This window comes from Lolium perenne, chromosome 7 (assembly GCF_019359855.2).
Source record: "Lolium perenne isolate Kyuss_39 chromosome 7, Kyuss_2.0, whole genome shotgun sequence".
Lineage (NCBI taxonomy): Eukaryota > Viridiplantae > Streptophyta > Magnoliopsida > Poales > Poaceae > Lolium > Lolium perenne.
This window is the reverse complement of record NC_067250.2, coordinates 51,595,179-51,714,262: the sequence shown is the minus strand read 5'-3', so window position 1 is coordinate 51,714,262 and position 119,084 is coordinate 51,595,179. Positions and strand designations below refer to the sequence as shown.

At 44.1% G+C, this 119,084-nt stretch overlaps 6 protein-coding genes and 1 long non-coding RNA gene across 9 annotated transcripts; 5 read left to right on the top strand and 2 right to left on the bottom strand.

Moving 5' to 3' along the window:
• Positions 1 to 818: 818 nt before the first annotated feature.
• On the top strand, positions 819 to 7,001 carry LOC139833105 (uncharacterized). Its single transcript, XR_011748186.1, has 3 exons — positions 819 to 834; positions 6,219 to 6,439; positions 6,875 to 7,001. It is a non-coding gene; the product is annotated as an uncharacterized lncRNA (long non-coding RNA).
• Positions 7,002 to 17,580: 10,579 nt separating this feature from the next.
• Positions 17,581 to 74,262, top strand: LOC127316045 (serine carboxypeptidase-like 19). Its single transcript, XM_051346467.2, has 9 exons — positions 17,581 to 17,738; positions 17,833 to 17,978; positions 18,204 to 18,406; positions 21,160 to 21,262; positions 21,363 to 21,400; positions 21,505 to 21,606; positions 21,729 to 21,812; positions 21,999 to 22,151; positions 74,083 to 74,262. The coding sequence occupies exons 1-9, from the start codon at positions 17,581 to 17,583 to the stop codon at positions 74,260 to 74,262; spliced, it is 1,167 nt and encodes a 388-aa protein (XP_051202427.2).
• Positions 74,263 to 77,355: 3,093 nt separating this feature from the next.
• Positions 77,356 to 80,597, top strand: LOC127317541 (NEP1-interacting protein-like 2). Of its 2 annotated transcripts, none has more exons than XM_051348095.1 (5): positions 77,356 to 77,669; positions 77,879 to 78,057; positions 78,371 to 78,454; positions 78,717 to 78,881; positions 80,279 to 80,597. In XM_051348095.1, exons 1-5 carry the CDS (start codon positions 77,525 to 77,527, stop codon positions 80,399 to 80,401), a joined length of 696 nt encoding a protein of 231 aa, XP_051204055.1. In that variant the 5' UTR covers positions 77,356 to 77,524; the 3' UTR covers positions 80,402 to 80,597. The 2 variants fall into 2 exon arrangements, with proteins under 2 accessions (XP_051204055.1, XP_051204054.1); XM_051348094.2 differs by having other exon boundaries at positions 77,358 to 77,669; positions 77,879 to 78,066.
• An 813-nt stretch (positions 80,598 to 81,410) lies between these two features.
• LOC127317539 (wall-associated receptor kinase 2) lies at positions 81,411 to 83,988 on the bottom strand. Its single transcript, XM_051348093.1, has 3 exons — positions 83,073 to 83,988; positions 82,673 to 82,855; positions 81,411 to 82,576 (listed from the first exon to the last, which is right to left on the bottom strand). The coding sequence occupies exons 1-3, from the start codon at positions 83,986 to 83,988 to the stop codon at positions 81,411 to 81,413; spliced, it is 2,265 nt and encodes a 754-aa protein (XP_051204053.1).
• A 3,028-nt stretch (positions 83,989 to 87,016) lies between these two features.
• Positions 87,017 to 88,194, top strand: LOC139833412 (uncharacterized). The gene is made up of 2 exons (XM_071823687.1): positions 87,017 to 87,884; positions 87,992 to 88,194. Exons 1-2 carry the CDS (start codon positions 87,038 to 87,040, stop codon positions 88,036 to 88,038), a joined length of 894 nt encoding a protein of 297 aa, XP_071679788.1. The 5' UTR covers positions 87,017 to 87,037; the 3' UTR covers positions 88,039 to 88,194.
• Positions 88,195 to 93,664: 5,470 nt separating this feature from the next.
• LOC127317542 (reticulon-like protein B18) lies at positions 93,665 to 96,971 on the bottom strand. Of its 2 annotated transcripts, none has more exons than XM_051348096.2 (8): positions 96,362 to 96,971; positions 96,117 to 96,276; positions 95,956 to 96,030; positions 95,734 to 95,878; positions 95,576 to 95,645; positions 95,433 to 95,498; positions 95,218 to 95,340; positions 93,665 to 94,078 (listed from the first exon to the last, which is right to left on the bottom strand). In XM_051348096.2, exons 1-8 carry the CDS (start codon positions 96,897 to 96,899, stop codon positions 93,963 to 93,965), a joined length of 1,293 nt encoding a protein of 430 aa, XP_051204056.1. In that variant the 5' UTR covers positions 96,900 to 96,971; the 3' UTR covers positions 93,665 to 93,962. The 2 variants fall into 2 exon arrangements, with proteins under 2 accessions (XP_051204056.1, XP_051204057.1); XM_051348097.2 differs by having other exon boundaries at positions 95,734 to 95,875.
• A 9,528-nt stretch (positions 96,972 to 106,499) lies between these two features.
• On the top strand, positions 106,500 to 107,262 carry LOC127316047 (3'-5' exonuclease-like). Its single transcript, XM_051346470.1, has 2 exons — positions 106,500 to 106,604; positions 106,711 to 107,262. Exons 1-2 carry the CDS (start codon positions 106,500 to 106,502, stop codon positions 107,260 to 107,262), a joined length of 657 nt encoding a protein of 218 aa, XP_051202430.1.
• Positions 107,263 to 119,084: the final 11,822 nt, after the last annotated feature.

Genomic DNA, 119,084 nt, shown 5'->3' with positions numbered 1-119,084 from the left:
GTTGACACCATTCACTTTTTTATGAATGTTTTGGCTGAAATCCGTACGAGGTGGATTTACGTTGAAGTAAAAAAATGTTCAAGGTGTAAACCGTCCATTTTTATAAATATTTTCAGGCTCAAATCCATTTAAGGTGGAATTAGGTTCAAGTAGCAAAATAGTTCAAGGTGTAAACTGTTCATTTTTCATACATGGTCAACGCGGAGATCCGTTCAAGGTGGAATTTCTGTTCAAGTACTTGTTAAATGGCAAGTTCGAAACAACTCATGAGGAAAACCATTCATAAATGTTTAAGGTGGAATTCCGTTCAAAATTCAGGAATGTGCAAGGATGAAAACCGCTCATTTATCAAAAGTGTTCAAGCTGGAAATCCGTTCAACGTTGAATTCTATTCAAGTAACATAAATGTTTCCCAAACTTCGTTTCGTACCTATTTATTATACTGTTTTTAGGCTGTAGCCTATTTCTACTGTTTATTGTATTTAATATTCTACAGTACGTGCACGTGAGAATACTGAAATCAAATACTGAAATACTGACGGTGATAAGTCACACGGTTATACTGTGCGCCTATTTCTACTGTTTTTTATACTGTATTCAAAAGGTGGAAGTCACGCGGTGGGCATGTACAATTGAACTGAAAACTGAAACGATGTTCTTCCTCGGCGGTTCAGCAGGCACGCTCACGCAAATCCTAAAACAGTGATGAACGTGCAATCAAAACGTTTAAACGGGCCGGGCCCATATGCCGATCGTTCGAAAGAGGGATATGCGGAGTCAATTATATGCTCCGCTTAAAGCGGACAATAGGCGGTCCCGAGGATAGCTATGGTGGTTCTGTTATGGTCGGTTTGACCTATACGCGTAGGAAGCCCACTAGTGGCTAGTTGTGGGTTAAGTCCAAGTAAATTAGGGGTTTAGCCCAAGTAAATTAGGATTTCGAGGAGGCCGTCCTCCTATATAAACACTTGTATCCCTTTAAGATTAATCAGACAATAATTCAGTATCATTACTGTCTCGTCTCCTGAAGGGAGACGGGAGATCCCTACGCCCGCCGCACCAACCCTAGCCGTCACCTCCTTCCTCCGCGACGGCGCCCAGCCGCCGGCGCCGAGCTCTCCAACCTCTCCGCCCTCACTTCCACCCTTACAACCTCCGCCCTAGACCCGGTAGAACCCTAGCCTCTACCACTTTGGTATAAGATTGCCTAGGTCTCATGGGCTCCAACAGCCCCCCCGTCGACACCATCGCCGCCACGTCCACCGCCGCCACCAACACCACCCCCGCCGCCATGACCGGCGCCCACGCGCCCGCGAGGGGAGCGCCGCCCGCCGCAGCCGGAGACCCAGGCCGCCGCCGTCCCCACGGGCCTCGACCTCCTGCCCGCTACCTTGGCGGACCTCGCCGAGCGACCTCCGCGCCATCCGCTTCGAGCTCGCGGAGATCAAGGCCGGCCAGCACCCGCCGCCCCACCGGCCGCCGTTCGCCGCCGCCCCAGCGGCCCGTTCCGCCGCCCCCCCCGGCCGCCTCGCCGCCCGGCAATGGCCGGCCCGCGTGGTGGCCGCCGTCGCCCTCGCCAATTCCCACATGGACCGACGCGTCGCCCGTCTACACTCATCTTAACGGCGCGGGACGACGGTTCGACGGCCCGCTGCACCGCCACGGCGGTCCCTAGCGGGTTTACGGGCCCCTTCGCCGCGAGCACGTCCTTCAACCCGAGCCGCCGGGAGGGCGCCCCGAGGTTCCGCCTTTGGCACAGCCGCCCGCTTCACTAAGCCGGAGTTCGCCACCTACGACGGCGCCACCGACCCCTGAGCTGGGCGAACCGGTGTGAGCGATTTCGGGGCGGCGGACGCTCGGCACCGACCGCACATGGATCGCCTCCTATCACCTACGGGCGCCGCGCAGACTTGGTACTACGCCCTCGAGCGGGACGAGGGCGGGATGCCGCCACAGGAGCGTTTCGGCGACACTGGCCGACCCTCGTGGCGGCCGCCTCGGCGAGCCGGGACGCCTCGCCTTCACCACCACGGTCCAGGACTTCGCCGACCACTTTCGGGCGCTCGCGTGCCATGCCCCGGGCGTCTCGGCACGGCAGCCGCGCCGATCTCTTCGTCGGCGGCCTCCCAGGCTACATCCGCGTCGGACGTCGAGATGCGCGAGCCGCGAGACTGCGGACGGCCATGTACTACGCATGAGCCTACGAAGCAGCGCGCCCTCGCCATGCAGCGGGTCTATGCGCAACGTGGCGGCGCTCGTCCGCGCCCCGACCCGCCCCGACCCGCCCCGACACCCACCGCCCGCCGCGCCCCGCACCGGCCGCTGCGCCGCAGCCCTCCTGCGCCGACTCGCCCCTTCAAGCGGCTGACGGCTGCGGAGCAGCTTGAGCGGCGCCGCCAGGGGCTGTGCTTCAACTGCGACGAGAAGTACGCACCGGGCCACACGTGCGCCCGCCTCTTCTACCTGGAGACCGTCGACGACGCCGACATTGAGACCCTCACCGCCGAGCTCGCGGCCGCCACCGTCACTGAGGCCGGTGTCACGACCTACGCGCCAGTCGACGCGTCCGCCTTCGTCGTCTCTCTCCATGCTATGGCGGGCATCAAGACGGCAAAGACGATGCTGCTCCCGGTGACGATCAATGGGGAGCGTCTCACGGCGCTGGTGGACACGGCTTCCACGCACAACTTCCTGTCCAACACCGCCATGCGCCGCCTCGCTCTCCAGCCGGCGGGATCGGAGAAGTACAGCGTCACCGTCGCCAACGGGGATCGTCTTACGTGCCAGGGCGTGGCGCGACAGGTTCCCATGCTCGTGGGCGACGAGCCGTTCGCCATCGACTGCGTCGGCATCGACTTGGGCTGCTACGACTTCATCCTCGGCCTCGACTTCCTGAGCACTTTAGGCCCCATCCTGTGGGACCTCGACGCGCTGTCCCTCATCTTCTGGCGCGAGAGCGGCCGCCGTGTTCACTGGATGGGCGTGGGCAGCACTGGTACATCCCCGCAGCTCCACCTGATGGCCGCCGCGCTAGACGAGGCGCATCCGCTCCTGGCCGACTTACTGCAGCAGCACGACGACCTCTTCGACGAGCCGCAGGGCCTCCCTCCCTCGCGACCTTGTGACCACCGCATCCACCTGCTGCCAAACACGGCACCCGTAGCTGTGCGGCCGTACCGGTACCCCCAGCTGCAGAAGGACGAGCTCGAGCGCCAGGTGGCGGTCATGCTAGCGCAGGGCATCATCCGGATCTCGACGTCACCGTTCTGCGCCCCCGTGCTCCTTGTGCGCAAGACCGACGGCACGTGGCGTTTCTGCATCGACTTCCGCGCCCTCAACACCGTCACGTCCAAGGACAAGTTCCCCATCCCCGTCGTGGATGAGCTCCTGGACGAGCTACATGGCGCGCGCTTCTTCACCAAGCTCGACTTGCGCTCGGGCTATCATCATGTGCGCATGCACCCGGACGACATCGCCAAGACGGTGTTCCGCACTCACCATGGCCACTACGAGTTTTTGGTGATGCCGTTCGGCCTCTCCAACGCACCGGCGACCTTCCAGGCTCTGATGAACGACGTGCTCAGCCCCTACTTACGCCGCTTTGTGCTTGTTTTCTTTGATGATATTTTGATCTACAGCGCATCTTGGGCGGAGCACCTGCAGCACGTGGCCATCATCTTCAACGAGCTTCGAGCGCATCGTCTTCACCTCAAGCACTCGAAGTGCTCGTTTGGCACGACCTCCGTCGCGTACTTGGGCCACGTCATCTCCGCCGACGGTGTCGCGATGGACGCGGACAAGGTCGCTGCCATCACCGCCTGGCCAACGCCCCAGTCGCCACGAGCTCTCCGCGGATTCTTGGGCCTCGCAGGATACTACCGGCGATACATCCAGGACTTCGGCCTCATCGCCACGCCCCTCACGCACCTGCTTCGCCGCGACGCCTTCTCCTGGGACGAGGAGGCGGCCACGGCCTTCGCCGCCCTGCAGCGCGCACTCACGAGGGTCCCGTTCTTCAGATGCCGGACTTCGACGAGCCGTTCGTGGTGGACTGCGACACCTCCGGCCTTGGCTTCGGCGCCGTCCTTCACCAGGGCGAGGGTCCACTCGCCTTCTTCAGTCGCCCCTTCGCCGCGCGCCACCACAAGCTCGCCGCATATGAACGCGAGCTGATCGGGCTGGTCTAGGCGGTGCGCCACTGGCGGGCGTACCTTTGGGGCCGGACATTCCGTGTGCGCACGGACCACTACAGCCTGAAGTTCTTGCTGGATCAGCGCCTCTCCACCGTGCCGCAACACCAGTGGATCAGCAAGCTCTTCGGCTTCGACTTCACCGTCGAGTACCGCCCCGGCCGCCTCAACACAGTCGCCGACGCCCTGTCCCGCCGAGACGTTGACGACACTGCGGACGCGCCCACAGTCGGTGCAGCCCTCTGCATCCACTCCGGACCATCTTTCGCCTTCATTGACGAGGTTCGCCGCGCTACTGCCACGGCTGCGGATGCGCAGCAGCTGCGCCAGCGCCTGGCCGACGGCGAGCTGGCCGCGCCATGGCGCCTGGACGGGGGACTACTCCTCCATGGACGCCGCATCTTCGTGCCGGATCATGGAGACCTGCGCCACCAGGCCTTGTCCTTGGCGCATTCTGCAGGTCACGAGGGCGTCCAGAAGACCCTGCACCGTCTCCGCGCTGATTTTTACATCCCAGGGGATGGCGCCACAGTGCGAGGCCCGGGTGCGGGCGTGTGTCACATGCCAGCGGAACAAGACGGAGACGCTCCGTCCGGCGGGCTTGCTGCAGCCGCTGGACGTGCCGTCCCAGGTGTGGGCGGACATCTCCATGGACTTCATCGAGGGGCTGCCGAAGGTTGGCGGCAAGTCCGTCATCCTCACGGTGGTTGACCGCTTCTCCAAGTACGCGCACTTCATCGCCCTCGGTCATCCCTATACGGCGGCGTCCGTGGCACGCGCTTTCTTCGAAGGCATCGTTCGCCTCCACGGGTTTCCGTCCTCCATCGTCAGTGATCGTGATCCTGTGTTCACGGGTCACGTCTGGAGGGACCTCTTTGGGTTGGCGGGCGTAAAGCTCCGCATGAGCACGGCGTTTCAACAAGATCATCGCCATGTACCTGCGCTGCCTCACCGGGGATCGTCCACGAGCTTGGGTGGACTGGCTGGCGTGGGCCGAGTACTGCTACAACACGTCCTACCACTCCGCGCTGCACTCTACTCCCTTTGAGGTGGTCTACGGGAGGCCACCACCGGCGATGCTTTCCTATGCGTCTAGCACGGCCCGTACTGAGACGACGGATGACCTGTTGCGTACCCGCGACGAGATATTGGCTGAGGCGCGCCAGCGACTTCTTCAGGCTCAGCAGCTGGCCAGGAAGTACTATGATGCACACCACCGCGAGGCAGAGTTTGCGGTGGGCGATTGGGTCTGGCTACGTCTTCTTCACCGGACGACCCAGTCCTTGGACCCGCGCTCCAGGCGCAAGTTGGGACCTCGTTACGCCGGTCCTTTCCGTGTGCTGGAGCGCATCGGCAAGCTCGCCTACCGCCTTGAGTTGCCTGCGGGCTCACGCCTCCACGACGCCTTCAACGTCGGCCTCCTGAAGGCCTACCGGGGCGACCCTCCTTCTGCACCACCAGCTCTTCCACCTACTTCGGATGGGCGTCTCGAGCCTGCCTCGGCGAGTGTGTCTCGCGTGTTGAAGGCCCAGCAGCGCCGTGGTGTTTGGCACGTCTTGGTGCATTGGACCGGCCTGCCCGAGGATGAGGCGACTTGGGAGAAGCTTGAAGATCTCCGCCAGCAGTTTCCAGAAGTTCAGCTCGAGGACGAGCTGTTTGAGAAGGCGGGGAGAGATGTTATGGTCGGTTTGACCTATACGTGTAGGAAGCCCACTAGTGGCTAGTTGTGGGCTTAGCCCAAGTAAATTAGGGGCTTAGCCCAAGTAAATTAGGGTTTCGAGGAGGCCGTCCTCCTATATAAACACTCGTATCCCTTCAAGATTAATCAGACAATAATTCAGTATCATTACTGTCTCGTCTCCTGAAGGGAGACGGGAGATCCCTGCGCCCGCCGCACCAACCCTAGCCGCCGCCTCCTTCCTCCGCGATGGCGCCCAGCCGCCGGCGCCGAGCTCTCCAACCTCTCCGCCCTCACTTCCACCCTTACAACCTCCGTCCTAGACCCGGTAGAACCCTAGCCTCTACCAGGTTCCGGGTATGGATATGGGAAGAAGGTTGAAGTTGAGGTTGAAAGTGAGTATGGCTCCAGTGGGTACCGGAAGCCAAAGCCCTATGGAGAGGAGACTCGTGGTTCATATGGCTATGACCAGATTGCTGGGAGAAGCAGGCTGTCTGATAGTCTATTGTTTTGTGCCTATGCATGTTGTAGTGATTAACTTGTTAGTGTGCGGTTGCTTTTTTCTCGGTAGGTCATCATGCCTCCCCAGAGGGGAGGACTAGCTAAGGGAGGTTCAAGTCTTTGCGATGTTGAGGGACTTGCTTGGTGTTTCGGGCTTCACAGCAGCGGTATGAAAGTGGAGGCGACAACACAGGTGAAGTGCAGAGTCCTACCTTTCAGGGTGAAAACCCAAGGTCTGGCCTTAATTGGTTGTGCCTGGCAATGTCCTTGGTGGAGGCATTTGTTTTGAGAGCGGGAACTAGTCTGCAATTCAGGTGTTGTCTTGGTGGTGGATGTATTGCTGTCGTTAGGCCCGAGATACTGTAGCGGGACTTTTATTTCTTAGTTTTCTTTTCTTGTTTTTGGCTGTGTGCATCCGTAGTGCCATTAGAGTGGTGCGTTGTTGCAGAGGCTGGGTGTAATTGATATCTTCTTGATATTAATATATTCCCTTTATCGAAAAAAGACCATCATGCCTCCTATTTGTAACATAGTGAATGGTCGAGGAGAGCTTGGATGCTTATTACCGTCGACTGCGTTAGGTCTTCCAGTTTGCGGGGAGGTGTTAGATACAACCATTTTTTGTTATTCAACTATATGATTGTTAGCTGATAACAGCTCACCAATTCGGTAGGGCTTTGAGTTGCAAAATTCAGAATTTATGCTCTATATGTGGTAAAGGAAAAACGAGTTGCTTGATTTAGTCATTTAGATGGTGAAAACTCTACCTGAATACTAGGTTGTTCTAACAGAAAACATGTTTTACTCAGCTGATCAGTTGAAATGTTAATTGGTGCTTAGTGCAAGGGGAATTTTTCTGTTGTTCCCAATACGCACTGAACATGTTCATGTATGTACATAAATATGAGTTTAATGATACTGATCCACCTGTATGTGTTCTTTTATCTCAGCAGCGACAACAATAGTTGACTCTATATGTTGTTTGTTTTGATTAGTTGATAGCACTGATCCTGTGCAAATTCATCACTCGCTACTTCACTTGCATACTGATATGGTTTTACAATAGTCTGGCACATACCTTAGTTATCTGTCTCAGCAGAATTTGTCAGAACGGTGTAGCTAACAAATTTGTGAATATTACAGTTATGGCTGTTCATCTACATTAAAACCCCAAGCTATAGGAATGCATCTTTTGACTATATTCGGATGTAATTTTATGACTCATATTAGTCTACGGTTATATACTTTTATTGTACATTTGATAAGCTGCCATCAGCACATGCATTTGTATACCATGTCTGTACATTTTAAGTTGAAGAAAGTGTGGTGAAAACTTGCGTAATAGCTCTATATTGTCCCTCTATTCTCCTATTATAGGGCTCACATTATTTGCTCCTAAACCTAGAGTAATAGCTGACCAACATTATACTTCCTATAGGAGCAATCTCTGACATGTTAAAATGAGTTTTTTTCTTACCAACCCTAAATATTTCCTGCTGCCTCTTCACAGGATGACGATGATTCTGATGATGAAAACAAGAAACGTCACCACCACCATCGCCGCCACAACTACGATGACTAAGCATTCAGCATGGCATTGATCTGCGGTCAGCTCCACATCTAGCTACTACACGAATAAAGCTTGTCTTGTTCCCTTCCGGATACTCCTCGAAATAGGCTTTAGCCCCGCTATATTAATATAACAACCAACCGATACAAGATAGCAACCATCGCTGGGGCAAACAATATATCAAGCCCAAAAGAAAGAAGAGAGAAAATGTAAAAGAAACTAATGCCGACACTGATAGATCAACGAGAACAAAGATAGCCCGCAATCGCTGCGCCCTCCGGAGAAGTCCCACCGCTTCCTAGCACATCGATCGCCGCATACCAAGCAACACCTTCAACAAGGAAGCGACGATGTCGCCGCTGCTGCCCGGACTCGTCCTAGGGTTCCCCCGGGTATGTGGAGAGGATAGGGTAGGGGTACCCCGACGCCCTTCAGGAAGGAAAGGCGTCACCGCGTCGGCGTCGAACATGCCGACAGGGATTTCTCCCGATCCCCTAAACCACCAGAATTCCTCCTTTTTTTTGGAAGCTCCCCTTCCGGATACTCTGGATCACTGTTCTGGTTATTATGAATTTGTGTAACTCCAAACAAATGTGGGCGATGTGGGTGGTTTATATGTTTGAATTATCTCCTATTTGTGTGCTTAAGATGATTTGTTTGATGTATAGTAGTACTCTGTTTGGAAATAAGTGACTTGGCTTTGTCTAGATACGGATTTCGGTGTGTAGATATATCTGAGCTTGCTTATTTCCGAACGGAGGTTGTAGATTGGAAGGAGTCCATATTTTTCCGTTTGAACTTTTCATGGAGTACAGTTTACAACCCTCAGCTTCAATACCGTTTGAAATACATGCTCAAACTGTCAAACACATTTAAACCACACCATAGCTAATTTGTACAGCAGTGGATGCCCTCAGTCGATTAGATTCGCTGAGCTAAAATTCAAATAGGGTGTGCAGTTAAATTACTAGGAGTCAGGGAGAATTATTTGGACATTGCATTATTACATTATGACAGCTAGGTTTGATAGGAAGAGAGAATGAGAAAGAAAGAGGGGCTGGACCGAGGCACTGCCTTGAATGTGATCACTATCGCCTTAAGATCATGGATGCGCCTTAAGATCATGGATGTGGAGAATTTTCGTCCAGCGGCAATGTATTAGTCCAGTTGCCACGTATCTATATACCTATTATATTATCTATACCTAATAATAAAGCAAAAAGGGTTTCCGTCGTCCGTTTTTTTAGTGCCCTTGGTTTTCGGCCAAATTACAACATCTGCCACCGGTAGGTGAAAAACGGTTCGATCAATCCATAGGGTCAGAGGTTCAGTGGCCGCCGCCACATGACCAGAGATCCCCTGCTCCGCCCACGCGCCATTGCCGCCTGCCTTGGATCGAACGCCGCAACCAAGCCCTGGCCTGCCGCACCGAGCATGGTATCCTACACACCACCGCTTCCCTACCGAAGGATGATGGGCAGGGGAGCAGGGCAGAGCAGTGGATGATGGGCAGGCGGGCTGGAGCTTGGCTGCAACAATAAGCGGCGCTGGCCATCGGGCGGCGGCCCGATTTTTGTCGAGGCGGCGGTTGGGGCGATGGTTTCCGGCGACGGCCGCTTGGTGGAGCGGCGCTAGCAGCTGCGAGTTTGGGCAGGCGCCAAGCAGCGACGACTATTGCCGGAGGTGGCGCAAGGAGCAGGGGACAGCGAGATGTAGAGGCTAGAGGCGTAAGGGAGGACAAGGGGCGGTGCCGGCTTGCAGCGCCATGCTCCAGGCGACGGCGCCTGCGCGCGGTCAGGGCATCTTATCCTATCGGGATGCATTTGGGGATGAAACCCACGGGAGAGAGATGGAAAATTGTATCCTATCGGCTATTTGTATTTTAGGCCATTCACTTATTTTATTTCATGGAACCATCCCCGGTTGATCTCAACAGTTTGCTTTACTTTGTTTCCTTTGTTCACTGTCCATCCGTCAAGCAGCCCATCTCTAGCAGGCGGCCACATTGTTATTTGTGAGCCACTTGAAAAGACTACTTACACGAGTCGATTCTTGTAGCTTGAGATACCAGCATGAGAGAATTTGAGTCGAAAATCAACTGTTAGTCCCCTCGTCTCATGGCGTCCCCTGGCGGGCCAACTAAAATAGAGCACAAAGAATTGCTCCAAAATTGAATCTATTCTTCTCTGATTATCCTTGCCCACCTAAATTGCAATTTATAAACAAAAACACATTAATTGTTTGTGCTACCAAATTGTTAACAGATAATTTAGTTGCTACAGCCTAGGGAATTTGGTATTGGTACAGATCAAGTTGCACTGTGTATGTGAGCTTATGCGTTTTTACTGTGTTTCTAAAAAAAATGATATTGCTAGGAAGTGATTTTGGGAAAGTGACTAACCTATCACTTGTGTCATGCGCATTGGAAGAATTGGAGCAGCTGCCGAGCTCACCAGAGTTTTTTTTAGAAAATAGAGGACTTGAGGAGATGAGACTAGGTCTCCCAATCACCGCTGCAAGTTTTCTGGCCGCTTGCCGGCCTGCGTCTGTTGTTTGGCTCGGAATTGCAGATCTATGATGGGGCCTAGGTGGCAGGCGCCCACATGCACTACTTCCTCTTGTACGGTTGTCAGATCAAGTCTCTTCGGCAGTCCACCTGCTGCCTCTCACTCACCGGCTCATGGCAGGCCGGTAGTTGCCCTAGCTAGCGGCCTAGCGCTCAAGAAGAATGGCGGAGAAAAAGGATGCGACAACAACTAATATATCGGAAACAGATGAACCTCTTTTTTACCGGGCCAAGTTTTTTTTCGGAACACAGTACAATCAAAGACGCTCATACATACGCGCACACACTCACCCCTATGAATGCACACACGCACACCCTACCCGTATGAACACCTCCAAGAGACTGCGTTGAAGAACTGATCCGATGGTTCTTGAGATTGACGAAGTCACCAAAGGCGTCTCGCTGTCGATGGGAACGTCGTCTTCCACTGAAAATATTTCGCCTTTATAAGACATCAAAATGTCAAATCTGTGATTTGAACTCTGGTGGGCTGGGGATGCCACTTCCCTCCTAACCATCCAACTAGAGGTTGGTTCTCTTTACCGGGCCAAGTTAATTAGTGCTTTAGTGGGCTTTACACGAAGACGCATAGGTATACATTTTTTCTCACCTGGGCTGGGCGGGCCATGGCCCAGTTCCGCCCTAAGAAAGCTCCGCCAGTGGTGTCCCCTGTAGGGAGTTTTTTCGTGGTTTGGTCCGTAGTAATGCGTTCTGGTCTGCTTTGTATACGTTTTCATTCAAAAAAAATTACCCAACACCCGCCGGCCGGTTTAGGCTTCCCGTGCACGAAAACAACTGTAGATCGATCGTATCGAGCACTTTTTCTGGCTCCCACTGGTTCCTATGTAAATATAGACGTGAGCTTGAGGAGATGCGTAGATAGGATATGCTGAGCATTTGAGTTTTTTTTTCTCCCGATGCAACGCACGGGCACTTTTGCTATTCTACAAAAAACAAAAAGAGAAGTATCAGCTAGCTTCTACTAGCTACTATTACAGCTCACTTCAGGTTTTTTTCGGACACCACTACCTTAACTACTGAGCTAAAGTAGGAAGATATTTTAGAACTTCGGCCATATGTAGATGATGAGATCACGAGGAGTATGTGACACAAGATTACAATAGCTGACACAAGATTACAATAGCAGTATGTGACACAAGAGCTACGGTAGGAAGATTACAACTGCATACCAGAGACGATGTGCTACTTTGAAGCTGCAGCAGCTAGAACTGACTCGAGATGCTAAATTGGAGATTTTTTGCCCAAGAGAGTGGACTTTTAGAGCAGGTGCTTGGTGAGCACCCGTATCTAGACCATCTATACTGCATCAAGATCCGTGCAAGTTCTATTTTTCCCTCTCAAATAATTTCTTATTTTTGTATCTCTCACACCATACATTGTTTGAACTCGAAAATTTGCAGATCACTCAAACATAACAATTGGAATGTGGGAAAATTATTTTGGGTTTTTTATGTCATTATCTATATATGTATTTCAAGAATTTATTTTGAATTTAAAATAATTTAAATTTTAAATTTGCACAAAAAAATTCCGAACTATTTTTCCTCCATTCCATTTGTTATTTTTGAGAGACCTGCAAAAAAATCAAATCGAAAAATTACATAATTTAGAAGATGCAAAAAAGACAAAGTCAAGAAATGTGCAGGTGCGTGCTCCATTCCACTTTTCCCTTTCCCCAATGATTAAAGCCTCGTGGTGGAAGATTGAGCTATCGAGGGCAATGAGTTGACAGACTTTATATTTACTCAATGCGGTGGAAGATTGGCTCAGGGATAGATTTACTTTTTCGAAAAACAATTTTGTTTTGGATGTTCTTAATTATACATGTTTTCATGAGGCGATAGACTCTTTCGTAGTTCAACCAACTACTCATTTTGTCTAAATTTTCAATTTCAGATTGGTGTCTACTCAGTAGTTCGAGTCCACAATTTGTTTGCCTCGATGCCTACAACTATCCATCAAGGTCAGATATATTTGCCAACTGTACTACATCCTGATATTGATTACGATGCATAGTCCGATTCTAGCCAGCCATGTAGACGGTTTAATCCGAGAAACCAGATAGAAATTATACGAAAATAGTGTTAATTGTTGTGATTAGCTCTAGCCTAAAAACGCATTAACACATGGGTTACCCAAAGTTATGCTAATGATAATATATCGGTTATGCAAATGGCAATATCTTTGCAACAATTCAATGTAGTTTAGCTATTATAAATATATAAAAAACGGTACAGAGTCCATCATATTAATACAAATCAAATAGGAACTATACAAGTGGACAAGTGGACAAATAGAGAGAAACATTTTCGCTGACCATGCTATGCTAGAGCTTCCTAGATTATTGAGCGAAATTTAAGTGGTATGAATGGTTTTTTACTACAAAATTTGAAAATGATTTATAGAATATTAAGTGTGTACTAGATTTAAATTTGTTTGGATTCATATTTAATAAAAATTTAATGGTTGCATCCCCAATCATTACAGGTCTTTGGTATTATAGGTCGGTACAACAAGGGCTTACAATCTAACTTTCTTAGGATTGATTATCTTCGTAATGGATAGGAGAAATTGTGACCACCGTCGCTAACGGTGGGAAAGAGAAGAAGTGTCAATACGGATGGTTTGGAGTAGCGCTTAAGTATATTTCTCCCGGTGCAACGCACGGGCACTTTTGCTAGTATTATATAATAATAAAAAAAAATAAGGTTTCTTGCGGTCCAACACTTTTTTAGACTGTTTTGCCCTCCCACTAAATCACATAATACATCCAAATTACCACAATACCGGTTCGTTCTTTTCATTTTTTCTTTCTGGCCGAGCGATATCCCCAACACACCGCCTCCAGCCCTTGATCTTGTGCGGATCTCCGGCCACCGTCCTGCCGGCCACCGGAGCCACCATCCCGCCCTGCCCCTGGTGCCGCGATCGATCCCCTGTCCCCACAAGGTTGTCCTCACTTCATGCGAATTTGTCCTTCACTACCCGCTCGAGCTGATGCCATTATCGTGGCCTCGACCTCCTGGCAGTTTGGCCCCTTGGAATAAGAGAACCTCTCTGCGCCTCAACAGGCTGCCACTTCCTGCTAACTTGGCCGGCACCACCCGCTTGAGCTCATGTCATTGTCGTCGCCTGGACTTCCTGCCGTGGCCGTTCAGTCCCTTGGAATAAGAGAAGGATGACGATACTGGTCTCAAGCGCGAGCAAATTTAATCCATCTACAAGGTACACGTAAGAGGCGAAGTTCACTAGCACGAGTATGAGAAGGAGCACGAGCAAGGTTCTGCTCTATAACATATGTCGGCAGATCTAATTATTCGCGACACTCTACTTATGCTGCTAGCTTGATGATTTGACTCCACATTTTTTATTGCGGTTCTGCTCTGTAACACGTCTGTTGTATCCCAATGCTTTGCCCTAACATCTACACGAGGAGGGTTATCTGTAACATATGTACTTCGAGTGTTTGTGTAAATGTCTGAAAGCAAACTGCTTTGTTATCACCTTCGTAGGGATGATGATTTAACTAAACTTCTTAGGGATGAAGAGTCTAAATGGGCACAAAGGGCTAAGGTCAAATATATTCAAGAAGGGGGAAATAATACTAAGTATTTTCATCTAATTGCAAATGGCAAGCATAGAAGAAAGAAAATTTTTCAATTAGAACAAGAAGAAGGAACCATAGTGGGTGATGAAAATTTAAAATCTTACATCTCTGATTATTATAAGAATTTGTTTGGAGAGCCAGCCAATTCTACTCTCACACTGAGTGAGGAATATACACAGGATATTCCGCAATTAACCCAAGAGGAGAATAACATCCTTGTTGCTGAATTCACAGAGAAGGAAGTTAAGGATGCTATTTTTCAAATGGAGTTAAATAAATCTCCGGGTCCTGATGGTTTTCCGGCTGAGTTCTACCAAACCTTCTGGGAAGTAATCAAGGATGATTTAATGTCAATGTTCAATCAACTGCATTCAGGGGAATTACAGTTGTTCAAGCTGAACTTTGGTGTTATCACCTTGCTGCCTAAGAAGGAGAATGCAATTCAAATTCAGCAATACAGACCTATCTGTCTTCTCAATGTGAGTTTTAAAATATTCACGAAAGTCGCTACTATTAGAGCTAATACTGTTGCTGAAAAAGTTATTAGCCCTACACAGTCGGCATTCATGTCAGGAAGACATATTCTGGAGGGAGTAGTTGTCCTACATGAAACCATTCATGAACTTCATCGGAAGAAAATGGATGGGGTGATTTTTAAAATTGATTTTGAGAAGGCATATGACAAGGTTAAATGGCCTTTTCTTCAACAAGTTATGCGTATGAAAGGTTTTGATCCTAAATGGTGTCATCTCATCAAACAATTTGTTATGGGAGGAAGTGTTGGGATCAAAGTCAATGATGACATTGGTCATTATTTTCAAACCAGGAAGGGTCTTCGACAGGGTGATCCGTTGTCACCTATGTTGTTTAATATTATTGCAGATATGCTGGCCATACTTATAGCAAGAGCGAAAGAGGATGGTCAGATAGGTGGTCTTATCCCTCATTTAGTTGACGGTGGAATATCCATACTGCAATATGCTGATGACACGATACTCTTCTTGGAGCATGATTTTGAAAAGGCGCTAAATATGAAACTTATTCTACGATTCTTTGAAGAATTATCTAGTCTTAAAATAAACTTTCATAAGAGTGAGATTTTCTGTTTTGGGAAAGCTAAGGAGGAAGAAGAGCAATATAAACAACTATTTGGCTGTGAATCAGGCTCTTTGCCCTTCAGATATTTGGGTATCCCAATTCATCATAGAAAATTAAAAAACTCTGAATGGAATCCAGTGGAAAGTAGATTTGAAAGAAAACTTGGGTGTTGGGCGGGCAAATTATTACCATATGGGGATCGCCTTGTATTGATTAATTCTGTGCTCAAGTTTACCAATGTTTATGTTATCTTTCTTTGATTTACCTAGAGGGGTAAGAAATAGATTAGACTTTTTCCGATCACGCTTTTTTTGGCAATGTGAGGAAAACAAAAAGAAATACAGGCTAACTAAGTGGAGCATGATTTGCAGGCCTAAAGACCAAGGTGGTATTGGCATTGAAGTTTTGGAGATTAAAAATTCTTGCCTACTTAGTAAATGGTTATTCAAACTACTTTCCGAAGAGGGCTTGTGGCAACAGATTTTAAAAAACAAGTATCTCTCGCAGAAAACCTTGGCGGAAGTTGAAAGTAAACCTACTGATTCACCTTTCTGGAAAGGACTAATGAAAGTTAAAGGGGATTTCTTTAGTAGAGGAAAATTTGAGATTGGATCTGAAGAGGGTGTGCGGTTTTGGGAAGACAAATGGCTGGGTGATCAGACTCTTGTATCACAATATCCTCAATTATACAACATAGTTCATCGTAAACATGATACAGTAGCAAATGTTATGAGTTCAACTCCGTTAAATATTGGTTTTCGGAGAAGACTTATTGGTGATAAATGGGATCAATGGGTACACCTGTGCCAAAGATTAATGGAGATAAATTTAAATGAAGAACAAGATAGGTTTGTTTGGGGGCTAACTCAATCTGGGAAATTTACTGTTAAATCTATGTATGGTGATATGATAAACGGACAGACCAGATATCTTCGTAAATACCTTTGGAAAATTAAAATCCCACTCAAAATTAAAATTTTCATGTGGTTCCTTAGCAAGAAGGTCCTTTTGACTCGCGATAATCTAGCAAAGCGAAATTGGAATGGAAATACCAAGTGTTCTTTCTGTGACAAGGAGGAATCAGTTGAACACCTGTTTATTTCCTGCCCTTTTGCTAAGCTTATCTGGCGAGTGGTTTTTGCTGCATATAATATTCCACCTCCTACCAATATCACAAACATGTTTGGGAATTGGCTTAATGGAACTGACAAAACTGATAAAGCTAGGATTCGTATTGGGGTTTCCGCTTTATGTTGGTCAATATGGAATTGCAGAAATGATATTGTTTTTAACAGAAAAGATTCTACTAATTTCTTGCAGGTTATCCACACTATGGTACACTGGATTCAGCTCTGGCGTTTCCTACTCCCGGAGGATCAGCGGGAGTGCATGGTTTCTGGATGCAACCGCCTTCGAATGGTTGCCCAGGATATTTTCTACCAGGCTACTTGGCGGCCTACTAGAAGATTGCAGCATGCCTAGCTCGCTTAGATTTTCCCTCTTTTTTCGATGGTTGATCTTTGTAGCGAATTTCGATGATCCTTGAATTGTAAACTTTTTGCGTGTTCTATTAATAAAGGGCTGTGTGCATCAACCGATGCAGAGGCCGGGGTAATCCCATTTCGAAAAAAAAAGCAAACTGCTTTGTTGTGAAGCTTACATAAGATAACATTTTTGATAATAAAAATGATGGCAACTGGATAGGAGAGGAATTGAGCTGTCCACGGACAAAAATAATTACATACAAAAATATGGGCAGTGCATTTTTGGTTTCATGTCAGTGCAAAGATTGGAAATGCAGAAGTTAATAAGTCGTGCATTAGTTCTTATGAGGATTAAAATTCTCTATGAATAATTTTATTACTGCATATGTGGAACGGAATAGTGCCATATTCTTATGCCTCTGCAATATCCACAAGGCAAAGAAAAATCTTCTAATATTATCTTTTCTATGAGTAATAGATATGACTTATGCATGTGCTGTGTTGAGTACAATATGCCTTTCGAAATGTGCCATTTGCCACGAAATTAGATGGCTTATCTGCCATGATCAATGTCCATTCGTGGTATAATTTATGCCACTGAACACTTCAAATTGTATTAATCAAAACCTTTTTATTAAGAGAACAAGTGATTATGCTATTTATATATAGTGCTTTTAGTTTGTCGATAAACAATGAAAGAGAGGGAGAGAGATCTCTGCATCAATGTGCTTATTCTCGATAAAAAAATCTTTCGCCGTAGCAACGCACGGGTTTTGTACTAGTTTACTTAAAAAGATCTTGTCCAGCTGCCACATATAAAAGGTGCCGCGTATCTTGGCTCGAGTTTCTCATCGGGAAATTAAGCATGGAGGCACAAATGCAGGTGTGTCGGCCCCTGCGCCTAGTCTTCGTCCTCCTGTGCTTCTTCTCTGCTCTGGCAAGCCTCTCAGCCGATGCAGCTCCGACATTGGTCGACAGACTTCCAGGTTTTGACGGCACACTCCCGTTCCGCCTTGAGACCGGGTATGTTTGCTTGGTACACCATCTTCGATATGTTTGGTGACAGACCCATCGGCCGTCGCTCACAAGCTCCTCCTTGCACACTCTTTGTTGGCAGGTATGTGACCGTGGACGAGGAGAACGGCGCGGAGCTGTTCTACTACTTCATCGAGTCGGAGGGCGACCCGAGGCGCGATCCCCTTGTACTTTGGCCCCCCGGAGGCGGCCGCTGCACCGCGCAACAAGCATTGCTGTTACAGTTTGGTCAGTAATTCTTCGAATTTACACGCATTATTACATGTTTGGCTCCAAAAACTAAACTTGCATATGTTTGTAGTACAACTAACATATACTACAAACCAATTGCAACAAACATTAAATCCCCAACCCATCGCTCTAGCTTTCTTAGCAGCCACATTGCATCTACTTTTAGTGGTGTGAACCTCTGTTCTGTCTTGCTGGATCACGTAATGAAATCTCTGTCGGCAGGCCCGTTGAAATTCATCATCGAGCCCTACGACGGGTCGACTGTGCCACGCCTCCAGTACCATCCTTACTCTTGGACCAGGGCTGCCAGTATTCTCTTTGTTGATTCACCGGTGGGCGCCGGGTTTTCCTTCTCCTGGAACATTAAAGGATATGATGTTGGGGAAGCCTCTGCTGCACTGCAGGTCAAAACGTTTCTCACCAAGGTAGCCTAACTTATTTTTTACACACCACTAGCAAGAAACCCGTGCGTTGCCACGGCGCGAAATAATTAACAGTTGTTAACATGGCATGCTGCTGATGTCGAGGTTGACACCTACGAATAAAAGTAGATTGTAGCCTAGTACAGTCTGAAGTTCAGATTATCAGCCACCTAGCTGCACAAGAATCAAATTGAAAAGTACAATTTCTCCCAAAAAAGAAGTGAAAGGTCAAATAATTGTAGTTCAGCTAACCTTAAATATTTTTTCGGTCAATTAATTTAAGGAAACTGATCTATCCATCGAAGGTTGCATGGCTTGCAACCTCCCGTTTCCATTGTGCGCTTCAAGTAGGTGAATACATAAGTGGGTTGGGGGGTGGGCACCCACCAGCACACCACCACAATCACATATTCTTCACCCGTCCTTATTCTCACCGTGGTTTCTTCTCCCCTTGCTCCTCCACGTTAAAGTGAGCGCCACTTCTTCTGCCGCGCGCCTTTCTACTCCGCATCCTCACTGAACTCTGCTACCTATGAGCGCGAGAGCTGCAACGCGCGAGCGCATGAGTTGCAAGAAGCGGCGTGCTGCATGCCTGTCGTTGTCGGTGCCACCTCTGGCGAGCCCACCATCAGGCACCGCCTTCGTGCGGCAAGATCGCATCGGGCGCCCCGCGGAGCTGCAAGCGGGTGTTACCGGCGTGTTGTTGTGTGGCAAGGCGTCCGTTGGGCGTAGCCGTGGTGCTGCAAGTAGGCCGGCGGGAGCTGCCGCAGTGATGTAAGCCGCACTGCTTCGTGAGTACAGGGTTGAGGACGAGTCCATCGGAGGTATATGGTTGGGATGATTCCACTGTACGGTTTTGGTGGTCCCATCGAACGTTTGCGGATCCAAAGACCGGGAAGTTTTCATTATCCGGAGGATATTCTCAGGGCTGCCCTTAAACGTAAAAGTGCTTATTTAATTTTAGAACTGAATTATGCGACTACCAAACATATTACCGTACTGCCCATCTGGCCATGTCACACACACTGAATCTCAAGCTTCCAATCCTTCACTTAGCAAGCGAGATACAATCAAAACAAAAATAGCTAATGAGCGTAAGCATAGAGATTAACAATTCTAAATCGTAGCTATCCACTGACGCTGATGTGCTCGTCCATCGCTCTTTTTCGACCACGGCTTTGTCTTTGTCAACCACGGCTTTGCTTAGCTTGCATATCCTCGCATGCTCATGCCCATTCCTGATTGTTCCCACGCTACCGCGGCTTCTTTTTGTAGGTGACAATTGACAAACCGTCGGGTCAGCTAATTTTGTTTAGAAGAGCACGTGCGGGCAGTTGGGAGTGCTTTGCTTTGGAGACGTCGGCACAGGTGCATGAAGCTCCAGTGGTTGACCGGTTTTTCGTTCGCCATCGCTGCGCACATGTCCCTCCAGCAGAGATGAGATCGATGCAGGGTGGTTCGGGGCTTTTCATAATCTTTGTACGAACTTGGAGGATTGGCGATTGTGCAACTATATGTACTTGTACAAGGAAGAGATTCAACTCTATTAGGCTTGGACGCAGGGCCGGCCCTGATATTTCAAGGGCTCGGTGCAAGACAAAAAAAAAGGCCCCCATACTATTGCCGTCGGAATGCGCTACCACCATGCTGCCCCGTTGCTGATGACTTCAGGTGCCGACACGCTGGCCGGTGGGCGCCGCTGCGTTGGCCACCAGCCCCTTCTGCATGTGGCTGCCGATTCCACTTCTCCTTTCTTCAAGCTTTTGTCTCTCTCAACCCTATGAGCATTAGGAACAAAGGAATAACAAGTTGAGAACGGATCGAATCAGATGAATAGAAAAATATATAATCTCCTCCATTAATTCCTTCAAAACAATTAGAAATTTCGACGGAGAGAGTTGCCCCATCTTCGACTCCCTGGCTGTGATTGAGGAACAGGGAAGGAGAACGAGGAGGCAAGGGGAGAGTAAATGTGATGAGAATTTGAACTAAATCAATGTGGCTGATCCTTTTTTTTCTCTTTAACGATGGCCCATGCATGCATACATGGACACATGGTACATGCAATTAATGCCTCGAGAGGTTTGTGCTGCCTAGTGAGCGTTGGCTGACTTTGATTGGGTAGAAGAAAGTCCAAGCGAATGGCCTAGCAGCTGCTGTATGTATATACAGCGTACATGACTGAGGGCCCCTAGCGATCTGGCTCAGCGCCAGGCCAGATTGGACTCGACTTTCCTTTGTTAGAAAAAAAAAACTCTGATCGAGTCCTTGTACTACACGGTGAACATGTTGTACGTGATTTGGCGTGCATGAGCAGAGGAGAGGCACACGATGGACGAATTGGGCCACGCAAATCAAGTCCAGGAGTCTCTTCGGCAGGTTGGGCCTAGCAAAAGAAACTTTGGCCCGTTTGTGATATCAGCCAGTCAGCTATTGCAATTTAATACTCCCTCTGTTTCATTCTATAGTGCCTATTGTTTTTTGGCACAGAAATTAGCGCAAGAGTATTTTTTATACAAGACCCCTAGCTGAACGATTTGAGATCAACGTAAAATTTGGGAAATCCATATCTTCCTAACTTACCATAACAATTTTGGGAGCTGAATGGGGAGGGGGTAATTGAAAAAAAGCTAAGCTACAACCTTATATTCTGAAACAAATGCCAAAAATCTATAGGCGCTATAGAAAGGAACGGAGGGAGTAGTAAAGATAGGATATAGCCAGTTGATTCTCCTCATGTTCGTCTTGTGAAACAGTGGTTCACCGAGCATCCGGATTACCTCCCAAATCCTTTTTATGTCGGAGGAGCCTCGCGCAGCGGAAGGATCGTGCCATTCCTCGCACAGAAGATCTCAGAAGGTGGAGTCGTGTCATTTCTACATTAATTAACTCGTTAAAGGTGTGGACATAATAGGATGATAGTAGTAGTCTATTCACACTTCAACACACTTTTTTCTAGACATTGAAGCTGGAATGACTCCCACCGTTAATCTGAAGGTGCAAAATATTCACACATTATCCATCCAGTTGTACCCATTGCTGCTACAACTACTAAAACATAAATCTGAACGTTGTTTGTGTTATGGTCAAAATATGTTTAGGGCTACCTGGTAGGTAATCCGGCTACAGGTGAAGCCATTGATCGTGACTCGAGAGTGCCATATCTACATGGAGTTGGAGTAATTTCAGATCAACTATATGAGGTGATTACGTAAACACAACTCCATCTCTTACTTAATATCCTATTGGCATACAGTTAGCTGCCCATATGAGGTTAGTTAATTCCTTATTCTTGTACATTTGCTTGCATGTGAACATTGTTAAGTCGATAATGGAGAACTGTCGAGGGGACGATCTTACCAACCCCAAGAACGTGCTTTGCTCTCAGGATATGGAAAGGTTCAGCCACGTAAGGATAGACTATCCCTCTTCTCATTTGAGTGTAAAATTCGGTGGAAAATGATTGATACCGCTCCGGTTAAAAATGCCATTTCCCAGCGATTCGTTTAAATATTTATGTAGTTTTATATGAATCTGGTTCACATCTTAATATGTCATACTGCTACTGAAGCAACTGATTGATGTTTCCCGATAGCTGTATGATCAAATTGAAGGGAAACACATTTTGTATAAAAAGTGCCATGATGAGTCTTCTGGACCAATTCACATGACCACAGAAAGAAACACCCTAAAGGAGGAATTGGGGTTACTTAGACATCCACCACCTCGACCTTCAATGGATTGTCAAGTAAGTTCATTTTGCAAAAAACTGAAGTCCTCGTGCGATAATAAGATGGTCATTCAGCAGGAAAGATGGTTCAAGCAAATTATTATCCGGATGTCTTTGTTTTTCTATGAGAAATTAATAGCATCCGGGAACTACTTCCCGGTCGGTCACCCATCCTCAAATTACTCCGGACCAAGCACGCTTGACCTCGGAGTTCTTTGCTGATGAGCTTCCGAAAAAGAAGTTGCAACTTGTTGCTATGAGTATCCTATCAATCCTATTAAGCCCTGGGTCAGGATATCACACTCATCCCCCCTTAGAAGATCGACGCCCTCGTCGATCAGCCCCAAGCCAAGAACGTCCCCTCTTGGCACACGTTTGTGCGTCCAGTGCCGGCACATGTGCCAAACCGTGTGCCATGACGGGCCACACCAGCCATGCGCCACATGCCCGAACCCCTGACCCGCACACGCCCGTGTAACCGCGAAGGTCGGCTCTGGTACCAAATGTAACACCCCGACCACCCCTGGCCGGGCCTGTTACCGCTGACAGCTCTCTAGGATCTCTAGATTAGCCCCACAGACCAACACATGTCTTTCCTGCGCACTTTGTCCTCACTCGTGCGCACCCGGGAACTACTTCCCGGTCGGTCACCCATCCTCAAATTACTCCGGGCCGTTTCAAATTATACCACTTTTGGGCCGTTTCAAATTACCAAAACTATATCCCAAACTATATTCCCTAAAATAAAAGGAATTCTAAAGAGAGTTGATAATTGTTAGAGGGGTCACAAATAATGCATTCACCGAAATCTAGTTTTTGCGTGAAAAGTAATGGCTACAAGAAATCGGTGATGGTTTATCATTTTTTGCGTGAAAATTAATGCCTAAAAGAGTTTCTAATTTTTAGCACGTGAAAAATAATACAGAAAACCAAACTTGCTGAATCCGGTGGCAAACTGGGTATTTAGCATACATAGAGGGTGGAAGCTAGCCGCCGAGAGAGAGAGAGAGGGTGGTGGCCCTGATTAGAGAGAGAGGGGTTATCCTGTTGGAGATATGCCCAAGAGGCAATAATAAATGGTTATTATAATATATCTTTGTGTTTATGATAATGTTTACATACCATGCTATAATTGTATTAACCGAAACATTGATACATGTGTGTTATGTAAACAACAAGGAGTCCCTAGTAAGCCTCTTGTATAACTAGCTTGTTAATTAATAGATGATCATAGTTTCATGATCATGAACATTGGATGTTATTAATAACAAGGTTATGTCATTATGTGAATGATGTAATGGACACACCCAATTAAGCGTAGCATAAGATCACGTCATTAAGTTATTTGCTATAAGCTTTCGATACATAGTTACCTAGTCCTTTCGACCATGAGATCATGTAAATCACTTATACCGGAAGGGTACTTTGATTACATCAAACGCCACTGCGTAAATGGGTGGTTATAAAGGTGGGATTAAGTATCCAGAAAGTATGAGTTGAGGCATATGGATCAACAGTGGGATTTGTCCATCCCGATGACGGATAGATATACTCTGGGCCCTCTCGGTGGAATGTCGTCTAAATTAGCTTGCAAACATATGAATGGTTCATAAGAGACCACATACCACGGTACAAGTAAAGAGTACTTATCAGGAGACGAGGTTGAACAAGGTATAGAGATACCGATGATCAAACCTCGGACAAGTAAAATATCGCGTGACAAAGGGAATCGGTATCGTATGTAAATGGTTCAGTCGATCACTAAAGTCATCGTTGAATATGAGGGAGCCATTATGGATCTCCAGATCCCGCTATTGGTTATTGGTCAGAGAGAGGTCTCAACCATGTCTGCATAGTTCGCGAACCGTAGGGTGACACACTTAAGGTTTGATGTCGTTTAAGTAGATATGGAATATGGAATGGAGTTCGAAGTTTTGTTCGGAGTCTCGGATGGGATCCAGGACATCACGAGGAGGTCCGGAATGGTCCGGAGAATAAGATTCATATATAGGAAGTCATATTCCAAGTTTGGAAATGATCCGGTGTATTTATGGCAGGTTCTAGAAGGTTCTAGAAAAGTCCGGAAGAAATCACCATGGAAAGTGGAGTCCCAGAGGGACTCCACCTTGCATGGCCAGCCAAACCCTAAGGGGTGGAGTCCCAGGTGGACTCCACCATAGGTGCCCAGCCACCCCACCTAAGGGAAAGGTGGGAGTCCCACCTTGGGTAGGACTCCCCCCTTGAGTAGGTTTCCCACCTATGGGAGGTTTTGTTGTTGGGGTCTTATTCGAAGACTTGGACTACAACTCTTGGGGATTTCCACCTATATAATTAGGACGAGAGGGAGGGGGCAGCCACTCTTGGCCGCACCACCTAGGGATGCCCATGGCCGGCGCCCTAGCCACCCCCTCTCCCCAAACCCTAGCCTCTCCCCCTCCACATTATACTCTCGCAGCGCATAGGCGAAGCCCTGCCGGAGTTCTCCACCACCACCGCCACCACGCCGTCATGCTGCCGGGATTCCGAGGAGGATCTACTACTTCCGCTTCCCGCTGGAACCGGGAGAAGGACGTCGTCTTCATCAACACCGAACGTGTGACCGAGTACAGAGGTGCTGCCCGATTGTGGCACCGTCAAGATCTTCGACGCGCTTTTGAAAGCGGCAAGTGATCATCTACCGCAGCAACGAGAGCCTCCTCTCGTAGGCTTTGGAAATCTTCAAGGGTTAGTCTCGTTCATCCCCTCGTTACTCCCATCTTCTAGATTGCATCTTGGCTTGGATTGCGTTCTCGCGGTAGGAATTTTTTTCGTTTTCTATGCTACGAATCCCTACAGTGGTATCAGAGCCGTGTCTATGCATAGATGGTTGTACGAGTAGAACACAATTGTTTTGTGGGCGTTGATGCTTATGTTGTCTTTAGTTTGAGTACTTTGCATCTTTGTGGCATAGTGGGATGAAGCCGGTCGGGCTAACTTTACATGACCGCGTTCATGAGATTTGCTCCACGCTCGACATGCATCTTGTATTGCATAAGTGGCTTTGCGGGTGTCTGTCTCTCCTACTATAGTGAAGATTCAATTTACTCTTCTATTGACAACACTAGTATCACCGTTGTGGTTCATGTTCGTAGGTAGATTAGATCTCACTCGAAAACCCTAAACCACGTAAAATATGCAAACCAAATTAGAGACGTCTAACTTGTTTTTGCAGGGTTTGGTGATGTGATATGGCCATAATGTGATGATGAATATGTATGAGATGATCATTATTGTATTGTGGCAACCGGCAGGAGCCTTATGGTTGTCTTTAAATTTCATGTTGAGTAGTATTTCAAAGTAGTTGTAATAGTTGCTACATGAGGTAAACAACCATGAAGACGGTGCCATGGACCTTGACGCTACGCCGACGATGATGGAGATCATGCCCGTTGATGATGGAGATCATGTCCGTGCTTTGGAGATGAAGATCGAAGGCGCAAAGACTAAAGGGCCATATCATATCACATATGAATCGCATGTGATGTTAATCCTTTATGCATCTTATTTTGCTTAGAACGCGACGGTAGCATTATAAGATGATCCCTCACATTAATATCAAGATAATAAAGTGTTCGCCCCTCGTATGCACCGTTGATATAGTTCGTCGTTTCGAAGCATCTCGTGATGATCGGGTGTGATAGACTCAACGCTCACATACAACGGGTGTAAGCCATGTTGCACACGCGGAATACTTGGGTTTGCTTGACGAGCCTAGCATGTACAGACATGGCCTCGGAACAACGGAAACCGAAAGGTTGAACACGAGTCATATGGATGATATGATCAACATGTTGATGTTCACCATTGAAGCTACATCATCTCACGTGATGATCGGTTTTGGTGTAGTGGATTTGGATCGTGTACCACTTAACAACTATGAGGGATGTTGTATTAAGTGGGAGTTCATTAGTAATTAGATTAAAACATGAAATAATTATCATGAACATAGTTGAGTAGTATTTTGAATTAATTTTGTAGTATTGGCATCCGTTTTCTACCATGCGCTAGTCTTGTAATTGAGATTGAAATACAGTTAAAATCTGACAAGAAACTTTACGGACTGGTACCGTATTGTTAAAATATCGAGGAATGATTAAGTCCCATTGCAAACTTTTAGTAAACCTCACATTGTTGATTCAAGGAGCTATGGTTTTAATTAGTACCTAAAGTTATCTTGTCTCCGTGAAACTTGAAGTTCAAATCTGTTTGAAAAGTAAGGAGCTGAAAATTTAGTTTTCAGAAATAATCAAGGTATGAGATATATGTGATATCTAAGACCTTATTGCAAGATGATAGAATATAATTTGCTGAGACTACATAAACTCATAAGTTTTATGGAAATGTATGAAGGTTGAAGACGCCAGGCGTCATAATCCTCCAACTATTGGGGGCACTAACGATATTCGTATATCCATGAAGTGATCATCCTTACTATGCACCGTTGCTAAGACTCGTCGTTTCGAAGCATCACGTGATGATCGGGTGTGATAGATTCTACGTGTGCATACAACGGGTGCAAGCTAGATTTGCACATGCGAATACCAAGGTTAAAACTTTACGAGCCTAGCATGTACAGACATGGTCTCGGAAAGTCGTCATGATATGATGGATAAAATTATGAGTGAAATTTTTCATCATATTACAAAGTTACTAATAAGTGAAATCTGGAACACTTGTCATATGATGATCAACTTCAAAGTAAGAACCTCAAAGTTATTGGTATTTGACCAACAAACCTAGTAGTTATTGATGTTGAAGTGTTTTTCTGAATAATGAGGAAAGCTAAAAGAGAAACTACAAAAAGATTATTGGCAGAAAGAAAGAAAAGACTAGAAAGTCTAGCTCAGGTGTATATAAATGATATACATGTTATGGATGTATTCCTCGTTTTGGTCACACAATGAAATTCTTGGGTATTTGTACCATATTGGTTGGTATGAAGTGTCATACAAAACAACGCAATACAAGAATACAATGGCCTAAGTGACTGACAAGAAATATGATAGGAATGCACGTCTGGAACAAAAATAAAGTGTTATTATGTTCATCGTTGGCATTCTATCTAGCCCTTAGAATTTATAATAATGAACTTAATAATTGTTATTATGCTCTAGTCAAATGAAAACAATAAGTTGTTCAAATTATGACATTACTCCATGTACGATGGATAAGTTATTATAAATCTTAATGGTGAAACACACATACATAACACTGACACTGAATTCCACTTATTTGTGGAACCGCCATTTAGGTCATGTTAGAAAGGAACGCATGAAGGAACTCCATGCAAATGGATTTTTAGAGTCATTTGATTTTTGAATCATTTGGCGCTTGCAAAATCTTTTCTAAAAGAGAATGACTAAAATACCGTTCATAGGCCAAGAGTTGAATGGACAACTAACTTAGTGAAAACATACATGATGATGTATGTGGCTCACTAGGCATAGTTGTGTGCGGGAGATTCTTCTACTTCATGAAAACTTCGAACAATGAATTGAGTATATATATGTGGATATATTCGATAAGGAAGAAGTTTGAAACATTTGAATAGATTCAAATAAATTTCAGCATGAAGTGGAAATCATCGTAATAGAAAATTCAAATATCTATGATTGGATCATGGTGGAAATATTTGAATTACGAGTTTTAGCGAACATCTAAGAGAGTCATGAAATTGTTCTACAACTCACATTTCTTGGAGTATCATAATGATGATATAGTATCCGAGAGATGTATCCAAACCTTGTTGGATTAATGATGAGATAAAATATTATGACACCATTATATTTTTGTGGATTATGCTTTAGTGACTACCGTTTTTACACTGAATAGAGCATCATCATGATCCGTAGAAATGACACCATACGAGTTATGGCATGGGTATGAACCCTAATAGTCCTTTCTTAAATTTTGGTATGCATAGCATAAGTAAATAAGTTTACAACCAAAATCGGATGAATGTATTTGTTGGTTATCCCAGAGATTTGATTGGGAATTCTTCCCACGAGACAAAGACAAAAGTGTTTGTCAATGTTTCTTATTTCCGAGAAATTGTTTCTAGCGGAGTATTTGAGTGGGAGGACAATAGAACTTGATAAGGTTTATGAACCTGAGCATAATGATCAGAGTAGCGCAGCATCGGAATTGGTTCTGGAAGCGGCCACGACGATCATGGCTCCCATGACTACAAAATGTTTTAGCCATGGAGATCAAAGTAACTATTGAACCTTGTAGGTATGATTTACTTTGTGATCAAATAAATGATTTGTGGACAAAGGATTGTTTTTGAACAATGATAAATCAACTACATACAAAGAAGTTATGATGGGCCCTGACTCCGTTAAAATGGCTATACGCCATGAAATCCAAGATAGATGAATACTTTTTGAAAGTAAATGGATCTATAAAATTGATGGACTTGGATGGAATATCCTTGAAGAAGCTTGACTTGTCGAAAAGTTGTTTACGACAAAGTTCAAAGAGTTGACTACGATAAGATTAGATCTTCCGTAGCAATGCTTATAGTCTATATGGATTATTCTAGTAATCACTACATATTTCTTTTACGAGATATGCTAGTAGGATGGCAAAATACATTACTTATCAAAAGTGTGTATTAAAGGTGTATACAAGATACAACCAATTGTTTTGCTAGTCCATGGAATACTAAATAGGTATACAAACTTCAATTGGATGAAGTGAGTATCATGGAGTTGAAATCTTCACCAGATGAAATAGTCAAAGAGCTTTTGATTTCATCAGAAACGATGAAGAGGCTTGCATTTGCAAGAAATTAAGTGGGAGCGCTGAGACATATTTATAATACTTTATGTAGATGACATATAGTTGGTTAGAAATGATGTAATTAAATACTTGATTAAAAGGTTTCATTGAAAATTAACTTCAATGAAAGGATATGGACTGAAACAAATTTAGTGTCAAGATCTATGAAGATAGATTGAAACACATAATAAGTTTAAGTCAAAGTACATAGAATGGATATTGAAGTAGTTCAATATAGAAATATTAAGAAAATGTTCTTGTTATATGAAGGTTTAACAAGACTTGAGTGTATCTGACACTCAATGAGTAAAAAAAACACATGAGTGATTTTAGATCACGAATAATATGTACAAAATCAGATGACCTGTGCTCTAAAATGTTATGAGCATGTACCAGAATGATTCATGTGATGATCATTGAAAAACAGCAAAAATATTCTTGAGTACTTAAGAAGAACCAAGGATATATAAAGTTTTGTATGGAAAAATGACAAACAAATCGCTGTAAGATGTTGCACCGATATTGGTTTTGTCACTTATAAAATTTCAATCTCAAATTAGGCTAAGTGTTGTTTTAAAAGGTAGCACAATGAGCTAGAAGTTGTCTATGCTAGATTTAGATGAATTCTAATATTGTGACGGATTCTACAAATGAAGGCAGAGTATGTCATTGTTTTGACAATGACTGAGGATGTTAAGTCAAGAGGTTCTTTAAGAACTTGGTGTAGTTCCGATAGTGTCAGAACTTTGAAGCTATATTGTGTGTGACAATATTAGTGACATATTTCAGACCGCGGAATTAAGGTTCCACCAGAAGACCAAACATATTTAATGCCGACTCATTTGGAAAATGAGTGATGCGTTGAGACGCAAATGAATTGCAAAATACATACGTTTCTGAGCATGTCAGATCCGTTGACTAAAACTTCTCCCGTGATCTAAACATGATAAAGCACCGGAAGGCCAATGTGTTATATCTTTACATATGTAAACTAGATTATTGACTCTAGTGCAAGTGGGAGATTGTTGGAGATATGCCCAAGAGGCAATAATAAATGGTTATTATAATATATCTTTGTGTTTATGATAATGTTTACATACCATGCTATAATTGTATTAACCGAAACATTGATACATGTGTGTTATGTAAACAACAAGGAGTCCCTAGTAAGCCTCTTGTATAACTAGCTTGTTAATTAATAGATGATCATAGTTTCATGATCATGAACATTGGATGTTATTAATAACAAGGTTATGTCATTATGTGAATGATGTAATGGACACACCCAATTAAGCTTAGCATAAGATCACGTCATTAAGTTATTTGCTATAAGCTTTCGATACACAGTTACCTAGTCCTTTCGACCATGAGATCATGTAAATTACTTATACCGGAAGGGTACTTTGATTACATCAAACGCCACTGCGTAAATGGGTGGTTATAAAGGTGGAATTAAGTATCCGGAAAGTATGAGTTGAGGCATATGGATCAACAGTGGGTTTTGTCCATCCCGATGACAGATAGATATACTCTGGGCCCTCTCGGCGGAATGTCGTCTAAATTAGCTTGCAAGCATATGAATGGTTCATAAGAGACCACATACCACGGTACGAGTAAAGAGTACTTGTCAGGAGACGAGGTTGAACAAGGTATAGAGATACCGATGATCAAACCTCGGACAAGTAAAATATCGCGTGACAAAGGGAATCAGTATCGTATGTAAATGGTTCAGTCGATCACTAAAGTCATCGTTGAATATGAGGGAGCCATTATGGATCTCCAGATCCCGCTATTGGTTATTGGTCAGAGAGAGGTCTCAACCATGTCTGTATAGTTCGCGAACCGTAGGGTGACACACTTAAGGTTTGATGTCGTTTAAGTAGATATGGAATATGGAATGGAGTTCGAAGTTTTGTTCGGAGTCTCGGATGGGATCCAGGAGATCACGAGGAGGTCCGGAATGGTCCGGAGAATAAGATTCATATATAGGAAGTCACATTCCAAGTTTGGAAATGATCCGGTGCATTTATGGCAGGTTCTAGAAAAGTCCGGAAGAAATCACCATGGAAAGTGGAGTCCCGGAGGGACTCCACCTTGCATGGCCAGCCAAACCCTAAGGGGTGGAGTCCCAGGTGGACTCCACCATAGGTGCCCGGCCACCCTGATACGTCTCCAACGTATCGATAATTTCTTATGTTCCATGCCACATTATTGATGTTATCTACATGTTTTATGCACACTTTATGTCATATTCGGGCATTTTCTGGAACTAACCTATTAACAAGATGCCGAAGTGCCAGTTCCTGTTTTCTGCTGTTTTTGGTTTCAGAAATCCTAGTAACGAAATATTCTCGGAATCGGACGAAATCAACGCCCAAGTTCCTATTTTCACCGGAAGCATCCAGAACACACGAGAACCGCCAGAGAAGGGGGACAGGGCCACCAAACCACACCCCGGCGCGGCCAGGGGGGGGCGCGCCCCCCTATGGTTTGGGCAGCCCGTGGCCCCTCCGACTCCGACTCTTCGCCTATTTAAGCCGTCGTGACCTAAAACTTCGACACCAATTGACGAAACCCACAGAAACCTTCCAGAGCCGCCGCCATCGCGAAGCCAAGATCTGGGGGACAGGAGTCTCTGTTCTGGCACCCTGCCGGAGCGGGGAAGTGCCCCCGAAAGGCTTCTCCATCGACACCGCTGCCATCTCCACCGCCATCTTCATCACCGCTGCTGCTCCCATGAGGAGGGAGTAGTTCTCCATCGAGGCTCGGGGCTGTACCGGTAGCTATGTGGTTCATCTCTCTCATATGTACCTCAATACAATAATCTCATGAGCTGCTTTACATGATTGAGATTCATATGAGTTTGTATCACAATTTATCTATGTGCTACTCTAGCAAAGTTATTAAAGTAGTTCTATTCCTCCTGCACGTGTGTAAAGGTGACAGTGTGTGCACCGTGTTAGTACTTGGTTTATGCTATGATCATGATCTCCTGTAGATTATGAAGTTAACTATTGCTATGATAATATTGATGTGATCTATTCCTCCTACATATGCATGAAGGTGACAGTGTGCATGCTATGTTAGTACTTGGTTTAGTCTTTTGATCTATCTTACACTATAAGGTTACTTAAATATGAACAAATTGTGGAGCTTGTTAACTCCGGCATTGAGGGTTCGCGTAATCCTACGCAATGCGTTCATCATCCAACAAGAGTGTAGAGTATGCATTTATCTGTTCTGTTATGTGATCAATGTTGAGAGTGTCCACTAGTGAAAGTCTAATCCCTAGGCCTTGTTCCTAAATACTGCTGCGTTACTACTGCTTGTTTACTGTTTCACTGTGTTACTCTTTCGCAATACCACCACCATCAACTACACGCCCGCAAGCTATTTTCTGGCACCGTTGCTACTGCTCATATATATTCATACCACCTGTATTTCACTATCTCTTCGCCGAACTAGTGCACCTATTAGGTGTGTTGGGGACACAAGAGACTTCTTGCTTTGTGGTTGCAGGGTTGCATGAGAGGGATATCTTTGACCTCTTCCTCCCTGAGTTCGATAAACCTTGGGTGATCCACTTAAGGGAAAACTTGCTGCTGTTCTACAAACCTCTGCTCTTGGAGGCCCAACAACTGTCTACAGGAAAAGGAGGGGGAAGTAGACATCACACCCCACCTAAGGGAAAGGTGGGAGTCCCACCTTGGGTAGGACTCCCCCCTTGAGTAGGTTTCCCACCTATGGGAGGTTTTGTTGTTGGGGTCTTATTCGAAGACTTGGACTACAACTCTTGGGGATTTCCACCTATATAATGAGGAGGAGAGGGAGGGGGCAGCCACTCTTGGCTGCACCACCTAGGGCTGCCCATGGCCGGTGCCCTAGCCACCCCCTCTCCCCAAACCCTAGCCTCTCCTCCTCCACATAATACTCTCGCAGCGCATAGGCGAAGCCCTGCCGGAGTTCTCCACCACCACCGCCACCACGCCGTCGTGCTGCCGGGATTCCGAGGAGGATCTACTACTTCCGCTGCCCGCTGGAACGGGGAGAAGGACGTCGTCTTCATCAACACCGAACGTGTGACCGAGTACGGAGGTGCTGCCCGATTGTGGCACCGTAAAGATCTTCTACGCGCTTTTGAAAGCGACAAGTGATCGTCTACCGCAGCAACGAGAGCCTCCTCTCGTAGGCTTTGGAAATCTTCAAGGGTTAGTCTCGTTCATCCCCTCGTTGCTCCCATCTTCTAGATTGCATCTTGGCTTGGATTGCGTTCTCGCGGTAGGAATTTTTTTTCTATGCTATGAATCCCTACATATCCTGCCCGTTATATCATACGATCAACGGTCAGCGGGCACGATCCACGTGACAAGGGCTAGACCAATCAGGGCAAGGTTGGACGTCTGTGAGAATTTGTGAAGGGAGAGGGCAAAACTGAGTAGTATCAAGAAACCAAGGGCACGTGAGTAGTAAACAGACTAATGGATTCAAATATGAGATTTCAAAAATGGAAAATGCGTGTTTTGTACAATGAAACCCATCTTAGCCTACCTCACACTACAAGAAAAGTTGCCATGGCCGACGAAGTTGAAGTCGCGCCGTGGTTGCTGGTGTACCATGGCCGACGATTTTGGGTTTGTCCGTTGTGCATGTCAAAATGTTTTTTTTCTCGTTTTTGAGGCCACCTAGCCCGACGAAACCGGCCAAAACGTTGCGTATGGTGGCCCGGGACGTGGTGCATCTCGAATTCTCGGGTTCGCCGGCCGAGTCAACGCAAATCCGCACCGCCGAGGGATGTAGGGCCCAGATGGCAGCCTCTCTGGCATTTTTTTTTCTCGATCGCGCCATCTCGTTCAACGCTCTCCGATCGAGCCGTTTACGATGCAGGATCATGGGTCCCGCATGTCATCCTCTATGAACCAAAATTCTTTCTATTCTTGGATTTTTTTGACACCCTGATTTCTGGCTACTTCCTTTTTCTTTTGATCCCTTGCCGCCTTGGAAACGTTGACACCGCTGCTGCTAATTGGACCCGCATGTCATCCTCTATGAGCAATCAACTTTCTTTTCTTGGAGTTTTTTTTGGCACCTCAAATTTGGTCACTTGCCTTTTTCTTTCGATCCCCTGCCGCCTCTCAAACGGTGATACCGCTGCTGCTAAATGGGACCCGCATGTCATCCTCTATGTACTATAAAACTTTCTTTTCTTGGATTTTTTTGGCACCTCATATTTGGTCACTTACCTTTTTCTTTCGATCCCCTGCCGCCTCTCAAACGGTGAGACCGCTGCTGCTAAATGGGACCCGCATGTCATCCTCTATGTACTATAAAACTTTCTTTTCTAGGATTTTTTTTGGAACCTCATATTTGGTCACTTGCCTTTTTCTTTCGATCCCGTGCAGCCTCTCAAACGGTGATACCGCTGCTGCTAAATGGGACCCGCATGTCATCCTCTATGTACTATAAAACTTTCTTTTCTAGGATTTTTTTTGGAACCTCATATTTGGTCACTTGCATTTTTCTTTCGATCCCGTGCAGCCTCTCAAACGGTGATACCGCTGCTGCTAAATGGGACCCGCATGTCATCCTCTATGTACATTCAAGTTTCTTTTCTTGAATTATTTTTGGCTCCTGATATTTGGTCACTTGCATTTTTCTTTCGATCTCATGTCACGTTGAGGACCCTGCAGGCTCATGGGACCCGCATGTCATCCTCTATGTACAATAAAATTTCTTTTCTTGGATTATTTTTGGCTCCTGATATTTGGTCACTTGCCTTTTTCTTTCGATCCCGTGCAGCCTCTCAAACGGTGATACCGCTGCTGCTAAATGGGACCCGCATGTCATCCTCTACGTACACTCAAGTTTCTTTTCTTGAATTATTTTTGGCTCCTGATATTTGGTCACTTACCTTTTTCTTTCGATCTCATGCCACGTTTGAAACGTTGAGGAACCTGCTGGCTCATGGGACCCGCATGTCATCCTCTATGTGCTATAAAAGTTTATTTTCTTGGGGTTTTTTTCACCCTCTGATTTTTGGCTATTTCCTTTTTCTTTTGATCCCTGCCGCCTTGGAAACGTTGAGTAAGTCTGCAGGCTCATGGGACCCGCATGTCATCCTCTATGTACAATCAACTTTCTTTTTCTTTTGATCTCAAGCCGCATTTGAAACGTTGAGACCGCTGCTGCTAATTGGGACCCGCATGTCATCCTCTATGTACAATAAAGTTTTTTTCTTGGATTATCTTTGGCTCCTGATATTTTGTCACTTGCCTTTTTCTTTCGATCTCATGCCGCCTTTGAAACGTTGAGTAAGGCTGTGGCTCATGGGTCCCGCATGTCATCCTCTACGAACAATAAAAGTTTCCTTTCTTGGAGTTATTTTTGACCCCTAATTTCTGGCTATTTGCCTTTTTCTTTTGATCTCCCGCCCCCTTTGAAACGATGACGACGCGGTGGCGGGTCGGTCCCACATGTCATCCTCTGTGAACAATAAAAGTTTCCTTTGATGGATTTATTTTGAACCCCTAATTAATTTCGGGATATTTCCTTTTTTCCTTTGATCCCCTGCCGCCTTGGAATCGTTGAGGATGCTGCTGCCTCATGGGTCCCGCATGTCATCCTCTCAGAACGATAAATGTTTCTTTTCTTGGATTTTGTTGACCAAACGATTTTTGGCTTATTTTTTCTTTCGATCTCCTGCAGCCTTTAAAACGTTCAGGGCGCTGCTAGCTCACGGGTCCCACATGTCAACCTCTATGAACAATAAACGCTGAGGATGCTGCTGCCTCATGGGTCCCGCATGTCATACTCTCAGAACGAAAATGTTTCTTTTCTTGTATTTTTTACCAACATATTTTTGTTTTATTTTACTTTCGAGCGCCGGCCGCCTTAAAACCTTGAGGACGCTGCTGGCTCATGGGTCCCCGATGTCAGCCTCCCCGTACAAGAAACATGTGATATCTTGATTATTTTGCAGACAATAAACATTGTATTTCGCTCTGAGCTATTGCAAACGGATAAATTAAATCTTCATTTTTACATAAACAAACTTATATGTTGAATCTCCTTGTTTTGTGTTTTTGCGAAGCATAGGACTTTCCTGTTTTATTTAGAAAAATCCGAACTTTCCTGTTTTGGAGTGGGCTGAAATTGTACGAGTCAAAAGGCCCAGCAGGATAGTTCGAAGGCCCAGATGTCCAGATGCAGCCCAATTGAAATCTTTCTTTTCTTGGATTTTTTTCACCCCCGATTTACGGCTACTTCATTTTTCTTTTGGTCCCGTGCCGCCTTGGAAATGTTGAGACCGCTGCCGCAAAATGGGACCCGCATGTCATCCTCTATGTACAATAAAATTTCTTTTCTTGGATTATTTTTGGCTCCCGATATTTGGTCACTTGCCTTTTTCTTTCAATCTCATGCCAACTTTGAAACGTTGAGGAAGGCTGTGGCTCATGGGTCCCGCATGTCATCCTCTATGAACAATAAAAGTTTCCTTTGTTGGATTTATTTTTTACCCCTAATTTCTCGTTATTTGCCTTTTTCTTTTGATCCCCTGCCCCCTTTGAAACCATGACGACGCAATGGCGTGTCGGTCCCACATGTCATCCTCTATGAACAATAAAGGTTTCCTTTGATAGATTTATTTTTTACCCTAATTAATTTCTGGCTATTTCCTATTTTTATTTTGATCCCCTAGCCTTGGAATAGTTGAGGATGCTGCTGCCTCATGGGTCCCGCATGTCATCCTCTCAGAAAGGTAAAAGTTTCATTTCTTGGATTTTGTTTACCAACTGATTTTTGGCTTTTTTTTGTTTCGATCTCCTGCCGCCTTTAAAACGTTGACGACGCTCTTTGGCTCATGGGTCCCCAATGTCAGCCTCCCCGTACTGCAAATCCTCTTTCTGCAAAGGTTGTATTTCTAGCTAGATAGCTAAGGTGGATTCGAATCTGCCGTGGTTCAGGCAGCTCAGGTAAGCCTTCTTGCACTGATTAATGGAACTAGTGTATAGCAAGGTCAAGACATGTGGCTTGGTGTAATGAATCTATTTGAATCATGTTGTGGATTCAATCTGATAGTTCTCTAACAGGTCAGCCAAAATAGAAATTAAGTTTTTTTCTAAAACGGAAATGCAAATTAAGATGAACACAAACATTAGTTATCATAATAGCTGATCATACATACATACTTGCTAAGAGCAAAAGCTTGCCAGAGTTTTACCACCCATACAATTAATTAGCAGTTCAGATAAGATAACCTTATATAAGTATAACTACAAATGCATTTGCTAAGGGCTCATGGGACAATAGAACTAGACAACCGCAAACTTGATGACCAGCATGTCACAGTGGCATCGAAAGATCTTGACCTTCAACTTTGATCCAATGCAAAGTTTGGCACCGTCAATGAACTTTTTCCACCTGGAAGTAACAGCCAAGCGGCCATATGTGGGACTGACGGAGTACCGTCCCTCCACGGTGAGACCTTCACTCTCCATGACGAGGGAAATCTTACCCCTTCGGCCAGCATTGAGATCCTTGGCGATACTTTTAGGCAATTTCTGATTCAAAGCAAGAGATACCAACAAAAATTAGTCAATGGCACCAATGCACTGAAGACTGAACCATGTGAGACTTTGAGCAGAGAAGACATCAAGATAAGAGCAGTTATCTTTGTCATATACTCACGAACATAGCCTTCAGATGCGTCCTGGTCACCACACGGGTGGCCACAAGAATGAGCTGAGACCTCGGTGATCCGGCTGGGGCAGTGTGGGAGCCTGGGCTGGTACACGAGCTGGTGCCGATGCAGGAGACTGCCGGGCAGGTGCAATAAACGGTGCCTCTAGAGGAACCGGTGCGATGCTGCAGAGACTGTTGGGCAGGTGCGGTAAACGGTGCAGCTACGGGGAACCAAGGTCTTGATGCAGGAGCCTGCTAGGCAGGTGTAGTATATGGGGCCTCTACAGGAACCAATGCTGATGTAGGGGCCTGCTGGGTAGATGCAATAAACGGTGCTGGTATAGGAACCGGTGCTGATGCAGGAGAGTGGGAAGCCGGTGCCGGTGCTGGTGTGGGTGCCCTTTGTGACATCCGCTCCTGTTCCATCAGGGGATCTGCAGCTTTGATCATGTTAAACCCGGCAAGCTAGAACAGAGGGAATGGTTTAGAACAACTGCTCAGAATGCAGTAATCAAAGGATATGAGTACAAAAAAGTTACATATTATATATTTGGAAGTGTCTCCAACTCGTAAGCGATTACGTATATCTGCCCGTTTGAGTTTCGATCCTCAGCTCGTCGCCCTTCTTCAGACCGTAGTCAAAAGCAAACTTTCTCCAATCATGTCCATACAAATATGTGATGGCCTGCGTCTTGTAGACATACACCTCATAGACCGTGTAGGTGTTCATGAATTTGCCATTGCCATGCATAGTGAAAGACCCTTCATGAGGACACATCTGGTTAATCATTGGACGAAGTTCACAAGGTACAGTCTGCAGGTAAAAATTGATACTAATGTAAGAAGCAGGAAGACTAAAAACAAGACTTTACTATATGCCAATTCATGCTAAACCACTGAGAATACATACCTGTAACTCTGTGAAGGAGTTATTAGAAAGGTAGATAGAGCCATAGGAGGTGTTATATGTGGGGTATGTACATGGGCCCGCCATATTCCCGCAAGCTCGGCATCGGGATGGTGAAGGAAACATGGGAGGTACTACTGGTGCGTAGCGCTGAATGTAAGTGGAAGAATTAGGTTGTGTAAAGTGCATAGTTCAGAGCAATGCAAATGTTGACAAGCGAGTGCATAACACTATGTTACAACTGAACAGTCAAAATTTAGTGTATGATGAATATAAGCATGCTTATTTGGCGTTTCCGAATTCCAAGAAGCAGTAGACAGAGCCGGTGATAATATCAGAAATAAATCATGGCATGTATATGTGGCTTAAGAAAATATACCCGAACCCTTGGATGGTTACGGCCCGGCTGGTCCTTGGACTTGAGCTTATATAAGCATCCGAAGGTGGGGCTGGCAAGAACTTGGTGGCAGCCTCTGCAGATGCCTCATCAAGGCGGTTGCAATCCTTTTGACCAATGAAGGCTTAGCAGCTTTGATCTGCATATGAAAATTGATGAGCAACAGACATCGTAGTGATATATAAAATGAATCTATGAGACACCGATGCATATAGTGCTGGATGTAAGTGGAAGAATAGGGTTGTGTGTGTTTCGAACTATTGGTAAGCATAATTAGACAAAGCCGGCAATAAACAGACAAATCAAATCATGTATGAGGATTAAGAAAATATACCGCTTAAAAAGGATACCACCCACTGGCCCGTGGCCTTGTGCTTGAGGAGGTTTTCGAAGATGGTGGCGGCACCATCATCTTCACGGCAGCCTCATCAGGATCATTTTTATCCATTTGAGTAGAGGCACGAAGCTTCATCCCGCATATGAATAGCAACAGAACTCATCATTGATATTTAATAAATCTATGAGATGGACTGATGCAAAAAGTGCGGGATGTAAGTGGAAGAATAGGGTTGTGCATAGACAACAGTTGACAACAATGCAAATGATTACAAAAGAAGCCAACGGAACTCAACAGTTTATATACTGGATGAGACAGACTGAAAAGTGAAAAATTAGTGTATGATGATTGTAAGCAAACGCAGTGTTTCTGAACTTTTGGTAAGCATTAGGCAAAGCCAACAGTAATTAAACAGATAATAATAAAATCATGTATGTGGATTAAGAAAATATACCAGATTCATTAAAAGGTCACCACCCAGCTGGCCCATAGCCTCGTGCTTGTAGAGGTTTTCGGATGATGGTGCCGACACCATCGTCCTCACAGCAGCCTCATCAGCCTCATTTTGCATCCACTTGAGTAAAGGCGCAGCAGTTTCAGCCTGCATAAGAATGGGAACAGATCTCAGCAGTGATATTGAATGACTACGAGACAGATCGATGCATATAGTGGTGGATGTAAGTGGAAGGGTATGGCTGTGTATGGACAACAGTTCACAACAATGCAAGGGTGTGTTCGGTTACAAACAGCGTGGAATGGAATGGAATGGTTCCATTTCAGAGGAATGGAATGGTTACATTTTTTTCGGTTGGGAAAAATGGAGAGCGGAACAGATCAAGGTTAAACTAATCATTTGCCTCAAAATTGTAATTAGCAATTGCAAATGACATTTAATCTCAAAATCGTAATTAACAGCGCCTAATGGTGCTCTTTTAATCAAAAAATCGTAATTAACATCATTTTTTGTTGGGTTAGGGGAACTGGAGAGTAGATGAACATTACTGTATGATGATTGTAAGCAAACGAATTTGGTGTTTCTAAACTTTTGGCTTCGAGATCTTATGGGCTTCAACTATAGCCTACCCCAACTTGTTTGGGACTGAAAGGCTTGGTTGTTGTTGTTGTTGTTGTAAACTTTTTGGCAAGCATTAGAAAAAACTGACAATAAACAGACAAATATCAAGGCATGTTTTGTGGATTAAGAAAATATACCATATTCATTAAAAGATCACCACCCAGCGGGCGCGTGGCCTTGTGCTTGTAGAGGCATTTAGAAGATGGGGGCGGCATCAACATACTGGCAGCTTTGATCACCGCAGTTTTGATCTTCCTTTTGAGTAAAGGCCCTAAAGTTTCAAATGCATATGAATAGCAAAACAAAAGGCAGACCTCGGTAGTGATATTGAATTACCGTATGAGATAGACTCGATGCATATAGTGGATGCTCTTAGCCTTTTGCACCATGAACACTAGCTATGGACAGACAAAAAAAACTACTCCAGTTGACTCAGCTTTGTCTAGATACCTCCATCCCAAAGCTTAAGGCTTATTTATTTTTGAGAAATCAAAACAAGTAAAGTTTGACCAAAATTTTAGAACATTCTATCAACAAATATAATATTGTGTAGATACCGTAGGAAAATATATTTCACAACCTATTTAATGATATTAATTTTGTATTTTGCATGTTAATGATTTTTGGTAAAAGCTTAGTCAAACATGATATAGTTTGACTTTCTAAAAATAATATAATCCCTAAGCTTTGGGATGGAGGTAGTAGTATCTAGAGCTAAAAACACATCTAGATACATCCGTATCTACGTATAGTTGGGTCAATTAATTTGGATCCGAGGGAGTATCGATTCAGACTACATCATGGTAAGTTGGTTAAAAAAATTACCCCTCGGCGGTCCCCTGCCCTCTCGGCGATGGCATTTCGCTTCTTGTGCTGCAGATCGGGCCATGCTCCTGCAGCAGGGGCGCTATTCTCGTTCCCCATAGCCTCAAGACGGAACCCGGAGGTACCAACCTGATACAGAGAATATAGAGCATGGTGTCACAGAGGCTTTATGCACAAACAGTGAAGACATGTGCTACTTTAAGCATCTTCCGTATCAGAACAGATTGAGGATGCACAGACAGAGTGGATAAGCAAACAGTACCTCGCTTTATGGGCCGGGGACGCAGCTCGTGCTCGCCCAACCGCCCACATGCGTGGTGGCCTTACGCTCCATTGCCCCCACCACCACCACCGAGGTATTTCCTTTCCTGTACAAGCTGACAAAAGATACATTGAGGATCTGCAGAAACTACAAAGGTTGCAAATGTCGACAAATAAAGGAAGAACACCCCAATCCAAGCAAAGGTAGCCCCCTCCCCCAACCCCCATCAATGACTCCCCGCGAGGGTGACCCGTAAAGACACCCCTTCGCCCAGAATAGGAAATAGTAGATGCGCAAGATATCGAGGTGAGGAAAAAAGAACCGATCTCGAGAAAGGAAAGAGCATTACTAGTACTACCTAATCCGCTTGGTCTAGATGCAGCTTGCCCCTCCAAGCTGGATGCCTGGACGGTGGAGGCGAAAGGAGGGGATCGAGCTAGCGGCTTGCATCCGTCGGCTGTCGGCACTCGATCGGGAGAGACAAAGGGGGCTACATAAAGGGGAGGGGTAACATATTTTATTACACAGTGAACTTACTACTGTGACTAGTCATTACATGTCTCACTGAAACTGGGGCCATAGTGTGGCACCCCAAATTCACTTGAACCTGCACGGCGGGACGCATTGGCGCGTCAAGAAAACCCCCGAATTGTAGCGGGGAAATGAAACATTTCACAAAAAATCGAAATTCAAGCACACTGCCACGCGCCAAGCACGCGGGCTGTTCCTTCCTCTTCCTCGGTTCCTCCTCCCCTATCCGAAAAAAACCCCAAATCCCAAGCTCAATCAACAACAAAAAAAAAACAAATCATCTGGCCGCCATGCATGTCCTCGTTAACCCGCTGGAGATCATTCCCGGACGAGGCGGACCCCCCGCCCTGAGATCCCGAGTTCGTCCGTTCCGTCCACCTCGAGGCACTGCGTGCTGTCTCGCAGCGGCGGCTTGAGGGCGCTGCAGAGGAAGTTCCGCCGGAAAGTGCTCATGGAAACCGTGCAAGCTCACCGGCGTGCTGTATCCCGAGAGGAACTGGTCAAAGCTTTGCTATTCGCCAAAAAAAAAAGCGGGCCAAGATCTGGTCAAAGCTTCGTCGATGGCTTGCCGCGAGAGGCTTGGAGTCCAGAGTCAATAAACTAGCTGCTGGAGGACTTGGGCGGTTTACACTGATTCATATTAACTGAATCAAGTTTGTTAGTCTAGTTAACAAATGCATCTAGATACATCCATATCTAGACAAAATTGAGTCAATTAATATGAATCAGAGGGGAGTGCCTGAAAGTGTTTCATGCTACCAATTAATGCGCCGGGCAGGATCGGGCTGTAGAAGTAATTGTGCTACTACTCATACGATGAACTGATTGTGTGGGTGTCAAATTTTGCAACGCGATCATCCACTGAGTACTTAATTATAGTTCTAGAGCCAAAGGCGTACAAATCATAACAAAGATAGTACATACTACAGCACCAGAACATAAAAGTACGAATCATAAAGTAGCTCAAAATTTTGCATCAGGGCTAGGTGGTCCTGAGACTACCGGGACGCCCCTGATGATCTCCGGGCGTGCATCCGCTTCAACGCAAAGCTGTGTACTCGGTCCACGGCCTCCTTCTGTAGGCTGGATAATCTCAGGTGCAGGACCTTCGTCTATGAAAGGCTCGTCATCGGTACCATCCACAGTGCATCGTGGCTGGGTGGTCTTGAGACTACCGGACGCAATCGATGATCTCTGGGCGTGCATCCACTTCAACGCAAAGCCGTGTACTCGGTCCACGGCCTCCTTCGTAGGCTGGATAATCTCAGGTGCAGGACCTTCGTCTATGAAAGGCCCGTCATCGCACTCATCCACAGGTGCATCAAACTGAGATTCATCTTCAAATCTCCCATCAAACTGAGAGACCTCTTCAACTCTATGCTTCTGCAATTAGTACATCAACAGATTAGACAAACATCTAAGGGATGCAACCTGAACAAATGCCGTTTTACATATTTACCTTCTCATCTGGCACAGCACATGTCCCAGAGCTGAAACCCGGTTCCTGAAGCAAGCACTTTTTCTCTCCTTCCCATCCATCCATCTGCAACAAGTTAAATTTGAGTACAGAACTTGCACAACAATGCAAACTATTGATCGAAACAGCGGCAGCATCAATATAAATAATTAACTACATATGCCAAAGACACATACAAAGTGTGAGCAAGATCTGCTTCTCCCATTTGAAGGATCATTATGTGGTTCACCATGATAAACCCACCTAACATATGTGCGGTCCATCCCAAAAATGTGTAAATGATCTTCCACTACATGGTGAGGCCTCTTCTCACCATTCATACATGTGCAGCGCGGGCAATACACGTCCAGGTCGTGACCTTCATGACCTCTAATAAACCCCATAAAGGGTTGAAGGGGAACATAAGTGTCCATGCAGTATCCAAGTTCTGTCCATCTGTTGAATTATGAGATACAATGGTTGGTGATTAATTTAAGGCGAAGTAGGAAATGTATATCCATCGAGTACAAAACTATACTAGTACATGATTATGCATTTCAGCAATCATGTCGAGTACAAAACAAAAAATGCCCATCGACATTTTAGCAAACAGATCGTGTACAAATCTCTGCCATGGCATTTCAGCAAATTAACGGATCGAGTGCAGAACTGACTCTATATGCCCACGCAAACGAACAAATTGATCGAGGACAAATCGAGCGGAAAACTATAAAGTGCCAATTAGTTCGAGCATACTGACGATTTTTTTAGCAGCATCAAGAAAATATAAATCGTTAGGCCATCTTGCCCGATGCATGATTGAGCTAGAGATAGCAACCCTACCGTGGATCAACTTGACCGCCGGTGCGTCTCGAGAAGAACGACGGGGAGGGGAAGCTTCTTCTTCGCACGGACGGGACGGGGAGGGGAAGCTCTTCGCACGGACGGGGATAAGTTGTGTAGCGGTGGGTGGGGGGTCATGCGGCCGGGCCGCCCGGTAGGTGGTGTTTAATGGAGTTGCGTGTGTAATTTGCCGTGCACAAGGTTGAGGAATAGGCGGTTCCCTTTGCCGCGCGCACAATTCAAACTATCCCGCCCATGTAGTTTAAATTCGCCCTATTTTCGTTAAATCGACATAAAGTCATGTGAGTGGGTGGAAATTAGCAAAGTTGCTTGAAAAATAGTAAAACTCTGGAATTATCCTTTAAATATGCTCTACTTCCTGTGAAAATCGGGGTGTGGAGGCATGTTGAGCTGTTTTATTTGTACCTTCTTCATTAAAACTCCCATTTTATGCACTTTGGATGGAAAGAAATCATTTGTACATAAATTTTGACAACGCCATTTGCAAACATTAATTGTTTTACATGCCAAGATGCACCCATCCACCAAATATGGGGCAAAAGTTTATCACAATCTAGATATATATGTATAATTAGTGAGGGACCCCTTTTGATTTTGTGCAATTTCCACTAATTAGCTAGAGAGAAGGGGTCAGTTAATTAGGCCATGTTAGGGGCTATGTGTTTTAGATTAGGGTTGTGTGGATTCAAATACAACTTCTATATTTGTGTGCTATGATTAATCAAAACTAGACCGATCGACTGCGCACACATTATTAGAGGCACATGCCTTTGCACACAAAGTGCATGTGTGTGTTGTTGGCCACCAACGAGAGAGCGGCGAGAGAGCGATTGAAATCTCCAAATTAAACACATATATAAGCATACATGGTTAGGCCATGCATGCATATTTATTATATATATTGTGAGGCAAATAAATTAAAGTACATGTGTATATATATAAGTGTGTTTCTTGGCCACCAACGATATATAGATCGAGAGAGAGAGATTGAAATATATATATCCCCAAGAATATCTTCAAACATGTATTGAAATATATGCACGAATGATATGCAAGGTATGCCATGCGCACATGCACACTAATTATATATATTATGAGACAACTTAATCAAATGTGTTTTCATTGGAGATCGAGAACTTGTCAAAAATCAAGTTAATTAATTTATCAGCGCTAATTAGTTAATTGGTCGCCTACTTGATGAGCAATTAAGTGTCGTTGGCCTATATATATATATGTAGGGTTTAATTAGGGTTTAGGGTTAGCTAGCTAGGGTTTTAGGGTTAGGGTTTACGGTCTAGGGTTTAGGGTCTAGGGTTTAGGGTTTAGTGTTTAGGGTGTTTAGGGTGTACATTTAGGGTTTATGGTCTAGGGTTTAGGGTCTAGTATTTAGGGTTTTTAGGGTGTACGTTTAGGGTATAATTAGGGATTAGGGTTTTAGGGTTTAAGGTTTAGGGATCAACGATCGAGTGAACACACACATTATTAGAGGCACCCGCGCCTTTGCGCATAAATTGCATGCGTATATATATAAGTGTGTTTCTTGGCCACCAACGATATATAGATCGAGATAACAGAGAGATTTAAATATATATATATATATCCCCAAGAATATGTTCAAAAATATATTGAAATATATGCATGAATCAAGTTAATTAATATATCAGCGCTAATTAGTTGGTCGCCTGCTTGATGCGGAATTAAGTGTCGTTGGCCTATATATGTAGGGTTTAGGGTTAGCTAGGGGTTAGGGTTAGGGTTTAGGGTTTAGGGTTTAGTGTTTAGGGTTTAGGGTTTAGGGTTTAGGGCTTTAGGGTTTAGGGTTTAGTGTTTAGGGTGTTTAGGGGGTGTATGTTAAGGGTATAATTAGGGATTAGGGATTAGGGTTTTAGGGTTTAAGATTTAGGGATCATCGATCGAGTGCACACACACATTATTAGAGAGGCACCCGCGCCTTTGCGCATAAAGTGCATGCGTATATATAAGTGTGTTTTTGGGCCACCAATGATATATATATAGATCGAGAGAGAAAGAGATTGAACTATATATATTTATCCCCAAGAATATGTTCAGATATATATTGAAATATATGCACGAATGATATGTGCAAGGTATGCCATGCGCTCATGCACACTAATTATATATATATTATGAGGCAACTTAATCAAATGTGTTTTCATTCGAGAGAACTTATCAAGATTCAAGTTAATTAATTTATCAGCGCTAATTAGTTGGTCGCTTGCTTGATGCGCAATTAAGTGTCGTTGGCCTATATATATGTAGGGTTTAATTAGGGTTTAGGGTTTAGGATTAGCTAGCTAGGGTTTTAGGGTTAGGGTTAGGGTTAGGGTTAAGGTTAATTAATTAATTAGGGTTTAGGGTTTAGGGTTTGGGGTTTGGGGTTTAGTGTTTCGTTAGGGTTTAGGGTATAGGGTTTAGGGTGTAGTGTTTAGGGTTTAGGGTCTAGGGTTTAGGGTTTAGTGTTTAGGGTGTTTAGGGTGTACGTTTAGGGTATAATTAGGGATTAGGGTTTTAGGGTTTAAGGTTTAGGGATCATCGATCGAGTGCACACACACATTATTAGAGGCACCCGCGCCTTTGCGCATAAAGTGCATGCGTATATATAAGTGTGTTTTTTGGCCACCAACGATATATATATAGATCGAGAGAGAAAGATTGAAATATATATATTTATCCCCAAGAATATGTTCAGATATATATTGAAATATATGCACAAATGATAAGTGCAAGGTATGCCATGCACGCATGCACACTAATTGTATATATATTATGAGGCAACTTAATCAAATGTGTTTTCATTCGAGAGAACTTGTCAAGATTCAAGTTAATTAATTTACCAGCGCTAATTAGTTGGTCGCCTGCTTGATGCGCAATTTAGTGTCGTTGGCCTATATATATATGTAGGGTTTAATTAGGGTTTAGGATTTAGGATTAGCTAGCTAGGGTTTTAGGGGTAGGGTTAGGGTTAAGGTTAATTAATTAGGGTTTAGGGTTTAGGGTTTAGGGTTTGGGGTTTGGGGTTTGGGGTTTAGGGTTTAGGGTCTAGGGTTTAGGGTTTAGTGTTTAGGGTGTTTAGGGTGTACGTTTAAGGTATAATTAGGGATCATGGATTAGAGTTTTAGGGTTTAAGGTTTAGGGATCATCGATCGAGCTAGTGCACAGACACATTATTAGAGGCACCCGCGCCTTTGCGCATAAAGTGCATGCGTATATATATAATAAGTGTGTTTCTTGGCCACCAACGATATATATAGATCGAGAGAGAGATTGAAATATATATATATCCCCAAGAATATGTTCAGATATATATTGAGATATATATATGCATGAATGATATGTCCATGGTATGCCCTGCGCGCATGCACACTAATTGTATATATATTATGAGGCAACTTAATCAAATGTGTTTTCATTCGAGAGAACTTGTCAAGATTCAAGTTAATTAATTTATCGGCGCTAATTAGTTGGTCGCCTGCTTGATGCGCAATTTAGTGTCGTTGGCCTATATATATATATATGTAGGGTTTAATTAGGGTTTAGGATTTAGTATTAGCTAGCTAGGGTTTTAGGGGTAGGGTTAGGGTTAAGGTTAATTAATTAGGGTTTAGGGTCTAGAGTTTAGGGTTTAGGGTTTGGGGTTTGGGGTTTAGTGTTTAATTAGGGTTTAGGGTCTAGGGTTAGGGTTTAGGGTTTAGGGTGTAGTGTTTAGGGTTTAGGGTCTAGGGTTTAGGGTCTAGGGTTTAGGGTTTAGTGTTTAGGGTGTTTAGGGTGTACGTTTTGGGTATAATTAGGGATTAGGGTTTTAGGGTTTAAGGTTTAGGGATCATCGATCGAGTGCACACACATATTATTAGAGGCACCCGCGCCTTTGCGCATAAAGTGCATGCGTATATATAAGTGTGTTTTTTGGCCACCAACGATATCTATATAGATCGAGAGAGAAAGATTGAAATATATATATTTATCCCCAAGAATATGTTCAGATATATATTGAAATATATGCACAAATGATATGTGCAAGGTATGCCATGCGCGCATGCACACTAATTGTATATATATTATGAGGCAACTTAATCAAATGTGTTTTCATTCGAGAGAACTTGTCAAGATTCAAGTTAATTAATTTAGCAGCGCTAATTAGTTGGTCGCCTGCTTGATGCGCAATTTAGTGTCGTTGGCCTATATATATGTAGGGTTTAATTAGGGTTTAGGATTTAGGATTAGCTAGCTAGGGTTTTAGGGGTAGGGTTAGGGTTAAGGTTAATTAATTATGGTTTAGGGTCTAGGGTTTAGGGTTTGGGGTTTGGGGTTTGGGGTTTAGGGTTTAGGGTTTAGGGTCTAGGGTTTAGGGTTTAGTGTTTAGGGTGTTTAGGGTGTACGTTTAAGGTATAATTAGGGATCATGGATTAGGGTTTTAGGGTTTAAGGTTTAGGGATCATCGATCGAGCTAGTGCACAGACACATTATTAGAGGCACCCGCGCCTTTGCGCATAAAGTGCATGCGTATATATATAATAAGTGTGTTTCTTGGCCACCAACGATATATATAGATCGAGAGAGAGATTGAAATATATATATATATATCCCCAAGAATATGTTCAGATATATATTGAGATATATATATATGCATGAATGATATGTCCATGGTATGCCATGCGCGCATGCACACTAATTGTATATATATTATGAGGCAGCTTAATCAAATGTGTTTTCATTCGAGAGAACTTGTCAAGATTCAAGTTAATTAATTTATCAGCGCTAATTATTTGGTCGCCTGCTTGATGCGCAATTAAGTGTCGTTGGCCTATATATATGTAGTGTTTAATTAGGGTTTAGGTTTTAGGGTCTAGGGTTTAGTGTTTAGGGTGTTTAGGGTGTATGTTTAGGGTATAATTAGGGATTAGGGTTTTAGGATTTTAGGGTTTAAGGTTTAGGGATCATCGATCGAGTGCACACACACATTATTAGAGGCACCCGCGCCTTTGCGCATAAAGTGCATGCGTATATATAAGTGTGTTTTTTGGCCACCAACGATATATATATAGATCGAGAGAGAAAGATTGAAATATATATATTTATCCCCAAGAATATGTTCAGATATATATTGAAATATATGCACGAATGATATGTGCAAGGTATGCCATGCGCGCATGCACACTAATTGTATATATATTACGAGGCAAGTTAATCAAATGTGTTTTCATTCGAGAGAACTTGTCAAGATTCAACAAAGTTAATTAATTTATTAGCGCTAATTAGTTGGTCGCCTGCTTGATGCGCAATTTAGTGTCGTTGGCCTATATATATATGTAGGGTTTAATTAGGGTTTAGGGTTTAGGATTAGCTAGCTAGGGTTTTAGGGTTAGGGTTAGGGTTAAGGTTAATTAATTAGGGTTTAGGGTTTGGGGTTTAGTGTTTAATTAGGGTTTAGGGTCTAGGGTTAGGGTTTAGGGTTTAGGGTGTAGTGTTTAGGGTTTAGGGTCTAGGGTTTAGTGTTTAGGGTGTTTAGGGTGTACGTTTAGGGTATAATTAGGGATTAGGGTTTTAGGGTTTAAGGTTTAGGGATCATCGATCGAGTGCACACACACATTATTAGAGGCACCCGCGCCTTTGCGCATAAAGTGCATGCGTATATATAAGTGTTTTTTTTTGGCCACCAACGATATATATATAGATCGAGAGAGAAAGATTGAAATATATATATTTATCCCCAAGAATATGTTCAGATATATATTGAAATATATGCACAAATGATATGTGCAAGGTATGCCATGCGCGCATGCACACTAATTGTATATATATTATGAGGCAACTTAATCAAATGTGTTTTCATTCGAGAGAACTTGTCAAGATTCAAGTTAATTAATTTAGCAGCGCTAATTAGTTGGTCGCCTGCTTGATGCGCAATTTAGTGTCGTTGGCCTATATATATGTAGGGTTTAATTAGGGTTTAGGATTTAGGATTAGCTAGCTAGGGTTTTAGGGGTAGGGTTAGGGTTAAGGTTAATTAATTAGGGTTTAGGGTTTAGGGTTTAGGGTTTAGGGTTTAGGGTTTGGGGTTAGGGGTTTGGGGTTTAGGGTTTAGGGTCTAGGGTTTAGGGTTTATTGTTTAGGGTGTTTAGGGTGTACGTTTAAGGTATAATTAGGGATCATGGATTAGGGTTTTAGGGTTTAAGGTTTAGGGATCATCGATCGAGCTAGTGCACAGACACATTATTAGGGGCACCCGCGCCTTTGCGCATAAAGTGCATGCGTATATATATAATAAGTGTGTTTCTTGGCCACCAACGATATATATAGATCGAGAGAGAGATTGAAATATATATATATATCCCCAAGAATATGTTCAGATATATATTGAGATATATATATGCACGAATGATATGTCCATGGTATGCCATGCGCGCATGCACACTAATTGTATATATATAATGAGGCAACTTAATCAAATGTGTTTTCATTCGAGAGAACTTGTCAAGATTCAAGTTAATTAATTTATCAGCGCTAATTATTTGGTCGCCTGCTTGATGCGCAATTAAGTGTCGTTGGCCTATATATATGTAGTGTTTAATTAGGGTTTAGGTTTTAGGGTCTAGGGTTTAGTGTTTAGGGTGTTTAGGGTGTATGTTTAGGGTATAATTAGGGATTAGGGTTTTAGGGTTTAAGGTTTAGGGATCATCGATCGAGTGCACACACACATTATTAGAGGCACCCGCGCCTTTGCGCATAAAGTGCATGCGTATATATATAAGTGTGTTTCTTGTCCACCAACGATATATAGATCGAGAGATAGAGATTGAAATCCCCAAGAATATGTTCAAATATACGCACACACATGAATTATTGGAGGCACCCGCGCCTTTGCGCATAAAGTGCATGCATATGTGTGTTGTTCTGGCCACCAACGATAGATCGAGAGAGATAGATAGATTGAAATCCCCAAGAATTAGAGGACCCCTTGCACAAGTGTTGGCCATCTATATATAATATGAATCCCAATAATGTTCATACATGATAGGGCATATGGTGTGAAGCAATTTTTTTCGAGAACTTGTAAAGATTCAAATTTATCAGTGCTAATGGAAACTAGTGCACATTAGAGGACCCCCTCTTACACGTGTTGGCCATCTATGTATAGTTTGAATCCAAATAATGTTCATACATGATAGGCTATATGTGAATCAATTTTTTCTTCCAAGAACTTGTCAAGATTCAAATTTATCGGTGCTAATGGAAACTAGTGCGCACTAGATGAGCCCCTTGCGCAAGTGCTGGCCATTACATATAGTTTAAAACTCAAGAATGTTCATACATGATAGGCCATATGTGCAAAGGAATTTTTTTCCCGTGAACTTGTCAAAATTCAAGTTTATCGGTGCAAATGGAAACTAGTCCAAAAAATTAAATAAAGGTCCAAGAGAACTAGACAATAACTAATAGGACCTGCAACTTTACAAAAAGGACCCCAAAACATATAGCAGAAAATCAATCGAGTCCTTCTGGACCGCACATCAAATCTCTGCTCCGCATCCTTTCCAGCAACTCCGTCGCCGGGGACGCACCATTTGGGACGGTGTCGCCGGTAGTCGCCAGGACGAAGGAGAAGAAGGGCCTCAGCAACGGCACATTGGCTCTGAGAAGGGCCGCTGAAAGGCCAAGATGTTCACGGGCAAGACGTATGACGCCGTCGTATGCCCCGAGCTTGTGAACGTTAGCAGCTTGACTTCCCCATTGACCAGATCTGAAGCACTGACCAAAGCAAGCCTCACCGTTAGCGCCATCACCTTGATGGCACCAGATCGGGGTTTGGCCGGCAAGATCCGCCAGATTCACCGTAGGCCAGATCTGAAGCCGATGACGAGATCCCCGACTCCATTGCGCCATTCTGCTCATGGGAAACACTGGATCTAAGCTTACAACAACATGAACTCCCTCGGATCCAAATTAACTGACTCAACTTTGCTTATCTAAATATGGATGTATCCACACATGTTTTTACTCGAGATACATACACGTCTAAGGAAAGTTGAATCAATTAATTTTGTTCGGAGGGTGTACGATATACAGAGAGAAGTCGGCCTCATCTCCGGCCGGCGAGGCTGCCGGAGAGAAGGGGGAGAGGAGCCAGGGGAGTGGGAGAGACTCGAGAGAGAAAGAGAAGAGGAAGAAATGAGAGCTCCCTGGGGAAGAACATTATTTTTGTCGTTCTGCTCGTAGCTTGAAACTGAAAATTTCGGCCGCACGCCAAATCATCCCGCCGCATCAATTCGAAAATCCCGTGACCAGTTTTACCCTTTTAACCCTGGTCCGGAAGCTACAACCCACCGACCATGGAGGGCTCATTCGGCAACAATGAAATATCTTGCCTAGATCCCGAACCCTCCCCACAGGCCCACACCCACCCACCAACCATTCGCCCCATTAGCTCAAAAATGAAAAGCTCTAGCGCATGTTAATCCCTGCTTGCCTCTGCGAAGGGTCAATCTTTTACTTCTATGTTGTGTCTCCATTATTTCTTTGAGCACTATCTTGAGAGCACAACTGTCATTCTTAGTATAATATGCTTGTCTCAAAATATGATTGATTGTGGTATAACTTTGATGCTTTTATCTTTGACAATCACTACTTCTAGTCTTTCTATGAACTCCAGAGGTGCCTGGGCATTTATGTTTTGCCGATCAAATACGGGCAAGCGAGATACCACTTTATCATACTCTCTTATGAACATTGCAATCCTGCTTATATACATGATTCATGATGCTTATTATTAATTGTTGGTACCTCTCCATGATTGACATAGCTGTTAGATGATCCTATTTGCATATATCTCATTATGAACTGCTTAAGTATTAGCCATAGCATGAGAATATATACATCATATGAGCAAATGTGTTCGTGAAAGTTCTTTTATCGCTCAGTTGTTAACTGAATTGCTTGAGGACAAGCAATAAGCTAAGCTTGGGGGGAGTTGATACGTCCAAAATGTATCTACTTTCCCGAACACTTTTGCTATTGTTTTGCCTCTAATTTGTGTATTTTGGATACAACTAACACGGACTAACGCTGTTTTCAGCAGAATCGTTACAGTGTCTCGTTTTTGTGCAGAAATCCAACTTTCGGGAAAATCCTCGGAATTTATGCGAAGGCCCTATTTTCCCGAGAATCGACGGAGCCAGAAGGACAAGTAAGGTGGAGGCCCGAGGGCCCCACACCATAAGGCGGCGCGGCCTAGGGGGGGCCCGCGCGGCCCTATGGTGTGGCCCCCTCGGCCGGCCTCCAACGCCCTCCTTCGGACTACTTATCGGCCTCGACCTAAAAACGCACGAGGGGAAGTCGAAGTCGCCAGAAAGCCTCCAGAACGCCGCCACATCGCGAAACTCCGTCGCGGGAGCCAGAAGTCTCCGTTCTGGCACTCCGCCGGGACGGGGAATTGGAGGAGATCATCGCCATCATCACCGCCAACGCCTCTACATCAACCAGCCATGTTTCCCCCATCCATGTGTGAGTAATTCCCCCGCTGTAGGCCGAAGGGGATGGTAGGGATTGGATGAGATTGGTCATGTAATAGCATAAGATTGTTAGGGCATAGTGCCTAGTGTTCGTAATTGGTACTTTGATGATATTGTTGCAACTTGCTATGCTTAATGCTTGTCACTAGGGCCCGAGTGCCATGATCTCAGATCTGAACATGTTATTGTTTCATCATGATATTCATTGTTTTATGATCTTACCTGCAAGTTGTATACACATGTCGCTGTCCGGAACCAATGGCCCCGAAGTGACAAGAATCGGGACAACCGGAGGGGATGGTAGTGATGTGAGGATCACATGTGTTCACGGAGTGTTAATGCTTTGCTCCGGTACTCTATTAAAAGGAGTACCTTAATATCCAGTAGATTCCCTAGAGGCCCGGCTGCCACCGGCTGGTAGGACAAAAGATGTTGTGCAAGTTTCTCATTGCGAGCACGTACGACTATAATTGGAACACATGCCTATTGATTGCTTTGTACTTGGACACCGTTTTATTATTATCTGCAAATGCCCTGCTATGATTGTTACATGAGTTTCTCTCATCCATGCAACGTCCGTTCATCCGTCCCCGTGCCTACAGTATTTTAATCCTGCTGTTTACTAAAATCACTACTACTGTCTTTGTTACTCTGCTGCTGTTATTTCACTACTGCTACTGCTATAAAACTGTTACTACTGATAAACTCTTGCGAGCTAGTATGTTTCCAGGTACAGCTGAATTGACAACTCCGCTGCTAAGGCTTTCAAGTATTCTTTGTCTCCCCTTGTGTCGAATCAATAAATTGGGTTTTACTTCCCTCGAAGACTGTTGCGATCCCCTATACTTGTGGGTCATCAAGACTATTTTCTGGCGCCGTTGCCGGGGAGCATAGCTTTATTTGGAAGTTCACTTGGATTGATATTGTTCGCTGCAAATTCTCCATCATGGGTAAACCTCGCGATACTAAGGTCGCCATATTACCATCCACTACAAGAAAAGGTACAACTCTGAGTACCTCTGCTGCTCTTGATTCACCATCTGTGATTGATAAACTTGTTTCACCGCCACATGCTTCACATGCGGGTACTTCTGCTGAATCTGAAAACTCTCATAATATTGATAATATTTCTGCTGTGCTTGATGATAGTGGTTCATTGGGATCTTTTCTAGATGCTACAATTGCTAGGTCTAGACAAATTGAAAATACTGAAACTCCTAATGAAAATGCTGTTACACCTGTTAATTCACCTGAGTTTGTTGAATACTCTAGTGATGATCTTGATGAAGATTATGTGGAACTTGATGATGATTTTATTGAAAAATGCAATGCTACTACTGATGCAAGAAAAATTAAAAAGTTGCTTGCGTAACATGCCGTTAGATATAAAGCTTGTCTCCTGATCCTAAGTTTGCCACATCTCCTATAAACATTAAGGATAAAGATTATGATTTTTCTCTTGATTTATCTCATATAGCTATTGTTGAGAAAACACCCTTTTGTGGTACTGAAAAAGAAAGTGCTGTTGAACACATGATTGAGCTATCTACTCTGAGTAGCTTGTTTTCTGATGATGTTAAGAAGCGTACTTACTTTGTTGCTAAAAAATTTCCATTCTCATTAAAGGATGACGCTAAAACTTGGTATAATAGTTTGCCACCTAATTCTATTAAAAGTCCAAAAGAATTGCTTGATGTTTTCTTCTGTAAATACTTTCCTGCTAGTGCTCAACATATTGCTTTGCAGAGAATCTATAATTTTGACCAGGGAGATGGAGAGAAATTGCCTGAGGCTTGGGCGAGATTTTGCTCTCTTATTAGAGCTCGGCCTGATCATGATTTGGAAAAGCATGATTTACTTGATATATTTTATAGTGGACTAACCATTGAGTCTAGGGCATACCTGGATAGTTGTGCTGGTTGTGTTTTCAGGAAAAGAACTCCAGACGATGCTGAAGAATTATTGGCTAAAATAGGCCGGAATCATGATGATTGGACTACGCCTGAACCAACTCCAACGCCAATATTAAAGAAGAGGGGTTTAATTAAATTGAATGATGAAGATATGAGGGAAGCCAAGAAGTCTCTCAAGGAGAAAGGTATTAAATCTGAAGATGTGAAGAATCTTCCTCCCATAGAAGATATATGTGAGATAATTCCCCTTCATCCATGATTGAGGTAAACTCCCTTCAACGCTTTACTAGGGAAGATATTCCGTATTCGAAACCTCCTGCACAATGCTTAGATGAGTTTGATAATTATATTGTTAAGCAAGAAAATTTTAATATGAGAGTAGAGAATCATTTAATGGAAAATTCTCGAGCTATTAGTGAATTGCATGATATTGTAGAGAGAACCTCCAATGATGTTAAGATGCTTGTTAAACATTTTCATATGGTTCAAACTCAAATTGATCAACTCACTAAAGTGCAAAATGACTTGTTGGGGAATAATTCTAAAGAAAAACATGCTTATGAAGTAACAACTAGAGGAGGTGTTTCTACTCAGGATCCTTTATATCCTGAGGGACATCCCAAAAGAGTTGAACAAGATTCTCAACAAACTAAAACTAGTGCTCCATCTAAGAAAAAGAAAAAGAAACATAAGAATGTTGTAGAATCCTCTGAACCTGTTAATGATCCTAATAGCATTTCTATTTCTGATGCTGAAACTGAAAGTGGTAATGAACATGATAAAGATAATGATAAGAATGATGCTTCTGATAAAGAAGATGTTGAAGAAGAACCTGAAAAGCATGCTAAAAATAAAAAGTACACTAAAGAAGATTTTATTGCTGAGAAACATGGTAATGAAAGAGAACCTTGGGTTCAAAAGCAAATGCCTTTTCCTGCTAAGAAACTAAAATCAAAGGAAGAAGAACACTATAATAAATTTTGTGATTGGATGAAACCTTTATTCTTGCAAATCCCTTTGACTGATGCTATTAAATTGCCTCCTTATTCAAAGTATATGAAAGATATTGTTACTAACAAAAGGAAAATCCCCAATGAGGAAATTTCCACTATGCTTGCTAATTACTCCTTCAATGGCAATGTTCCAAAGAAGTTGGGCGATCCAGGTATACCTACTATTCCTTGTTCTATTAAGAATAATTATGTTAAAACTGCTCTATGTGACTTGGGAGCCGGTGTTAGTGTTATGCCTTTTTCTCTTTATAAGAGACTTTACTTAGATAAGTTGATACCTACTGATATATCTTTGCAAATGGCTGATAAATCTACTGCTATTCCTGTTGGTATATGTGAGGATGTTCCTGTTCAAGTTACTAATAACTGCTTGATATTAACTGATTTTGTTGTGTTGGAAATGCCTGAAGATGATAATATGTCTATTATTCTTGGGAGACCTTTTCTTAACACCGCAGGGGCTGTTATTGATTGCAATAAAGGAAATGTTACTTTCAATGTTGATGATAGGGAGCATACCGTTTATTTTCCCAAGAGGATTGAGAAAGCGTGTGGAGTTAATACTATTTCTAATGTGAGAACTATCAAAGTGGGAACTATTGATTGTCCTATATATGAGCCTAAAGAAGAATATCAAACTCTCGTGATTGGATCCATATCAATACAATTCAAGGTAACATGATTGATTTGAGGTTTATTTCTTCTTATGCTATGTAAAATTTATTTGGTGGCAAGACTTGATCAACCTTGTTAACAAATACTTTTTATATGCATAGAGGAGGTAAACAACATCTCTTTCTTCCTCCACTTGCTCTAGTTGCTGTAGCACTTTTAATTTGCAAAGTTCCTTAGTTAATTGGAGATTTCAAAAATTTTCCTGGCCAGTAATAATAAACTTAATACCCAGAAATGTGCATTTTTCAAAGTTTTCAAAAATTCACAAAAATTATACCGTTGGTCCTATTTTTCGACGAGGCACCTGGGAGCACCAGAGGATGACCTGTGGGGCACCACAGGGTGCCACACCACCAGCCGGCGCGGCCAAGGAGGTGGGCGCGCCACCCTGTGGTGTGGGCCCCTCTTTGCCCCACTATTTCATCTCTTTCTCCCAGCATCTTCTCTCTCCCGAAAAAACTCGCACCAGGTTCCTCTCACTCGCGTTTTTGCTCAAGAACTCAGGATTTTTCGATCTCTTTGCTCAGCCTAGATTTCTGTCTGAAATTTGGCACATTTGCTCTCCGGTATGTGACTCCTCCGCCTATCCAAATAGAATTTTGTTTGGTTGAGTATATCATGAATATTTTGCTGCTGTGGGTAACATGTTTAGTGAGCTTGCATGCTTGTTCTAAGTTGTATAAACTAGTTTTGATGCATGATTAGTACTCTAGCAAGTTCCTATAGTAGTTCCCCTTGATTATATGTCACCAAATCAAGTTTTATATCACTTGTTGAAAAATTTCAGAAAAGAAAGATGAAGAAGTTCAACTTTGGAGAATTGTTCAAGAGAGGAACAACCAGCACCGGGAGGCCTTCTAGGGCCGCCACCCGGTGATGTCTACTTCCCCCTCCTTTTCCTGTAGACAGTGTTGGGCCTCCAAGAGCAGAGGTTTGTAGAACAGTAGCAAGTTTTCCCTTAAGTGGATCACCCAAGGTTTATCGAACTCAGGGAGGAAGAGGTCAAAGATATCCCTCTCATGCAACCCTGCAACCACAAAGCAAGAAGTCTCTTGTGTCCCCAACACACCTAATAGGTGCACTAGTTCGGCGAAGAGATAGTGAAATACAGGTGGTATGAATATATATGAGCAGTAGCAACGGTGCCAGAAAATAGCTTGCTGGCGTGTAGTTGATGGTGGTAGTATTGCAGCAGTAGTAACGCAAAGAAACAAGAAACAAGCAGTAGTAACGCAGTATTTAGGAACAAGGCCTAGGGATTACACTTTCACTAGTGGACACTCTCAACATTGATCACATAACAGAACAGATAAATGCATACTCTACACTCTTGTTGGATGATGAACGCATTGCGTAGGATTACATGAACCCTCAATGCCGGAGTTAACAAGCTCCACAATTTGTTCATATTTTAGTAACCTTATAGTGTAAGATAGATCAAAAGACTAAACCAAGTACTAACATAGCATGCACACTGTCACCTTCATGCATATGTAGGAGGAATAGATCACATCAATATTATCATAGCAATAGTTAACTTCGCAATCTACAAGAGATCATGATCATAGCATAAACCAAGTACTAACACGGTGCACACACTGTCACCTTTACACACGTGCAGGAGGAATAGAACTACTTTAATAACTTTGCTAGAGTAGCACATAGATAAATTGTGATACAAACTCATATGAATCTCAATCATGTAAAGCAGCTCATGAGATTATTGTATTGAGGTACATGGGAGAGATGAACCACATAGCTACCGGTACAGCCCCGAGCCTCGATGGAGAACTACTCCCTCCTCATGGGAGCAGCAGCGGTGATGAAGATGGCGGTGGTGTCGATGGAGGAGCCTTCCGGGGGCACTTCCCCGTCCCGGCGGCGTGCCGGAACAGAGACTCCTGTCCCCCAGATCTTGGCCTCGCGATGGCGGCGGCTCTGGAAGGTTTCTGTGGTTTTCGTCGTACGTATCAGGGTTTTCGATCCAGGGGCTTTAAATAGGCGAAGAGGCGGCGCAGGAGGGTCGAAGGGGCGACGACACCATAGGGCGGCGCGGCCAGGGCCTGGGCCGCGCCGGCCTATGGTCTGGGGGCCTAGTGCCCCCCTCTGGTCCTTCCCGGGTGTTCTGGATGCTTCCGGTGAAAATAGGAACTTGGGCGTTGATTTCGTCCGATTCCGAGAATATTTCGTTACTAGGATTTCTGAAACCAAAAACAGCAGAAAACAGGAACTGGCACTTCGGCATCTTGTTAATAGGTTAGTTCCAGAAAATGCACGAATGTGACATAAAGTGTGCATAAAACATGTAGATAACATCAATAATGTGGCATGGAACACAAGAAATTATCGATACGTCGGAGACGTATCAGCATCCCCAAGCTTAGTTCTGCTCGTCCCGAGCAGGTAAAACGATAACACAGATAATTTCTGGAGTGACATGCCATCATAATCTTGATCATACTATTTGTAAAGCATATGTAGTGAATGCAGCGATCAAAACAATGTATATGACATGAGTAAACAAGTGAATCATATAGCAAAGACTTTTCATGAATAGCACTTCAAGACAAGCATCAATAAGTCTTGCATAAGAGTTAACTCATAAAGCAATAATTCAAAGTAAAAGCATTGAAGCAACACAAAAGAAGATTAAGTTTCAGCGGTTGCTTTCAACTTGTAACATGTATATCTCATGGATATTGTCAACATAGAGTAATATAACAAGTGCAATAAGCAAGTATGTAGGAATCAATGCACAGTTCACACAAGTGTTTGCTTCTTGAGGTGGAGAGAAATAGGTGAACTCACTCAACATTGAAAGTAAAAGAATGGTCCTCCATAGAGGAAAAACATCGATTGCTATATTTGTGCTAGAGCTTTGATTTTGAAAACATGAAACAATTTTGTCAACGGTAGTAATAAAGCATATGTATCATGTAAATTATATCTTACAAGTTGCAAGCCTCATGCATAGTGTACTAATAGTGCCCGCACCTTGTCCTAATTAGCTTGGACTACCGGATCATCACAATGCACATGTTTTGACCAAGTGTCGCAAAGGGGTACCTCTATGCCGCCTGTACAAAGGTCTAAGGAGAAAGCTCGCATTTGGATTTCTCGCTATTGATTATTCTTCAACTTAGACATCCATACCGGGACAACATAGACAACAGATAATGGACTCCTCTTTTATGCATAAGCATGTAACAACAATTAATAATTTTCTCATATGAGATTGAGGATATATGTCCAAAACTGAAACTTCCACCATGGATCATGGCTTTAGTTAGCGGCCCAATGTTCTTCTCTAACAATATGCATGCTTAATCATAAGGTGGTAGATCTCTCTTACTTCAGACAAGACGGACATGCATAGCAACTCACATGAAATTCAACAAAGAGTAGTTGATGGCGTCCCCAGTGAACATGGTTATCGCACAACAAGCAACTTAATAAGAGATAAAGTGCATAATTACATATTCAATACCACAATAGTTTTTAAGCTATTTGTCCCATGAGCTATATATTGCAAAGGTGAATGATGGAATTTTAAAGGTAGCACTCAAGCAATTTACTTTGGAATGGCTGAAAATACCATGTAGTAGGTAGGTATGGTGGACACAAATGGCATAGTGTTGTTTGGCTCAAGGATTTGGATGCATGAGAAGTATTCCCTCTCGATACAAGGTTTAGGCTAGCAAGGCTTATTTGAAACAAACACAAGGATGAACCGGTGCAGCAAAACTCACATAAAAGACATATTGTAAACATTATAAGACTCTACACCGTCTTCCTTGTTGTTCAAACTCAATACCAGAAATTATCTAGACCTTAGAGAAACCAAATATGCAAACCAAATTTTAGCATGCTCTATGTATTTCTTCATTAATGGGTGCAAAGCATATGATGCAAGAGCTTAAACATGAGCACAACAATTGCCAAGTATCACATTACCCAAGACATTTATAGCAATTACTACATGTATCATTTTCCAATTCCAACCATATAACAATTTAACGAAGAGGAAACTTCGCTATGAATATTAAAAGCTAAGAACACATGTGTTCATATGCAACAGCGGAGCGTGTCTCTCTCCCACACAAGCATTTATTCAAACAAAAACAAAAATAGAAACAAACAACAGACGCTCCAAGTAAAGCACATAAGATGTGACCGAATAAAAATATAGTTTCAGGGGAGGAACCTGATAATGTTGTCGATGAAGAAGGGGATGCCTTGGGCATCCCCAAGCTTAGACGCTTGAGTCTTCTTAATATATGCAGGGGTGAACCACCGGGGCATCCCCAAGCTTAGAGCTTTCACTCTCCTTGATCATGTTGCATCATACTCCTCTCTTGATCCTTGAAAACTTCCTCCACACCAAACTCGAAACAACTTATTAGAGAGTTAGTGCATAATAAAAATTAACATATTCAGAGGTGACACAATCATTCTTAACACTTCTGGACATTGCATAAAGCTACTGGACATTAATGGATCAAAGAAATTCATCCAACATAGCAAAAGAGGCAATGCGAAATAAAAGGCAGAATCTGTCAAAACAGAACAGTTCGTATTGACGAATTTTAAAATGGCACCAGACTTGCTCAAATGAAAATGCTCAAATTGAATGAAAGTTGCGTACATATCTGAGGATCATGCACGTAAATTGGCTTAATTTTTTGAGCTACCTACAGGGAGGTAGACCCAGATTCGTAACAGCAAAGAAATCTGGAACTGTGCAGTAATCCAAATCTAGTACTTACTTTTCTATCAACGGCTTAACTTGGCACAATAAAACACTAAACTAAGATAAGGAGAGGTTGCTACAGTAGTAAACAACTTCCAAGACACAAATATAAAACAAAATACTGTAGCAAAATAACACATGGGTTATCTCCCAAGAAGTTCTTTTCTTTATAGCCATTAAGATGGGCTCAGCAGTTTTAATGATGCACTCGCAAGAAATAGTATTTGAAGCAAAAAGAGAGCATCCAGAGGCAAATTCAAAACACATTTAAGTCTAACATGCTTCCTATGCATAGGAATCTTGTAAATAAACAAGTTCATGAAGAGCAAAGTAACAAGCATAGGAAGATAAAACAAGTGTAGCTTCAAAAATTTCAGCACATAGAGAGGTATTTTAGTAACATGAAAATTTCTACAACCATATTTTCCTCTCTCATAATAACTTTCAGTAGCATCATGAGCAAACTCAACAATATAACTATCACATAAAGCATTCTTATCGTGAGTCTCATGCATAAAATTATTACTCTCCACATAAGCATAATCAATTTTATTAGTAATAGTGGGAGCAAATTCAACAAAGTAGCTATCATCAAATATAGGAGACATATTGTAATCATAATCAAATTCACTCTCCATAGTAGGTGGAACCAAAAGACCACTATCATTATAATCATCATATATGGGAGGCAAAGTATCATCAAAGAAAATTTCCTCCTCAATGCTTGGGGGACTAAAAATATCATGCTCATCAAAACCAGCTTCCCCAAGCTTAGAACTTTCTATATTATTATCAACAATGGTGTTCAAAGCGTTCATACTAATATTACTACCAGCATGCAAATAAGATTCCATAGGTTTTTTAATTTTCGCATCAAACAATCCATGTTTTAAATCAGGAAACAGAAATAGAAGCTCATTCTTGTCCATTATGCCAAACTAGTGTAAACAAGAAACAAAAAGTTGCAATTGCAGGATCTAAAGGAAATAGCTTCGAGTACTTACAACGCCGGGAAATAGCTTAGTAGCCGAGGTCCGGAGTGTGAGTACCTTTTACCTTTCCTCCCCGGCAACGGCGCCAGAAAATAGCTTGATGTCTACTTCCCCCTCCTTTTCCTGTAGACAGTGTTGGGCCTCCAAGAGCAGAGGTTTGTAGAACAGTAGCAAGTTTTCCCTTAAGTGGATCACCCAAGGTTTATCGAACTCAGGGAGGAAGAGGTCAAAGATATCCCTCTCATGCAACCCTGCAACCACAAAGCAAGAAGTCTCTTGTGTCCCCAACACACCTAATAGGTGCACTAGTTCGGCGAAGAGATAGTGAAATACAGGTGGTATGAATATATATGAGCAGTAGCAACGGTGCCAGAAAATAGCTTGCTGGCGTGTAGTTGATGGTGGTAGTATTGCAGCAGTAGTAACGCAAAGAAACAAGAAACAAGCAAAGTAGTAACGCAGTATTTAGGAACAAGGCCTAGGGATTACACTTTCACTAGTGGACACTCTCAACATTGATCACATAATGTAACAGAGATAAATGCATACTCTACACTCTTGTTGGATGATGAACGCATTGCGTAGGATTACACGAACCCTCAATGCCGGAGTTAACAAGCTCCACAATTTGTTCATATTTTAGTAACCTTATAGTGTAAGATAGATCAAAAGACTAAACCAAGTACTAACATAGCATGCACACTGTCACCTTCATGCATATGTAGGAGGAATAGATCACATCAATATTATCATAGCAATAGTTAACTTCGCAATCTACAAGAGATCATGATCATAGCATAAACCAAGTACTAACACGGTGCACACACTGTCACCTTTACACACGTGCAGGAGGAATAGAACTACTTTAATAACTTTGCTAGAGTAGCACATAGATAAATTGTGATACAAACTCATATGAATCTCAATCATGTAAAGCAGCTCATGAGATTATTGTATTGAGGTACATGGGAGAGATGAACCACATAGCTACCGGTACAGCCCCGAGCCTCGATGGAGAACTACTCCCTCCTCATGGGAGCAGCAGCGGTGATGAAGATGGCGGTGGTGTCGATGGAGGAGCCTTCCGGGGGCACTTCCCCATCCCGACGGCGTGCCGGAACAGAGACTCCTGTCCCCCAGATCTTGGCCTCGCGATGGCGGCGGCTCTGGAAGGTTTCTGTGGTTTTCGTCGTACGTATCAGGGTTTTCGATCCAGGGGCTTTAAATAGGCGAAGAGGCGGCGCAGGAGGGTCGAAGGGGCGACGACACCATAGGGCGGCGCGGCCAGGGCCTGGGCCGCGCCGGCCTATGGTCTGGGGGCCCAGTGCCCCCCCTCTGGTCCTTCCCGGGTGTTCTGGATGCTTCCGGTGAAAATAGGAACTTGGGCGTTGATTTCGTCCGATTCCGAGAATATTTCGTTACTAGGATTTCTGAAACCAAAAACAGCAGAAAACAGGAACTGGCACTTCGGCATCTTGTTAATAGGTTAGTTCCAGAAAATGCACGAATGTGACATAAAGTGTGCATAAAACATGTAGATAACATCAATAATGTGGCATGGAACACAAGAAATTATCGATACGTCGGAGACGTATCACCCGGCTTAGGCGATCGTACAATGAGGATATCATCGCGCCTAGCTTCGCGCCCGAAGAGGACAACGGGGCTCCTAATGCTTCATCTTTTCCATGCTATGATTTTCTGAGAAATGCAGGGATATTGGATGATTTCTTCACCCTTGTCAATAGGGCGGGCTTAACCACCTACGTGGAAGACGAAAGGGAGCAATACTATATGCTCGCCAAAATTTTCGTCGAGAGCTTCAGGTTCAACAACACGCAATACGAGCCGACAGTTGCATTCAAGATCTATGGTAATCCTGTTACTATGGAATTGGAAGATTTTTGTCGTGCATTGGATATTGCCCCTGTAGGTACAGCAAGGAGGATTGATGACAACCCCCGGGACTTGTTGGAGCTCTATCGAGGGATCACCGATGATGATTGTCGCACCATTCAGCGTGGCAAGATAAGGAACATTCAACTCCCCGCCATTAAGTATTTTGCATATTACATTGCTACTAGCATTCTTGGTAGGGAGAACACTAGCAATATTTCTAGTTACCATCTTGCTTTCTTGAATATTGCACTTACTGGTCGGACATCTTATCACCTTGGTTCTCTTATTGCTCGCCGCCTGTCTAATAGGGGGCCTATTTTTGGAGGAACTATTGCATTGCGCATTTTAACATATTTAAGACTTCCTCTTGATCCTAATGATGTGCCATTGACCCCTAGGAGACTCGATATTGCTGCTATGAAGAGTCATCATTTTGTTACCGCTGATTCTACTTTAGATAATATGGTCTATAGAATGTTGTTTGCTGACGGGGATGAGAAGGAAATCCCTCTTCCCCAACCAGGTTTGTTCAGTATTGACAGGCAATCATGGTCGTGCACTAAGGAGGAGGTGGATGAACATATGAAGATACAAGACTTCCACCAGCAGCATGACTCCGAGGACGCCGAGGCCTCCCACGACTACACCGTCACGTATCCGGGTGCTTCTTCTAGCACATGCCCGGAATATGATCCATCTTCGTCGTACTACGGAGATACTACCTCATGGTCTCGATGGGATTGAACTCCACTTAGGCCAAAAGCCTAAGCTTGGGGGGAGGTATACCGGCATCACTCATTCCTTGCATATTATGGTTGCTGGATACTTGTACATACTTGTTTAGTCTCTTTGAGTGGTTTTCTAATGAGAGGGAGATGATATTTGGGGAAGTGCTGCCTGAAAACAGATTCTGGACTGTTACTAGAAAAATTCGTGCGCACAGCCAGAACGTTATTTTGAGCTGCCAATTTTTGTGCAGGTTCCCCAGGTTGTTATCTAACTTTCATTAGTTGAACACTTTTCGAGCTGAGCAACGTAAGATTTTTGTAAAAATCGATTTCTGTACTGCTGTCAGGTTTTGGCAGATTTCTGCCATCTCGCTTTTCTGTGTTTCTTTTAGTTTTCATTTTCTTGTTCTTACTTTGTTTCTTTCCTAAAACACAAAAAGACCAAAAATATTTCTGCTGTTTCTTTTCACCATTTGTTTATCTTGGTTTCTTGCATTTGTTTCGCTTTATTTGCTATTGCCAGTTTGCTATAAGAAAACCCAAAAAGATTTTGCTTTGTTTGTTTGTTTCCTTTTGTTCTTGTTCTCAAATTCGAAAACACCAAAAATATTTGCTGTTCTTCGTTGGTTTTGTAAAGTTCTTTATGAGTTCAATGGTCTTCGGTGGCTGGAGCGTGGTTTTCGTTTCATATTATCCAAGCTATACAAGTGAAAAGGCAATAATGACGATCTACGACAATCTGATTGTGGTGAGAGGCTGGTATGAACTCTATTTGTTTTCATTTTTGTACATATACTCATCCATGTGAGCATGCTTGGTTGGTTCATGTGAGGTATATGTCATTTAAGAAGTCTAGTAGTTCATGATCTCTCATGTTAAGCTCCAATTTATTAATATGAGTAGCATGTCATGGATGTTTGTTTGCATTGTTTTATTCATAAGTAAGTATGGCATTGTGGTATCCTCCTCTGAATAATTCATTTATATCGACTTGGCACATGCTCACGCATGCATATGACTGAACCAAAGTCAATTAAGCCTCGATGATTTATATTGCTTCAGAGTTCTTGTATCACTTTTATGCCTCCGTTAATTTATTTTGCCGCAAGCATGATTATGACGATTCTTTGCTCTCTTGATTTGTCGCTTCCTAGTCTTTTGCTAGCCTTCACTTGTACTGAGCGGGAACGCTGCTCGTACTTCCAAACACATGAAAACCAAGTTATTCCAGAGTGTCCACCATAAATACCTATGCATGGCATTTCAAACCATTCCAAGTAAATTCTCATGCGCTACCTCTAAAACCTTCAAAATGCTTCCCAATTTGTGTTTATGTTTCATAGCTCATGAGGAAGTATGTGGTGTTTAGCTTTCAACCTTGTCATTTACTTTTGACGGACTCTCATATGGACTAGTGGCACATCCGCTTATCCAATAATTTTGCAAAAAGAGCTGGCAATGGGATTCCCAGTCCCGAATTAATTAACTTAAATAGACACTCCTTCATGGTATGTGATTGTTGGATGGCACCCGAAGGATTCGGTTAGCCATGGCTTGTGTAAGCAAAGGTTGGGGGGAGTGTCATCATCATAATAAAACTAAAATAAAAAGGCACTCCTTCATGGTATGAGATTGTTGGCAGGCACCCGAGGATTCGGTTAGCCATGGTTTGTGTAAGAAAGGTTGGAAGGAGTGCCACATAAACATGCAAATAATTCATGGGAGCCGCTCTTGGAAGTCCGGTTGGCGAGGTAGTTAGTGTACCCATTACCATTCGTTGACAACGACAAACACCTCTCAAAATGATTTTACTCCTGATTTCAAAATGAAAAGCTCTAGCGCATGTTAATCCCTGCTTCCCTCTGCGAAGGGTCAATCTTTTACTTCTATGTTGTGTCTCCATTATTTCTTTGAGCACTATCTTGAGAGCACAACTGTCATTCTTAGTATAATATGCTTGTCTCAAAATATGATTGATTGTGGTATAACTTTGATGCTTTTATCTTTGACAATCACTACTTCTAGTCTTTCTATGAACTCCAGAGGTGCCTGGGCATTTATGTTTTGCCGATCAAATATGGGCAAGCGAGATACCACTTTATCATACTCTCTTATGAACATTGCAATCCTGCTTATATACATGATTCATGATGCTTATTATTAATTGTTGGTACCTCTCCATGATTGACATAGCTGTTAGATGATCCTATTTGCATATATCTCATTATGAACTGCTTAAGTATTAGCCATAGCATGAGAATATATACATCATATGAGCAAATGTGTTCGTGAAAGTTCTTTTATCGCTCAGTTGTTAACTGAATTGCTTGAGGACAAGCAATAAGCTAAGCTTGGGGGGAGTTGATACGTCCAAAACGTATCTACTTTCTCGAACACTTTTGCTATTGTTTTGCCTCTAATTTGTGTATTTTGGATACAACTAACACGGACTAACGCCGTTTTCGTGAATCGTTCGGTGTCTCGTTTTTGTGCAGAAATCCAACTTTCGGGAAAATCCTCGGAATTTATGCGAAGGCCCTATTTTCCCGTAATCGACGGAGCTGAAGGACAAGTAAGGTGGAGGCCCGAGGGCCCCACACCATAAGGCGGCGCGGCCTAGGGGGGCCCGCGCGGCCCTATGGTGTGGCCCCCTCGGCCGGCCTCCAACGCCCTCCTTCGGACTACTTATCGGCCTCGACCTAAAAACGCACGAGGGGAAGTCGAAGTCGCCAGAAAGCCTCCAGAACGCCGCCACATCGCGAAACTCCGTCGCGGGAGCCAGAAGTCTCCGTTCTGGCACTCCGCCGGGATGGGGAATTGGAGGAGATCATCGCCATCATCACCGCCAACGCCTCTACATCAACCAACCATGTTTCCCCCATCCATGTGTGAGTAATTCCCCCGCTGTAGGCCGAAGGGGATGGTAGGGATTGGATGAGATTGGTCATGTAATAGCATAAGATTGTTAGGGCATAGTGCCTAGTGTCCGTAATTGGTACTTTGATGATATTGTTGCAACTTGCTATGCTTAATGCTTGTCACTAGGGCCCGAGTGCCATGATCTCAGATCTGAACATGTTATTGTTTCATCATGATATTCATTGTTTTATGATCTTACCTGCAAGTTGTATACACATGTCGCTGTCCGGAACCAATGGCCCCGAAGTGACAAGAATCGGGACAACCGGAGGGGATGGTAGTGATGTGAGGATCACATGTGTTCACGGAGTGTTAATGCTTTGCTCCGGTACTCTATTAAAAGGAGTACCTTAATATCCAGTAGATTCCCTAGAGGCCCGGCTGCCACCGGCTGGTAGGACAAAAGATGTTGTGCAAGTTTCTCATTGCGAGCACGTACGACTATAATTAGAACACATGCCTATTGATTGCTTTGTACTTGGACACCATTTTATTATTATCTGCAAATGCCCTGCTATGATTGTTACATGAGTTTCTCTCATCCATGCAACGTCCGTTCATCCGTCCCCGTGCCTACAGTATTTTAATCCTGCTGTTTACTAAAATCACTACTGCTGTCTTTGTTACTCTGCTGCTGTTATTTCACTATCGCTATCGCTATAAAACTGTTACTCGATAAACTCTTGCGAGCTAGTCTGTTTCAGTGCATGCCTGAATTGACAACTCCGCTGCTAAGGCTTTCAAGTATTCTTTGTCTCCCCTTGTGTCGAATCAATAAATTGGGTTTTACTTCCCTCGAAGACTGTTGCGATCCCCTATACTTGTGGGTCATCATCCACCCCGCCGCAGCTTGGTTAGTACGCTGGCCCGTTAGATCGCGGTGTTTCTTTAGCCATGTTTTGTGTAGTTATTTGCAGATCTCATATGCCATTAAATTTCTTGATGTGTTACTTCGCATGAAGTTCGTTTAAATATTGTACAGTACCAAAGCATTATCCGGTCGCTACCATCCTGTTCATTCTACTGACACCTGTGTGCATCCACATATTTATAGGGGACCCATTCATTTGCTGCCAACTGTTTTTGTACTGCATGCTATTCCTTTTATAGTCATTCTATGGGCATTTCCAATCTGGTTGTTCTTATACCACGTCATTAGCTCACCGCTAGCCGCTAGCTGTTTTCTCGTGTCTGCTATTCTTTTACTGCTTTTATAATCATGCTATGTGCATTTCCAATCTGCTTGCTCTTATACCTCGTCTTTAGCTTATAGCTATTTTTTTCCATGAATGCTCCTGTCGCACAGCTTGTATAGTTATTGCTGCGTGCATGTCTGGTCTTTGTATTATCGTAGACTAACTTGTCAATGTTATTTTTCCTAGGGATTGATCATGCGAACCACTTATTAGAATATCCAACATTAACGGCGGGGACGCTAGGGAAGGTTGGAATCTGAGTTCTTGGTTGGTAACTTTGGCAGTTTACTTCCGTTATTATCTATAACCTATATGCATTGTTCCTTATGCAAGAGATAAACACTTGGAACCTTGCTATAGCAATGCCATCCATGCTTTACTATGTTTCTGCCTATTTGATATGCTTGTCTTGGAGCAACTGCGAAGGTGATTTGAACCTGACATTTGGTCATTCTTAATGCCAGTTTACTTTATGTGGAAAACCTTGGCATTACCCTACTCTAAATCTGAATGTCTGAAATTCGTATCTCATGCAAAGCAACATCTAGTTGGTTTTAATCGATATCTGGTAAATATTGGCTTATTCATTTGGCAGCTCAAGTTTTTTGTTATTTGAAACCACTGACTTGGTCTTAAATGTGATATCTAAACACAGATTAAGGACAATGGAGCAGAGGATTAGCATTTCACTTGATGGCTGAACCTAAAATGACAGGCATGTCGACCACGACTAGTGCACGCAAGAGAAGGACCTGCAATGAGCCAAGTATGTTACGCTACATGTCGTTATCTAATCTCTACATTGCGTAATACATGTTTGAATAGTTAATTGTTGTAACTATTTTTGCAATATTACCGAGAATGCAGCTTAGTGAAGCAGTCATCATTAGAAGATAGTCGCCAAAGCGACCCTGTGCAACATTATGATGTAAGTCTGCTTAGTACAAGTTCCATACATTGTCTTATTTATGCAACTTGTTATTATCTTATATCTACATTGCATAATAAATGTTTGAATAGTTCACTGTTGTAACTATGTTTGCAATATTACTAGAATGCAGTTGTAATGAAGAAGTACTTAGTAGAAGATAGAGCGCAAAAAAGGTTCCGGCGTGAGCCTATGCAACGATATAATGTAAGTCTGCGCTTAGTACTTGTGACTATCTCATATCGACAATGCTTAATACATGTTTGCATAGTTCATCGTTTAATCTTTTTGCATTATTATCGAATGCGCTACGATGAAGCAATCTTCATTAGAAGAGAGGCCCACAAAAAGTTCGATCTTTGTTCGATGCATCCTCTCATAGCCGTCAACCTAGACCATTCTTTTCATCAAACAGGTGAACATCTCAAGGTCAGTACTTTATAAAAGACATGGTATTGTCGCTTTAAGGTCTGGTCGATATGTTGACCAAGAGTACACAAGATTCAATCAAGGCGATTGCCAAATGTCAACATGTTATTGATGATGCTAATAGAAGTCCTCAATGATTCTATGTAATTTTTTTATTTGGGCACATTAATTGCCTTGTAATTTTCCTAGTTATTTTATTTGTGTATGTAATTGTGTGTATCATTGATATCAGATTTTAGGCTCATGAAATTTAATGCAAGTTGACTAGTCAAACAACCAGGGCCCTATAACAGATTGGGCCGGCTCACTTACTTACTGGGCCGGCCCGTTAACAGGAAAGTGGGACCCACCTGTGCTTTTGGCCCGGCCCACTGTCTTGTTGGGCCGGCCCACTTGCTACATGATGGACCCCACATACTAAATGGGCCGGCCCTTTAAGAGGAAAGTGGGACCACCTGCGTTTTTGGCCCGGCCCACTAGCGTGTTGGGCCGGCCCACTTGCTATATGGTGGACGCCACATATTAAATGGGCCGGCCCTTTAACAGAAAGTGGGACCCACCGTGCTTTTGGCCCTACCACTATCTTGTTGGGCCGCCCACTTGCTATATGGTGGACCCCACATACTAAATGGGCCGGCCCTTTAACCGGGAAGTGGGACCCACTGTGTTTCGGCCCGCCCACTATATTGTTGGGCCGACCCACTTGCTATATGGTGGACCCCACATACTAAATGGGTGGCCCATTAACAGAAAGTGGGATCCACTCGTGCTTTTGGCCCGCCATCGGCTTGGTGGGCCGGCCCATTTGATCTAATGTGGACCCCACGCACTAAATGGGCCGGCCCGATTAGCAGGAAAGTGGGACCCACCTGCTAATTGGGCCGGCCCAATAAATTCTTGGGCCGACCCACTTGCTTTAAGGTGGACCCCACTTTGTAAATGGGCTGGCCCGATAACATGAAAGTGGGTCCCACATGTTTTGTGGGCCGGCCTTTTTGCCTGTTGACCGGTCAAACGAGTGCATTCGGCCCGGCCCACATGCTTAGTGGGCCGGCCCATTAATGTTTTGACCAGTCAACCTTAGAGGTTAGGCCCGGCCCACGTAACTAATGGACCAGCCCAGCTATATAGTTGACCGGTCAAACTAAGTCAGCTGGCCCGGCCCGCAAACTTAATGGGCCGACCCGCTTAAGACGTGGCAGGCCTCGTGTGGGCCTACCATCTACCACGGGGTTTCAGCGGTTAACGCCATTAACTTCCAGTTAACGGCGTCTGCCACGTGGCAGTTTGCATGACGTCAGCAGTCAACGGGCTCCCGGAAACACTTCTGCAACGGTCCGATTTTCCGTGGCGGAAGGGCACCCAAGCGCGACGGACCGACAAATACGTGGTAGGACTTTGCCTGACGCAGTTTCGACAACAGAACCCATATCGTCGGGTTAGGCCCATAGGCGACGAAAAATACCCCTTAGCGGACGATTTTGAGACGTTGTCTATCAGAACTTTTCTTGTAGTGTCAAACTATTTGCAATACAAATATACATGAGTGTGAAAATTGTGGCCTTATTCAGACAAAGTATGTTTTGGGGAAAGCTGTTTTGGGAATGGCTTATTGTGGAAAGCCATGCACCTTCATAGCTACTAGGTGATTTGAGAAGTGGCAATTTGTGGTAAAAGTTGATTTATCTATGATTGTTATGGTTCCCAACGTGGCAGGTCGCGTAAGAAGACTCCATGAGTAAGTGCCACTATGGTTTTATCCTTTTTGGAATTTTTTGCACATTAAATGACTCATTTAACTAGCTTAATCCCATTTGTTGACTCTCTGTTGACCAGCCACTTGAGGGTAAAACTGAGTATATTGCACTAGTCAGTATTAGCACTCAAGGGGAAAATTGAGCACACAAAAAATGCTAGTATAAGACTCGAGGGTATACCTGAGTATATCTAAATTTCGAGGGTTAGACTGGAGGAAGCGTGTTGCGGTGCAGAAGTGGAAGACGTGCAATTGTTGACGCGTAGGACACGTGGCGCGGTGCAGAAGTTGAAGACGTGCAATCGTGGACGCGTGTCGCGGTGCAGAAGTCGAAAACGTGCAAACGTGCAACCCTATTTTTGCTCCCTTGTTGTTCCCCTTTCCTTTTTCAACCCTATTTTTGCTGGTTTCGGAGTAACTATTAGTGCCGATCTGTAGGCAGGATGAGTATTGGGTTAATATTTGCGCCGATTTTATTCCATTTTGATTTGATCCCTTCTTGATTTATGCAAGTAATCATGTGATCTCAATCAGTTAAGATTTGTGGTTAAGATTTGGGGTTCGGCCGTTTGGTTAATTTATGCAAGTAATCATGTGATCTCAATCAGTTAAGATTTGGGGTTAAGATTTTGGATTCGGCCGTTCGGTTAATTTATTCAGATTTTAAATTTGTTTCTTTGCCTATGATGAATCGTTGGGCACAAATTTGTACAGGGCGGGTTCAGCGAACCATTGCTGTGTACAAATTTGTTGTGCATGAGCTTTGGTTCGCTAACCCCGTTCCTGTAGATATATAATTGTGTTCAATCTAACTGAGGTTGCCTCTATTTTTCCTAACTTTGTTATGTTGCAACTCATTCACTCATAGTTTCCGTTTGATATGGATCAGGTGTCTGGCAGCGACGTCGGCAGCGACGAGGAGGATCAGCACACCAAGGCTCGGCAGGTGCTGCGGAGGCTGCAGGTCGGCCAGTTCGCCTCCTACTTCGTCAAAGGTGTCTACAAGTTCCCCTTCTACACTAGGAGACTCGGCGGCACCGACTTCAACTGCCTCCTCACGCATGCCGAGGACATCGGAAGGACCTTCCCCAAAGTCAGCGCGACAGTGAACGTCTACGCCTTCTGCGCCAAGCACAAGACGCTCAACATTCACCTCCGCACCTTCCAGCAGGTGGAGATCGCCGCCAGGCGCATGCCTCCGATCAAGCCCAAGGTGCCCAAGATCAAGGGACGGGGGAGCAAGAACTAGAGGAGGAGCCAGATGGAGTAGGCGGAGTCCAGGACGTGTGCTGCTGCTGCAAAGCAGATTTTTATTTTGTTGTTGTTAATATGTTGGTGTTGTGAAGAACCTAAGAACCTGTTATTATTTTGGCTGCTGTATGCAGGTTATTATCTACCTATTATCTATCTCTATTCTACTATACTTTGTTGACCCTACTTTGTTTTCTCGATTTATTATGACAGTGTGAATTTATCGTACATTAGCATCGAGATTTGCTTCTAAATTTAACTAGATATTCTCTCTGTTTAGAAATATAAGATTGTTTAGATGTTTTTAGAGTGGACTGCATTCAAACTAAAAAGAGTAAACCTACACACTAAAACCTAGACTAGATACAAACTAAAATAGATGAATTAAAGAAAAACCAAAACATCTTATATACATGCACGGAGGGAGTACATATGAACCAAGATAGGTGAGGTCATTAATATGGACCAGAGGGAGTACTAGATTTGCTGCCATATTGGACAAAAAACAAGGGCCAAAAGACACAAATAATTGAAGAAAGACAGAAATAGAAACTTCTCTAGATTTAATAATAATTTGGTGAAAAAAGACCGAGAAAAAGAGGGGGAAAATGTGCTCCTAAAATGGGATGCCAATTTGGGTCGAGAGAGACAGAACCCAGATCCTGCTCACGTACAAAAAAACGCGGTCTCGTCCTTTCCCACGCGGTCCCTTTCTACCAGCCACATGCGATGCGGCCTCACACGACGCATCCCCACATGTCAGCACGAAACTGTCAACTAAACGGGAATCCTACCGTCCGAGTTCCTTCCGCGAGTTTCACACAAGGGCCTGAGGAAAAACTAAGGAGCTAGACACGAAAATAGAAATCCCCTTAATTTATTACAAGCTGGTAGAAAATTGAGTGGGGGCAGCTGCCCTATTAACTATGCGCTGGATCCGCCAATGTTAATATGTCATACTAATATTTTGATAGCAATGAACTCTGTATTTTGCAGCTTAACTGAGCTTTGCGGAGCTAGGGTGTTCATGCTAGCTCCAACCATGGATGTTCGCGAAGCTAGAAACTAGGACACGCCCTATATTTTCCAGGGCTAAAAAGATATGGTGGCATTGTATTTTGCTCCGCTGCTATGTATTTCGTTGCCACATCGTATTTTTGTGTTGTGACATCGTTTTTTCTAATATAACTGGAGCTTGACAGCCAAAAAAAAACTTTTTGAAAGTGTAGGCAAAACTATGGAGAGGGCCCGACTTCATTTATTATTAACGACACAAGAGGAGCAAGGCTATGATGGGTAGTTAACATATTATGGTACTATAGTGCAGGGCCGTCTCCAGAAATTCGGGGCCCCAGTGGGAAATGCAAATGGTTTTTTGAAAAAAAAAATACACGTAACAAATAACAACTGATGTTGATGCCGTTTGTCGATTCCATTTCTTGTGGAGAATTGCAGACTGGGGGATACTAAAATGAGGCTGCACGCGTGGTCAGGTGATCGGAGCCATTGGCGAAACAAACTTAATTCAGAAATCAATGCATTTTTTAGAGCCTTTGTTTGCAAAAATTAAAATTATTGTAGGTACATCTTGTATAGTACTACTGTACTTGGATGCTGTCACTCTCTACCCAATCTTACGACTATACCCAAAATCTTAGTTCCAGTTCTAAAAAAAAGCTTAGTTACCACATGTTCACACTATTAAGAACACATGGATCGTGGAAGAAAGAATAACTTAAACGCACTTACTCCTTTGTGCCTTCCTTATTTTCAAAACATAGGCAGAAAATGAGACAACCCGTCCAAACCAAAGCCAAACAAAGCAGTATAAACTGACAAGATCTGAGACAGGACGATAAAGGATCAATAGACTCACCGTGAGTCTGAGAGCTCCGCGGTCTCCAATGTCCGGATCGCCTGCCGCGACCCCTGACCCCATGCCCCCATCTCTGTAGTCTAGTCTGTAGATGGATCTCCTGTCTGCCATGGATGAACGACCGCTGCAGACTGGAAGGCCCCTTTCGCCATGTTCAGAGCTTTCCGCCCTCGAACCTAATCGATCCACTACCGCAGCATAAACTGTCGATCGACCAATCTACCGTCAAACTCACGCTCGATTTTGGACTTAGGAAGATCTGCAGGCGGATTATCGACCTTATTAGCAGATGGGCCGGAGATTTGGGGGCCCCCAACTTTCGGGGGCCCTGTGACATCGCACAGCTCGCACGGGCTGTCGACGGGCCTGCTATAGTGATGCAACATAGATTAAGAAGGTGAGATGAGATGAAGATGATACAGTTGAAGGAAAGCATTAGGGCATGTATTTAACCTAGACTCCTATGTAGCCATGTAGGCTCTTAAATTGTCAAGAAAAAGAAAACTATCATAAATATTACTCGCATTAGAGGCGCTAGTTTGAGGAGAGTGGATTTTGTTCTCACAGGCATGGGTGTGGATATTTTCATCACCACTCGTTGTGCTTTGAGATTTGGATAAAAAGTGGAGAGAGAAAAAAATCTTTCAACACGAATATTGAGAAACAAATGGACGGTGGTGGAAACACCCACACCCATTCGTGTAGGTACAAAAGTATTTCACTAGTTTGAGGCACTACTTTTCTATGTCTTTAGGTAAATGGTTCGGTGAGGGATAAGAAAAAATTGGGATTCTCCTCACCTCCTTTTATGGCGAATCTCAACCAAATCGTGGGATTAGGTGGGAAATAATCCTAGCTAGTGTCTGCCTATAGTTCATGTCTTGTAGGTGCCCTGATGGAACTTAAGAAGAAAACCAAGATGGACATGCACAAATCGTGGAGCAAACAGTAGTCGAATTTGACTTGTTTTTTTCAAAATGAACTTGTCAACATGATTTTTTTTTGTTGATGAAAGATATTTGTATGTTCTTGTGGCGCGAAGATCTTTTGGTATTTGGTGATATGTCATGGACAGCATTCATTGTATTTTTCATTTATATGCGTTTCTCAACTCACGCTGGACTGAATCTACGAATATGTTTTTGTAATAATTTTAGAAATGGACCAAAATACAGGAAGTCGTTAAGCAACAGGCACCAGTAGTTAGCGCCAGCAGGCAGGCAGGCAGCAAGCCAATCGGCCACTCGTTTTCGTGGTTGCGTCACGCCTCATTCCCTCTCATCCCGGCGACCCACCCTCCTTCCTCCATGCGCCAACCACCACGCAACCAACCCCCGACGCCGCGCTGAGCTGCGGCCCGGAGGCCTCGTGGCCGTCGGTCGCGATGGAGGTGGCTCCAGCAGAGCCGGTCTCACCGCGACCCCCAGCGGCGGCGGCGGCGGAGGAGGAGGAACGCCGCGCCGCGACGTGCCTCCCCAGGCTCATCGCCGGCGTCCTCTCCGGCATGCTCACTGGCCTCTTCGCGGTTGGTACGCACCTGCTTTCTTGGCTGTTCTACGCGTTTGTCAGCGACCTCAAGCGCCTATTGTTTGGTGGAGATGGGATAAGACCTGCTGTGCTTGCCATTTCTTCAGCCGACACCGCCTCCACGACTAAAATTTGTCGCATTAGAAAATTTGATTGCCCAAGTTTTTGGTTTGTGTGATCTAACTTTGGTGCTGATTTCTCATGTCCGAAGCTGGAGGCCTCACGGGGGCGGTCACGGGCGCATTGGCTGGGAGAGCCTCTGACAGCGGCGTTCTCCGAGGAGCTGGATTGGGGGCATTTGCAGGGGCTGTCCTGTCCATCGAAGTCCTGGAGGCTTCTCGCGCATATTGGTGCGCTGACAGATCAACCCCGCAGAGTACATCATCCATGGTCCGCACCGTAAGATTCTTCAGCACATTAGTCTGTATGACATTTAGTCAACAAGTTAAGAGGCAATATTGATTCCATTTTCCCTAATGTATTTCAGTTGGATAGTAAGATAATTACCACAGCTTATCATTTTGATGGTGTTTTAAATTAGAGTTGCTGCTTGCATTTCTTTTCCTGGATTACAGAACATATTTTCCAATGCTTAATGTAACGGTTCTTAAGATATTATACTTCAGGGGGTGGCATTGTGACAGCTATTGATCCATCATCCATAGAGGATTTGCTGACACGGCAATGTTTGTTCGCTTTCCAGGGGGATTTCGTGGATCAGCTCCTTCATGCTCGTTTTCTGGGAGAGCAGTATGAGCCAGCAGTGTATATGGCATATCGTTGGCAGGTCATTTTCTCTATACCCCTAACAGTAACGTAGTATCCTTTGTAATGGGAAGTGCCCAAACGATAGTTATTTTCTTCATGCTTGCTACCAATTGCAGAGCTCTTTCTACTCACCATTCTAATGCAGCGACTTTTGTACCTGTATACTAATCCATTTGATAATGTTTTATATATAAGTACAAACGTTATTTAATTGATACAGTGAAATTTCTATCCTTCGCGGCACGCATAATTTTTCCTACTAAAGTTTAGATATTCAGCAGGTTGGTATTACAGAGTTTGGCAATGATGATCTGCATGATATCCTTGGAGAAGTTTCAGCGGATGGACTCTCACAAAATAACTTGAAGAAGTTGCCGTATCATGTGGTGGTTGATCAGAAGCAAGAGCCAACGGGTGAAAACTTGTCTTGCCCTATTTGCCTGCAGGTACAAGTGTAACATTACATACATATTTTATTCAACTGTACCTAGTAGTGAAATAATTTCAGACTTTATAATCTGTATATTTTTATCATAAAACCTTAGGGGATCCCCCTAGGGTACAATTTTCATTAATATAAAAGGAAAAAAAAACAAGAGTGTCCGAATATTGCATGGGGATGGTTCCTAGAGGGAGGGAAACCAAGGGGAGCTAATGAGAGAAAACTGATTAGAAAAGCTCTAGCCAAATAGACAAAGCCCCCTTGTGGGCAGGTTTAACTCTATGGACAACAAGTCCTAGGTCTTTTTTGAAGACAGCCTTCCAAGCTTACACGGTAGGTCTTCTCCAATAATCTGTAGTTTATGCTGCCCAGCCTGGTAAATAATATATTGTTTGGCTGGACGGTTCGATATCATCTGACTTGTTGCTGGCATAACAGAGGTGGGGAGTTATGGCAATTATCTCAAAGTCGTCTTGTTTTGTAATAGCCTAAGTAACTCCGTAGGAATTTCACTCATGAGAAGCTGGAATTAGTTGTTGTTTAAAATATGTGGTTGTATCTATTTAAAAAATGAAATAAATGTCACCCTAATAAATATTTGGCAGACATGTTATCTGGTTAGACTGTTTGAAATAATCTTATTTGTTATGCGAGAATGTCCATTTAGAAGGTATGTACTCATGGAAATTATCACAATCTGAAAGTCAGTGGATAACTAAAATCAATACTTGACCGTATTTGTACCTGGATTTTATCTTCCTTGCTTGATTTTGTTTTCTCAGACCTATTGTCAGATCTGAATAGTAAGCAAATCTAGTGACCAGCTTCTGGGAGCATACTAGTTGGTAACACATCATGAAGAATTTTATAAGTAACACTACACATGCACCCAGGTTCAAACCGGACTTTTCCACACTACAATGCCTTCTGCATGTTGGCTTAGTCTCCACCTGTCATCCTCATATTATATGTTATTTCCAAAATTAGTACATCTTTTCCTTGCAAGCAAGCAAACGTTCTCTGTTTTCTTTGGAAATGTTGGTTGGTTCATGAATGTGTGGGAGTACAATGTGTACATGTCAATATGTCATTCGTTATATGATGAAACAAACTCGATATTTGTCTTCTCATGAATCCCTTTGTCCTGATATATTGGGTGTATTTAATTGGTTAAAACAAGGTTGTAACCAACAATTACTCCACTAAGACTATTTTCACAATTACAAGTACGTTTGAATACGAATCTAATGTCATCAATTACAAACTAATGGAGTAATTTTTGTTTAAAAAGTTGTCTTAATCAATCAAAATATGCACTATATATCACCTACATAACTGGATGGAGGGAGTACTTATTGTAATCTTATTTTTCGACACCCTGACATTCTGTTCTTGTCCTAGGATCTTTTGACAGGAGAGACGGCGAGGAGGTTGCCACTGTGTTCTCACACCTTCCACCAGCCTTGTGTGGACAAATGGCTCATTGGCCATAGTTCATGCCCCGTATGTAGGCGAGATGTGTAAATATATGGCATCCGGTTGTGTTCTCTTAGAATTTAGTTCACATGGCCATGCATGTAAGATGTTTGTTCTCATGGTACATAGAAAGGTAAATAACATTGTAAATTAAGCCATGCATGTGTTTGTACATTGAAAACAAAACGGCTATGTACATAAGACCGCCTGAGGATCAATTTTAAAGTTGACGAATGGTTTTCTACTTCCTGCGATGCGAAAACGGTTGACTAGTAATTTAAAATGGTAACTGAATTATCAAGCATCTGATTTAGTAGCTCTCTTGGAGTGCCCAGGAAAAGCAAATCGTAGAGGCTTGGTCTACCCTTCTTCATGCTCATCCTAGCTTTCTTGGCCTTCCTCTACTCCTGTTCTCCACTTGTCATCCAGCCATGATTTACTACCACTAGATGTGTGTAGTGTCTTCTATCAGTCTAGATGCTGGTGTTCTATTTGGTGCCATGTTTGGTACTTGGGGTTTTCTTCCATGCCCAACTAATAGACTACCTGCAGCAGTAGATCCAGCATGGTCACTAATGGCTGCCGTTCTCCGCTCCTTCATCAACTCTGTACATTATCAGGCCCTTATGAAGTTTGTTGGCATTGTGTGTAAAACTCTATTGATAAATACAACCATCAGGTCCTTATGCATTCACTTTATCTTGATCTAATGGGCAGGTGGTATTGGATAGAGAGAAACTTTGCTAAATACTATGTGTAAAGACAAGTCGGAGATCATTAATGTAATCCTCATATCTACTAAAGTGTTTTATTAGTGAGTAAGATGAAAGCTGATAGATCTTCAAGAAACAAGCATAATGCTATGCAAATACAGTGGAATGGTTATTCGCCAATCGCCAAGCACAGTTGCACAAATTACAGAGTTGGCTTAGACATCATGAGCTGCGCAATATACATAAAAACAGATACAATGATCTTGAAAGATGTGCTGGTGTGTCTCAAGAAACTACTATACTCACTAGTTACATCAACAGGCCAAGAAAGATGTATACAATAATCATCTTGCAAAGTCTACATCTAAGGCCAAATTGGCTGTGTCCGTGCTCTGGTATTTCGTCTCGTCAGACGTTGATGATTCTCCATCAGGGTAATGCATCCTCATAGGATTTGCTGTGCTGACTTTCTGCATCTTGATTCTCCTCAATGTTTGCAAGCGTTCTGCTACTTCTTTCATTGTGGGCCTCTCATCTCCTATTGGGTTCAAACAATGCATGGCGAGTTCAGCTAGTTTCTCGAGCACCACCATAACTTCATCTCCTATTATATCGTCGTCTAATATATCATGGAGCTTCTTTTGGTGAAACATCACTATGAAGGTATGAGATAGCGCTTTCTGTTCACCGAGATTATCAATGTATAAGGCCTTCTTTCTTGTTAGTAGCTCTAGAAGAACAACCCCAAAACTGTAGACATCACTTTTGTCTGTAAGGTGGTGACTCACAAAAGACTCAGGGTCAAGATACCCAAGAGTTCCTTGGATAAACAGGATAAAATCATCTTTATTTATGGGCTTCAACGCTGATGCTCCAAAGTCTGCAACTTTTGCATTGTATTCATCATCCAAGAGTATATTGAGTGATTTGACATCTCCGTGCAGAATTGTGCGAGAAGTTGATGAATGGATGTAAGCAAGGGCCTCTGCTGATTGTGTGGCAATCTGCAGTCTAAGGTCCAAGGGGATCACTGAGTTGCGATCTTTGCCATGAAGAAACTCAGAGAGGGTACCGTTTGATATGAACTCATATACCAACATCGGCACATCCACCTCCAAGCAGCAACCGAGTAACCTCACGATGTTCCTATGATTGATTTGCGACAATATTATTATCTCATTTACGAAATCTTCTTTGCAGTTGTCGTTGATCACTTTGGACTTCTTTATGGCAACTTCTTTGTCATCATCTAAAGTTCCTCTATAAACCATTCCTTGACCACCACAGCCAAGAACTCGATCATCCCTGTAGTTTTCTGTGGCTCTCTTTACCTCTTTCTCTGTAAGTATATGAATGGTGTCCACTTGCCTGGACCTCATCTCATCATATAATTTCAGACCCCCATTTTGTTTAAAGTACAGTTCCTTCTCCTTCCTGTGCTTTCTTCTTTGAATTTTCATAGCCAACATGCACGCCAATGCTATTACCACAACTGAGGAAACACTGAGACCTGCAGAGTATGATTTTTTTAGATGTTTCAGCTCATAAAAAGCATGGAAATGCACCTTAACAAAGATTATGCTATCAGGTATATATCGTCCTTTACCTATCACCACCTGTTCAGCTTGTCTCAGCACAGGTCGACATCCAGAATTTTTGCCATTTGATCTTTTTCCTATCCCGCATTTGCACACGTAGCCTCCTGGTATGTTGCGGCATACCCCATTTTTGCATGGATATAATTCTGTATACTTGGGGTTCTGCTTGTGCAGCTTGCACTCGTCTATGTCTGAACAGAATTACAGATGATTTAATTTGAAGTAGCTTGAAGCCATAAGCATGACATAACGTAAAACGTAGTATTAAGGAAGCTAAAGAAAAATTCAAGAAGGAATGAGAATCTACTGAATTATGCTCGCAATGAGTTGGCTAGAGTTGTTCCTTCTGACAGTTGCTTATCCTGATTTCAAAATTGAAGAGATATTCTACATGGGTACATTATTCACCTTGACAGCCTGTGGGGAGATAAGGATTGCCCTCGTATCCTTCAGAACAGTTGCACATGTAACCTGGGCCATTGATTGCATCCACACAATAGCTGTTTGAACTGACACATGCATATCCGATTGGCGCCTTTGCTCCATCCTTTGGGCAGGAGCCATTTCTCATGGCCCAGTCAAGGACAAGTGGGACACCTCTCTTGGCTCTCTCCTTGATGAACCCAAGACGCCCGACAAGGTCCTGCTGCCTGAAGCTGTACCATCCAACCTCTGCAAGCATAGCATAGAAGCATGGGTTGAATGTCCACACACTGCTCTGGTTGATAATAAAGATCGCCCCGAAGTCGATGAGGTTTGTGGGGATGGTGGTTTCGCAGCAGCCCTTCCCATTGCATGGGGCACCATTGGATGTGCTGTTGATGCCCTGACAGTAGGAGTAGCAGCCGGCCACATACGGGTCCGGGGTGCTGTGTGTGTAGCCACCAATGATACCCATGGTGTTGCAGCCGATGACAATGAAGCGGTTACGGGCTGTTGAGGGGAGAAACGGCATACCCACCAGGGAGATGCCACCGGTGTAGTTGTCCATCACTGTGGTGTTTGACGAGAAGCAGTTGTAGGTGACGGGGCCGTAAACACGCATCTCAGCGCGCTCCAGGGATATGTCAATGATCTCCGTGGACGCCGAAGGGTCACTAATCATCGGCCGTGGAGGATGGAAGGTGTTGTTACAGGTGATAGTGAAGAATCTGTTGATGCTAGCTGCGGCACAACCATTGCCGATGCCAAAGGGGTAGGGGATTGACACGCCACCACACTTGTCAGGGCACCCTGGCAATGATATGGAGAGCCCAGAAGAGGTTGCAGATAGTGCCACCACTTGGAAGGTGATGAGAATCATCAGGAGTGGTGCTTCTTTCATGGTTGGAGACTTCCTATGGTGCTGCCTTTCTAGCTAGCTAAACTTAAGGCCAATGCTATCTCAGGTTCCTTTGTTGCTATGTGATTGTGTGTGTACACCAGACTTGCTAGACCATGGGTTCTAAGTAGCACAGAACTCCTTTGCAGGTGATAAAGGCCGATACTGATGGATCAGGTTTTTTTTTTTTGGCTATTTCGTGGGTGAGATCAGCGTTGAGCGGGAGACGTTTACCTGAATTTTGTATATTGTTCATTATGCATTCAAAGCATGAAAACAGTAACACGTTGAGTGGAGTAGTAATAAACAATAATTGGCTAGTTTGCTCAGCCGTTTGTATGGACTACCGAGAAGTTTCTCTGAAACTGAAAGGAAGTAATGCTATACTAGTTGCTTATGATCTGGCGAAATCTTCGTCAGTTTGTATTGTTTTAGTGTTCAAAGTTGAAAATCGTAATGTACAGAGTTTCTTTTATTAGTTCGCTTGCATACGTGTTTCTGTGGATTTGGAAAAGGATGACAGTTTATAGGTTTCTCTGATTAGTTGACTTATAATCTGGAAAAGTCTTGAGCAGCTTAGTGGTCTGTTCAGTCAAAGTATAGCTCTTGGTTTATCATCCACATTAATAAAAAAGTTTATCATCCCACACCACATGTGAACCCATGCCATATCTGCTTGGCCAGATATTACAATTTGGAACTTTCTTCTGCAATAACAAACTAGATGGAAGTGTTGGATATTTTGGTGATCTAGGCTGCTTTCCTAGGTCAGATATTTTGGACTGCTACAGTAGGGCGGCACTACTGTAGCTACAGTAAGGCGGCTCTACAGTAAATGTCCACCTATCCTTATGTGTTGTCTTGATCGGAGACATCGATTTTGATCCAACGGTGCTGGTTCCCCTAGTGCATAGTGCTAAACATATAAAAGGGGTCAAATGACCTAGAAGAGGAGTAGTGGAAGATGGCTGCTGCTCTCTGCCTTCTCTCTTACACACCCTCTCTCAAGAACAAGCCACCGATCAGGCTAGCACTAAAGCACTAGGAAGAACCTAGCACAAATTGCTCCATCCTGGTGTGAGCAATTAAACAAGAGGAGGCATGGCATCATCTTCAGACCAAGGTATTTCTGATCTTATTCTTTTGTGGCTCAAACTAGAGCTAGTTGATCCTGTTGGATCCAACAATGGTATCAGAGCCATTTAGCTCTTAAGTTTGAGCCCTCTTATGTTAAGATTCATGCTTGATTTATCAAGCCAAGATCAAGATCAAGGGCATATGCACATACCCATGTGTTTATGTTGTCACCAAGTCAAGGCATATGCCCAAGTTGCTTCTGTGAAAGTATTTTATGCTTATGTTTAAAGGCTGTTCTTCCTGGTTATTAATCATGCCTTAAGTTTAAGCCCTGTTTTCTCAAACTCCAAGCCCTAACAGACTATGTGACACTCTAGGGTTTCAATTTGAGCTATTAACTAAAGGAATTAAAGCTCTTATGTTAAATTCCTATTTTTTCCAGAAACCCTAGAAATGTTGTCCTCTTTTCCCCTCCTCAATTATGAGCTTCTGGTTTAAGATTGATTAAGATTTAAAGGGGAAATAAGTTAATTATGCACAAATCTTGATGATTTTCCTCAATCCGGAACCCTAACATGATGAAAATTTCCCCTGTTTTGATGCACATGGTTTCGGTCAAGCATGAATTGAAGTGGGGATTGGTTGATTTGATGCCGTAATCAACCCTAAAGCAAAATCCCCAAAATTACCGAAACCCTAAATTATGAAATTCCCCATTTTTGGAGGAACCCTAACCCTAATTCAAGATTAAGAAGCGGACGATTACCTTATGGGCCTCGTCGTCATCGTTGGTCACGGTGGAGTCGGAGCCATTCTCTAATGTTGGCAGGTGTGCTCGGGTTCAAACCCGAGCGGCCTCGCCGTCCGCTGCACCGGCCGGCAGCTCGTCTCTACGTGCGCTTGTCGCCGCTGGAGCTCGCAGCCGTGCTGGAGAATGGTGAGGGGAGGTCGCCGTCGCGGGGACGCCCGCACGCGCGCGCCTGCCTCGCACGGAGGCGCCGCCCAGAGCCGCTCAACGGAGCTGCGCGCTGGCCAAAGCTGCACGCAACTCCGGTGAGAGGGCCTGGGTGACGCCGAGTCTTCTTCCCCGTCGCGTGGTGCTCGCCGTCGCCGTCTCTTGGTCGCTCGGCGTCGCCATCGCTGTCGGGAGAGGAGAGGAGGAAGAAAGAAAGGGGGCTAGGGTTTTTTTTCGCCGGGAGCCGGGCGACGGTGAGCTGGTTTTGTTCCAGCTGCGGTCGTTCCTGGCCGTCGGATCGCATCCGACGGTTCAGGTCGTCCAGGCGTGTTGCTAATGGGCTGTGGCCCAAGAGGGGATCAAGGGGAGCTAAGTGCTGGGCTGGGCCAATTTTGGCCCAGTTCAGCAGGATTATTATGCTAATAATAATAATAATAAAAAAATTAGGGCTGAAATAAATATCTTTTCAGGGCTATTTTTTTTTCTGGATAAATTGATTATACTTATTATGTTTATTTTAGGCCACAATTTTAATTGTCATGCTTAGTTAATTTATATGTTGATATTACTTTAATTATTTAGTTTATTTATGATTAATGAATTATGGTGATATTTATCACTATAATTATTATGTGATAATGCTTTCGCTGCAAAATAAAGTTTATGGATCCTCAAATAAAGTGTGGTTTTATGCCTTGTCATTCTGACCAAAGTTGTTTGACGGGCATTTTAACTGCAAAATTCTTTTATTGGTCTGCTTCACTTCTGGCCAAAGCTGATGTGAACCGGGTCGGTAAAAGAAAATAATGAATGAGGATCATTAATTTGTGGCTTCTATTTATCAATTTGGCCAAAGCTAATTGATGAATATTTGTCCACAAAATTTTGTTGTTCATTTTCATCTCTGGCCAAAGCTGATTTGAATTTGATCAATAAAATTTAATGATGATTATGATGATGCTTACTAAAGCATTTTTGAATTTTTCTTTTGTAGCAACTAATGTTTCTAATATTGCTGGAATGCTAAATGGCATCGAACAGCTAAATGGCAGCAATTATGTCACGTGGAAGGAGAAGCTTGAGATCACTATGGCCTTACTCAATATTGATTATGCTCTCCTTAATGATCCTCCTGAGGTGCCTAAAGAAAATAATGAAAATTATGAAGCCCTCAAGAAGGAATATGACATTATTAAGGCTAAGTGGGATGACTCTAATCGCAAATGCCTTATGATGATAAAGGGCTCCATTACACAGAGTATGAGGGGAGCCCTTCCTGATTGTGAGACAGCAAAAGGGTACTTTGCAAAAATTGAGCATCAATTTAAAGGGTCTTCTAAAGTTTATGCAACAAGTCTTATCAGAAGGCTAATTGATGAAAAATATGATCCCACTGGAAGTCTTCGAGAGCATATTATGAAAAAATGCAACATGGCCGCCAAACTAAAGTCAATGGAGATGGAAATCTCTAATGGTTTCCTCGTCCATTTTATTATGTCATCTTTGCCTCCCCAATTTGATCCATTTATGATCAACTATAATGCGATGGATGTTAAATGGGAGATTGATGAAATGATGGCGCGATGTGTGCAAGAAGAAGAAAGGCTTAAGGCTGACAGAATTGATCATGTTAATCAGTTTGGTCATTCACAAAAGAAGAAGTATAGAAAATTTGTGAATGAATATGTGAAGCCCAAGCCTTATAAGTTCAAGGAAAAAGGCCAATCCTCAAAAGGTTCACAGCAAAAGAAGCCAGAAAAAGCGCCTAATGCTGAAGGAAATAATTCCAATGCTTGCCACTTTTGTGGAAAAGGTGGGCATAGGCGAAAGGATTGTTTTGGCTTCAAGAGATGGCTCAAAGAAAGAGGTACCGACACTATTACTGTTGTTGAAGAATCCCTTTATGTTAATTATGCCACCAATACTTGGTGGATTGATTCAGGTGCAACAATTCATGTTGTAAATTCGTTGCAGGGATTCAATATGAGGAAGACCCTAAAAAGAGGGGAAAGAACAATTAGAGTTGCTAATGGTGTTGAAGCTTATGCCGAGGCGATTGGAGACTTCACTCTTACACTTCATGGCGGTTTTAAGCTTCAGCTAAATAATGTTCTTTATGTACCCTCGATGAAACGGAATTTAGTTTCCGTCTCATGTTTAGATGATGATAGTTATGAGTGTCATTTTGGGAATAAGCAATGTATAATTATGTATGACAATAATAATGTTGGTCTTGCCTGTCGACAAGACAAACTTTATGTAATTTCCCTTTGTGATGATATAAATAATGTGGATTCTACCTCAAATATAAATGTCGGTACCAAACGCAAACGTAATGATAATGAGACTTCTTCGAAATTATGGCACTACCGTTTAGGCCATATTTCGAGGGGGAGGATTGAGTGTCTCATTAAAGATCAAGTTCTTCCTTCTCTTGATTTTTCCGATGCGGATGTTGATCATTGTATCGATTGCATCAAAGGAAAATATGCCAAGAAAATTAAGAAAGGTGCAAACCGAAGCACGGGAGTTTTGGAATTAATTCATACGGATATATGTGGTCCGTTTAATGTGAGATCGGTGGACGGTTATAATTCATTCATAACGTTCACTGATGACTTCTCCCGTTATGGATATTTTTATCAAATTAAAGAAAAATCAGAGGCATTAGACAAGTTCAAGATTTTCAAAGCTGAGGTTGAAAATCAGTGCAATAAAAGAATTAAAGTTGTAAGATCTGATCGTGGTGGTGAATACTACGGCAGACATGCAACTTATGGTCAAATTCCTGGACCATTTGCAAAATTCTTACAGAAAATGGCATTGCCGCCCAATACTCAAGACCGGGTGAACCTCGGCCAAAACGGGTGGCTGAAAGGAGAAACCGCACACTTATGGATATGGTGCGGAGTATGTTAAGCCACTCCACTTTACCGGTGAATTTATGGATGGAAGCCCTTAAAACAGCAGACATATTCTTAACGGGGTTCCCGATTAAATCGGTGCCCAAAACACCGTATGAATTATGGACTGGGAAAAAGCCAACCCTGAATTATTTTCATGTATGGGGCTGTCCTGCTGAAGCAAGGATTTTTAATCCGGTTATGGGAAAATTAGACCCCAAGACAGTCAGTTGCCATTTTATTGGTTATCCTGACAAATCTAAAGCATATCAATTTTATTGTCCAAATCAGACAACGAAATTTGTTGAAACAAGACACGCTGTGTTCTTGGAAAGTGATATGATGAGGGGGAGCATGACTCCCAGAGAAATAGTCTTGGAGGAAAAACAGGAATATGTCCCGATGCATGTAATCCAAGAGCCAGTGTTTCCAGTACATACTGAAATTGTACCTCAAGTTTCAGCTCCTGTAGCTGATGGTGCTCACATAACTGGACAACAAAAGGACCAAGAACAGCAATTACGAGTGTATTCAAGAAGGCAACATGCTGCTAATGCAACACCTGCTGATACACCGGCGACTGTTCCAGATGTCACATCTAATGATGCTCTTATTGAAAATAATCAGCAGTCTCAAACTGTTATTAATGTACCGAATAATGAGCCTCTTAGAAGGTCACAGCGGGCTAGAAAGCCTGCTATTCCTGATGATTATCTCACCTACATGAGTGAGGATACAAATGAGCCAGTGTTGGATAATGATCCCACCTCATTTAAGGAGGCTATGGAAAGTGAATATTCGTCTAAATGGCTCGATGCTATGAAAGATGAAATGAAGTCCATGAGCACTAATGATGTATGGGACTTAGTAGAAATCCCTGAAGGAGCCAAAACAGTTGGATGCAAATGGGTCTATAAGACCAAACGTGACTCCAAGGGTGATATCGAAAGGTTTAAAGCAAGGCTTGTGGCAAAAGGATTCACTCAAAGAGAAGGGATTGATTATAATGAAACTTTTTCACCCGTCTCTTCAAAGGATTCATTCAGAATAATTATGGCACTCGTGGCTCATTATGATTTAGAGCTACATCAGATGGATGTCAAAACGGCATTTCTAAATGGTGACTTACGCGAAGATGTTTATATGGCACAACCGGAAGGTTTTGTTATGGAAGAAAACAAACATTTAGGATGTCATCTGAAGAAATCCATCTATGGTTTGAAACAAGCATCAAGAGAGTGGTATCTCAAATTTGATCAAGTCATAAAAAAATTTGGTTTTAAGGAAAATAAGAAGGACAATTGTGTTTATGTTAAGTTCAGGGGGAGTAATTTTATCTTCCTGATATTATATGTTGATGACATACTCTTGGCCAGCAGTGATAAAAATATGTTGATGGAGACCAAGAGATTCCTGTCTTCAAAGTTCGATATGAAAGATCTCGGTGAAGCAACTTATGTTTTAGGAATTGAAATTCACCGGGATAGATCCAGAGGATCTTGGGGCTATCTCGAGAGAGCATATATTGAAAAGGTACTAAAAAAGTACAATATGTATAAGTGCTCGGCCTACTTTGCTCCTATTGTTAAGGGCGATAAATTTGGGACTTTCCAAAGGCCCAAGAAATAATTATGAATCTGCGCAGATGAAGTCAATTCCTTATGCCTCAATTATTGGGAGTATTATGTATGCACAAGTGTGCACTCGCCCTGATTTAGCTTTTGTGACCGGGATGCTTGGCGGATATCGGTCCAATCCAGTGTCTGGATCACTTTGGAAGGCTGCTAAAAGGTCTTGCGTTATTTGCAAGGTACTAAAGGCCTCATGCTTACTTATGAGAAATCTGATAACCTTGAAATAGTGGGTTATTCAGATGCTGATTTTGCGGGGTGTGTTGATACTAAGAAATCCACATCAGGTTATATCTTCACCCTTGCAAAAGGAGCTATATCATGGAAAAGCTCAAAGCAAACTGTTACTGCATCGTCGACAATGCAGGCAGAATTTGTAGCATGTTATGAGGCAACCGGGCAGGCGGTATGGTTGAAGAATTTTATCCCGGAACTAAGAGTGATTGACAAGATTTCCGTGCCTCTCACTCTATACTCGTGATAATCAACCCGCATGATGATCTATGCGAGTAACAACAAGTCAAGTGCAGCTGGCAAATTTATTGACATTAAGTATCTTGTTGTGAAAGATAGAATCCAGGATCAAACAATAGATATCAAGTACATTAGTACTAAGTTTATGTTAGCGGATCCGCTCACGAAAGGCTTACCACCCAAACGTATTTAGAGAGCATGTTGCCGGCATGGGTTTGGTTGAAAGCTTTTAATCCTGGAGAAGTTGGAACTATTATGGCACCATCTCCCCAAAAGGGGCTCATTTTGAGATCGGATGGGAACCATAGTCACTTGGTTTAGCAGTACTTAATTGACTGTTGTAACCTATTGTCTTGGTGTACCATTTTTATCAAAAGATGAGTCTGTAATGTTTATGATGTTTATGTAAAGAATTATGTAAATTAAGTTAATATATGATGTGAATAAAGTTTATGGAGCTCATAAATTAAAGAGGTTCATTTTGATATGAAGTAATGTGCTATAGTCACTAGATTAAATGGTACCTAACAGACCATTATAATCTTTTCGTCCTAGTGCATTATTTTGTTGAAAAAATGAGCTTATAATGATCAGCCTTACGATCAAGGGGGAGAATGTTGGATATTTTGGTGATCTAGGCTGCTTTCCTAGGTCAGATATTTTGGACTGCTACAGTAGGGCGGCACTCATCAGTAGCTACGATAAGGCGGCTCTACAGTAAATGTCCACCTATCCTTATGTGTTGTCTTGATCGGAGACATCGATTTTGATCCAACGGTGCTGGTTCCCCTAGTGCATAGTGCTAAACATATAAAAGGGGTCAAATGACCTAGAAGAGGAGTAGTGGAAGATGGCTGCTGCTCTCTGCCTTCTCTCTTACACACCCTCTCTCAAGAACAAGCCACCGATCAGGCTAGCACTAAAGCACTAGGAAGAACCTAGCACAAATTGCTCCATCCTGGTGTGAGCAATTAAACAAGAGGAGGCATGGCATCATCTTCAGACCAAGGTATTTCTGATCTTATTCTTTTGTGGCTCAAACTAGAGCTAGTTGATCCTGCTGGATCCAACAGGAAGCACTAGTCAGCGGCCACAGCTTGAAAAGTCAGGATGAGCCCAGCCAGCCACGATATGAAGTGCATAACTAGTCTGTAATCCATAAATATTTTGAATATATAATCTGTTCACATGATCCATGAGCAGATGTACTTAAGTTTCAATGGTGAATTATCCTGGCCTGAAAATGTTAAAGGTGCGAGCCGTTTCAATCCAATCAGAAATCAAATATCACAACTCTTGGAATCGAACTATCCTGGTCTAATTCTACATTACATTTTCCCACAAAATAATGTAAACAAGAAAACGACTAGAGTTTCTAGTATGACTGAAGATTAGAGACTATATGTTTTTCTGGTAGCCTGCCGTAGAGCTGTACAACCAATGCTAACGCGCCTCGCAGGCAGCGCGCATCAGAAGGAAAATAAATAAGGAACACAGAGGAGAGGAGCACAAACCGAGAGGGGCGACGCTGGAGAGCAGGCGAAGAAGTCCGACGCAGACCACCGCCCCAAGGGCGGCGACCCCAGCCCCCAGGGCCCAGCAGCGAACAGCTCCGCCCAACCTGCTGCTTCGAAGAGGAAATGGCAAAATGGGAGAAACGAAAACCGCCCCGAATCCAGAGAAGAAAGGGAAATGAAGCCCAACGGGCCAGTGCACCCATTTATAAGCGGGCCGTGCTGTGCTGGCACCCGTGCCTCAAGTCAGTGGCGCAGGCGTGGTTTTTTTTTTTGAGAACAAAAAAAAAAAAACCACGCCTGCGCAAAAAAAAAAACCACGTTTGCGAAACGAGCCGATCCAGTATGTACCGGCCGACCTAAATGATTTCCGGCCTTTCAGGCTGCTTCTGGGTCTTTTGGCCTTCTAGGCCAATTACATTGAAAATTTTAGTGAGGTGACTAAATAACTAGCAAATCCAAATTGCAGCAACACTCATCACCGTCACGCCTTCGTAACACAAACAAGTAGGACACGTGCATAACATGCATTGCTTGAAGTGACAAATCGACCGAAGAAAGGTTGGAACTTGCAAGGTTGGAACTTGCAAGGATACCTGTCCATATAACTGTCTATGACTTTTTTATATATATACCATAACCACTTGATAATGTGGAGGAAATTAGGGAAAATGACCGTCCCATGGACACAGAGACGATGCGTCTATTCGGTTGACGCATATTAGCTTACTTTAGGAGGCCCAAAGTAAGGTGACTTTGAGTGGAGCCATCAATTATGTGGGATCTACTCCCTCCGGTGCTTTTTAATTGACTTAAATTTAGTACAAAGTTGTACTAAATCCGAGTCAATTAAAAGAGACCGGAGGGAATACATGTCAATGATTCAAATTCCTGATTCTCAAAGTCAGTGTCTTGTAGCGGCTCTCCAGCACGGTGCACGCCGATAGGTGAGCAACTAAATGCAGCACAGCTCTCCTAGCTGTCAAGCCATCGTTTTGTTCTAGCAATGTTTATCCGGAGGTCTGATCTGGGGATTATAGAAAAGAAAGAAAAAAATGTACTGCACAGACTTGTAGTAGTTAGGCCATTGTTTTCGTGCTATCAGATTCATGTAATGACTTGTAATATTCACTTATGAACTTGAGTGCCATTATATATATCGGCTTAAATGCAAATCTCTGGTAAATACACATATGCAACTATTTCATAAACCATTATGGCAATTCTATCCGTGGCCATTGACTGCACTAGGATGGATACTTATCCTACGGTTACGGTAGAGCCAGTCCTGATTTTGAAGTTAGCTGGTAGCCAGACACAAAGTAGAACCACTGGACATGGAACTGACGATTATTGTACAGAAATAACGAGTTCTAAACGTTACAAGCTTTCCAGCGGCAAGATGCCGATATACTTCAGTTTTCTATGGTTTCACCTCCATTTCCTGCTCTTGGTCTTCTTGGCAACATTTAACTTCTGGGTTCACATCAGCCTTGTGGTGCTGACGATTGTAGCGCAGTATTACCACTGAAATGAAGGCTGCAAGGAAATATGTAATGTTATTATGTTGATATATTCAGTCATGCATATGCTGCACTGAATTTGAATTCGGTTCAAATCATAAGAAAATGAATGATTCCCGTACGCAACAAAGGATCTAAACCTACACATGCAATGGTATCATTTCATTATGAAAAAAGAAACAAACACTATCTATCTAATATTGGAAATTATGAAGAGCTAAAACACATCTAATGTCACATATGAGTATGACTGAATATGACTGAATATTCAGATATGGGGGAAGTAGTAAGTTTATAAAAAAAATGGGAGGTTATAATAAATCTATTCAGAAGATTGCTCCGTTCTGGCATCTATTGTTAACTTTGGTCAATCTCTAAGAGTTTCAAAGGCCATGCTTCGAAAAGTGTCACTCTGTCTAAGTACTTCCGAATTTCAAGTGTAAGCACAATTCTCTAATATGGCATGGACACGGAACTGACTGTTAAATGTTATGGAATATCAACAGCAAGAACTCTAAATTCTTAACTTCAGTCTAAGAGTTTCAAAGGCCATGTTTCCAAGTGTCACTCTGTTCAAATGCTTCCCAATTTCAACCTTAAACACAATTTTCTAATATGACATGCACACTGAACTGACTGTTAAAATAGAACATCATCAGTAAGAAATCCAGATTACTAAATTCGGTTGATCTCTAAGTGTTTCAAAGGCCATGTTTCTGAAAGTTTAGCTTTGTTTTAGTACTTTACAATTTAAAGTGTAACATCACATCTGTAACATTACATGCATACTGAAATGACTGTCAAAGTATAGAACATCAACATTAAGAAGATATTTTATTTTGTTGAAACAGCTACTCCATATTATCTAAAGTGTTTCACGGTTCGTAATCATAATCCTTGAGTTCTTCATCTGGAACTTGTCATGGGCGGAGAGATTAGGATGACATGAGCAAAACCGAAATTGCATAGGTTGTTTATTGGAGACAATGGCACCATACAGACGTCGGAACCTCCATAACATGTTACATGATGTGAATCAATGAATATATGGTAAACTTCTTATAATTTTCTGTTAAACCCATCCTATTTGCATGGAACACTAAATTGGAGTTAAAGTGACTGAAATATTGACACCATAAGTTATCCCAACTGTACCTGCCACGAAGCGAGTCTTGATACTAAACAAATTCCAGCACATTGTCACTGCTGTACCCGCAACGAGTTTCTTGCGGGGGCAAGACTTCCATGCTTCTAGAGCCCGGTCTCTAACATTCTCAACTGGAGTAAAAAGGGTGGAAACTGGTGTTATGCTATGAACATCAGCCATAAGTTACAAAGAAGGTAATGTCAGTAGGAACCAGTAGTTATACCTGTTCTATGAATTTGAGTTGAATAGCACATATACAGCTTTGGGAGCGTAAAACTGGAGAAAAATCCTGCAAAGTTTCATGAATAAGAGCATGATATAACCTGCAATCATGCTAACATTGATCCAATAGCAATCCAATTGTACCTGTGGCTAGAAGCCTCCATAAGGTAACCAGACTACCATATTTTGCACCGAACAGAAGAACAGGCAATACCTATGTTTTTTCAGGGGTTACAAATTAGTCAGGGAAAACATTTTGCTTCAGCAAAACGGACAAGTCACGAGCTGAATTTGATGCTTACTTTGAGAGTCATCGACGGGTTACCCGAGAAGATCACTTGTGCGGTAGATATCAAGGAGTTAGCAAACGGCAACACGGCTCTGGCAGTACGAAGCAAATCTTCTTCAGTCAACCGGAAGTTCCTTCCAGTCTCCAGCGGCTGGCTGCTACAAATGCGAACTGAAATTACTTCGTCGACTCAAATACAGCAACGAGCAGATGATCTCTGGTTCACGCTACATACCTCTGTGGCACAGAATCTTTCAAGAAGGCTACGCCCAAGATCATGACGCCCAGGTGACAGAATGCAGAGATCGGGCTGTAGATGAGAAACTTATGCGGGATTAACACGGGAAAATGAGTCAAGTAGGAATTTCAGGTAAAAGAGCAGCAGACTAGCAGTACCTGAAGGTGATCTCTCTTGAAAAGGAGCAGGAGAAGAAGAACATGGATCCCAGCCCGAACCAGAGCGCTGATTTCGCGACGTCCTTCCACATCACCAGCTCGACGATCCTTTCCCAGAGACCTTCCCACCCAGACTGTTCCAGAGCGTCTGTTCCCGTGACTGAAACAATCGCAGTTAGTCAGTGACTTTGAATTAAGCCAGCACTCGGATCAATGGTTTCGGTAATTAAGCAAGCTCCAATCACCGTGTGGGGCGTCGGCTGGAGTGGGGACCAAAGCCAAGTTCATGTCCTCCTCCTTCTCTGCCGCGGCCGCCGCCGCCACCGCCTTGTCTAGAGCCACCGCGGCAACGGCCTTGGGCGCCGCCCAGGTGGGCTTCCTCCTGCGCGCCTTCCGAACGGCGTCCTCCTGCGGCTCGACCTCCTTCTCCAGCCTCCGCCGAGCCCGCCTCGCGTTCCTCGGCGAGGCCCCCGCGGGCGCCGCCGCGCGACGCGTCCGCCTCGGAGGCGTCCCCGCCATCTCCAGGCTGGAGTCGACGCCCGCGCCACGCTGCTTGGACCGGCTGCGGCGGGAGGTCGGGGACGGGGAGAGCAGGAGCAGGTCGTGGAGCGAGTAGCCTGACCCTGACAGCTGCAGCGGCGACGGGAGAGGCGACCGCTGGCCCGCCGGCTTCGGCGGCGGCGTCATGGCCTCGTGGGCCGCGGGGGAGTGGTGGTACGGGGGCGCGGGGAGCTTTGCGGCGGCCGGAGCCGGGGAGGGGAAGTCCATGGCCATGGCCGCCATGCGTTTGTCGATCTGCTTAGCTTCGCTTTGGGTCCGTGCGGGATTTGGAAGTCCTCGGCGGCTGGTTCTGTCCGGGGAGTTCCCTTATCAAGGGCCAGGGGAAAGCGAGACGACTCAGATTCTCTTGGGCCCACGAGTCAGAGAAAGAGGTGCGCGAATATAGCCGTTGCGGGGTTGGACACGAGGGTTGGGTACGTGGCCGCCGGATGACTCGCGAGCGACCGGGTGGGTCAGGTCGGAGTTCATTTTTTTCCCTGTCCTTTTGAACTAAGGAGCTACTAAAAGGAGGGAAATGTGTTTGAATGCTGACAAAATGTGTACACCGTTATTTTTCTGCAAACAATCACTATAGGAGAAATCCTTCAAGAGTTGCACATAGTCATGATGGGAGATAATCACTAATCTGACATGTATCTTATAAGCAGATTACTTCCATCCCGTATCAGTATCTTCCAAAGGATGGTTAGGAGAATGGAAGTCCTAATAGAGGTAGCAACCGACATGAATTGATGCCGAAACTCCGAGAAGTGGCCAAGGCGAGGGTTCGTGTTGGGCCAGTGCCAAACAGAGAGCACACCATGGCACAAACTAACTATGCTTCATGGTTTCGATCAAGCATGACCATCGCGGGCAGCTTGAGTCCCCCGTGCAAAGTGTTATGAATGATGGTTTGCTATTTAGCATGTCAAGATGTAAGAACCATCTGAAGATGTTGATGTGGGGATATACCAAGTGGGTACCCCCACAACAAAGACGGCCCATGCGGAATGGGAGGTCCAGCGGCTGCTCCTGCGTGGGCTTGCACAAGGAAGACTTGGATCGACGCCTTCCAAGTTGGTACAAAGTGACTACGAAGATATCAAGCGTAGTCCGGGTCATGGTCATGCTCCCTAACAAGGAGGAACATGAAGACCCCTAGGGAGAGACAGGCAATATGCAAACAAGCCCTCGCTAGCTTAACTCGCCTTAGCCCTACTCGCATATCCTAAGCCATCGAGTATCATTGTAATTTCTATAATGATAATAGAGTTGAAAGCAACACGTAGGGTTCAGCCACCGTCGTGGAACCTAAAGCTGGATACATCGTGTACTAATCCATTCCCTGGTAGCACTCGACGACTTCCTGCCCCAACTCGTCATCTCAACATGACTATTGTCGTGACTTTTCCACGACATTTGGCACCCACCGTGGGGCACGAGGCGTCTAGGACTTCCAGGTAGGAACACTCGGTGGGATCAGGTCCACAATTATTGTTAGAAATTTCATCCAATTCAGGAGTCCCGCCTTTGTAAAGGGTGACTCCACCCAGCAACCTGCTCCTGGTCCTTACACTAATGGTACGGTTTTGCCGATCGGTGACTTCCTCCCCCAACTCGTCATCTCAACATGACTACTGTCATGACTTTTCGAGGATAGATCTTCACTTTCTCACGAGCTCGAGTTGATCTTGAGCTTATTATTGAACGGTCCCACCTCCTTGACCACTCTCCCTCACATGTCACACCCTAATCTGCTATGCTCCTAGTGCCGCTCCATTGACTCCTATTGCTTGGCGCTTTACGAGTACTCCTACCTCATTTCTGTATCCCCTAGGAGGCTAGATGAAGGATCATAACTGGGGATTCATGTAGGATGAGTCTTTGAAGGTTCAGACATATTTTCTTAATGCAAAGAGAAGTCTAAGGAATCATATTGGTGGAGAAGGAGGATGTGTGGTAGCAACGAAAATTTGGAAGCTGCAAGTTGACACTATTTGTAGCGCTAACATCACATGGCGTACATATCTTATCATCATATCTTCGGTGGCGGGAGATAAGTTTGACATGATTTACTTCATCAAGAGTTAGAGAGATGCACATGTCTCAAGGGTGATTTTATGTCAGCGAGATGTCCCAAGGGTGCATCTTTTATGTGGAGGAGTATTATGCATGGCAGGGCTCTCCTAAAGGAAGGTTTGATATGGTGGATTGGGAATGGCTCACGAATTTATGTTAGGAAGGACTAGTAAAAGTGCCCGTGCGTTGCACCGGAAGAAATAAATTAAAGTCTCAACGAATTATCCATGGTAACACTTCTCTATGTTACTATTGCTGAAGGTGGTCACATTTTTTCGTATTTATAACTAACATGATAAATCCTAAGAAGATGTCTTGTGAGCCCCTCAGAACTAAGGTCGATGATAAAAAACAATGGATCGGTACTTTTTAAAATAGTTTCTTGTTGAATAACCGGTCTAGATTGTTCGTCTACACACCATTGCATCTCCCTTACGAGGGGGGCTCTTGATAGTGTATTAAATATTAGTTCTCTCGTTGTCATTAATCTCGTTGACGCCTGTCTGTGATCTCTGTTCAATCCCTCAAGCACACACACGGCAGATTCTTCTCTGAAGTTTGTTCCTTGGCCTCATCCTCTTGAGCTCTCCTTCCGTGAAGCCCCTTACCAATCCTTATGCTCATATCCTCCCGCTTATGTTTATCCAGAAGGCTGCTTGCTGATTCCAGAGACTTGAAAATGTATATGAATTGGTGTGATTTACTCTAAATAAGTGAGGTGGGACTATTGGTACATAATATACTTCAGCTGATAACTGCAGTTTATGGACAGACGGGGACGTCCTCGGCTTGATTCCCAATAGGCCGACACCAGCGATTGTTTCTATCTATTTCTGGCCAACTTGTAAAGCCCAGAAACAACTACCTAAAGCATAGCAAGCGAGGAAAAAGAACTATTCAACTAATTAAATTCATAGAAGCTAGGATTAGATATGCACAACTATTACATGCATATTTCACAATATACATTTTTTCGAAACTAAGTACAAATGCTCACAAATTGTTGAAGATATTCAATGCCCAATTGAGCCACTCAGTCCATCGTTTTTATGTTCATTCAGGAATTACGTAAACATGCTAATCAGGAACATAAACAGCTCACGATTACTATTTTGATTTAAAAAAATTGGACCTAAGTCGCTTGCTGTTTCATCTGTTTGTGCTCTCCACAAGTTATTCAGCTCAGTGTGTAATATGAACGCACATCATCAAGAGACTAAAATTACGTCAGAGAAACATCAGATAAAAGAGCACTACCTTGGCATTGCGTATTTCGTCAGCTTATCCCTTGCCTAGATTGAATGATCCATTCGAAATACTTCTCTTCTTCATGTCATAGGGGGAAAAGAGAAACAAATAGATGCATTAAAGATTTGCTTATTGCAGACTGAAAGTGGACACACTGATTTACATCCGATCTGTGTATGATACACAAGATCCCACCCCTTTATTTTTTGCGATGAGAAGATCCCACCCTTCATGCGAGCCTGCAGGTTGCAGCACACCACTGAATGCCAATGTATGTGCTTCGCCTGACCCGTGTCCCGCTGGATCCAACCGACTGCAAGAGAGAAGAATCCAGCTAACCTGTCGCCGGCAAAGTGCAAGTCAGCTGGATCACAGGTGATAGCTTCGCTGAATCGGTGGATGCTACCATCCTGTTCACGTCATCTGAATCGCTCGACCAGACACGACGCTGTCAGCTCTCTGACATGGACTTCACCACCTTGGACTCTGGGACTTGGAGTACACCTCTGCCCCAAACCTGCAGGGCTGCGCGCCTCACATGGCCCGCGACCATGGCGTTCTAGGTGACCACAGTCCGGCGCGGCATATCGTCGAACAACCTGCTTGTGGGCGGGGTGTCGCTGCTGCGGACCACAGTCGTGAGCTGTTTTATGCGGGATGGATGCATCTTAAGAGGGATTGGGTGGACGAGCGCCTGCTAGCTTGGGCGTAGCTCGTCGCGGGAGAGGAAAGTCGCTAGGGAGGTCGTGGCAGAGAGGAGCCGCCGGGGAGAGGTCGCAGGAGAAAGGAGCGGTCAGGGTGTTTGTTGGAGATGGGATGAGGGAGATGAAGTGGAGACGCAGCACGGGCCGCGGCCGGGGTGGATGAGCGTCGTGGTGAGAGCCTGAGAGGCTGCTTGATTGGCTAGCTGGCCCGGCCTCGCGGGAGAGAAAGGGCGCCAGAGGGAGGTTGCGGAAAGAGTAGCCGCCCGCCGGGGTGAGGTCACGGGAGAGAGGAGCCACGCAACAGATGAACCGTTTTTTTCTTACTTGCCGGTGGCAGTGGGGGTAATTTTGGTTAACTTCAGGGCTAATTTCTGACGGACCAACAAGAAACTCTTTTGCTTTTATTATTAGGTATAGATAACTGGATCCCGAGGTCGGGGCTGAAACATCCACTGAGACATAAGCCAAATACCTCGGTTCAAAGGGTGGACGAGCTTCTTTTACCAGAGGGTGCGGGCTGGGACGTGGCCAAGCTAGAAGAAGTGTTTTTCGACAGTGATGTTGCCGACATTGTTCAGATTCCCGTGGGAAGAGCCGGATCAGACGATTATATTGCTTGGAACAACACCAAAAACGGAGTCTTTAGTGTCAAGTCGGCATATCATCTGAAGACACATCTGAAAGCCTTGAGCATTGGGAGGGCAAGCTCCTCACTAAGTTGTGATGAACACAAAGGGTGGCTAGCTTTGTGGGCTGCTGAGGTCCTGGGTAAGGCCAAAATTCACACCTGGAGACTCATTAAAAATGGATTAGCTGTCGGAGCCGAGCTAGATCGACGGAAGATTAAGGATGGAGTCAAGTGTGTGATCTGTTATAGGGATGAATCGCTGCTTCATAGATTCTAGCGTTGACCCCACTCGGTGAGGACCTGGGAACTGGTTCGTGATCAGACGGGTCTGCCACTCCGTGTTCCTCCTGCTGAAACTGTTCGGCGAACTGAAATGCAGGGTTAGCTTCTGGATTGCATAGGCAAGCTTGATGAGAGGGAACTAGCAATTGGCATTATGACTATCTACCAGTTATGGCTAGCTAGGAATGAGGCTCGAGAGGAGATCTCTATCGAGGACCCGGCTGCTATTGCGAGGCGCTCGATTTATCTGGTGGATGAGTGACATAGTCTCAAAACCCCGCAACCACTACGGCCTTCGAGATCGGCGGAGCACTGGCTCCCTCCCGATGAAGGGTGGTGTAAAGCTAATGCCGATGGTTCTTTCCGCACGAGTTCTGAAGTTGGCGGTACGGGCGTGGTTCTATGTGATCATCATGGGGGTTTCCTCGCTAGCGAATGCCATTTTTTTGCCCACTGTATCTGATCCTGAGAGAGCCGAGCTGATTTCTTGCAAAAGAGCTCTGGCGCTAGCCAAGGGACAGGGTTGGGAGAAGGTGTGCCTGGAGACTGATTGTGTGGGTGTTGTCACCAAGCTGACAAGCAATGAGATGGATTGATCTATTCATGGTCCCCTTATTGAGGAGGTAAAGTCTGTGCTGAAGGGCTTTGTGGATCACTTGATCAGACATGCGCGTATATCGTGTAACGGCGTAGCGCGTTTGTTAGCTAAACATGGAAGCGACAATAATGTGTGTAACTTCTGGTTGGTTTTCTCACCGGATTTCGTTGTAGAACCATTAGCATCCGAGTATGCCGGTTGATTAATACATACGCAGCAAGTTTTCTCAAAAAAAAATTACAAAAAAATCAAGCATCCCTTGAAATGGAAATAGTGGTGTTTAGTCTCTGGGAGACAAATGATCTCCTGTGAACTATACTAGCATTACAATAATTTTAAAATATAAAAAAATCAACATAAATGTCCACGGTTTCATCTGCATGCAAAGTTTCATGGAAAAAGATATATTTTGTGATCTCCGTGAAGACATATACCAAAAGCTCTTAAACAATGCAATTTGAAAGCACTAGATTCTTTTTTTCTTATAGTCCACAAGACTTATCTTTTATATGGGAAACTTTATATGTACCCGGACATAGGGCATGGGCATGTGTGCATGTGTATTCCTTCATGTTTGTTTTTTTTATTAGAAAAGAACATCATTTATTTCAGCATCTCCACTAGCGCCTCCCAAATATGCGCCAGCAGGGATGCCAACACTGCCGTATAGGGGTCGCCAGCATAGCTTCCTCCATTTGGGGACGATGTTCCCACACCGGCACCCCCATACGGTAGCCCCAAAAAAATCATATATGAAAAACATTAAAAAAAACTAAATTCATATGAATTTAGACAAGTTTTATACAAAAGTAACTCGAATTTGAACTAAAAACTTTTAAAAAATAAACTAACGGCGCCTCCGGAAGACGCTGAAGTCAAGGTTGCTCGCGTCGTCGCCGTCGCTGCTGCCGTCCTCGTCGGAGAAGTTGAAGGACCAGTCGTCCTCCTCCCCCTTTGGCGCCGGTGGCTCAGAAGTACTGGCGAGGTTGACAAAGTTCTCGACGTGGTTCATGGCAGACCACACCTCTGACTGCCGCCGGTTTAGCATGTTCTGCCGGTGGCCCTCCTTGACGGAGCGGCCGATAATGAGGTGATGCCCTGGGAACTCCTCAGGGTCGTCCCCGCCATGGAAGGCCGCCTGCGCCTGCACATGCGCCTCTATCTTCCACCACTTCTTCTTGGTCAACGGAGGTGGTGGCGAGTCTACAACGTCCTCCTCCTTGGGACGGCGGCGTTGAAGCCCCCGACATCCTCCGAGCCGAAGCCGAAGCTGTGCGCCTCGGGTTGTCGTGGCTGACAACGCCTCCCGAAGGAGGAGCGTGCGCGACCGAGCGCGTGCGGACACCAGCGGTCGACGAGCCGGAGCGCGAGTTGCCCGATGCCATCGTCCTTGCCGGCGGCCTCTCCGACGCTATGGTTTGCACCTACGGGTAGAAGAGGGGCACGTGCACGAGGTCGACGTCGTGGATGCGCGGCCGGTAGCCGTACTCCGCCAGCATCGCGTCGACGTCGCGTCCTTGCCACCAGGCATGTTGTCCAATGCGATTGAAGTGGTCGGCATCGCGGCCGGCCGAGCGCGTGAGCTCGATGTCGCGCTCGTCTTGGAAGCACCGCGACCACACCGGGCTTTTCTGCGTGTTGGCTAGCTGGCTTCGCTCGGCCGGCGTCATGTGTGTCCGCCGCTCGGCGATGAGGGTGTGCGTCTCTGGTACAGGCGCTGGCGGCACGTCGTAGCCGGTGTTGGAGAGGTGCCACGCGTGCGGCAGCTTGAACTGCAACGACACCTGGATGCGCTGCCAGTAGAGGATGTCGGCCTCGTCGTAGCTCAGCTGCAAGACCCGAGCGCGCTGCCGCCAGCCTCGGTATTGTGCACCATCGCGAGGTGTTTGTGGTGGTGGGTGTGTCGCGCGGCGTCTGAGAGATTGGTGGCGGCGGCTATGGTTGGACGATGGCGGAGAAGAGCAGCGTGTCAGTGGGGTTTTTTGGGCGACGGCGGACGTGCATTCAAGGAGCGTGGGGAAGGTGGGTGGACATCGCGTGGCCAGTCGCCTCCTCGTTGGAACCGCCGTCCTCGTCACCGCCTCGGTTCCCGAGTGATTCAATTCACGCCATCGACTGTCCAATACGCGTCATTTTTAATGCGACCCGCCGACGTGAGCCCAAAAACTTCACTGGCGAGTCTTCTACTGAAGCCGCCGGTGGAGATGCTCTAAGCTCCTAGTGTTGGGAGCGCCTGTGAGCTGTCCCGCGGGTCGGTATCATCGGGCCTACTTGCATGCAAGGTAGGGTTTGGCTTCCGACCGGCTTTGATCGCTCTCTTGATCCTCGAGCAGTGGTAGCGCATCGTAGGTCGGTTTGGTCGGCGACTCATTCCACCACTTCGTGGAAGCCTACAGTCAAAAATGAAGGAATAAACTAGGAAGACGCCGCCTTTTTGCTCCCCAAGTCTCCAATGCATCGCCGATGCTGCAAACAGGGCACACCGCAACCATCCCCTCTCGCAGTCACCCCGCAACCACAAACACCTGACCCGAGGGCTGCTGGCGACGTGCTAGAGGAGGACGAGGCAACACTCTGGATAGGGCTCGACAAAAAGCTCGAAGCTCAGCGAGTTAAATGAGTGCTCGTTTGCACGACTCGTTTGAGCTTGGCTCATTTTTTTAACGAGCTAAGCTGAGCAACAGTTTTTTGCTCGTTAAGGTTATAACGAGGTAAAAAATGGAACCGGCCATCTTTGTGAGCTACTCGTTAAAATCGGTAAGAAACTAGTCTTCACTAGTTTTGATCGTGAGTAGCTTTAATTATCTTAAATCTTTAGTAGGAAGGGGCCAAACAAGGTAGTACTCCTTAACCGTGCTTGAAAATCCTCCGATAGGGTCCAAAAACATATGCTTCCGTGCTTCTCCTCACCAGGCAATGCACACATATTTGCTTTGCATTGCCTAATCCTAATAGTAAATAGCTTAGAGGTTGCTTAGCTGCATGTGCACGTATCTTGCCATGTTGATATGAATACTGATGCGGTAGATGTGTATATTTAGCTACATGCGCATGTCTATTTCTTAATTAGAGACGGGATTTGGTGACTAGGTGTATACGTGAGCACACTCTAGATGTCGCACGATCTGCGTTGAGATTCGGTTCTCGTCGATTCGGTCTGTTACCTTGACGTTGTCTTATGCATCGCTAATCGTACTTGGCGTGGGCTACGGGTCCCGCGTTTCAATGATTGGTAACTGGGGATTGCTAAAAATGTGATTTGGGTGTGTTGTTAGTGCTGATGTGGTTTGCTAATCCAACAATGATGGTAAAAGGGGATTGCTAAATGTGACACGTGTCAGCCAATAGATGCGTGCTGACGTATACACCCGGTCACCAGGCTTCTTTTGTTCTTAATTATCCTTAATGAGCTGCTCGCGAGCGCTCTTAAGAATATAATGAGTCGAGCCAAACAATGATTTCAGCTCGTTATTTTTAACGAGCTCAACGATGTGAGCCTTAACAATCATGAGCATAATGAGCCAAGCCTTAAGAATCATGAGCTTAACAAGCTCAGCCTTAACGATCCAAGCGTGTCGTTAGTACACCCCTAACTCTGAAGGCAGGGCGGACGGAGCCGCGACTAAACTGCCCAAGACACCGGCAAGGCTGTGGCAGCGCGTCGGAGCCCCGGATTTATGCGGAGCCATGCGCGTGCGACACCACACTGGTGGTGGCCCTTCGGATCGATGCGGGGACGGCTTTTCTGTCCGCCGTTGGAGACGAGATCGGGCGACGGCGGCGGGGTCGCGCATCGGGCACTAGTAGAAAACTGGGCTTCCGTCCAGGCCATTTGTCCTGACCTAGTCTGGAGCCAGGACAAATAGGCCGTCCACATCGCCCCAAAATCACCAAGAAGCTACGGGGCCTTTTTGTTGCGGTACTTTAGGGCCTTTTGTCCCGGCTGGAGGCTCCAACTGGGACAAAAGGGTCTGAGGCCTTTCAAGTCATTCTGGCAGCTCTTTTGTCCGGCTGGAGACACGAGCCGGGACATAAGGGCCGACGGTTCGTAGTTCCCGCGTGGAAATCGATTGTCTAACAGAGAGAAGCAGAAACGGATCGTCGCGCTGGAATTTGCATCGCCGTCGGCGCCATGACCGGCCTGTTCTCCTCCATCTCTCCTATATATACATGTCTTGTTCTTCCTCGGATCTCCATAGCCACAAAAACTGCACCATTAGCACCGGCTGGCCCTCATGGAACCTGAAATGGTCAAGCTCGCATGCGCCCTCGACTTCCCTCGATCTGAAGTCTACTAAGATGTCATGGAGAAGATGAATTTCAAGATCACGTACACCCTCCATGCGAAGAGGGTGGAGAGGTGGATCCGCGCCGTCAAGAGGGATTTCCTTGACGCCGCGGAAATCAAGGTTAATTTTCCATGGCTTTTATTTTATCAAAGATATGTAGCTTAAATTTTTTAGAAATATCATAAAGCATCCAAAATTCCAATGGCAATTTTTTCTATGTTTGAAGGTCGTGGGCTTGGACTACGAGTTCACCGACCCTCGCAAGGGTAACCAACGCACCGCCGTCCTGCAACTCTCCGTCGCACAACACACTCTGGTCTTCCATATTGTGCATGCCGATGAAGTGACACAACTGCTCAACGATTTCCTTGCGGACAAGAACATCAGATTCTGTGGCGCGGCAATCCACAATGCTGTGGATATGTTGCAGACATACGGAATTAGTATTACGTCTACGATCAACCTCCAGCAGATCCTCCAGAACCCTGTCCCAAGAAAGCAGACTCCGAGTTTGTATGATTTGGCAAATCATTATATTGGGACGGGTCTCGAGCAGAAGAAGAAATTTAATTATAAGAAGAACAAGCCGCCGAAGACTGCTAAGGAATTAGAAGAAGAGGCACTGATTTTTGGATGGGGCGATTTTCCCTTGAGCCATAAGCAACTGCAGTATGCCGCTCTCGACGCTCGCCTCAGCTTCGAGCTGGGTAGGAGGCATTTTCAGGCACTTGGCTACAATAGCCATATGGATTGCCTCGAACTTAATATTTATGAGTAGATGCATGGTGGTGTGGTGTCGTGTGTGCCTTCTATGTATGAACATATGAATCATCGCGATTAATATATTAAATATTTCTATTATATTGTTATTTAAATTCCTAAGATACAGTACTGTGCGCATAATCGAGCAATTTCAAACTTGCGGTTTAAAAATAATTATTTGTCCACTTGCGGTCCACTGGCCATATTATATGAATAATGCATATATTATTTGATAATAATATTAATAAATGAATAAAAATAAAATTATTCCATATTCAAATTCCTCACACTTTTCTAATAGTTATGCATATATTATTTGTCCACTTGTGCTTTAAAGATTGAAAGATATTAATTATTTGGCCATATTATATGAATAATGCATATATTATTTGATAATAATATTAATAAATGAATAAAAATAAAATTATTTCATACTCAAATTCTTCAGACTTTTCTAATAGTTATGCATATATTATTTGTCCACTTGTGGTTTAAAGATTGAAAGATATTAATTATTTGGCCATATTATATGAATAATGCATATATTATTTTATAATAATATTAATAAATGAATAAAAATAAAATTATTGCATATTAAAATTCCTTGCACTTTTCTAATAGTTATTCATATATTATTTGTCCACTTGCGGTTTAAAGGTTGAAAGATATTAATTATTTGGTCATATTATATGAATAATGCATATATTATTTGATAATAATATTAATAAATGAATAAAAATAAAATTATTACATATTCAAATTTCTCGCACTTTTTAAATAGTTATGCATATATTATTTGTCCACTTGCGGTTTAAAGATTGAAATATATTAATTATTTGGTCATATTATATGAATAATGTATATATTATTGATAATAATATTAATAAATGAATAAAAATAAAATTATTCAATATTCAAATTCCTCACACTTTTCTAATAGTTATGCATATGTCATTTATCCACTTGCGGTTTAAAGATTGAAAGATATTCAAATTTCTCACATTGGAATGCTATATTATTATCGTATGGTAGTATTGACAACAAGGTACAACCACATTTGCGGGAGCACGGCAAAAAAGAATTGAGAAGTTAAGCGAGCTGAGGGTGGAGTAGTGTGAGGATGGGTGACCGATCGGTAAGTGACCAAGTCTAAAATTTGAGTATAGATTATGTGTTATTAGTGTTAACAATGATCCAAATGAGTGAGTAACGAAAATAGAAAAATAAAAACGAAAATGAAAATGAAAAAAGAAAAAACCTCTTATCCCAATTTTGGTTACGAGCCGGGATATAAGATCCTCCAGCCCAAACACCCGCATCGCAGCCACGTGGTGGACTTTATGTCCCGACTGGTAACTGGGCCGGGACAAAAGGCCCAGCCTCCCTTGTCTCGGGTAGCCGACCGGGACAAAAGTCTCTCACGGCCCGCGACAACAGGCCTGTTCTCCACTAGTGGAGCGTTCTCTTTTCTCACACACGACCCAGAGCGCCGCCTAGATTTTCCGAGAAAGGGGCCCTCACCAGGGGCCCAAGGATCCGCCAGCTCATGCTCCCGCTGATTGCGGACGAGGAAGACCGGATGGCAGCCACCGCGTCGACAAGGTAAGAGCGGGCACCTCAGAAGGAAGACCACCACGTGCGGGAGGCAACGCCTTGCTGGCCATGGGGCGGGCAGAGGAGTCGACTAGCACAACAGGACACGGCCGTGTGTGGCGCCTGGCCTGCCTGGTCCTCTCTCCACACACCCTTCTCAGCCGACGCCGCCTGGGTGTCCCCCGGGAACTGACGCGCGCTAGGCCGACCATGGACAGAAACGGGTGGGGTTAGGGCATCTCCAACCGGGCGACCAAGAAGGACACGTTGGGCCATTCGTTTTAGGCCGTTTGGGTGGTCGAGCGGACACGCGGACAGCGGCCCGCGTCCGCGTGTCCGTTTGGGTCGCACGCTGCGCCCAACGCGGCGACTGTAACATCCCAAAAATTTCAAAACAAAGAAAATGAATTTCCCTATTTCCAAAATTTGGAACCAACAAAAACTTTTATTAAATTTAGTTTTATGCATAGTGATCATGATTATAGGTTGTGTTATTGCCATGATTGATTGTTGAAGTATTTTGAAATGATCTAAAACCCTAAACCCTACTCTCCATTTTACTCACCAAGATAAAATCAAATGAAAAGAAATCAAAGTAAAAAAGAAAAAGACCTATGTGAACCCCTAGCCATTCTTGCAAATAATAACCTACACCATGTCCTATGTTGCTAGATGGTTTGCAAAACCTCAACAAACCTAACCTATCATTTACCAACCAAATCCAAGGTGAAACAAAAGAAAATAAAATAAAATAAAATTGTCCATAGAGGTATATGAGAGTAATGGCCAAATTTCCAATTTAAGTCTAAACCCTAATCCTTGGTTTGAAATGATGAAACAACAATCTAAACTCAATTAGTACATAAGAATCTAACACAACACCACTTGGATCAAAGAAAGTCAAAGAAAAAGAAAGGAGAAATTTCCAAATCAACACATACATGTGCTATGGCCATTTTTGCAAATCTTTAAAATAAGCCATGTTGACTTAATCCAATGGTTGTATAATGTTACTAAACATATAATAACACTTTTTGAATCAAAGAAACTCAAATCAAATAAAATTAGAATTAAAATTTAGCTCACATATGATAGTGGTCAAATCTGCCCTTTTTAACAACATACCCACTTTGAGCCATTTTATTTAGAGATTTTTAAACTAAACCACCTAAACTCTTTGCACCTCATCCAAGAGCTCATCAAGTTGAACAAGATTGGTGTTGACCACTTTGACCAGATCATTGACCATTTCTCAAAATAGTCAACCCAAGATGCTACATTGAAACAAATTCTAAATTCCCTCCACTTTTGAAATTTTCACAAACCACCCCCAAATTTCAAACCAAGACCACCAATGTGTGCCAAATCTTATTTAGAACACATCCATGCCGAAGTTTGGTCAAAATTCAACTCACTTAAGACCTTAACTTGTAATATATGTGGAGCACATAACTTAAAATTAAAGTACAACCACTCCCAACCACTATGTACCACCTACTCTAGCATGACATTCCCTCAGAGACAAAGAATTATGTACATAAAATCAAGGAACACACTATGCCGGCCACCATGGTCACCACCTTGTCACATCTGCCCCTGGTCCTCTCCAGTCCACCTCACCATGTCGTGGAGACTCCTCATATCCTGCTGATGACGCCAGACAAAGTCCCTAGCCAAGGAGAAGCAGCCAGAGCCCTAGCCCCGACGTGATCACCCTGGCCAGACGCGCCAGAGCGCGCACCATCATGGCTCTGGACGCGCCAGTCCACCTGCCCGCCCCGACGACTCCGTCCTCCTCTCGACCTCTCCCTTCACCCACCTACTCACCTCGACGTCAGCAACCTCTGAGACAAGCTCATTGGCTCGCCGGCGCCCTGTAGACGACGCCATGGTCGACGTCCGCCGCCACTGTCCGCCAGTACATGACGATCGCCCGAGCCACTCCGTCCATCCCCTGCCACGCCTTCATGCCCGTCATGCTCGCCCTGACCTCAGGAACAGTCCTACGCCCTCGCCCACTCACCTCAGCCCCTGTAGCGCCGTCACCCGCTTCGCCATGGCCATGCACCCGCAGCACCTCGCGCCCCTATAAATAGAGGCACCCCCTTGAGGAATTCTCCACACCAGCTCGCTCCTCTCCCTTCACTTGCTCTCCTCGACCCTCTTCCCCTCCACATTGTCACCGGAGTTGCTCCAATTTCACTGACGACCACCGTGGCAGTAGCAAGACAGCGACGACGATTGGCGCCACCTCAGCCGCTCCCTCGACCCTCCATCGACTCACCGTCGTCTCCAACGTCGTTTGCCCGCATCGCCAACCCTCGCCGAGCCTCCGACCAGCCGCCGTCGACCCCCTCTGCCGCGCCCAGGGTTTGCTCGCTGTCGCGGAAGGTGACGATCGTGCACCGTACGATTCCCTTTTAATCCAACGCACCACAAGCCTGCATACCGCTTCGCTATTTAAAACCCGCTGACAGGTGGCGCCTGCTGTCAGTTGGCCCGCGGCGTGTGAGACACGCTAGCTGGGCTGGCCCAGCTCTTTCTCCCCCTCTACGGCCCAAATTCTTTCCCGCCTAGCCCACCAGTTTGAATTCTGTTTAATTAATGTTTTTCAAATTCAATACTGGTGTTTGATTCAAAATTACATAGAACCAATTGTGCTGAACCAAATTCGATGAATTTTATATTTATAGAAAGCTCATGAAAGGCTCCATCCAACCACACTGGATTCAAATCAAGATCTATTGTAGAATTGAAATAGTAAAAATAACAAGACAGAGAGTTTTCAGAATTCAAATAAATTTATAAAATCAACCATAAATGATTTTGAGGTGTTTCCACCTCTCAAAATTCACTTTTCAAGTACCCTAATTGTTTATGTAAAAACATAGCCTAGTTGTTCGCATGATCATGGGCTAGGATCAAAAATTGGCTATGTAGTCAATACTAGCCCATTTAAATTATTTTCAAATTTAGGAATTTAAATCTATGAGGTGTAGCACCTCATTTAAATCATCTTCCCAAGTGTTATGAGTAATGTGATGACCCTTGTTGCATGGTCTCATATTTTCTCACTTGAGGATATTAAATCAAATTGGATTTAAATGGCATGAGGTATAGAACCTCATTTAAATCATTTTTCTCAAATGATAAATGTGAAGTATTGACCTTGGTCAACATGATCTCACACTTATTAATTGAGTAGATTAAATCTTAACAAGATTCAATGAGGGGAAATTATTTCCCCAAAGAACTAAATAGAAACCCTAATAGAATTTTTCAATGAGAGGAAGTTATTTTCCAAACCCTAAGGAAGAAACCCTAGTCTAATGTTGAGTAATGAATGGGATGATGATAGATCATCTTGTGTGAGCCATTAAGGCTAATTAGTTTACTTAAGTATTGTTTGGTGATTGTATCATCGTATTCGTTTATAGATGCTAGTACCGGAGACTATCAAGAGGAGGAGGCCTTCTACCAAGAGGAAGAAGAAGAGAACTTTGATCACTACCCCAACCAAGGAAAGCTAGACTAATGCAAGCTAATATTCTTGCAAGATACCCAAAGTGAAAAGCTCTACAAGAGCAAGGCACCATTACATCTTACCTTATGCTTAATGGTCCTATCCCAAGTTTTTACTTTACAAGCTTTATTGAATTTGATTTATCAAAGTTTATTTTTGATTCATGATTCACTTGGTTTAGTATGAAGTAGTACAAGAGGATCACACTTAGCCTAGAAAGCTATAAGCTAGTTAGCACCCCTCATGACTAGTTGCTAGTGCTAATACTAAAAGTGACTACTTTAGATGGGAACTTGTGAAAACCAATGACTTTGAAAACCTTGGAATGATGAGTCATTCTATTGAAAGATTTTGAAGGTGAATATGACTTGTGAATGACTGGGTGAATTTTACAAAACTGATGGTTGGGTTCGGATGCGATACCATTCCAATTTTACAAGTACCCCCACAATACCTGAATTTGGGTAAGGCTTAGCTGGAAACTTATGTATTTTAGTAGGGGTTCCCTCTGAACAAGCGTCATCGGGGTTATGCCAAGGCTGCCTCCACCAAAAGTGAACTGACTTGAAATGAGGTGAATGTCAGACCCAAGCCCTGTGCAGTTCCCAGGTTGGATGTTGGTCTTCACTGGGAGGCCAAGCTCATGGGGAGAGGTGCCTATACTAGGGTATGTAAATGAAAGGTTATGATTGATAGTTCGCGTACTGCGTATGATAAATCAGGGCCAGTTACCCCTGACGGACTGTTGCAATTATTGTGGCAAAAGTGTGCGACCTCTGTAGAGTTTAAACTATTCGAATAGCCGCGTCCGCGGTCATGGAAAGTTGGGAAGGCCATACTGTTCCATCATCAGAACTTTTCCAAAATATGAATGGTGACTTGTGACTTGAATTTGAAAGGTGACTTTGACTTTGAATCACAACAGATTTATGGGAATGACACTAATGTTCCCACTTAAGTTAAGTTAGGCAAATGAAGAGGTTTTATTGACTGAAGTGCTTATAAAATAAAACTGGCTTTATGCAACTGAAACTAGAGCTTAGAACCCCCTTACTATAGTTGATAATACTTACACTAGTATTAGTTTGCGAGTACTTTAAAGTACGCATGGCTGTGTCCCTGGCTATTCAAATGGCCAGACTATGAAGAGGAGTATCAGAACCAGGAAGAAGGACAGCAGGACGTCTACGACAACTAGGACCACTCCTGACGTCAACAGTTGCCTGTGGAACAGATGGACCACAACCGCTACTTCGCTTCCGCTCTGTGTTTTGTAATTGATCAATAGATCAACTATTATTGTAATGAGACTGGATCATGTGATCCTTTGTTGTAAGACAATTATGTGTTGTAATGAATGATGTTCTGTGATATCAATCTGTTATGTCTCGCAAAAACAATATTCCTGGGATTGCGATGAATGGCATAATAGGCATCTGGACTTAAAAATCCGGGTGTTGACAAGTTGGTATCAGAGCCATTGTTTGACCTTAGGAGACCCTAGTTAGAATGGACGTCTGAAAAACTTAGTTTCAAAACAAATTAAGTGAATATTTATGAAAACTTATTCTCACTCTTATCCATGAGATCTTTTCAAAAAGAGAAATCCATGCTCTACTTTTCCTTGTAATCCTACATAAAATTTTGCACACTTGACCACTTCTCTAACTTACTCATCCTAATTCTTCACAGATGGAGTACACCTGCAGATCCTATCAGCTTGGCCACGGAGGAGACCTAATGTTCGAGAAGGATCTAGAGAAACTAGTTGAATATCTAGGACGCATGTATCCCGAGTTCTTCGGAGTACCCCTCAATAACCTGTCGGGAGGACAACCTCGGTGGGAAGTTTCTGCTAATCTAAAAGGAAAGCTAGGAGCCCCAATATGGGAAACCATCAAGTTTTCTGTAGCGGGGAATACTTGGAAGGATGGAATAGCTAGAGCCATGCAAGAAGCAATTACCCGTCTGTGTGGACAGAATATGAACAAGCTCAAGAACCCTCGCTTCATCTACTACCCAAGACATGATCCCATGGGAAGACCAATAACCATGCCCCCGCACCCGGAGATGAACCACTATGTTGCCTACCTCGATTTCATGCTGTACAAAATCCGCAAGGAGTTGGACAACGGCCTCACCTTTTGCCAAGCACATTACCCGTGAAGACGAAGAATCCACCCTGAAGAGTAGTATGACTAAAGCACTTGAGTAGGTGTGAGTTTGTATCAGGATCCCCTTGTATCGTAGAACGAATGAATGGTTCTTCAAACCAACGGTGTGTTAGCTTTGTAATGTGTGATGTTTGGTATGAATGAAAAATAGTTGTTGGTTTTTACCCCCTCAACACTACTCAAGTTTTTAAGTTTTGAACTTTTTGAACTTTAAACCAAACAAACCCTAGAAATTTCCCTCTTATCTTATCATCTACCTCAATGTTCAGATGGCCCCACCAACCCACAACACCAACCAAGACGCAATGATGCAGATGCTGCAGATGATGATGGCAGACCGAGAAGCCGAGAGAGCTGAACGATAAGCCAACATTGCTGCACTGCAGCAGATAGCTCAGCACAATCAAGGCCATGGAAACCACGATCACCCTGGATCAAAATTGAAGAACTTTCAGAACACCAACCCACCCATGTTCAGCAAGACAGAAGAACCCCTAGATGCTGATGACTGGCTCCAGACGATGGAGAACAACCTCGAAGTTGCGGGAGTAGAAGCCGCAGAAAAAGTATTGTTCGCCACCCACTACCTGTCAGGACCTGCAAGAGCCTGGTGGACAAGTGCCCGTGCAATGAATGCGGGACAGATGATGACCTGGGAAGACTTCAAGCTGAAGTTCAGCAAATATCATGTGCCCCAAGGACTGATCAAGAAGATGAGAGACGAGTTCCACGAACTCAAGCAAGGCAGAATGTCCGTGGTAGAATACCGCGACAGGTTTCTTACTCTGTCAAGGTACGCCCTGGATGAGACCGATACCAACGAAAAAAGGAAGGAAATATGTCTGAACGGACTGCATGACGAGATGCAAACTGTGTTAGTGAACATTCCGTTCGCTGACTTGGAAGCCCTAGTGGACTCAGCCATACAGATGGAAGGGAAGCTTCACCAAGCCAATGAGAACCGCAAACGCCGCATGATGAACTAGAATGGGCCTAGCAATGCCCAGAAGTACCGCAACAACTCCTCTGGAGGATTTACCCCAAGAAACAACAAGCCCACTGCTCAGGCGTATCGCCCAAACTACACCAACAACAACGGAGGACCCCCGAAGCCCGGAGGTAACAACAACAACAACAATCACAGCAACAACAACCACCCCAACAACAACCAGAATGGGAACAACAACAACACCAACACTGGGCCGATGACTGGAAGCAATGCCATCCCCGTCACCCCAAAGAATAAGTCAACTATCACCTGCTATGAATGTGGCACTGTAGGCCACTGATACGTCTCCGACGTATCGATAATTTCTTATGTTCCATGCCACATTATTGATGATATCTACATGTTTTGTGCACACTTTATGTCATATTCGTGCATTTTCTGGAACTAACCTATTAACAAGATGCCGAAGTGCCAGTTGCTGTTTTCTGCTATTTTTGGTTTCAGAAATCCTAGTAAGGAAATATTCTCGGAATTGGACGAAATCAACGCCCAGGGTCCTATTTTGCCACGAAGCTTCCAGAAGACCGAAGAGGAGACGAAGTGGGGCCACGAGGTGGCCAAACCACAGGGCGGCGCGGCCCAAGCCCTGGCCGTGCCGACCTGTAGTGTGGGCCCCTCGTGACGCCCCTTGACCTGCCCTTCCGCCTACAAATAGCCTTCGTCGCGAAACCCCCAGTACCGAGAGCCACGATACGGAAAACCTTCCAGAGACGCCGCCGCCGCCAATCCCATCTCGGGATTCAGAGATCGCCTCCGGCACCCTGCCGGAGAGGGGAATCATCTCCCGGAGGACTCTACGCCGCCATGGTCACCTCCGGAGTGATGTGTGAGTAGTCTACCCCTGGACTATGGGTCCATAGCAGTAGCTAGATGGTTGTCTTCTCCCCATTGTGCTTAATTGTCGGGTCTTGTGAGCTGCCGAACATGATCAAGATCATCTATCTGTAATTCTATATGTTGTGTTTGTTGGGATCTGATGAATAGAGAATACTATGTTATGTTGATTATCAATTCATGTCTATGTGTTGTTTATGATCTTGCATGCTCTCCGTTATTAGTAGATGCTCTGGCCAAGTTGATGCTAGTAACTCCAAGAGGGAGTATTTATGCTCGATAGTGGGTTCATGTCTCCGTGAATCTGGGGGAGTGAGAGAAACCTCTAAGATTATGGATGTGCTGTTGCCACTAGGGATAAAACATTGGTGCTATGTTCGAGGATGTAGTTACTGATTACATTACTGATACGTCTCCGACGTATCGATAATTTCTTATGTTCCATGCCACATTATTGATGTTATCTACATGTTTTATGCACACTTTATGTCATATTCGTGCATTTTCTGGAACTAACCTATTAACAAGATGCCGAAGTGCCACTTGCTGTTTTCTGCTGTTTTTGGTTTCAGAAATCCTAGTAACGAAATATTCTCGGAATTGGACGAAATCAACGCCCAGGGTCCTATTTTGCCACGAAGCTTCCAGAAGTCCGAAGAGGAGACGAAGTGGGGCCACGAGGTGGCCACACCCTAGGGCGGCGCGGCCCCCCTGGCCGCGCGGCCCTGTGGTGTGGGGCCCTCGTGCCGCCTCCTGACCTGCCCTTCCGCCTACTTAAAGCCTCCGTCGCGAAACCCCCAGTACCGAGAGCCACGATACGGAAAACCTTCCAGAGACGCCGCCGCCACCGATCCCATCTCGGGGGATCCAGGAGATCGCCTCCGGCACCCTGCCGGAGAGGGGATTCATCTCCCGGAGGACTCTACGCCGCCATGGTCGCCTCCGGAGTGATGTGTGAGTAGTCTACCCCTGGACTATGGGTCCATAGCAGTAGCTAGATGGTTGTCTTCTCCCCATTGTGCTTCATTGTCGGATCTTGTGAGCTGCCTAACATGATCAAGATCATCTATCTGTAATTCTATATGTTGCGTTTGTTGGGATCCGATGAATAGAGAATACTTGTTATGTTGATTATCAATTCATGTCTATGTGTTGTTTATGATCTTGCATGCTCTCCGTTATTAGTAGATGCTCTGGCCAAGTTGATGCTAGTAACTCCAAGAGGGAGTATTTATGCTCGATAGTGGGTTCATGTCTCCGTGAATCTGGAGGGGTGACAAGAACCTCTAAGGTTATGGATGTGCTGTTGCCACTAGGGATAAAACATTGGTGCTATGTTCAAGGATGTAGTCACTAATTACATTACGCGCAATACTTAATGCAATTGTCTGTTGTTAGCAACTTAATACGGGAGGGGGTTCGGATGATAACCTGAAGGTGGACTTTTTAGGCATAGATGCATGCTGGATAGCGGTCTATGTACTTTGTCGTAATGCCCAATTAAATCTCACTATACTCATCATAATATGTATGTGCATGGTAATGCCCTCTTTATTTGTCAATTGCCCAACTGTAATTTGTTCACCCAACATGCTGTTTATCTTATGGGAGAGACACCTCTAGTGAACTGTGGACCCCGGTCCAATTCTCTATCCTGAAATACAATCTCTTGCAATACTGTTCTACTGTTTTCGCAAACAATCATCTTCCACACAATATGGTTAATCCTTTGTTACAGCAAGCTGGTGAGATTGACAACCTCACTGTTTCGTTGGGGCAAAGTACTTTGGTTGTGTTGTGCAGGTTCCACGTTGGCGCCAGAATCTCTGGTGTTGCGCCGCACTACATCCCGCCGCCATCAACCTTCAACGTGCTTCTTGACTCCCTACTGGTTCGATTAAACCTTGGTTTCTTACTGAGGAAACTTGCCGCTGTGCGCATCACACCTTCCTCTTGGGGTTCCCAACGGACGTGTCAACTACACGCATCAAGCAAATTTCTCGCGCCGTTGCGGGGAGATCAAGACACGCTGCAAGGGAGTCTCCACTTCTCAATCTCTTTACTTTGTTTTTGTCTTGCTTAGTTTTATTTACTACTTTGTTTGCTGCACTAAATCAAAATACAAAAAAATTAGTTGCTAGTTTTACTTTATTTGCTATCTTGTTTGCTATATCAAAAACACAAAAAAATTAGTTACTTGCATTTACTTTATCTAGTTTGCTTTATTTACTGTTGCTAAAATGGCCAACCCTGAAAATACTAAGTTGTGTGACTTCACAACCACAAATAATAATGATTTCTTATGCACACCTATTGCTCCACCTGCTACTACAGCAGAATTCTTTGAAATTAAACCTGCTTTACTAAATCTTGTTATGCGAGAGCAATTTTCTAGTGTTAGTTCTGATGATGCTGCTGCCCATCTTAATAATTTTGTTGAACTATGTGAAATGCAAAAGTATAAAGATGTAGATGGTGACATTATAAAATTAAAATTGTTCCCTTTCTCATTAAGAGGAAGAGCTAAAGATTGGTTGCTATCTCTGCCGAAGAATAGTATTGATTCATGGACTAAATGCAAGGATGCTTTTATTGGTAGATATTATCCCCCTGCTAAAATTATATCTTTGAGGAGTAGCATAATGAATTTTAAACAATTGGATACTGAACATGTTGCACAAGCATGGGAAAGAATGAAATCTCTG

Excerpts from the sequence above, each read along its gene's own strand:
- LOC127317542 (XM_051348096.2), bottom strand. The coding sequence starts at position 96,899 with ATGGCGGCCATGGCCATGGACTTCCCCTCCCCGGCTCCGGCCGCCGCA. Across the intron at positions 96,277-96,361 it reads TCCAGCCGACGCCCCACACG|TCACGGGAACAGACGCTCTG; the intron begins GTGATTGGAGCT and ends CGATTGTTTCAG. Across the intron at positions 94,079-95,217 it reads CAAGACTCGCTTCGTGGCAG|CCTTCATTTCAGTGGTAATA; the intron begins GTACAGTTGGGA and ends ATTTCCTTGCAG.
- LOC127317539 (XM_051348093.1), bottom strand. The coding sequence starts at position 83,988 with ATGAAAGAAGCACCACTCCTGATGATTCTCATCACCTTCCAAGTGGTG. Across the intron at positions 82,856-83,072 it reads TCTCCCCACAGGCTGTCAAG|ACATAGACGAGTGCAAGCTG; the intron begins GTGAATAATGTA and ends AATTCTGTTCAG. Across the intron at positions 82,577-82,672 it reads AGCTGAACAGGTGGTGATAG|GTCTCAGTGTTTCCTCAGTT; the intron begins GTAAAGGACGAT and ends CATACTCTGCAG.
- LOC127317541 (XM_051348094.2), top strand. The coding sequence starts at position 77,525 with ATGGAGGTGGCTCCAGCAGAGCCGGTCTCACCGCGACCCCCAGCGGCG. Across the intron at positions 78,455-78,716 it reads ATATGGCATATCGTTGGCAG|GTTGGTATTACAGAGTTTGG; the intron begins GTCATTTTCTCT and ends GATATTCAGCAG. Across the intron at positions 78,882-80,278 it reads CTTGCCCTATTTGCCTGCAG|GATCTTTTGACAGGAGAGAC; the intron begins GTACAAGTGTAA and ends TTCTTGTCCTAG.
- LOC139833412 (XM_071823687.1), top strand. The coding sequence starts at position 87,038 with ATGCTAAATGGCATCGAACAGCTAAATGGCAGCAATTATGTCACGTGG. Across the intron at positions 87,885-87,991 it reads GAGATGGCTCAAAGAAAGAG|GGATTCAATATGAGGAAGAC; the intron begins GTACCGACACTA and ends AATTCGTTGCAG.
- LOC127316045 (XM_051346467.2), top strand. The coding sequence starts at position 17,581 with ATGGAGGCACAAATGCAGGTGTGTCGGCCCCTGCGCCTAGTCTTCGTC. Across the intron at positions 17,979-18,203 it reads AGCATTGCTGTTACAGTTTG|GCCCGTTGAAATTCATCATC; the intron begins GTCAGTAATTCT and ends CTCTGTCGGCAG. Across the intron at positions 22,152-74,082 it reads GACCTTCAATGGATTGTCAA|GACATCGGAAGGACCTTCCC; the intron begins GTAAGTTCATTT and ends ACGCATGCCGAG.
- LOC127316047 (XM_051346470.1), top strand. The coding sequence starts at position 106,500 with ATGGAGAAGATGAATTTCAAGATCACGTACACCCTCCATGCGAAGAGG. Across the intron at positions 106,605-106,710 it reads TTGACGCCGCGGAAATCAAG|GTCGTGGGCTTGGACTACGA; the intron begins GTTAATTTTCCA and ends CTATGTTTGAAG.